This window comes from Mus musculus, chromosome 7 (assembly GCF_000001635.26).
Source record: "Mus musculus strain C57BL/6J chromosome 7, GRCm38.p6 C57BL/6J".
Classification (NCBI taxonomy): domain Eukaryota; kingdom Metazoa; phylum Chordata; class Mammalia; order Rodentia; family Muridae; genus Mus; species Mus musculus.
This window is the reverse complement of record NC_000073.6, coordinates 41,364,323-41,508,501: the sequence shown is the minus strand read 5'-3', so window position 1 is coordinate 41,508,501 and position 144,179 is coordinate 41,364,323. Positions and strand designations below refer to the sequence as shown.

Genomic DNA, 144,179 nt, shown 5'->3' with positions numbered 1-144,179 from the left:
AAAGAATATGTAGGCTTTCCAATGTTTCTGTTGTTGTTGAAGTCCAGTTTTAATACATGGTGGTTGCCTTAGTCAGGGTTTCTATTCCTGCACAAACATTATGACCAAGAAGTGTCGCTCCCGCTCTCGACCAGCAAGAACGACGCGACCACCAGTCCTTCTAACAGCAGTTTATTCAGTCCTGATTCTTCTTGTTTATATCTCCCCCGAACCCTGGGCCTCTCACTCCTTTTATACTCTCTCTCATCCACGCACCGCAGGCCACGCCCCCTCGCCAGTCACGAGGCTTCAGCTAGTCAGGGCAGCAGGGGCAAATCTCCACCAAATTGGATTCACCTGTATCCTGGTACACCTGCGCAGCACTCAAGATGTTTGTGTCTTATATGAGGAAGTCAGGTGCAAGTCATATGACTTAGCTGCAGTCCCTGGCGCCTTTGGGACTGCCGCCACACCCGCTCCCCACAAAGAAGCAAGTTGGGGAGGAAAGGGTTTATTCAGCTTACACTTCCACATTGCTGTTCATCACCAAGGAAGTCAGGACTGGAACTCAAGCAGGGCAGGAAGCAGGAGTTGATGCAGAAGCCATGGAGGGATGTTCTTTACTGGCTTGCCTCCCCTGGCTTGCTCAGCCTGCTCTCTTATAGAACCAAGACTACCAGCCCAGAGATGGCACCACTCACAAGGGGACCTCCCACCTTGATCACTAATTGAGAAAATGCCTTAGGATCTCATGGAGGCACTTCCCCAACTGAAGCTCCTTTCTCTGTGATAACTCCAGCTCTGTCAAGTTGACACAAAACTAGCCAGTACAGTGGTCTTAGTAAGATACAAGGCATTCCTGAATTTTTTCCTGTATTTGTTGAAGCTTGCTTTGTGACCAACTATATCGGGGAGGGGCCTGCACTGCCATGCTGAGGCTGTGTGCTCTAACAGACAGACCCCCTTGTTTTCCCTGTTTGTTTTTTCTTGGATGGTACATCCTAAATGTAGAATAGAAGGAGAAGATGAAAGGGCAACTTCCAAGAAAAACTCAAAGGAAGAAGTATAGATGCTTGATAGCACAGTTATCACCAGGACCATAGAGAGAGGCAGCATCTACAGGCCAGTGGGTCAGTGTGGATCTAGCTTTTTGGGCCACAGGGGACTGCAGGTTGGACTCTTGGGCTGGCAAGCAGGGGAAACAGGGAGCCCAGAACAGGCATTGCCTTCTGAAAGACAGCTCTGTTAACTATGCAGTAGCCCCCTCTCTGTGGTGTTGGGGGAGGGGCAGAGAGTAGAGGCTAGTTGCCTTGGTAGTAGAGCAAGAAAGTCCAAAATAAGATTTAGAGAGTGTAGCTAAAAGTCAAAAGGGATGGGGGGAATCTAGGCAGGAACATGTGTGTGTGTGTGTGTGTGTGTGTGTAGAGAAAGAGAGAGAGAGAGAGAGAGAGAGAGAGAGAGAGAGAGAGAGAGAGAGAGAGAGAATGATGATGATGATGATGATGAAGGCCTTGGTCTTTTCGGTATATGTCCAAAAGTGGTATAGCTGGGTCTTGAGGTAGAACTATTTCCAATTTATTTATTTATTTTTCGAGACAGGGTTTCTCTGTGTAGCCCTGGCTGTCCTGGAACTCACTTTGTAGACCAGGCTGGCCTCGAACTCAGAAATCCGCCTGCCTCTGCCTCCTGAGTGCTGGGATTAAAGGCGAGAGCCACCACGCCCAGCTATTTCCAATTTTTTGAGAAACCACCAGAGTGGCTTGTATAAGTTTGCACTCCCACCAGCAATGGAAGGGTATTACCCATGCTCATATCCTCACCAGCATGTGCTGTCCTTTGAGTTTTTGATCCTAGCCATTCTGATTGGTGTAAGATAGAATTTCAGAGTAGTTTTGACTTGCATTCATTCATATGAATGAAGTTATAAATTTAGCACTGAATAGCTAAGCTTTTTGATTTTTGACATAGCTTTCATTGTGGGAGGACCTCGTGCTCACATATAAGCCATATGAGAACCTGGAATGTTAAACACCCATGTGTGTTCCTTCTAGAAACTGCCAGTAAAAGTATTTAATATCCTGGTGACAGTTTCCATTATCTGTGTGGCTGTAAGCCATACCAGATTCTCCTCTAGAACACTATATTGAGTTTTCAATATACAGAAACCATCTTTGTTGAAAGTATCATATAGTTAATGTATCAGACTCATCTTTATTGAAGATATCCCATGTATTTTACAGATAGTAATCCCATTGAGTTAGTTATTACTAGGAAATATTTCACAAATTGTGTTGTACATTAATTGACCTACAATAAACAGTTCAGGGCCAGACTCGGAAAGTTGGAACACAAACTATCTACTTAGTTTTAAGTTTAGCCAAACTACTTTCTTGAATCTTGCAAAAGACCCTACTTGCATTTCATTTTACTAAAAAGAACTACATTAAAATTTTAATAGCATATCTTATTCCATGAGGTTAGAGAAGCTGATAGTGAAGAAAATAGAAACATTTTGGCATAAAATATCCTTTCTGTCCTCATCAAGAGGAAGATCAGCTCGTGTAAAAGCACTTTTAGATAGATAACTCTCTGGATTAAATTAAATTAAAGTTGAACCCTAAGATATGTTTAGAAGGCACAATAGACACAGAGCTGCAAAACAGAAATATGGACCTACAAGTGTAAGGACACTCAAAGAGATCACTGTGGCAATGGTGAAAACAGGTGTATAGAAAAGGAGCCTGATATAGCTGTCTCCTGGGAGGCTCTGCTATTGCCTGGCAAATACAGAAGTGGATGCTCACAGTCATCCATGGGATGAAACACAAGGTCCCCAATGAAGGAGCTAGAGAAAGTACTCAGGGAGCTGAAGGGGTCTGAAGCCCCATAGGAGGAACATCAATATGAACTAATTAGTACCCCCAGAGCTCCTTGGAACTATACCACCAATCAAAGAAAACACATGGTGGAACTTGTGACTCTAGCTGCATATGTAGCAGAGGATGGCCTAGTTGGTCATCAATGGGAGGACAGGCTCTTGGTCCTGTGAAGGCTCTATGCCCCAATATAGGGAAATGTCAGGACCATGAATGGGTGAGGGTGGGTTGGGGAGCAGGGGGAGGGAGGGAGGGGTTAGGGGATTTTCGGAGGGGAAAGTAGGAATTGGGATAACATTTGAAATGTAAATAAACAAAATATCTAATTAAAAAAAGGCAAATAGGCCGGGCTTGGTGGCGCACGCCTTTAATCCCAGCACTCGGGAGGCAGAGGCAGGAGGATTTCTGAGTTCGAGGCCAGCCTAGTCTACAAAGTGAGTTCCAGGACAGCCAGAGCTAGACAGAGAAACCCTGTCTCGAAAAACCAAAAAAAAAAAAGGCAAATAGAAAAACCATGTGAAGCTGATAATGCACCAAATTCATGGGTACCACTCTTCCCTTCAATAGTCTACTGCTGCCATTTAATGTTTAATGTCACAATGTATGTCAACATATGAATAAACCACAGAGCCAGGGCCAAGACGATGAAGATAGTTGCTTCAATGGTTCGTTAGTTTTAAAATGAATTCTAATATCAAGATATTTAAAGATGTCATTATATGAAAAGGCTTTGAAATCTTAATTACTTTTATATTTCAAGATTACTTGAATGCAAAATTATAAACATTCACATACATTGTGATTTTGCTAGTATTAAATATTATATTATTTTCATTTCTATAGTTAATAATGTATTGAAATTTGTAATGTGATATATGTGGAGATTTTACATTCTTCAGGGATGTGTTGTTTAATCACTATGTGCATTATAACTTTTCAGTTCACTGACTTTTCTTAACGTCAGGATAATGAAGCACAATAGGCACAGGTTAAAGCATTTATGATCAGATAACTGATATAAAAATCTTAATATAAAATATGAACTATAAAATATACATATGTAAAATACATAATATATAATTTATAGGTACTTTATTTTAATACAATAGAAACACAATAAAGAGATTTTAAACTTATAAAAATTTTGAAGGTTTACATAATTAAAAAAGTTTAAAAATCACTGGCTTCAAAGTATATTTAACCGGGCTGGAGAGATGGCTTAGTGGTTAAGAGCACTGACTGCTCTTCCAAAGGTCATGAGTTCAATTCCCAGCAACCACGTGGTGGTTTACGACCATCTGTAATTGGATCTGCTGCCCTCTTCTGGTGTGGCAAGGTTAGTGTGGTCATATACCTAAAATAAATAAATAAAACTTTTTAAAAAATGTATATTTAGCCTTCGGAACCAAGACATTAATTCTGGAAGACTTCAACATCCCACTCTGACCAATAGACTGATCAGTTGGATAGAAACTAAAAGAGGCAATGCATCACATGGACCTAACAGATATCTAGAGAATATTTCACCCAACACAAAAGATTATACCTTCTTCTCAGTACCATCTCCAAAATTGGCAATGTACTTGGTTACAAAGCAAACGTCAAAAAATATAAGAAAATTGAAATAACTCTTGTATCCCATCAGACAACAAATGGATTAAAGCAGTCTTTAAACTAGGAAAAGATATTCACCAACCCTACATCTGACAGAGGGCAAATATCCAAAATGTATAAAGAACTCAAGAAGTTAGACACCAACAAACCAAATAACCCAATCAAAATATGGGGTACAGAGCTAAACTGAGAATTCCTAACAGCGGAATCTCTAATGGCCAAACACAGTTAACAAATGTTCAGTGTCAGTGGTCAGGGAAATGCAAATCTGAATGACTCTGACATTGCACCTTACACTCATTAGAATGGCTAAGACCAAAACCTCAAGAGACAGCACATGCTGGGAGGATGAGGAGCAAGAGGAATACACCTTCATTGCTGGCAGGAGTGCAAATTTGTACAACCACTTTGGAAATTAATTTGGTGATATTTCAGAAAATTGGGAATAGTTCTATCTCAAGATTCACCTATACCACTCCTGGGAATATAGCTTAAAAATGTTCTACCATCCCGCAAGGATACTTACTCAACTATGTTTATAGCAGCTTATTCATAATAGCCAGGGACTAGAAACAACCCACAAGCTCCCCGCCCCAACTGAAGAATGGATATACTAAATGGGGTTCATTTACACAATGCAATACTAATCAGCTATTAAAAACACGGACATCATGAATTCTGTAGGGCATTGGATGGAACTAGAAAATATCATCCTGAGGGACATGTGTAATGTGTACTCACTTATAAGTGAAAAGTAAGTCTTATAGTATAGGATACTCACGCTACAATACACAGAACCAAAGAAGCCAAATACATAGGAGGGTATTGGAGCTTGAATCTTTCTCAGAGTAGGAAATAAAACAGATATTGGAGGTGGAGGGAGGGAGGGCCGTGGATGGGAGAGGGGGAGTTGAACAGGGCAGGGATATCAGGTGTAGGGTAAGCAGGGGAGATGGAAAGGAAATTCAGAGTGGGAATGCATCTCTAGGATGTGCCAGAGACCTGGGATTGGGGGAGACCACAGGGAATCTTTGGGGGTGAATCTAGCTGAGACACCTAGCAGTGAGTGATATGGTGCCTGAAGTTGCTGCTGCCTGTGGACGGGTAGGCTTCCCAATAATGGGATGGAAAAGGCAAAACACCCATAAAACCTTCCACATAGAAGGTCCTACCTGTAAGAAGTGCAGGGACAGGAATGGAATAAAGGTGGATTGAGTGGTCAAACAATGATTGGTCCAGGTTGGGACCCATTCCATGAGCAAGAACCAATCCCTGACACTATTAATGATATTCTGTTAAGCTTGCAGGTAGGAGCCTAGCATAACTGTTCTCTGAGAGGCTCCACCCAGCAGCCAACAGAAACAGATGCAGAGACCCTCAGCCAACCATTAGATGGAGCTCCTGCATCTTGTGGAAGAGTTGGAGGAAGGATTGGGTAATTGGAGGAGGATGAGGCTCCACAGGAAGACAGAGTCAGTTAACCTGGACTCTTGGGGACTCCCAGAGCCTGACCCACCAACCAAAGAGTGAGCATGGGCTTGGCGACCTTAACTCCCCATACATGTGTAGCAGATATGCAGCTTGATCTTCATTCAGGGTTTCCAACAATTGGAGTGGGGTTGTCCCTGAACCTCTTGCCAGCCTGTGGATACTATCCCCTTGAATGGACAGCCTTTTCTAGCCTTGGTAGGGGAGGGTGCACCTGGACCTGCAGTTACTTGATGAACTACAGTAGGGTGGGGTGGAGGGGTGGGGGATGTGGGACTAACCCCTTCTCTGGGGATGGGGAGAGGGTTGAGTGGGGAGGAGAAGCTGTGTTCAGGGGACTGGGAGAAGAAGGAGGCTGATATTGGAATGTAGAGTGAATAAATACATGAATGAAGAGAAAAAATGATTGCTATCAGTCATGTGTTGTCTATGTTACAGAATGGAATCAAGCCCTTTGGTTTAAGATTATGTAAGCATAGGCTTTTAATCATTAACCCCAAGTTACGAGTTTAAGTTAATTCAGTTATAGATATTACACACTTTTTAAAACCATATCCAATAACTTATAAGCCAATAGTCCTTTAGTGTTTGACTCTGACTTTAAAATCATAGCTGGGCAGTGGTGGCGCACACCTTTGATGCCAGCACTTGGGAGGCAGAGGCAGGCAGATTTCTGAGTTCAAGGCCAGCCTGGTCTACAGAGTGAGTTCCAGGAGAGCCAGGATTATACAGAGAAACCCTGCCTTGAAAAACAAAAAACAAAACCAATAAAATGATGCCTAGGTGTGAAAAGGGGTAAGCCATAACTAATTTTCTGAGCCAGCAATAAAGTAGAACATTATAAATCAATGTTAGTATCATCAATATTTAAACAATATTTCAATTCCTATTATTATATTAACTCCAGTGTCTAGAAAACCCAGAGGTGAACTTTGAGCCCAGTAAACTAGCTACAGGAATGAGAAACAACAATTTTTATGCTTTGAAGACCAGTTGGAAACCAGCATGCAATAGCTATGTGCATTCTTACCCATAAAATAACAAATCTTTTTTTTTTTTTTTTAAATAAATCTTTTTTTTTTTTTAAAGATTTATTTATTTATTTATTAAATGTAAGTACATTGTAGCTGTCTTCAGACACTCCAGAAGAGGGGGTCAGATCTTGTTACGGATGGTTGTGAGCCACCATATGGTTGCTGGGATTTGAACTCTGGACCTTCGGAAGAGCAGTCGGGTGCTCTAACCCACTGAGCCATCTCACCAGCCCAAAATAACAAATCTTACAAGAATAGAAATCACAGATTCATCCATAATTTGGAGAGGAGCTGGGTCTGGCACTGTGCAGTTGGGGGCAGAGCTCTGGACATTACAAAGCTATCCAATGAGCCCCAAGTGCTATTTGTGAATTGTCTATCTCCAAATCTACCTTATACATACTTGGTGTTCTAAAATGTTAAGTTTTTCTCGACCCAGCTTTCCTGCCAGCTAGACACAGGTAGGAGAAGGCAGAAGAAGTATCTGAGCCTGGGGTAGAGTCTGTAGCTTCTGAATACAATCCAAGTCAGAGCATCTCATATTGAGAGACAACTTCACAGTCAGTTAGATGCAGGTGGGGTCGGAACTATGTATGCTGCACCCGGAGCTCCCTGAGCCACTGTGCCTTACAGCCTTAAGTCAAAACACACAAAGACAGATCAGATACCTAAGACAACGATATTTAGAATTGGCCTTTTCTGCTTCTAAGTCCGTAAATTCTTATATTGTGCCTTCCTCTAATTTAGTCGCCCCCCTCCCCCACCCTATGGTAACACACGAGGAAGCACTAGACAAGTGGACAAAACACAAAACAGGAGTCAACAATATAGATTGAATTGGTGTTACACAGAGGTTTCATCAATCTAGGAGAACTTAACCGATGGGAGACTGTTTCAGCGGACTCCTTGTATAATCCCTGGAATTCCTGGTATCCTCTGGAAGTCTCTGATTAGTTGGACAGCCTAGGCATTGGGACCTAGCTGAAGTTCTCAAGTGCGGGGTTACTTAAGTTTCTACCTCCCAGCGTCAGTAGAGGGCGTTTCCAGAGCTCCCATGGCAAATAACTGATCAGAAAATAACTGATGGCCCTGGATGAACTCCCAATTACGTAGAAATTACTAAAACAAACAAGCAAACAAACAAACGATAGGTATCTCTCAATTGCCCGAACGGGTGTACAAACTCCATCCCCTTAACCAGAATCCAGGAACCAACAGGAAGCTTACTGTTTTTCTCCGAGTCTGCCATTCACCCCGGGAGTCTGCAGAGGGAACGCATTTCCCGGAGACCTTGGCTGGGTCAGCCCACCCCTCGATTATCCGGAATGAAGAGCGAATTTGGGACCATTATTTCCTTATGCGCTTCCATACCTTAAACCTGAGTTTTATTGGAAAACCAAATCAACCATTTCCGTCCAAATTTGAAGCAACCGTTTATTAAATATTAAGTACTGACCAAGCGGTGGATCTGGATCAGAAATATCCACAGAATTTCCCAGCTGGGATAGCCCCCGGTCACATGTTGTAGGGCTTTATACAGATAATCAATTTGGCCACCGTACTTTCCCACGAGGACTTGTTACTTACAAAGAACTACAATTCCCAGCATTCCTAGAAGTAACCTGGTTCCTGGGCAGGTGAGGCTTACAGGTCAAATTTGGGAATTACAATTTTCAAGCTTGATTTCCATTACATATCCACCTTCATTTCCGGAGGAAGAAGGGGAAGTGCCTAATGAATAAAGGTAGTTCAAGCAAGCTCCAGATTCCACCACGACTTAGAAAGCGCAGGGTCGTTGTTTACAAAGGGGAGGAGCAGGCAGCTGGGCGGCAGGAGCTGAGGTGATGGGTCCTTCCCGGTGCGGGATGGAAAGACAGACGGGTAGAATACAGACACAAGTGCTACTGAAATGCAAATCTCTATGTATCTGGAAAAGGTCTGGTACTGTACTGGAAGACCCGGCCAGCAACCATCATGCGGAGTCTCATCTGCACACCCTAACCCTCAGGGAGGTACTCGCGTTACTCAAGACTTAAGGGCCAATCAGAGCCTTGAGGTGGACCTGCCAGTCAGAAAAGGAGGCGGGATCTTCCGGGTGCCTTGCGGCAGCTTCAGCTCTGTAGCGGAGCGGGCTGGAAAAGTTCTGATTGTTTTTCTCTAAGCGCTGCTGCTGGGTGCTGTGAGGGAAGCTCTAGCAAATTGCTAATTCGCGACATGGTGAGTGCAGAGCCACTGCCCACAGGGGGGAGGAGCAGGCAGTTGTGTTGCAGGAGCTGGTATGGTGGCTTGTCCCTGGGTCTGGGTGGTAAGTGTGGCCAGATCTGACCACCTGTTACTTCCCTTTTTGTCCTAGTCATTCCCTGAACCCAGCAGTGGATGTGAATAACTTCGCTATGAGGGCTGCATCTGCTCAAAGCATCTGGCACAGAGACTTGTGTGTGGAAACATCCTTAGCAGGATGTCAAACTCAGGCCTAGTTTCTCTTTACTTCTAAAAGTTAACTCCCCTATCATTTAACATTTAGCTGTAAGACCTATTTGGAGTTAATTCTGTAGAGGTTGTAAAAGGCATTTCATGTTGGGTAGCACTCCAATATCAAACTGTGATGAAGAGTAGAATTGATGATGTTAAAGGATTTACCAATGCTTAGGAGATAGTAAGGGACAGCAAGTAGAGTTTAGCTGAGGGAGGAATGCCTCTGAGACACCCTACAGATAAGTAGTGTGCTAACCAGACCCGTTAGAGATCAGGATGCTAGGATAGATATATTTGTTCACTAGGATTGTCCAGAAAAGTGCTCCAGTGCTTAACAAAGGAGGCTACTCTGATTGGCAACCAGCCACTAGGGCCATCCTCATAGCAAAGAACTGGCTGCTCAAGGGAGCGTTCTAGAGTCCCAATCAACATTAAAGGCTGTTTATCACAAAGTGCTGCTAGTTTTCTTCTTGAGAAAAAGCATAGTTCTGCCATATTCGCAGGAGAACACCGGCTGGCAACTCTTTGAAAAGGGAAAACACTGTTGGGTCCAGGACTGGCTTGATCAAGCAAGGCTTTCTGTGAGGCCCTTATGTATAGAAAATGGCATAGCTCTTTCTCAAACCCAGGAACATGCTTGATAGAGCCAGGTACGCCCTCATGTATTGGGAGTAAAATAGAACTCCTTTTCTTTTTCTTTTTCTTTTTCTTTTTCTTTTTCTTTTTCTTTTTCTTTTTCTTTTTCTTTTTCTCCCTTTTATTATTATTATTAATTATTTTACTTATTTACATTTCAAATGTTGTCCCCCTTCATGGTCTCTCTTTCATAAACTCTCCACCCCAATCCTTTTGCCTCTAAGACAGTGTTCCCCAACCCAGCCCCCAACTCCCACCTCAGCCCTCTAGCATCCCCCTCTGCTGGGGCAGCAAGCCTCCACAGGACCAAGCTCCGCAACTACCACTGATGCCAGTTAGGGCAGTTCTCTGGTACATATGTAGCAGGAGCCATGGACCCACTCATGTATACTCTTTGGTTGGTGGTTTAGTCTCTGGAGCTCTGAGGTGTCTAGTTAGTTGATAGTGTTGTTCCTTCTATTTGACTGAGTCCGCAGACCCCAATAGAAGAGTTAGGGGAAGGACTGATGGAGCTGAAGGGTATTGCAACCCCATTGGAAGGGCTCCTTTTCTAGAGCAAGGAAGATGCGTGAGAGAGGTCAGCATGATCTGAGGAGGCCTCTGGGGAGGGGTTACTTCAGATCCTGAGAACCCAACTCTTCTCACCTTGTGGGGCTGTGGTGATCAGTCTCAAGGCATCTGTAGGCTTTAAGTAATGCCTTTGAGATACCCTGCATTCCTTTGTACAGTATTGTTATTAGACTCTCCTTGAGTTTGTCCCATCATATGGGTAGTTTGTACTGACTTCATAGAAGTTTCCCATTTCTTTGCTATTCTTCTTAAGCTTACTTGGCATAAGACATAGCTTGCACAAGACACCCCCCCACCCCATCCCCGGGCTTTTGTCTTTTATACTTTCAATTTTTTCTAACTTTCTCATCCTCTGGGACCTTCAACTTAGGACCCTGTCACTGATTATTAGATGGCACTGGTGTACTTAAAAAATAATTCTGAGCCGGGTGGTGGTGGCACACACCTTTAATCCCAGCACTTGGGAGGCAGAGGCAGGCAGATTTCTGAGTTCGAGGCCAGCCTGGTTTACAGAGTGAGTTCCAGGACAGCCAGAGCTATACAGAGAAACCCTGTCTCGAAAAACCAAAAAAGAAAAAATTTCTGTGTTGCAGGTTATTTGTTCTTATTGTGAACCCTGAGATTGTGTTACTCACTGGTAAAATCTACTTTTAATTGTACTGTGGCTCAACTTTAACACACACCTTTAATTCAGGAGCTTTCTGCTTGAATTTTGTAAACAGGATTTACAAACCATAGGTTAAGAGTCAGAGCAAGTAACCAGTTCACAGGAAGTACAAATAGGATTAATAAGAAAAAACAATAAAGAGTTAGAAGGAGTCATGGAGATGGATAGAGATGCTCAGAGATTAGAAGGGAGGTGCATTAGAAGGGTTTTTTTTTTTTTTTTTTTTGTGTGGTAGTATGAGAGAGGGGCATTCTTGGTGGGGCATCTGCTGAGGAGAAAGGTCAATTGGGTGCTCTCTCTGCCTGTCTGATTGGCAGACTTTCACCCCAGCATCTGGCTGCTGGGCCTCTATTGGTAAAATAGAACAATTGAGATTTACAAAAAAAGATTATGGGAATATTTTTGCTGTGTAAGTCTCCCATCTGTGATGGGCGTGGATAGACTTACAGTCTCTTGTCCATATTTAAATTGTTCAAAACATAACATAACGTGGGGACTGAACCTAAAAGAGATGTAAGATTGACAGCATATAGGAAATATGAAACCTGTTCTCAGTGGTCTCCTATTTGAGCATTAGCCAGAGCTGACTGCATGCTGTCATTAAAGAGATTCTTTCTTTCTTTCTCTTTTTCTTTCTTTCTCTTTCTTTCTTTCTTTCTTTCTTTCTTTCTTTCTTTCTTTCTTTCTTTCTTTCTTTCTTGCGTGTATATCTGTGTTAAGGGTTTTGGATCATTTGAAATTGAAGTCAGTGACAATTGTGAGCTTCCACATGGGGCTGGGAATTGAACCTGCATCCTCCGGAAGAGCAGCCCGTGCTCTTAACCAGTGATTTACTTATCCAGCCCCCTCTTTCTTTTTATCTTTCTTTCTTTCTTTTTATCTTTCTTTCTTTCTTTCTTTCTTTCTTTCTTTCTTTCTTTCTTTCTTTCTTTCTTTCTTTCTTTAATGTGTGTGAGTACACTGTCGCTGTCTTCAGACACACCAGAAGAGGTCATCGGATCCCATTACAGATGGTTGTGAGCCACCATGTGGTTGCTGGGAATTGAACTCAGGACCTCTGGAAGAGCAGTCAGTGCTCTTAACCTCTGAGCCATCTCTCCAGCCCAAGAGATGTTTCTTAATTATTCTCTTAATTGTGTGTGTATTCATTTCTCCCTGGGAAGGCGTATTGATTCTAGAATAGCTGCATCTTCTGACTCCTCCCTGTCCTCACATTGCTCAGGGTCATGTCTGCTCTGGGAAATAGCTGTTGGATGAATTCACTGACCATATAGAAGATCAGTGAAATTGTTGCAGAAAGGGACACAGGGGGGACAGGGAAGAGAAAGGGAGAAAGATGGTGCACACACAGGATGGAGAAAATGCCAAGGGAGCAAAGAAGGAAGAGTTTCTGGGGCAGGAGAAGTTCATCTTAGAGGATGGTGTGTGGCAGCCATGCCCTGTAACAGGTAGAGAGTGAGGGATGCTGGGAGAACCTAGATGCCAGGTCACCCTTTGAACAAACAGAATAAAAATTTTATCTATCAAAATCATGCTTTCCCTGCCTTGGATGTTTGCTTTTCTTTGTTTGTTGTTGCTTCCCTTCTTTGTATTTTCATCTATGTATATTGAATGAATTTTTTACTTAAATGTATTCTTCTCTCATACAACATATTGACCATGTCCACTTCTCATAGCTAACGCAAACCCCTTCTTCCCTTCCTCTTCCTCAGATCTACTCCTCCAACTCTGTTTCCTTTTCAGAATAGGGCAGGTCTCCAAGAAAGCACAGGAGAACAAGAATAAACAAGATATGAAAAGATGAGACAATAGACCTCATATGGACACTGTATAAGGCAACCCAATAGGAGCAAAAGAGTTTTAGAAGCAGGTGAGACAGATAGAACTATACCTGCTCTCACTGTTAGGAGTTCCAGAAAAACACCAAGCTAACAGCTCTAACACAGTAACAGATGATCTAGTACAAACCCACACACACCCCATGCTTACCATCTAAGTCATTGTGAAATTTCTGGCCATTGAGGTAGAATAATGCATGGATTCTTTCTAGTGGAGTCAGCTTCAAGGTAAATCAAACATTGGGTTAGCACTCAAATACATCTGGTGCCGCTATGCCTCTGCACATTTTGCAAGCAGGAGAGATTTTAGGTAGAGGGTTTTTAAGCTGGGTTCACATACAGGTTTCTATTTCTGAAGCCTGTAGGGTACCTTCTCACCCCAGAGAGACTAGAATATAAGGACGAAGGCTCCAAGTCTGCTTGACCAAGCCAGCTCAGTCCGTCAACAGGGTTTCAAGGGCATGAGTGAGGATTGAAAAGAAAAAGACAATTAGACAAACATTATAACATGATTCCAGCCAGTATGGAGGCTGAAGCAGAATTAATTTTTCCCAGCTAGCTTTTATACCATTCCTAGGTACTAGCAGAGAGTCGGCTCAGTTCCTTGATCAAAGACAAAGTGACTGTGGGATGGCAACCCCATTCCTTACTTGATGCCCTGTCTTTCCACTGGTGGTTTCATCTCCCCCCCGTAGGACTTTTCATCTCAGATCCCTCCCTGTAAGTCCTTAAAATCTCTAACCTCCCATGTCTCTGGTACATTCTGGAGGGTGCTCCCACCTCCTACCTCCTGAAGTTGTCTGTTTCCATTCTTTCTGCTGGCCTTCAGGGCTTCAGTCCTTTTCCCCACCCAATACCTGATCATCTTCCCCTCCTCCTCCACTGTCCACTTTCCCACTCAGGTCCCTCCTTCCCTTGCCCCTTCTGATTGCTCAGTGCTATGAATTTTCCTCTTAGTACTTGTTTCATTGTGTTTCATAAGTTTGGGTATGTTATGTGTGTAAGTCTTTAATGTCTTTCTTTATTTTTTCCCTGACCAAGTTATCATTGAGTAGAGAGTTGTTCAGTTTCCAGGTGTATCTGGGCTTTCTTTTGTTTTTGTTGCTATTGAAGACCAGCCTTAGGCCATGGTGATCTAATAGGGTGCATGGGATTATTTCAGTCTTCTTTTATGGGTTTGAGGGTTGTTTTGTGACCAATTATACCATCAATTTTGGAGAATGTACCATGAGGTGCTGAGAAGAAGGTGTATTCTTTTGTTTTAGGGTGAAATGTTCTATAGATATCTTTTAAGTCCATTTGGTTCATAACCTCTATTAATTTCACTATGTCTCTGTTTCCATGATCTGTCCATTAGTGAGAGTGAGGTGTTGAAGTCTCCCACTATTATTGTGTGGGGTTCAATGTGTTTTGAGCTTTAGTAAAGTTTTTTTTTTTTTTTTTTTTTTTTTTTTTTTATGAATGTAGGTGCCTTTGCATTTGGGGGATAGATGTTCAGAATTGAGACTTTCTCTTGGTGGATTTTCCCTTTGATGAATATAAAGTATCCATCCTTATCATACTTGATAACTTTGTGTTGAAAGTCTATTTTATTGGATATTAGGATAGCAACTCTAGCTTGTTTCTTGTAACTATTTTCTTAGAAGACCTTTTTCCTGCCTTTTAATCTGAGATACTGTTTGTCTTTGTTATTCATGTTGTTTCTTGTATTCAGCAAAATTTTAGATCCTGGTTGCATATCCAGTCTGTTAGTTTATGTCTTTTTATTGGGGAATTGAACCCACTGATTTTATAGATATTAAAGACAGATGATTGTTAGTTCCTGTTATGTTTGTTTTTGTAGGTGGCATTATGTGCATGTGGTTCTTTCCTTTTGGCTTTGTAGTGAGATGATTAATATCTTGTTTTTTCTTTGGTGTAGGTACCCTCCTTGTGTTAGAGTTCTCCTTGAATTCTCTGTAGGCCTGGATTGGTAGATAGATACTTTCTTAATTTGGTTTTGTTTTAGAATATTTTGCTTTCTCCATATTTTATTTTTTTATAAACTATTTTATTTTCTCCATCTCATATCTCTATATTGATAGAGAGTATTCCTGGGTATAGTAGCCTGGGCTGGCATTTCTGTTCTCTTAGAGTCTGCATGACCTCTGATCAGGCTCTTTTGGCTTTTAGTGTCCCTGTTGAGAAGTGTGGTGTAATTCTGATAGGTCTACCTTTGTATGTTACTTGACTCTTTTCCATTGCAGCTTTTAATATTCTTTCTTTGTACTGTGCATTTAGTGTTTTGATTATTATGTGGTGAGAGGTTTTTCTTTTCTGGTCCCATTTATTCGGTGTTCTATGGGCTTCTTCTACCTTTATGGCCATTTCCTTCTTTAGGTTGGGGAAGTTTTCTTCTATGATTTTGTTGAAGATATTTTCAGGTCCTTTGAGCTGGTGTCTTAGTCAGGGTTTCTATTCCTGCACAAACATCATGACCAAGAAGCAAGTTGGGGAGGAAAGGGTTTATTTGGCTTACACTTCCATACTGCTGTTCATCACCAAGGAAGTCAGGACTGGAACTCAAGCAGGTCAGGAAGCAGGAGCTGATGCAGAAGCCACGGAGGGATGTTCCTTACTGGCTTGCTTCTCCTGGCTTGCTCAGCCTGCTCTCTTATAAAATCCAAGACTACCAGCCCAGAGATCGTCCCACCCACAAGGGGCCTTTCCCCCTTGATCACTAATTGAGGAAATGCCTTACAGTTGGATCTCATGGAGGCATTTCCTCAACTGAAGCTCCTTTCTCTGTGATAACTCCAGCTGTGTCAAGTTGACACAAAACTAGCCTGTACAGCTGGGAATCTTCATTCTCCTGTATTCCAGTTACTCTTACGTTTGTTCTTTTCATTGAATCCTGGATTTCCTGGATGTTTTGGGTTAGGACTTTTTAATGTTTTGAACATGTAGTTTCTTGAGGTTCCCCCACCCCCATGTTTTATATATTAGGCCTATGTCTGTTGTAGTTTTGGTCAAAATATTTTCCCATGTCCTGGGCTGTCTCTCTGTCTCATTGAAGTAGTTTTAATTTTCATTACTTTATTTTTTTATTTTTTTGTTTTTCGAGACAGGGTTTCTCTGTATAGCCCTGGCCGTCCTGGAACTCACTTTGTAGACCAGGCTGGCCTTGAACTCAGAAATACGCCTGCCTCTGCCTCCGAAGTGCTGGGATTAAAGGCGTGTGCCACCACCACCCGGCTTTTCATTACTTTCTATTTATTAATTTTTTTAAAATTTCAAGCTACTTCATTTTCAAAATGGGTCACAACATACACTTTTGGCCCATTCTGCCAATGTACAAGCTACAAACACTTGCTCAGCAGCTGAGGGGCACTCGTTATTATCATTTCTGAAAATTGAATAAAAATCCATGTAAAACAAATATTCAAAGTTTCCATAGAAACACAATAAGTGTGAACCCCATCTCCTAGCCTTCCATACTGCATTGGTGCCAACCCTACTCTCACAAAGTCATCCCAAACTAGCAGTAATTATGTTAATTGGTCCCCCCAAATGCCTTAATCCAAGCTAAACTTGCAGGTAAGAGCTACAAGAATGGCATCTACACATTTATGGTAGCAGAAGCACAGGCTGCAGGGTGAAGGTCCATCCCGCTCTCCTAGGCACAAGACATGGGCAGAGTGCCATCTGTTCCTCTACTTCCATGGCAAGCCATGCATCTGGATCTGCTTCATGAGTTGCCACTTTGGCCATGACATTACATAGTAGTTGTTTGGCCATTGGAACCCATTGAAAGTAGAAGCAGCAGCAATGGTGTATGCACCCATGTTCTCAAACAGCATCCAATCACCCACATTCATTTCAGGCAGGTTACAGCGCTCAACGATCTGATCAAGGCCATCAGATGTTGGTCCCCAGATGCTGGATGAGTAATACTTCTCATCTGGCTTGGGTCTCTTCTGCAGCAGGGCCTTCACATGGGCATGATCATAAAGAATGCAGTTAAATGATCCATATACTCCATCATTCACATGATACATGAAGGTTTACTTATTTGAGTCATCTTCATCATCAGAGCTGGACTGTTCTTTCCACACTTTTTTTGGCAATGATGTTGACTGCAAGCGTGAAAGCTGATGTGACATAGTATCTGCCTGGCTCAGCTATGATTCTCACTCCAGAGTCTGATGGGAAGTACTTGTCCAGAGCTGGGTTGATTACACTGGTGATCTCTTCAAATATAAATGTTGTATCTTCAGATCCAGGAAAGCCACCACCAATATCAAGCAGATGCATGCTGAAACCAACTTCTGTTCCCATGTCAAACACACAGCGGGCATCAGACACTGCCTGCACGAAGGTATCGGGGTCAGTACATCCACTGCTCACATGGAAGCTCGCACCAATGACGTCAATATTTAGCTCTTTTGCCCGTTCCAAGAGAAGCCTGCTGGTTTTGAGTGTGGCACCAAACTTAACACTGAGGCAGCACACTGCTTTGGAATCATCAGTGGCAATCCGCAGAACCAACTTTGCCTTTGGATGTGCTCTGGCGACTTTCATCAATTCAATTTCTCTGTCAAAAGTCATCATCTGGACTCCGTTACTGGCAGCATACTTGATTTGAGAGACTTGTTTACAAGGATTTGCATAGATAATCCTCTCTGCAGGCACCCCAGGCCCCTGTACCAACTGTATTTCAGTCTTGCTTGCACAGTCAAATCCTGTCCCAATGGCAGCTAGGGTGCTCACTATGGCTCTGCTATCGTTACATTTGACTGCGTAAAAGGGAGTAACACGGGGAGGAGCTTTTAGCCACCTCAGATGCTTAAGAATGTCTCCGAGGTCCGCAACATAGAACGCATCCTTATCGTCAGAGGAAGAGACTTCATTGATTTGTTGGTTCAGAGTGTCCTAGGCAGTAAAGCCTTCATCGAGGATGTGGCAGTCAAACTCTTCCTTAGTAAAGCTGCTCATGGTTCTCCATGTGCCTACAGAAAACCTAGAGATGGAATTAAATTATCGCCAGCTCCTCACAAGACCAACTTATCTAAGAACTCTTCATGCTGTCTCCTTGGAGTGCTGGAAACACAGCACAGTGTCGTTGATATCCAGACCCATGGAGATGCCGCTGACAAATCCCAAGAAGCGCCCCGTCTGTCCGCTCCTCCCTCTCATCCGCTGCCTCTTCAAGCCACCACAGATGCAGAGCTGCTGGCTGAGGGAGGCTGCAGCAACAACTGTTGCAAGGACCAACCTGTTTATTAAATTTTGATCTTAGTGCCTGCACTATTGGTGTTCTCCTCAGAAGGTTGTTTCCTGTGCCATGTGTTTAAGGTTCCCTACTTTCTTTTCTATTAATTTCAGTGTATCTGGTTTTATTTTGAGGTCTTTGTTCCACTTGGACTTGAGTTTTATACATGGTGATGAATACAGATTGATTTACGTTCATCTATATGCAGGAATACAGTTTAACCACCACTTGTTGATGGTGCTGTTCTTTTTTTATTGTCTGTGGATTTCTCATGTGGGTGGAATTATGTCCGAATCTTAAGTTTGAATCTATTGAGCAGTATGTTTGTTTTCATACCAATTCCGTGTAGTTCTTTTTATTTCTCAGGATTGGTTTAGCCTCTTTCTTTTTTTCTCTTTTCTTTCTTTCTTTTCTTTTTTCTTTTTCTTTTGTAATTTTATATAAGGTGGGGATTGTTCTTTTAAAGTCTGTAAACAATTTTGTTTGAATTTTGATGGGACTATGTTGAATCTGTAGATTGTTTTGGATAGGATGGCCAACATGAATCTGTTAATCCTACTGATCCATGAACATGAGCGATTTTTATGTTTTCAGATAATTTTTCAATTTACTTTTTGAAAGACTTGTAGGTTTTTCTTTTCTTTTCTTTTTTCTTTTCATTCTTTCTTTTTTTTTCGAGACAGGGTTTCTCTGTATAGCCCTGGCTATCCTGGAACTCACTCTGTAGATCAGGCTGGCCTCGAACTCAGAAATCCACCTGCCTCTGCCTCCCAAGTGCTGGAATTAAAGGCATGCGCCACCACGCCTGGCTGTTTTGTTTGTTTGTTTGTTTGTTTGTTTTGTTTTGTTTTGTTTTGTTTTAACATAGAAGTCTTTCACATGCATTTTTAGTTACTTGAACATATTTTACATTATTTGAGGGTATTGTGAAGGGAGTCCTTTGCCCGATTTCTTTCTAACTCTATTTGATAATTTATTTTTACTTTTTTTTTATTCTAGTTGTTCCACCAACCCCCTTGCCCACAGTTGCTCACCATATTCTTCCTCCCCCTTGCCTCTGAGAGGGTGCTCCCCCCTACAGGCCTCGTTCTTCCCTGGAGCCTCAAGTCACTCAAGGATTAAGCACATCTGTTCATACTGAGATCTGAAAAGGCAGGCTTCTGCTATATTTGTGCCAGGGGTCTCGGTCTGACCCATCTATGCTGCTGGTTGTTGGATCAGTCTCTGGGATCTCTCTGGGGTCTGGGTTAGTTGAGACTGCTGGTCATCCTATAGGGTAACTCTTCCTTTCAGCTTCCTTAATTCTTCCCCTAATTCAACCATGGGGTCCCTGACTTCAGTCCAATGGTTGGGTGTAAGTATCTGTTTCTGTCTCATTCAGCTGCTGATAGGACCTCTCAGAGGACAACCACGCTAGGCTCCCATCTGTAAGCACATCATAGCATCAGTAATAGTATCAGGCCTTGGTGCCTCACTGCCATGAGATGATTCTCTACTTAACAAAACTGGAAAATCTAGATGAAATGGATGATTTTATAGACAAATACCACATACCAAAGTTAAATCAAGATCAAGTAAATTATGTAAAGAGTCCCATAACTCCTAAATAAATAGAAATAGTCATAATAAACCCTCCAACCAAAAAAAAAAAAAAAGAAGAAAAAGAAAAAAGCCCAATTCTAGATGGTTTCAGTGCAGAATTCTACGAGACCTTCAAAGAAGACATAATATCAGTACTCTTCAAACTTTTCCACAAAATAGAATCAGGAAGAATACTACCTAATTCATTCTATGAAGCCACAGTCCCTCTGATACCATACCATACAAATAAAGAAAGGGATCTTCAATCCACTTTCACTTGTGAATATCAATGTAAAAATACTCAATAAAATTTTCACAAACTGAATCCAAGAACACATTAAAACTATCAGTCACCATGATCAAGTATGCTTTATCCCAGGAATGCAGGGATAGTTCAATGTGAAAAATTCATCAATGTAATATAGTATATAAATAAACTCAATGAAAAAAAAGCCACATGATCATCTCATTAGATGCTGAAAAAGTCTTCAACAAAATACAACTGCTGATAGTTCATGTTGAAAGTCTTGGAGTGACCAGGAATTCATGGCACATACCTAAACATAATAAAAGCAGTAGATAGCAAACCAACAGCCAGCACTATGGGGATGTTCTGTGGTATCTACTGGAGAAATGGATAGGGGAATGGAAGCTGATCACTAGGAGAAACCCTTAGTATTAGATCTCAGGTAACGGGGAGTGGCAAAGGCCTGGAGGTATCCTACTTGGTCCTATACCCAGTGTCCTAATACTGAGGCATCAGATTCCCAGGGCTTATTATTATTATTATTTTTTTACTGTGTATATGTTTAGAATTTTGTTGTTAATCTGTGAAGGACTTATTGGATAAAATGTACTATGTGGGCTGATAGGTCATTCAGCAAATATTCTTCTTGGTTTTGACCTGAGTTCAGTAAACAACACGCAGTCAAAGTTAGGACGCTTATAAACACCTGCTACTCCTGCTCCAGGAGATCTGACCCTTCCTTTTATAGTGTGTCACCGATACACACAATGGAAGACATTCTTTCTCACACATGCAAATACAAGGATAGAAATTGGGATAGACTTGCTTTCATAAGTGTTTATGTATGACTTCTAAAACACTGCAAACCAAACTATTTAGGAATATAACACAAACAAGGTGTTTTTATAAAAATCTGCTTGCTGAATTTACTTTTTAAAAGTTTGTATTTCCTCACACATGTGTAGACTTATATCCAGTTATCAATCATAGGGAATAAAATGGTTTGTAAGTGATCCTAACAGACATCCTTTTTTTAATCAGAAGGACATACTTTTAATAGTCAAAACTATTTCTATGATATTGAACCATTTTATGCCGGAGTTGAATCTCTGCAATTGGGATAGCCCTCCATTCCCAGTTCATTTTCTGTTATTGGTAAAGGAAAAAAGCAGCATGCACAGGGTGAGTACTGGCCAGTGATTTCTTTGATTTTTGATTTTGACTATACTGCCGCCCTTCTTTCTTCTTTAAAGAACTATGTTATATTTATAGGTCTGTCTTTGTGTCTCCTTTTATCAGTAGTGCCATCTATGTTGTGTGATATAATTAATTATATAATGATATTGTTGTTTAGACCTCTACAATTTTCTCTTCTGTAAATATACAATATTATATTATGAGTGTTTGCTAGTTTGGGGAACTTTCTAGGACTAACAATTTTAAGTTTCTCTTCTTGAACCTAAAGGCTTGCCTCTCCTCATTTTTTTTCCACTTGCTGTAGTCATTAGTGTTTGGGGTTTTGCTACTCACATGATTGATACAGTTAACACATTTTGGGGTTTTAAAAACTTATTCATATATTATTATGTCATCATTAGCTTTAGTTCTCAGTATTTCAGAACATCCGTCATCTGAGGGAGCCTCATCTGAGGACACATCCCCCGCGGAATGGTTGGTTGCTATGTCTGTGAGGAGAGTGTTAATTGATGATTGATATGGGAAGGCTCTTCCACTGAGACTAGCAATATCCCTAACCAAATAGGCCTGGCCTCGGTAAGAGAGCTAGCTGATCATAAGGCAGCTACCAAGCAAGGGAGCAAGGCAGTAAAAAAATGTTCTTCCATAGTTTTTACGTTCAATTTCTAGCTTTTGTTTTTAACCTAAGCTCCCAAAATGATGTACTGTGACCTGACAGAACCATCAAAAAATCCACTTATTAATTGAGATGGTTTTGGTTGGAGGATTTAATCACAGCAGCAAAGAAGCAAAGTAAAACAAAAAATGGTAAGCAAAATGTGATTTTGCTCCTGGACATAGCCTGTGAATGTTCTTATTTGGAGGAATATGGAAAATATCAGGGCTTGAGCTGGCAAAGGCGTGTGAAGCAGTACCCAGAGCTTACTCAGGTGTCCTTTGAGGACCTGGAAGATTGGAGTGTTGAGAGTAATACAGCGGTCATAAGATTTCAGTCGAAAATAGACTCCAAAAAACTTTACCTGGAGGTTATTTGTGTGATATTTTGGTCCAAAGTCTTTTTTATTCTGCCCACGCACTGAGATATTGAGTAAGGCAGAATTAAGAAATAATAATGAGGTGATTTTTTTTTTTTAGAAGAAATCCTGACACTGTTGGATGGTTATTACTGGTGACTCTTTCAGGACTATAGTAAAGAAAAGCAATAAGTAGGGCAAAAATAAATGTAAAGTATGTTATGTTGGCAGGCAAACTCTGAAATAGAGGCAGGAATTCTCTCCTCCCCTCCCCTCCCCTCCTCCTCCCCTCCCCTCCTCCTCCCCTCCCCTCCTCCCCTCCCCCTCCCCTCCTCCTCCCCTCCCCTCCTCCCCCTCCCCTCCCCCTCCCCTCCTCCTCCCCTCCCCTCCTCCCCTCCCCCTCCCCTCTCCCCCTCTCCTTTCCCTCCCTCTACTCCTCCCCCTCCCCTCCCATCCTTTTCTTTTCTTTTCTTTTCTTTTCTTTTCTTTTCTTTTCTTTTCTTTTCTTTTCTTTTCTTTTCTGTATATGAGTACACTATTGCTCTCTAAAGACACACCAGAAGAGGGCATCAGATCCCATTCCAGATGGTTGTGAGCCACCATGTGGTTGCTGGGAATTGAACTTGGGACCTTCGGAAGAGCAGTCAGTGCTCTTAACCACTGAGCCATCTCTCCAGCCCCTGAGGCAGGAATTTTCAAGGAGGTTATCACCATTAAAGAGAAGTCTATATTGGAAGTCTATAAAGGTACCCTAAGAGTATTATTCCCTCCTGCTAAGCCTTCCATTTTAGAAAGAGTAAGCAAAGTGATTCCTACTAACCAAAAGGAACTTCATATTATAAAATCTGCTACAATTATAGTCCAAGCATGGCAGGGTCCATACCAAGTTAGAAGTCATATGTGGCATTATCACCCATGTTCTACTAGTTCCTTAAGAAAAAAAAAATTATAAACTTTAATGTCACGGATTTTTTCCTGTATGGTTTCAGTTTAGCACTGTTCCAGCCATCTGTTTGGCAGAGTCAGAGAACCAGTGAGGAAACTCAGAGTTCATTTCAGGAGGCTGTGAGGATAAAGCCTGAGTTGAATTTTGAGACCACAGAAGTCAAAACTATGAGAAATCTAACATGGAGAGATGAATATAGTGGAAGTAACCAGAATGAATGATGGATGAGATGTCACAGGGACAAGGTTGTCTAAGTCCTTTGAAACTGAAGCTCCATGTATCTGAGCCAATGATACAGGATTTGGTGTTTGTCCTGCTTAGTTTCTTGCTTTGGTCCAATCTCCCCTCACTATTTACACATTTCTCTCTACTGGAATGGGATTGGGTATTCTGAACTATTTTATGTTGGAAAGATGTATCTGGTTTTCTGATTTTTACAAGATGTGGCAATCAAGAGATTGTTTTGAGTGTCAGAAAAGACTTTGGGCATTTGAACAGTGTATGGGCTGTTGTAGACTACTGAGATCATTGAAGTTACTAAATGCAGTTTCAACATGGGATGATGCTTGTCTCTCCTTTGTCTGTTTCTTTGGGGACCTTATGGTAGCTTTTGTGAAGCAACCTTTCTAGATTCCTTATTGGGGATGGAATTTAAGTGCCCATACACTCAACCTATTTCCTGTACTTTGTGTCTACTGTGTTGAGGTTGAACCTGATCAGTTAGGTTCTGTCTCTTACAGTCATGCTTTCACCATTATAGACTCTATCTCTAATTCATTTAACATACAATAGAGGGAATTGCTATTCCATGCTAACCTATTTTGCTAGACTGATATTTTTATGTTTTTAATTTTGTTGCTTGTGTTTTTGAAGATCAAGTTTTTCTTAGTAGCCCCAACTGACCTTAAAGTAGCTATGTAGACCAGGCATACATCAAACTTAGAGATCCATCTGCCTCTGCCTCTAGAGTACTGGGATTAAATGTGGAACAATATCCCTGGCATTTTTTGTTTTTATATTATTGGCTGATGAACCTGGAATGTAGGTTTATATACACATCTAGAATATGCTGTTGTACTGATCTTCATACACATCTTGAATTTTGAAATTTGGCAGAATATATTCTATTTTTTAGGATAGCATGTATTTGTGACATTACTACTATCTAGGCCTATTGAGTCATTAGATTGTAAGTTTGTAATAGTCTTTATACTTGGGTTTTATTTTTGAATGCGTATGAATATTTTGTCGGTATGCATGAATATGTACTTCATGTGTGCCAGGTTCTCAGAGTAGTTCTGATCTTGCCTCAGAAAACCTGAACTATGAATAATGGATAATTGTGAGCCCAAATGTAAGCACTAACAAATGAGCCCAATTGTTAACAAGACCAGCAAGAGCTCTTCACTGGGGATCAATCTCTTCTGCCCTATGCTTCTTATTTTTGATCAACATTTACATTGCTTATATTGTCATCCACTCATTTGTTACTGTTTAAACATTTGGTCCCTTTTAGTAAGATCCTTTTTATGTTACAGTTCAAACTAGGGCACCTTGGGTTTCTGGAATATGAATACAGAACTGGAGTGAATGTACAATTTCTTGGAGGAACTTCAGTAAAAAACCTCCAAGTCTTTCTATCTTTTTTATTCATTTGACTGATTTTGTAAGGGAGACCTCTGGCTGTCTTGGAACTTGTTATATAGACCAGCTTGGCATCCAACTCAATGAAATACCCTACTTCTGCTTTCTGTGTGTGGGGATTAGAGGCATAAGCCAATACACTTAGCTTGACCATCACTTTGTGTGTGTGTGTCTACTTAGTAATTGTTCATACCATTTCTGTAATGTCTACTTAGTATTTTTCATCTACTTGTCTCTCTCTATGTTTGTTAGTTGGGATTTTTCTTGTAAGGCAAAAATACCCTATTCAGAAAGCTCAGAAATGACAGACGTAAACCTCATTATTTAGTTTCCTTCTAAAATGCCTTAGTGATTACATTAGAACTACTGCATCAGGAAATAAGTCGAGGAAGCACCAGAATGATATGAATATATTGCCAATGAAGTATACAGTTACAGTGTTGTCAGCATCATGCTTTTTATTTTAACATGTATGGGATATTTTAGAATGGAATGACCTATGATGATGTGCATGTAAACTTCACTGGCGAAGAGTGGGCTTTGCTCAGTCCTTCCCAGAAGAGGCTCTACAAGGATGTAATGCTGGAAACCTACAGAAACCTCACTGCTATAGGTAAGAAAGTGAATTTTCTTTGGGATTTTAAAATAAGGGGACAGCTGTTTCTTTGTTATTGATGCTCTTTTATAATTTCAAACAAGGATGAGGAAGAATAAGGTGAATAAACCAAGTATGCTTCTAAGGTTCATTGACTATATGGGAACTTCAGTTTTGCCAAATTTCCAATAATATGTCATACATTTTCTGGTACTCCATTTTAGGTTGCAGTTGGGAAAACCGTAATATTGAAGAATATTTTCAACGTTCTAGAAGATATGGAAGGTAATTTTCAGGTGCAGGCTGATAGGAATATGCCTCTTAAGAAAATTTTAAAGAAAAGCAACAGTGTAAAGAAAAAAACAACCTGATTTTAAGTGTATCAATAATTTTTAAATTTTCACAAAGCTATGTACCTCAATGTCAGATATTTGATTGTGTTTACAAGTCATTTCTCTAGGAAAGAAGACAGGGAAACAGTGCCTTAACAGATATCCCCATTTGAATCAGCCCCTTAGCCACTATGTTGTAGAACTGCCTGTCTGTTTAATCTCATACAACTTAGATGTTGGGAAAGGTATACACATTGAATAGGTGGTAAACATATGTCTAACGCCTGGAATAAGTAACTATTCCATGGTCAAGCTGGTGTTTATAGTATTGTTAAGTTTAGTGAAATGTTGTTGTGGAGAAACCTTAATCTCTGTACCACATGTGTATGAAGAACAAAAAAAAAAAAATCAAATTATGTGAATGCAATGTGAAAACCTTTCATTTGATATTCTTCTTTCAATAGCTATATGGTCACAGTGGATCCAAACTGTGTGAGTATAGGGATATTAAAAGAAGCAGTGTACCTCTCGTCCAGTAGACTTAGAAGATCTGTAGTAGTCCCCACTTTGAATAGACTTTCTGGATGTGGTAAAAGTTTACAATTAATTTGTTTTCCAACTTTATTGGAAATATAACCACAAACTGACACTACAGAAAAATCCCTGTATGCTAGGAATGTGAAGACTTACACTGTAGGGAAATTTATGAAGGGAATTAGTATGGTAAAGCTTTGCGTTCTTCCAGTTCTCTTCAAATATGAAAAAAATCTCATATAGGAAAAGGATATTATAAATGGGAGCAATATAATAAATGCTCTTATCATCACAGGTATCTTCAGAGACACAAAACTAACCCTTAATGAATGGAAACATCATGAATGGAAACAAAATGTGGAAACCTTAAGATCTGATTCCTCTTTATCATTAGAATACAGTGTAAAACTCATTTGTAGAGGTAAAAAGATTAATTAGTGTAATGAATGTGGTAAAGCTTTCACATGTTTTGATTATTGTTGCAGGCATGAAAGAAGTCATACTGGAGAAAAACCTTCTGTATATACTCAATGTAATAAAGCATTTGCATATCAGAGTCATCCTCAAAGACATCATCGCATTCATACTGGAGAGAAACCCTATGAAGGTATTCAACATGATAAAGCCTTTGCACATCACAATCATCTTCCAAGGCGTGAAAGAATTCATGCTGGAGAGAAACCTTATAAATGCAATCAGTGTGGTAAATCCTTTGCACACTGTAGTTACCTTCGAAAGCATAAAAGAATACATAGTGGAGAGAAACCCCATGAATGTAATCAATGTGGTAAAGCTTTTGCATGTCACAGTAATCTCCGAATACATAAAAGAACACATACTGGAGAGAAACCCTATGAATGTAACCAGTGTGGTCAAGCCTTTGCATGTCAAGGAAATCTCCGATTACATGAAAGAACACATACTGGAGAGAAACCCTATGAATGCAATCAATGTGGTCAAGCCTTTGCATCTCACAGTCATCTCCAAATACATAAAAGAACACATACTGGAGAGAAGCCCTACAAATGTAATCAATGTGATAAAGCCTTTTCACAAGGTAGTTCACTACAAATACATAAAAGAACACATACTAAAGAGAAACCCTATGAATGTAATCAATGTGGTAAAGCCTATATATGTCACAGTAGTCTCCGAATACATAAAAGAACACATACTGGAGAGAAACCCTATGAATGTAATCAATGTGGTAAAGCCTTTGCAAGTCACAGTACTCTCCGTATACATAAAAGGACACATACAGCAGAGAAACCCTATGAATGTAATCAATGTGGTAAAGCCTTTACCCGGCACAATAGTCTCCAAATACATAAAAGAACACATACTGGAGAGAAACCCTACAAATGTGATGAATGTGATAAAGCCTTTGCACAACAAGGTCATCTCAGAATACATAAAAGAACACATACTGGAGAGAAACCTTATAAATGTAGTCAGTGTGATAAAGCTTTTGCACGTCATAGTCATCTTCAAATTCATGAAAGAATTCATACTGGAGAGAAACCTTACAGATGTAATCAATGTAATAAAGCCTTTGCACAATATGGTAGTCTTCAAATACATAAAAGCACACATACTGCTGAAAAGCCCTACAAATGTAATGAATGTGGTAAAACTTTTTCACAACTCAGTTATCTCAAAATACATAAAAGAACACATAATAGAGAGAAACCCTATAAATAAACAATGTGGTAAAGCCTTTTTGTGTAATCTTAGAAATCAAGAGCCAATTCATACTGCAGAGAAACCTTATAAATGTAGTCAGTGTGGTAGTTTTGTACTTCATGGTATCATTATACAAGAGTAAAACCTTTGGTATTATCAATCTATTAAAGCCTTTGCATATCACAGTAGTTTTGAGTGGTGATAAAACTCACACTGAAGGGATTGTATGACTATAAAGAATTTGGTAAGATATTTAGCCAATACATTTCCATTAAGTTACAGATCATTTATCCAGGGGAATAGATTTGACTAGTGTCACCAACATCTTCAGGCATTATTATATCCCTGTTTATTATGCCCTGATGACCTGGAAGAAATATACGATTGACTGCATCAGAAGTATCTGAAGCCTTGGCACTTTAAAGAAATTTCAGAGTCCCAAATCTCTACAGAATGAAGAAGAGTGAAAAGAAAGATCAGGAGAGAAACTGACAAGTCTTAAAAAGTGGCTGAGCACTTGACCAATGCCACAAGACAGTTTATCTCAAATGTGGTAAAAAGACAGCAATGGGAGCAAGCCCACAAGGAAACTTTGTACATTGTATGCCTGCTGGAGTTGATGTCCCGCATAAGGAGAGAAAGAAATACGCAGGGGTGAAGACTGGCTTGTTAGATCAGGATCGTATTCTGCTTCTCTGAAGCCTGTAAAATTCTGTTAGGAGGACACCTGGACTCCCAAGACTCAACAGGAGTCAGTCACTCTAAGACTGGAGCAATCATGTCTTTGCAAAGAGCTGTGTGAGGTATGGATGAACTATGAGGGCAAGAGCTTTGGATTGGAAAGCCAAAGGACCAAATGACTAGAGGGCAACGCTCAGGGTGTACCTGAGGACAAGCTGGCTCCTACTGTGCTCTCTGCATTCACTTAGCTGTCATGGGTCAGCCCCTCCAGGTCTTCCACTCTTTCCTTATTCTTGGCAACTACAATGTAGCTGTCAGTAAGAGCACTGTGCTCCTTCCCTGGCAGACCCCACCCATTCATTAATCCTTGTAACCTGCTTCCCTGGAAGACTAAGGATATTCTAAAGAGATATTTCTTTTCCTTTGGCTAACAATTAGTGAACCGGTGGGCTGCATGAAATTCAAATTTCCTGGGTAATCACATTCTGGGTAAGATTGAGTCCTCCATCGAAGAAGGCTTTTGCTGAAGAAACATTTGCACATTGCAGGAGTCAGAGGAGCTAAGAATGGGGTATGGTTTGAGGGATGGCTGGAAAATTCTTATACTGCTTGGATGGATTACTTAGCATCTATCTCTTTCCTTCCACCTAAATATGTCATTACCCCCAGTGATTGAATAGTTTGCTTCTATCTTTGTCACTATTCCAGTTTAGTTGCACTCAATAAATTTGTTTCTAATTTTATGACAAATTTGCTTTTTTTCTGTCTTTTCTATTGTTTTCAATTTATTATTATTATTATTATTTAAAAGAATAGTTTCACTGTGAATCTCTGGCTGGCCTGGAAGTAAGTATATAGATTCAGGTCTTCTAGAATATCAGAGAGTTTTTTTCCACCTTTCCTGTAGAGGGCCTGCATTAATATTGGGCATTTCAAAACCAGCTAATTAGGCTCCCCATAAATGCAAAAATAATAAAATACAAAGTGAATCAAAAACCAAAATACTCAATAAAATACAAAGTGAATCAAAAACACATCAAGAATACTAACCATGATTGTGAAGACTTCACCTGAGGTGAGGAAATGGATCAACAGAAAAAACAAAAAATATAATCCTCTATATAGTGACAGAATAAACTCATTAGACACCGAACTAGCATATAACAGGAAAAAATATAGGCATCAGCCTGAGCCAATCACAGTCTCTTGGTTCCTTGGGACTCAGTCCACACCCAACTAAGTTATAAGTCCAACTTATAACTACTTGAATGACAATAAAATTCTGAAATTTCAGCCTCCACTTTCTGAGCTCTGATTTAAAGCCCCAAGCCTGTGTCACCAAGCCTGTCTTTAGTGGCTTCAACTTCATCTAATTAGTCATTAGAATTACAGGATTAGTAATATGAGCAGTTACACTTTACTGCAGTTGAAAAACCACTTATCTCTGTGAGTTTAACCATCTTTAGAATAAAGACAGAACTCTCCACTAGTCCCTTCATGAGTCATTGGAGTTTATAACAGTTATAACAATGATAAAGAAAAACAATATAGCTTATTTATTGGAAATAGTAGAGTTTAAGGCAGAAGAACTGTATTTGATGGGAGCCTTCTTCAGTTCCTCAGAATATAGCTTGTATCTTCCTGGCCCTGCTAAGGAACCAGACTCAGCTACGTATCCCCACTAAGCCATTTCATGAGGAAAATTGGTTTGTAATACTCTTATTTTGTTGTTGAGTTTTTATGTGTGTTGAGTATGGGGATTAACTGAATTGGGTATTGTTACTTCTGTTTCTATTTTGTAAAATATGTAGAGCTGTAATAGCATTAAGTCTTCTTTGAAAGTCTGATTGAATTCTGCACTAAAACCATCCAGCCCTGTGTTTTTAAATTGGGAGTCTTAAATTGATTTCTCTATCACTAGTTGTTATAGGTCTATTTACATTTTTTATCTGATCTTTGTTTAAGTGTAATAAGTGGTACCAAAGAGAAAATTACTCATGTCTTTTAGAATCTCCAGTTTGGAGGGGCACAGTTTTAAAGTATATTCTTATCATTCTGTGGATTTCCTTAATGTCTGTTGTTATGTCCCCATTTGTTTCTGATATTCTTAATCTGCATATTCTTCCTGTTTTACTTAGTTTTGGTCAGAGTTGCCTATTTTACTGATTTTTCTCAAAGAATGAGCTGTGTGTTTCAGTGCTTTTTGTTATTGTTGCTGTTGTACTGTTCTCTCTTTTTGGCTTTGGCCCTCAACTTGATAGTTACTTGCTCTCTACTCCTTTAAAGTGCCTTTGCTTCTTTTTGTTTTAGAGCTTTCACATGTTCTGTTAAGTTGATAGTAAGACACATCTCCCACCCCTGTTTTAATGTATGCAGTTAGTGCTATGAACTGTCCTCTTATCACAACTTTCATTGTGTCCCATGAATGGATATGTTGTGTATTCATTTTTATTGAATTCTAGAAGTGCTTAATTTCTTTATCACTGTCTGACACATTTTACCTTCAGTACAAAGTTCTTCAGTTTCCATGATTTTGTTACTGGTCTGTTATTTCTGTAGTTGGTGATGTGCAGCTTTAATCCATTGTGGTCTGACAGGATGCAGCAGGGTATTTCAATTTTCTGGTATCTGTTGATACTTACCATGTGTTCAAGTATGTCATTAATTTTGGAAAACATTCCATGAATTCCTAAGAAGTGTGTATATTCTTTTGCGTTTTGGTGTAATGTGCTATAAATATCAGTTAGATCCATTTGCCTTTTTAATGTCATTTAGATTGAGTTGTTCTCTGTTTAGTTTTGTCTGCAGGACCTGTCCATTGGCAAGAAAGAGATGTTCAAGTCTCCCACTATAAATGCTTGAGGGTCAGTGTGTGATTTAAGCTGCAAAGGTGTTTCTTTTACAGTGGTACCTACTCTTACATTTGGTGCTTAGACTTTACGAGTTGAAATGTTATCTTGGTAGATTTTTTTTAAATTAATGTACAGTGCCCTGTATTTCTTTTGGTTAATTTTGGGTTGAAGTGTATATATATATTTAGATATTAAAATGGCTACACCAGTTTGTTTTTTAGATCTCTTTGCTTGGAATATCGTTTTCCAACATTTTAACCTTGAGGTAATGTTTATTTTTGATGTTGAACTGGATTTCTTGTATGCAGGAGAAGGATGCATGCTGTTTTACCATACATCTATTAGCCTGTGTCTTTCTATTTGGGGGATTGAGGCCATATTGAGAAATATCAATGAATAGTGATTACTACTTCTTATATTTTGTTTTTGTTGGTTGTGGTGTGTACATGTGTGCGTGTGTGTGTGTGTGTGTGTGTGTGTGTGTGTGTATACTTTTGGTTTTGCTGATAATGTGAGACTACTTACTTCCCGTGTTTTCATATGTGTAGCTATCCTTGTGTTGGATTTTTCCTTCTCTCACCTTCTGTAGGACTGTATTTATAGATGTTGTTTCTATATCTTATTTTTTTCGTTTATGGTGATTGAAGTTTTCTAGGTTTAGTAGTCAGTAGTTTCAGTAGATTAAGTAATATGTAGTTTCATATAATCTGTGTCCAAGCCCTTCTGGCTTCAGAGTCTCCTCTAAATAGACAGGAGGGATTCTAGAGCACAGGGATATAAGTTACTTGGTTCCACACCCACCCCCCGCCCCCCTTTGCAGTTACTCTCTCTTTGCTATATATGTTTAGGGTTTTGATTATTACATGGCAAAGGCACTTTGTTTTGTGTTCCAACCTATTTGGTATTCTCTATGTTTCTTGGCATCTCCTTTAGGTTAAAAACATTTTTTTATGGTTTTGTTGAAAATATTTTCTAGCCATTTGAGATGGTATCCTTCTCTATTCCTGTTGTTCATAGTTTTTGTCTTCTCATAACACCCTCAAGTTCCAGGACTTATATGCTAGAACACTTTTATAGTTAACAGTTTCTTTGACAAACATATCAATTTCTTCCATTATATCTTAAATGTCTGATATTCTCTCTTCTATCTCCAGTCTGTGGGTAAACCTTCCCTTTGTAGTTCTTGTTTACAGTTCTAAATTGTTCATTTCCTTGATTTTCTTAGTCTGTTTTTTTCTTTATTGCTTCTATTTTCAGTTTTAAGGTCTTGAACTGCTTTACTTCAACTTTTTTTCTTGGATTTATTTAAAGGATCTATTGGTTTCCTCCAATTATTTGTTTGTCTTCTTCTGCCTGTCCCTAATGGGTTTGTTGGTTTTTCTCCAATTGTTTGATCATGTTTCCCTGGATTTCTGTAAGGGATTTTGTTCATTGCCACTTTAAGAACCAGAGTCATCTTCATATAGTTTGTTTTAAGGTCTTTTTCTTGTAATTTCAGCTATGTTGGAATATTCAGGACCTGCTATAATAGGATAGCATGGCTCTGTTGCTGACCTATATTTCCCTGGCTGTTACAGGTTATATGCCTATGCTAGTGTCTGTGCGTCTAGGTTTGGGGAGACTTTAGGACTAGGTTCTGATTTCTAAATTTGTTTTGTTTGAATAGTAGTTTTGTTCCTGCAGTTCTGTTTGCCCTCTGTATTTTCGGAGTGTGTTGGCTAAACGTTGCCAACTTTACTGGCATGCTTAGCTGGTAGGTTCAAGTAGGAATGCTTTCTGGTATTGGAGGAAGGGAAGGCTAGGGAGATAATGATCTTAGCTATTCATACAAGGCATAGATGAAGGGGTGGTGAAGTTTCCTCTGCTGTTCTTTTCCAGTGCTAAGGACAACTGTGACAATTAGGTCTGGGGTAACTGATAGCATTGGTAGATCTGTGGACAGCCTACCTGGTCTTCTGGCAAGCATGGCATGTGGGTTTAACAGGGATTGTCTGCCCAAGTTGGGGCTAGGATCCAGAAATGAGGTAGGATTGGAAGGACAACTCGGGATGGCATGTTTTGTCTATGAAGGCATAAATGGGGAGAGGAAGCTTCCCCTGGTATTCTGTTCTAGTGCTAAGGAGAACTGTTGAGAATTTAGTCTTTGGTAACTAATAATGGGGTAAGTCTTTGTACAGACTACATAGTGTTTTGGTGGACATTGCATGTTGTTAATCGGGGTGTCTGACCATAGTTTGTAGCTAGGACTAAGAGATCAGCAAGAAAGGATGTGTATTTGTCAGTTTTCTAGGGTCAAAAACCTTATGGAATGTCTCTCTATATTGAGGAAATTTAATCCAATTACCCCAACAATGGTCAGTTGTGAATGAGAAGTCCAAGAATCTAGTAGTTGATCAGTTCATTCCAAATATAGTCATGTTGACCAACAGAAATAGCCATTACAGGATGGGAAGGTGGGGTTGTCTGTGGTGTCTGCCTAAGGCATGGACAGTAGGAGAGAAAGCTGCAGCACTAGGGCCAACCATGAGTATTTGGGTCCCAGGTAACAGAGAGTGGGGAATGTCTGGAGGCATCCTACATTATCCCATACCCAACATCTTCATACTGAGACATCAAGTTCCTAGGGATCATTTATTTATTTCTTTATTCATTTAGGTTTTAATCTTCTTTGATCTGCAATAGATTTTTTGTTTATGAGATAAAAAATACTGCATGGGCTGGGCAGGTAACTGAGTAAATTTCCCTGGAGTTGACCTGAATTTAGATACCAACACTCAAGTTAGAAGGCTCATAAACACCTGCAATGCCAGATCCAGAGGATCTGACAACTTCTCTTGTGTGTCATCTCTACACACATGGGAAGCATTCTCTTTCATACACACTATTATATACATAAAATTGAGAATGAGCTTGTTTTCAAAAGAGCAACACAAGCTGTTTAGCTGGATAGTCTGTTATCTTGCATTTAGTTTTTAATGGTGTGCATCTCCTCAGTCTGGTGCAGGCTTGCATTCAGTCATCATCAACCATAGAAAACAAAACAGTTTCTAAGTGATCCTAACAGACACTCTTTTCTTTATCATCAGAGAATGAGATACTTTTAGTACTCAAAACTATGTTGTCCAGTTTTGAAGCATTAGAATGCTTTAAGGAACTTTCTCCAATTAGAATAACCGTCTACCCATAATCCTTTATCTATTATTGGCAAAGGAAGGAACCAGAGTGCATAGGTGCTGGCCAATGACTTTTTTGATTTTGATTTTGACTATAATCCTGTGGGGTTTGGTTAAAAGGACTATTGTATTTATAGGCCTATCTTTGTGTCTTCTTTTATCAGTGGTGCCATATATGTAATGTTATTTTACTAACTATAATTTAATTATATTATCATTTCTCTGAAAAATGATAGTCCTTTACCTATTTTTGTACTTTGCAAATTTGCTATATTCTGTTATTAATTCCTTGAGTTTTTATTATTTGGGGACTTTGTGTAGAGAAATATTTAGTTTACTCATCTTGATTCTAAAGGCCTTACTGTTCACATTTCTTGGCACATCTCTATTTTCTAGTTATCACAGTCTTCAATGTTTCAGGTTTTACTTCTTAAGTCCATGATATGCTAGACGCATTTGTTTTAATCTTTTTTTTTTTTTTTTTTTTACATATTATTGACTCTTTGTCCTAATTAACTTCAGTTGTCAACATTTCATCTGAGGGAGCCCAAATTGAAGGTGTATCCCCATCCAAATGACAGGTTGCTGTATTTCTGAGAGTATGTGTTGATTGGTGATGGATATGGAAAGGCTCTTCCACTGAGGGTGGAAATATCACTAAGTAAGTGGTCCTGGTCTGAATTGTATAAATACCTGAGGTAGTGACCCAACAAGAGAGAAAGCCAATTTACAATGTTTGCCCATGGTTTTCGTTCCTTCATTTTGTAACTTGAGTTTCAATCCTGAGCTCCCAAAGTAATGAACTGTGGTCTGATGTGAATCAGCCGAACAACACTATTAATTATATGAGATATTTTTGGTTAGAGGATTTAATCACAGCAGTAGAGATCCAAAAAAAAAAAAAAATTAGGACAAAAAATGTAGCTTAAAAGTGATTTTGTTGTTGGACCTTCTTTTCCTCAGTCTCCTTTCCATTTCCATCCCTACAGTTCTTTAAGACAGGAACAATTTTGGGTCCCAAGACCTGACACTATTACAGAGGTTATGGAATGATCACAAAATGGGACTTATCATCACTGCCCTCTGAAAGACCCAACAAGCAGCTGAAAGTCAGATGCAGATATTTATACCCAAGCAATGGACAGAAGGATCTGATCTATGTGGTTGATTGAGGGGAAAGCTAGAAGAACCAGCAGTCTCAATTAACCAGGACTCCGGAGGTCTCTCAGATACTGGAACACCAACCAGGCAGCATATACCAGCTGCTATGAGGCCCCCAGCACATATACAGCAGAGGTCTGCTGGGTCTTTTCAGAGAAGATGCACCTAACCCTCAAGAGACTGGAAGCCTTAGGGAGTTTAGAGGTCTTGTGGGGTAGGAGTTAGGGGCAGGGACATCCTCATGGAGACGGGGATGGGGAGGAGGTATGAGATGTGAAGCAGGCAGAGGGTGGGCTGGAATGGAAATCTGGAGTTTAAAAATAAATAAATAAATAATAAATAGATAAATAAATAAATAAATAAGTGATTTTGTTGCTGGACAGAACTCGTGAATTTGTCTTTTTGATAAATGAGGAAGATATCAGAACTTTAGATGTCCAAAGCCAAAGTTGTACACTGAGCTTACTTGACCGTTTTTTTGTATGACCTGGATGATTGGAATTTTGATAGTAATGGAGATAGAAGAATTCAAGGTCAAAGGATTTCAATGAAGAATAGACTTCAGGAAAAATTAAGCTAGAGATATTTGTCATTTGTAGATATTTTTGCCCCAATTTTTTTTTCTACCCTTGCCCTGAGTAAGGTAGATTTTAGAAGTAATGGGCTGATTTCTTAGATGAAACATTCAGTCTTTTGGGTGGTTACAAGTGGCTCATTCACAACTAGAGTGAAAAAAAGGAACTAGTGGGGCAAAAGTCTGGTTCATGGAATAAAACAGCACTAGGTAATTTCAGTGGCAGTCAAGTGCCGAAACAGGCACGAGTGTAAAGCCTTTACACATCAAAGTAGTCTCTGAATACATACAGGAACACATTCTGGAGAGAAACCCCAGGAATGTAATCAATGTAACAAATCATTTGTTTGTGACAGCAATCTTTGAATATATAAAAGAACACATACTGGAGAGAAACCCTATGAATGTAAGCAATGTGGTAAAGCCTTTGAATATAGCAATAGTTTTTCATGATAAAAGGAAATCAGAGCAGAGAAACCCTATAAATGTAGTTAAATGTGTTAAACTCTTACATTTCAGTTAATTTTTACAGAAGAGTAAGATCTTTAGTGATAACAAGTCTGTTAAAGCCTTTGCATATCACAGTAGTCTTTGAGCACGTGAAAGAACTCATAATGAAGGGAATCTGACTATAAAGGATTTGGTAAGATCATTATGTTCTGCTACACAAGATTCTTATGGAGAAAAATAATCTGACAAGTGTCATCCTTCTATTCAAGCACAGTGTTCCTTTTTATTTTAAATGCACGTGCAAACTCATCTGGACAAAATCACTATGGATTTAAGTGATAAGGTAATAATAACCCTTTTAGATTTCACACTTCTCTTTACGTGAAAAACTCATCTAGGTATAAAACTTTATGGGTGTGTATTAATGTCTTTTCTGTTGCTGCGATAAAACATAATGTTTAAGACAACTTATAAAACAGTTTAATTTGTCTTCTAGTTCCACATCATTTAAGTATCATTAAATCAGTTGTGAGACATGGCAGCTAAAGGGGGAAGCTCAGAGTTCAAATCTCCAACCTGCAGCATGTGGCTAGGAGTGGGAACTAGAAATGTCATGTAGATGTAAACTCTCAAGCCCACCTCCAGTGACATATTTCCTCCACCAGGGCAGCATTTCTTCAGTTTTCCCAAATGATACAATCAATTAGAAGGATTGATTCTTCTGACTCCAAACATACATTCTTGCTCTTACATGAATCAAACCATGATAATAAAAACTAGGTAAGCCTACACCATGATGTAACACCATTGTTACAGGAATGAATACTTACACAAGAAAAATATTCATGAGCAAAATTTTGTATAATGATTTGTTTAATTTTAATTATGTGATGTCAGTGTATTTTTTTATGGCTTTGTGCACATACATGCTGGTTCCAAGAACCCTTTGGGTCATCTTGGAACAGGAAGTACAGGAAGGCAAACAAACAAACAAACAACAAACAAACAAACAAACAAAAACAAATAAACAAAAAACCCTGACCCTTATTCATAGAAAGAAACTTGTATTAAATGTTTAGCCATGCATCTAGCCCTGTAAATATTTGAAAGCATTTATATAGTATGTTGATATCAGGTAATAAGAAAAACATTCCTGGAGGGCATCATCCTGAGTGAGGTAACACAATCACAAAAGAACTCAAATAATATGTACTCACTGATAAGTAGATATTAGCCCAGAAACTTAGTGTGGCGAGATATAAGGTACAATTTACAAAACACATGAAACTGAAGAAGAACGAAGACCGAAGTGTGGACACTTTGCCCCTTCTTAGAATTGGAAACAATCACCCATGGAAGGAGTTACAGAGACAAAGTTTGGAGCTGAGACAAAAGGATGGACTATCTAGTGACTGCCATATCCAGGGATCCATCCCATAATTAGCCTCCAAACGATGACACCATTGCATACACTAGCAAGGGTTTGTTGCAAGGACCGTGATATAGCTGTCTCTTGTGAGACTAGGCCAGGGTCTAGCAAACACAGAAGTGGATACTCACAGTCAACTATTGGATGGATCACAGGGCTCCCAATGGAGGAGCTAGAGAAAGTATCCAAGGAGCTAAAGAGTTTTGCAACTCTGTAGGTGCAACATTATGAACTAAGCAGTACCCCGGAGCTCTTGACTCTAGCTGCATATGTATCAAAAGATGGCCTAGTCGGCCATCACTGGAAAGAGAGTCCCATTGGACAGGCAAACTTTATATACCCCAGTACAGGGGACCGCCAGGGCCAAAAAAATGGGAATGGGTGGGTAGGGGAGTGGGTGGGGAGGGTGTGGGAGACTTTTGGGATAGCATTTGAAATGTAATTGAGGAAAATACGTAATAAAAAATATATTAAAAAAAAAGAAAAACATTTATACACGAGAAAAATCCTGTTCCTACAAACAATTTGGTAAAGATTTTGACATCACATTCAATCACCAAAAAAATTATTGCTGCACCTCTTTTTCAAAATAGCCTTGAACAGGTAAATAATTCACCATGTTCATGCAAGTCTTATGGTTCTGATCTCCACATGTGGTTTATATTTTGACAGTTTTGAAGAACTTCTACAAAACTATAAAATTTCCACAATGAGGCCCTGTCTGCCCCTAGTGTGGAAGGGCAGAGTTGGAAAGCCATGTGCTGTTTGAATCAGTTGATATCTGCTCAAGTAGTAGGGTTGCTGCTACTCTCCTGGGACCAGGCTGGGTGACCCTAGCTAAGGATGCACAATGGAAAATCCTGGGAATCAGGAGCACTAGTGGGAGATACCTTGCTTATTCTTTCAAGAATTCTCTTCTTATGCAGCTGTAGGGAGCTGTGAGGGAGACCACAAGCCAGATCGCGGTGAATATGAAGGGGCTGTCCTCAGACCTGGAAGAGTAGATTGGCTGAAGTATCAGAGTCTGATCTGCTAGAATTGGAATGGACTGTGAGCTATATTGTAGTTCTGCTGTTAAATGTGGTGATCTGGGCAGGGACCTTTAGACTTTCAGTCATCCTGAGTAGATTCCATGATGAGGGTGAGGATCTGCAGCCCTTACAGCGGAAAGCTATGGTGCATACAATACTCATTTAGTGTATACACACAAAGACTGCTTTTAGTGTGCACTGTGAAATGAGTTCAACAAAATGGTCTGGGTTTGTTTGTTTGTTTGTTTGTTTGAGTTTTGAACATTGCATTTCACATTCAGTTTTGCGTGACAAATTTTTCCAAATAGTTTAGAATAGAAAACAGGTAATGGGGTTATCTTTCAGCAATATTAGATTGGAATTATTTTAACTTTTTGTGATGACCAGCCACCATGGTGTCATTGTAACTCAACTCTAGGGCATAAAAGGATTCTGAGATGAAAAGGTTTCTCAGGTGTGCATGGTATTGTGATTGTGGTAAGAGATGATTCTATAACTTGTATCTTAATCCATGTGGCAGGAAACAGACATTAAATTACCCTTCAACATGGTTTTGTGTGTGCGTAAGTGGGGCTGGATTTGCCTGAAACCCAAAGGAGCATTAGTGCCTGCAGAACCATGCATTGCCTTCTTTTGTAATCACCTCCATTTCCAAAATGAGCTCCAGGTCATGGTGCTTCTCTGTTTGGAAGGGAGATCAGTAGCAGCTGGAGGGTCAGAAATATAACAATAAGGGATTTCTATGAATTATTTTGTGCAAATTATGGAGTCTTTATTCAGTTTCTTTACATATACAATCATAGGAAAAATTAGTCACTTCACATTTTTTTCCTGATGCAATTTCCTTAGGTCTCTCTCTTTTTTTTTTTATAAAAACTTGACTATATTTTTGTGTTTTTCTTTCTCTTCAACATCTCATTTTTCACACCTATTATACACATCTTTGATTGATGTAGCTTTGTGGTATGAAAGTCATATTGTGTTCATGAGTATACTATTTCTTCATAATCTTACTGAGAATTCTGAGTTTTTCCACATGGCACACAACTTTGGAATAAACTTCCCTGTGTTAAGAATTTTCTTTCAGAAAACAAGCAAACCAGCTGCAGAAATCTTGATAAAGCCTCAGGCAGAGAAAGGAGTCTCTGGAGAGTCTGATGTTAGGTGTTTGAGGTCCAGAAAAACTAGAGTCGCTTTGGACAGTGAACCTAAGCCAAGGGTAACTGGTGGAGCCAAGAAAGATGCAAAAACTCTGAAGGAGGATGAAGACATTGTATGCACCAAGAAGTTAAGAACAAGAAGTTACCAGAAAAGTGAAACTATGTAGCAAAGACATTTAAGAAGGAAAAGTAAATTTGACTTAGTGATAAGTTCCAGTGTGATTTTCACCTCCAGTGTAAAGATGAACTGTAAATACTACTGCCTGAGTTTAAGGAAGGAAGCTTTGAGCTTTCCTGGTCATACTCCCTTCAGACTCCAATGGAGGTCATGAGGAAGATCACCAGGGATCTCAGCGCAATAACAGTTTAGGGGTGAGCAGGCAGAAATGTGGCCCTCTGTCCTACCCAATAAAGCTCTGAAATTCGCAAAAAAAAATTATTTCAATCATATTGAAACTATGCTGCAAATTGATCATATCCAATATTGCTCTTCTCTTCTCTTCTCTTCTCTTCTCTTCTCTTCTCTTCTCTTCTCTTCTCTTCTCTTCTCTTCTCTTCTCTTCTCTTCTCGAAGTACATTTTTTTTGTTTTTTTTTTGTTTTTATTTTTTTATTTGTTTTAATTAGGTATTTTCTTCATTTACATTTTCAATGCTACCCCAAAAGTCCCCCAAATCCTCTCCCCCCACTCCCCTCCACTCCCACTTCTTGGCCCTGGTGTTCTGCTGTACTGAGGCATATAAAGTTTGCAAGACCAATGGGCCTCTCTTTCCACTGATGGCCGGCTAGGCCATCTTCTGATATATATGCAGCTAGAGACACGAGCTCCAGGGGGTACTGGTTAGTTCATATTGTTGTTCCACCTATAGGGTTGCAGATCCCTTTAGCTCCTTGGTTACTTTCTCTAGCTCCTCCATTGGGGGCCCTGTGATCCATCCAATAGCTGACTGTGAGCATCCACTTCTGTATTTGCCAGGCCCCATCATAGCCTCGCAAGAGACAGCTGTATCAGGGCTGGAAGTACATTTTAATGGCGCTGTTTACTGTAGTATAAAAGGGTAAAAGATATTCTATATAATCATTCCTTTAGCAAACTGTAGCAAACTATATGAAGTGTGTGACACTCAAGCTGATATGAAATAATGTAATAAGCCGTAGAAGGACATCAATATATAGTTTAGTTGCACCGAATACATGGATATAGTCACTTAAAAGCTATCCTGCTGTGTGCAATTTAACTGAGAAAACAACAATAAAAAATCTGAAGTGAAACATGATCCAGGATTGAACAATGAATTTGAGTGTGACATGGGATTTTGTGTTAGCATATGGAATAAACTCTGATAGCAGTTGGTTGAGATTTACTACAGACATCAACTAAAATTAGTTAGAGCCATGTTACATTGTTATAGTTCATGTAAAATTGAACATATTTAGTGTATGTGCTCGGATACATTTGGACATATTATGTACACCCATGGACCCATATTACCACAAACAGCACAGTAAACAGTGTTATTCATACTTTCTTGTTTTATCCATGTGTTTTTGTCTACAGTAAACAAAGTTCTCATAAAATGACAGAATTGCTATGGAGTCTGGCAATCTTCTTAGTATATTTTCCATGCACTTGAAAATTAGTTGTAAGAAGTGCTATTTAGATGGTATGAGACTTTTCTGCCAATGAGTCCTAATGTATGAAAAGAAAACTTGAGGTTAAGAACAGACTGACTTGTTTTGTTTGAATTTAAATAATGACAATAAATTACAGTTTAACAAAAATGTAATAGTCTTAGAAGAGTGACACTGCTCTGTGGGTATTTTTTTATATCAAATTGCTCACCTTACATGATAACACTTTCATTGTTGCCTTGCCAACTTTTTTTAAACACTTAGCATTTTCATGTATTACTTTTCATGTGTTCACTTTATTATATAACTAATGTAGCAATATTGTGTCACACTACATATATATATCTATTATTTGAATAGTTAGTTGATACATGAGGTTTTTCTTACAGAAAAGCAAGGATATTCTTCTGGAATAAAATGAGCAGGAACCTTTATAATTCCATAATCTAAACTAACAAAAGGTAACACAGCTAAATGTTATAATGTAAAAGATTATATTCTTGCTTTATCTATTGTGTAGTTTCCCTCTTTGTGTTGCAATTTCCCCTTTATTATCCTTTTAAAGGCTGGATTTGTGGAAAGATACTGTGTAAATTTGTTTTTGTCATGGAATACCTTGGTTTCTCCATTTATGGTATTTGAAAGTTTTGCTTGGTATATTAGCCTGGGCTGGCATTTGTGTTCTCTTATGATCTGCATGACATATGCCCAGGATCTTCTAGCTTTCATAGTCTCTGGGGAGAAGTCAGGTGTAATTCTGATAGCTCTGCCTTTATATGTTCCTTGACCTTTTTCCCTTACTGCTTTTAAAATCGTTTCTTTATTTAGTGCATTTTGGTGTTTTGATTATTATGTGATGGGAGGAATTTCTTTTCTGGTTCAAACTATTTAGAGTTCTGTAGGCTTCTTGTATGTTCATGGGCATTTTTTCTTTAGGTTAGGAAAATTTTCTATAATTTTGTTGAAGATATTTACTGGCCCTTTAAGTTGAGAATCTGTGTTCTTTTCTATACCTATTGTCCTTCTCATTGTGTTCTGGATTTCCTGGATGTTTTTGGATTAGGAGCTTTTCGCTTTTTGCATTTTCTTTAACTGTTTGGTCAATATTTCCTATGGTATCTTCTGCACCTGACATGCTCTCTTCTATCTCATGTATTTTTTTTTTTTTTTGATACTTGCATCTATGACTCCTGACCTCTTTCCTAGGTTTTCTAACTCCAGGGTTTTCTCCTTTTGGGATTTCTTTATTATTTCTATTTCCATTTTGAGATCCTGGATGGTTTTGTTCATTTTCTTCATCTGCTTGATTGTAGTTTCCTGTAATTCTTTAAGGGATTTTTGTGTTTCCTCTTTGAGGGTTTCTACCTGTTTTCCTGTGTTCTCATGCATTTCTTTATGGGATTAATTTATGTCCTTCTTAAATTCCTCCATCATCATCATCATCATGAGAAGTGACTTTAGATCCATGTCTTGCTTTTCTGGTGTGATGGTGTATCCGAAACTTGCTATGGTGGGAGAATTGGTTTCTGATGATGCTAAGTAACCTTGGTTTCTGTTGCTTATGTTCTTACACTTGCCTCCTGCCATATGCTTATCTCAAGTGCTCCCTGCCTTCAGTATATCTGATTAGAGCATGTCCTTCCTGTAATCCCCTTTGAGTCAGAACTCCTCTGAGTCCAGCTTTCTCTGTGATCCTGGGATCCTGGGATCCTGGGATCCTGAGATTCTGGGTGTGTTAGAGTTCCTGGGAGTCAAGCTGCCTCTGAGACCCTGAGATTTTGGTGTGACCAAGCTCCTGAGATCCTGGGATCCTAAGATCCTGGGCGTCCTAGAGCACCTGGGAGTAGAGACTCCTCTGGATACCACGGAACTGTCCTCCAAGTTCGTGCCCAAGGTATACCGGCGCTGACCGAAAGGAACCCTAGTCACTGGTCGGGTAGTGTTTCTGGGTCCCTGGATCCTGCTGGGCCCAGTCATTCCTGGTGGTGTTGGAACAGATGTTGTGTTCTACTCATCAGTGATCTTAAGATCCTGGGCATGCTAGAGTGACTAGGGGTGTAGACTCCTCTGGAGTCCATGGGACTCTCCACCAATTTTGCACCCAAGGTAGACTGGTGCCAACTGGATAATTGTTGATCTTATCTATACTATTGGTGTTCTGTTCAGATACTTGTTACCTGTACCAGTGAGTTTAAGGCTGTTCCACATTTTTTCTTCTACTATGTTCAGTGTCTATGCTTTTGTTTAATGCTCTTTGGTTTTCATAGACCTGAGTTTTCTATGTGGTCATAAATATGTATTTATGAATTCCCTTCTATTTGTAGACATCCAAGTTGACTGCCATGATTTGTTGAAGATGTGTTCTTTATTTACAGTATTAATTTCTGGATTCTTTACAAAAAAATGTCTCTATAAGTATATGGATCTAGGTCTGAGTCTTCAATTTGACTCTGTTGATCAACATGTTTTCTTTAAAAAATATCTTTAGTCTTTTTTTTTTAAGTCCCATCCTTATTCCTGTCCCAGTCTACCTTCTGACAGTTTCTCATTCCAATGACCCCACTTCCCCAACCCTGACAGGCCTCCTCACCCCCTAGACCCCTCAAGTCTCTTGATGGTTAGGTGAATTTTCTCTCACTGAGGCCAGACCAGGCAGTCCTCTGCTGTATATCATTTTCATGCCAATACCATGTGGTTTTCATTATTGTAGCTCTGTGTACCATGTGAAATTAGAGATTGTCATATTCCTGGACATTCTTTTCTCCTCCAGAATTATTTCATCAATCCTGGATTTTTGTTTTCCCGTATGAAATTGAGTATTGTCCTTTCCAGGTCAGGAACAGATTGTGATAGAATTTTTATAGGGGTTGTGTAGAATTTGTAGATTGCTTTTTGTAGAATGTCCATTTTAACAAAACGCTGTGGCATACCACAAAATCCCCATCTAGGACATAAAACTATCCACACCATTTAACTCTGCCAAATTATCTTTACTTTTGGAAAATACTCATATCTTATGTAGTTGGGGCATATAGGATGATTGCTCTGTAAAGGTTTTACTATGGAACATTTTATTGAACTGACTTGCATAATACTATTGTAAATGACTATTTTAGTATTAAAGAAACATTAAAATTCTTATAAAAATTATATGGCATATAGTATGAATGAATTATTTGTTGGAGAGTAATTAGTAATAGAATACTACACATAGTAGTTCTGATAACACTGCAACTAGTACTGCAAAACTCAGCCTGTGGTTTTACATTTAGGGTGAACGATTCTAAGCTGAAAATATTTTATAGAGTCAAGTTTAGATTAGTGTTTTTGTTTCTTTCTCTGTCTCTCTGTCTCCCCTATATCCCTCCTCCCTCCCCCTTGTGTGTATGTGTATATGTGTGGTCTCATGCCTGCTGATATATATATCTATAATTAAAAAATATGTTTAACCATGATACAAAAATTCATGGGAGATGGATTGATAAACTGTATTCCTCGTGCTAAGAAAATGCAGATGAAACTCAACACATTGATACAAAGCTGATTTTGGCTAATCCATTTTTTATTTTTGTCAGTAATGGTGAGGGCATGTGAATACAACAGTATGCATTCCATAGAAACTATATGATCTATGTAATACACATGGGCTCCAACTCTGCTTACATAGAAAGGTATGAAGTCCTAGTTAGAGCCTTCCTGTGCATATAACTTCTCAATTTGAACATAATTTTAGTCACTAATTTAATATTTGTGTCTCTGTCAGAAGTTCTGGATCCCAACCAAACAGTTGGTCATCTTTACCAACCTACAATTTCTAAAATGAGCCGGAAATTTGTTTCAGTATTGTGCATAACATTTCCTATTTATGTAATTTTAATTGATGAGCTGGTTAATCAACTGCTATGTTCTAACTTTGGGAATACTATTTTTACCACTTTTGGTTTTCTTTAGTTGCTTGTAGTACTTTGTACTTTTTAAAAATTTGTAGTTTGTAGTACTTTTTCTTTTTAAGTTGAGGGCTTATGGGCTTCTTCCTGCCCATTTTCCCCAACACTACTGGCCCTGTCTTTATTCAGATAATATTTAGGAAGTAATTTTGTGAGCAAATGGATACCCCATCATAGAGCAAAGATAATTCTTGATCCTCTGGTTCTTAACTCTTTCTGTCATCTCTTATACAACTGCCTTGGGTCCAGTCACTGGTAGATATGTACATTGGGACTGAGATCTACAACTATGGCATTTAATTGTTTTTTTTTTTTTTTCTGTAGTAGTCTACATTTTCATCTGTAGCAGTGAAAGTTCCTTGATGAGTGGTAAGGACTATCTTTATACTTAGGTATAAGAACACATATTTATAGGTTGTTTTCAGAAATTGTGTTGGTTTAGAAAAATAATGGTAATAGTTGGTCCTCTAATAGAACTAGTTGTTTCTCTAGTTAATACTGACTGGATAGTTAGACCTCCAGTACCAGGTGTAGTTTCCCTCTCTTAACCAGACGATAAATCCAGTAACACAGCTGCTCATTAACAACAAAATATGCATGCCACAACTGTGCCCTTAGTGATATTAATCTGCCATGTTGGTCATTATTGTGTTTCGTGGATGTCACAAATGTATAGGTTTTCACAGCTTCTTTCCTTTGAAAGTTTTCAGGGAGCCTTCAGCTCCCAGAAAATTTTCATATTCAAAGAGAAGGAATTAAGGTCAGTTCTAATTCAAAAGTCTCTGATCCCTGCTTTTGAAGCACATGGTGTCTTCATCTCTAAGGACATAACTTCCAGCTCTGCAGCCAACCAAGTACAACAGTGATAGTCTGAAATCTTTGAGACTCTCTGGGATAATCTTGACCAACAAGTCAAGACAAGTCTTCTACTGTCTGGTCTTGCAGTATTTATTAGTGAGCTGAGATGAAAAACGGTCATTTAATATATATGTATATTAATAAAGAGATTTATGAATATTATAGGGTTTGATTACACCATGGTTAACTGGGTGATTCCTTGTTATTGTTCAGACATGCTTATAATCATAATTTATCTTTTATTTTACAAGGAAGAATTTTGCTTTTCATCTTTTGGGGTAGTCTTTAGCTTTCATTTTATTTATAAGTTTAATAATTGTTTCTTCACTGAATCATCTTGTTTTGTTAAAATTGTTTTCAAATTCTAATGTGTTTACATATCCAGAGTGACAAATATTTTGTTTTTTGAATTATTAAAGATTTATAATAGTCTACATTTACTTATTTATGTACAATGTATTTTAATCACTTTCTGCCTGGTTTACCACTCCTATTCATAGCAGATTCTGACTACTACTTCTAATTGTCACTTTGGTGAAAGACAATATCTGTGTAATTTAAACCTTCTCCCACAGGTTAACAATTTAAAATGTGAGATAGGCTGTGGACTTCTTCTGCCACACTGAAAATACTTATCATAAATTTTGCATGGAAATGATTAGAGTTGGAAACACTGTTCTAAAAAAGACAACTAGGGGTATGAAAGAAACAAAATACCTCCAAAATATAAATTCTACATTTTTATATATGTGTGTGTATACATACATGCATAAAGTACCCAGAGTCTAATGAGAAAATGAATCATTTTCAGGATGGATGAGCAAAAAAGTATCTTGAACACCAAAGTGAACTGCAACTTATTTATTTGTGAAATTTGAAAAGTGTCACCTTACATTGGGCCTATGAAATATGAAAAATATTCTGAGTAAGCAACTGGTAACCCAATTTAAAAAAATGCCAGTGTTAGCAACACCTAGGGTCCCCAAAGAAATGCAAGCTCTTAGTGGATATGAAATTTGAAACACACTCCATTAATCAACCATAAATTTGATCCAACTGCATGGTTTCAGTCATGGAATGATTTAGCAAAGTTTGATCTTATACAAGGTCACATTTTTTTCTAATGGCACTACAGGGTAATTAAAATACCAAACAGATTCTTTTCATCAAATTTGCTAGATGAGGGATTGTTGTATGTATTTATCATAAAAGAACAGTGAATATTTAAGTGATGGATGTATTAGAAGCCTGTATTTGATTAAAATGTGTGTCACACGTACATTTCTCAATCTACATCACAGCCTACCTGATGAAGGGTATAGTAATTTTATATGAAATTTAATATGGTCCCATGCATGGACCCTGCATTTCTGCACAATGACAGGCATAGCATACAGCTGTTATTCTATAGAAAATGCATTTCAGAGTAAGAGAAAGATTTAAGAAACCAGAAAACAGTATATCACTACTTCTAAACATTGTATTGGTGGTAGGTGAGTCATTGTCATCTACTTCCTTTAGCAAATGCAATTAAACTCTGTATTGTGAGACATCAAACTTAGTACAAAATTACTTCCTGGCAGGTTCAAATACCTTCTTATGCAATATAATTAATGAAAACATGATTTGCAAAGCAAAATTAAATACAATGGCATTTTCCAGGCTTACACACACACACACACACACACACACACACACACACACACACACACACAAAAGGGTCATAAACAATGATGTTACAGGATGGAGTTTGATTGTCCTCCCTAACAGCCACAGGTATTAGAATTGTGCAGAGATCTCATGAATATTTTGTGCTCTTAAATATCTCTACTTTGGTGCTTTGGACAGTGGTCCTGGGAATAAAATTGCAATTTGAAAATAGAACTTGACAGAGCATTCACTTGCAATTACAATTTTATAAGGGGACATGGAAAACTCAGTGGAGACAATAGTGAAGACTTGGTGCCTTGGTATTTCTTGACCATTGGCAACCAGATTTTCAGGTGATTTGAGAGGCATTTTTCAGCTGTGGATACCCCACAGAATGCTTCTGGGTTTTTTGCTTTGCTTTGTTTTGTTTTTTGATTTTTGTTATTTTAAATAGAAGTATCAAGGGTCTTTTAAACAACAGTCCCCTCCCCTTCCAATGTAAAGTAATTGAAGGATTCAGAGGATATCTCACCAAATGTAGTGTTCAGCCTCCATTTTAAATACCAGTCTTTATGAGTTATTCAAGCAGTCCGAATCAGCCACATTCTCTAAATTGTCTACATTGGAAGTCTTAATTTTGGTGGTGGACCAGGCCACTTGCATTCGGAGGAATGCAAGGTTTGTTCTGCCTCTGAGACCTCTTGGTGTTCTGCAGCTCTGCTCCAGGATAGTCAGGGAGACCATTCTTCTTTTGTACTTTCAGTTCCTTGCTTATGGAATCAGATGGAACACAGCTGGTGCTACTTTCAAATCCATATTATCATTGAGAAAGAGAAATTTTACAATACAGTTTGCTGAATGGATATACAAAGAAGAGTAAAGGTGATTGTTCAGTGGTAAGTACGTGCACGAGATGGATGGGACATATTGACTGTTCTTACTTACGTCAGTGCTTCATTTGCGGAACTCATAAGCATTTGCCTTTTCCTCATTTTTACAAATATTTCATTTTAAATATGAATTATCACCATGAATGCAATATTCATAAACTTTGTGGTAGTATAGGTTCATATATACATAGTCAATTCCTACTGAGAATGTATAGAGGTTATCTTTATAAAAGTCCATGTTTAATGAAGCTTTATCTAGTGATCTATGGTCTTGTGCAGAAAATGTTAAGAAAAAGGCATAATGAAATAGGATGATTTCCTTGAAAAAATACTTGAAGTATAATTTCTGAAATGAATTGATCATTTGTGTATTAAGATTACTATTTAAATGATGATCTGTCAACTCTCCTAATACAGTCACTCTTTAGTTCAGTTCCTCGGGTCGTACTGATCCCCCAACCATAAATTATTTTTAAATACTATTATAAATTTTTATTTTGAGAGACTGGAAGTATTCTTAAATATGTACTGACATATTACAACTTATGGTAAGGATACTACTCCTTCTTTTGTGTGTGTATGTATGTATGTGTGTGTATTAGGATGTTTTGTTGTTGTTTTATTTTGTTTCATTTAATATTTATTTATTTATTCATTTATTTTTATTTATTCACTTTACATTTCACTTGCTGACTCCCTCAGAGTCACCCCTTCCAAAAATTCTTCCTCTATACCACTCCTCTTTTTCTTTGAGCGGTGTGTGTGTGTGTGTGTGTGTGTGTGTGTGTGTGTGTGTGTGATATGTATCCCTCAACCCTGGCACTTTAAGTCTCTGAAGGTCAGACAAGGCGGCCATCTAGAAAGACATAACCCACATACAGGCAACAGCTTGTGGGATAACCCTCACTCCAGTTGTTTGGGATCCACATGAAACCAAGCTGCAGCCGGGCGGTGGTGGCACACGCCTTTAATCCCAGCACTTGTGAGGCAGAGGCAGGGGGATTTCTGGGTTCGAGGCCAGCCTGGTCTACAAAGTGAGTTCCAGGACAGCCAGGGCTATACAGAGAAACCCTGTCTCAAAAAAAAAAAAAACCTAAAAAAGAGAAAAGAAACGAAAAGAAAAGAAAACCAAGCTGCACATCTGTTACATATGTGCAGAAAAGCCTACGTCCAGCACATGTATGTTCTTTGGTTGATGGTTCAATCTCTGAGAGCCCCAAGGGTTCAGGTTAGTAGATTCTGTTGGTCTTCTTGTGTAGTTCTTATACGCTTATGGGCTGCAATCCTTCCTTCTATTTTTTCATGAGGTTCCCCAAGCTCCATCCATTGTTTGGTTGTGGGTGTATGCCTCTGTCTGAGTCAGTTGGTGCATGATGCCTCTCAGAGGACAGCCATGTGCTATATTTCTGTCTGCAAGAACAACAGAGTGCCTTTAATAGTGTCAGGCATTTGTGCTTGCTCGTGGTATGTGTCTCAAGTTGGGCCAGTTATTGGTTGGCAATTCCCTAAGTCTCTGCTTCATCCTCAATCCATACATTTCTTGTAGAGAGGATAAGTTTGGGGTTGAAAGTCTTGTGGGCATTTGGGTGTCCTTATCACTTTAATAGGCTGCCTGCTTGACCATAGGAGGCAGCCTCTCCAGTCTCTGTATCCGGAGTGCTGGGAGTCATAGCTAATGGTGCTTCTGCATTCTATCTCTCTACCCTGTGAACTTTGCTCGGGCTGATGAAATGCAGAAAGCTAGACTGCGTCTACTCTATGCTGCCACGGGGTGATGGGCTTGTGGGGAGACTCTGAATCCGTGCACAGGAGTGGGAGAATGCAGCCTAGGATGAGCCCCCCAGGCCAGATGGGAAACAAGGCAGACTGAGGCTGAGGGGTTCCCAGGCTAGCAGACATCAAGTCACCACTGGTAACCACATGGAGTCAGGAATGAAGAGGGCCCTTGGACTGAGGATGAGAAGTCCAAGACTGGGGACAGGGGAACTCCAGCTTAGCTTAGCAGTGATTGCCTGGGGTGCAGGGCAGGGGGGCGGGGGGGGGGCTTCTGTGGAAGACTTAGGCAGCACAGCTCTGTAGACTAAGCCTTACTCCATGCTCCCTATGGTGGTTCTTGATGAGAGAAACAGTCCTTGGTTCCAAACTGTCTATTGATTGTTCCTCGTGGAAAATGGGTACCTACAACTTTCTCAGGGTAGACCAGAGATTAAATACCTTTTGCAGGAAGAAACGTCCAGGAAGGGGAGCTCATTGACTAAACCCTCAGGGCCTATTTAGATACCTCATTATCATGGAGAACTTTGTTCTCTGCTGTGTGACCACTAGTCACTTTTTTTTTTAATGTGGGGAGTTGTGTTCACATGTTCCAGGTCAGGAATCTGGTCAGTAGTAAGGAAACTCCTACCATCTTCAGGTGGATACTGAGGTTTCTGAACCTACTCACCCTTACCAAGTTTCCTGGCACAGTCCACTGTCCTACAGCAAAGGACTCCCCATTGATATTCAGGTACCTCCCCTATCCCAGGAGGTATCCATCTCTTCCTAGAGATGCCCACTACCTTCCCTACACCCCATCAGTTGCAAATTTCCATTAATTCTCATAGCCACCCAGCCATACCCCTTCCCCTCCCAAAACTGATCCAGAATCCATCTACTCTCCTATCTATCCCTTCTGTCACCCAATTCTGTCCCTCCATATGCCTTCCATGACCTTTTTTTTCTCCTTTCAAAGTGAGGCTCAAGCATCCTTGCTTGTTCCCACCTTCCTGTCCATCCTCTTCAGTCTGAAGAGTGTAGCATGTGCATCCTGTATCTATGGCTAATTTCCATGTATTAGTGAATACATACCAAGCATGTCTTTTTGAGACTGGGTTGCCTCACTCAGAATGATGTTCTCAAGATCCATCCATTTGCCTGAAAAATTCATGATATCTTTTTTTTTTTTTTTTCAGACCAAATAGTATTCCATTGTGTAGATGTACCACATTTTCTTTGTCCATTCTTCACTTGAGGAGCATTGATATTGTTTCCATTTTCTGGCTATTGCAAATAAAGCTGTTATGAACATAGTTAAGGAAGTGTATTTTTCAGATGTTGGAGTATCTTTTGGGAATATGTCCAGGAGTGATATAGCTGGGTCTTGAGGTAAAACTATTCCCAGTTTTCAAGGAATCTCCAAATTGATTTCCAAAGTGGTTTTACAAGCTTGCAGCCCCACAAGCATTGTAAGACTGTTCCCCTTGTTCTACATCCTTGCCAGCGTGTGCTATCACTTGGGTTTTTGATCTTAGCCATTCTGATGGGTATCAGTTGAAACCTCAGAGTTGATTTGATTTGGATTTCCCAGATGACTATGGACTTTGAACACTTCTTTAAGTGTTTCTCATCCATTTGATTCTGTTGAAAATTCTCTGTTTAGCTCTGTACTCCATTTTAAAAATTGGGTTATTTTGGTTGTTGGCGTTTAACTTCTTGAGTTCTTTGGATATTAGCACTCTGTCAGATGGAGGTTGATGAAGATTCTTTCCCAATCTTGGGCTGCTGTTTTGCCTTATTGACAGTGTCTTTTCCCTCACAGAAGCTTTGCTGTTTCATGAGGCCCCATTTATCAATTATTGATCTTAGATTCTGAGCCATTCGTGTCCTCAGAATTCAGGAAATCATCTCCTGTAAAATATGTTCAAGGATATTTCTCACTTTCTCTTCTATGAGATTTAGTGGATCAGGTTTTATGTTGAGTTTTTTTTAAATTTAATTTTAATTTATTTTTTACACTACATATTGCATTCCCCGTTCCCCATTCACCCTTCATCTGCTCCCCACCCCACCTGACTTTTAAAGTCCCTGGGGCCTCCAGTCTCTTGAGGGTTATGTGCATCATCTCTGAATGAACACAGATCCGAAAGTCCTCTATTGTATGTGTGTTGGGGCCTCGTATCAGCTGGTGTATGCTATCTGATTGGTAGTTCAGTGTTTGAGAGACGGATCGGGGGTCCAGATTGATTGAACTGCTGGTCCTCCTACAGGATCACCCTTCTCCTCAGCGTCTTTCAGACTTTCCTAATTTAACAACAGGGGTCAGCTGATTCTGTCTATTGGCTGGGTACAAATATCTGCATCTCACTCTTTCACCTGCTTGTTGGGTCTTTTGGAGGGCAGTCATGATAGATCACTTTTTTTGGTGTGAGCTGTCTATAGCCCCAGTAATAGTGGGACCTCCCCTTTAGCTGGATCCCACTTTGGGCCTGTGGCTGGACCTTCTTTTCCTCAGACTCGTCTCCATTTCCATCCCTGTAATTCTTTCAGACAGGAACAATTATGGATCAGAGATGTGACTGGGGGATGGCAGCCCATCCCTTACTTCCTGCTGGAGGTGGGCTCTTTAAGTTCCCTCTCCTTACTGTCAGGCATTTCATCTAAGGTCTTTCCCTTTGAGTCGTGAGTATTCTGTACTTTTCTTTCTTTCTTTCTTTCTTTTTTTTTAAGATTTATTTATTATTATATGTAAGTACACTATAGCTGTCTTCAGACACACCAGAAGAGGGAGTCAGATCTTGTTAGGGATGGTTGTGAGCCACCATGTGGTTGCTGGGATTTGAACTCTGGACCTTCAGAAGAGTAGTCGGGTGCTCTTACCCACTGAGCCATCTCACCAGCCCCTGTACTTTTCTTTCATTTTCTTTCTTTTCTTTTTTTCTTTTTTTCCTTTCTTTCTTTCTTTCTTTCTTTCTTTCTTTCTTTCTTTCTTTCTTTCTCTCTCTCTCTCTCTCTCTCTCTTTCTTTCTTTCTTTCTTCTTCTTTCTTTTCCTCTCTCTCTCTCTCTCTCTCTCTCTCTCTCTCTCTCTCTCTCTCTCTCTCTTTTTGCTAACATCTACTTAGTGAGTACATGCCATGCATTGGATCTGAGTTACCTCACTCAGGATAACATTTTCCAGTTCCATCCATTTGCTTGCAATACTCAGGAAGTCTTGGTTCTTAATAGCTGAGTAGTACTCCATTGTATAAATGAACCACATTTTCTATATCCATTCTTCAGTTGTGGAACATCTAGGTTGTTTCCAGCTTCTGGCTAATACAAATAAGGCCACTATGAACTTAGTGGAACATGTGGCCCTGTGGCATTGTGGGGCATCTTTTGATTATATTCCCAAGAGTGTAGATAGGTTAATCAATTAGAGACCCAGAAGTAAAACCTCACACTTATGGTCACTTGATCTTTGACAAAGATGCCAAAAATATCCAATGGAAAAAAGAATGCATCTTCAATAACTGGTGCTGGCCGAACTGGCTCTCTGTATGTAGAAAAATGAAAATAGACCCATATTTGTCACCTTGTATAAAGCTCAAGTCCAAGTGGATCAAGGACCTCAACATAAAACCAGATACACTGAATCTAATTGAAGAGAATGTGGGAAAGAGCCTTGAACTCATTGGCACAGGGGGAAATTTTCTAAACAGGACTCCAATGGCTCATGCTCTAAGATAAAAAAAATGATAAATGGGACCTCATGAAATTGTAAAACTTCTGTAAGGCAAAGGACATAGTCAATAAGACAAATTTGCAACCTACAGATTGGGAAAAATCTTCACTATCCCCACATCCTATAGAGGGCTAATATTCAAAATATATTAAGAACACAAGAAGTTAATCACCAAAAAATGAAACAACCCAATCAAAAAATGGGGTATAAAATTAAATGGAGAATTCACAACTGTGGGGTTCAGCACGTGTCTTGAGAGTCTTCAGTCAGATGAGGTTCTTGGAGGAGGCAACTGTTGTCTGTAGTTCTCGGGAGATGGCACTGTTTCAGGTGTATCTGTGGCAGCAGGCACTATGTGGAGATAGACCTGTAGAGTAATTGTAACAGAGGAGCAAAACACCAGCAGAGTATGTCTGTCTGCATAGGGTGGATAGCAAAAGTTACACCTGCAATGGTTTGTTTAGGAGCACATCATGGTCTGTTTTGGATGGCTGAAGAGGAAAATATCATGTTAATTGTGTATCTGGGGTAGGAAGTAACCATTCTTCTCTAAAAGGAAATCAGTTGTTAATTAAGGATTGGATGATTTTTGAACCTTAAAGGAAAATTTAAACAAGTTGAGAGAAGCTTTTTGGACATATATCATGAATACTAGAGAGAAAATACGCATTTAGATAAAGAAGCAAGAAAAGCATGATACAGGTGTTCCTGTATGGGGAACACAGCTCTAGTGCAGGCTTAGCTGGATGGGAGGAGAGATACATTGTACCCTGCAGTTTACTTCCCCCTTTGTTTTTTCTAGGAAAGCAGAAGGTGAAAGTTTAACATATAAGGTTAAGTGAAAAACTTTTTTTTGTTGTTTTTTTTTTTTTGTTTTTGTTTTTTGTTTTTGGTTTTTTTGAGACAGGGTTTCTCTGTATAGCCCTGGAACTCACTCTGTAGACCAGGCTGGCCTCGAACTCAGAAATCTGCCTGCCTCTGCTTCCTGAGTGCTGGGATTAAAGGCATACACCACCCGCCCGGCTGTGAAAGGCTTTTTAGCTAAGGTGGCTGTCCGCCCACGGAGGCACATCACCTCCACCCGCCCTTGCAGCCTGCCATTTGCAGTGGCTCTTTTGCCTCTGCCCGCCGATTGTCTGCTTCTGCTGCCCGCCTTGTTTGCCTGCCCACTGCCCGCCCCTTTGTCTCCTGTGCTCGGGGCTGGGCCTGGTCAGTCAGTCGCTCAGCGTGGGACTGCGGGCCTATGGCAGAGAGGGAGGGACAGAGCTCAGAGCAACACTGTCATTTGAGGAGGCAGAGAGTTTAGAGCAGGTGCTGCCGCTGTGCTGCTGGACAGAGTCATTTGCACACTCACAGATCAAAGCCAAGGGGGCTGCAGAGCCTGAGAACAGGCTGCTTGCAGCTGAAACCTGTGAGAGAGAGGGAGCAGGGAGGAAGCTTGCCAGAAACACTGGGGAGAGAGAGAGAGAGAGAGAGAGAGAGAGAGAGAGAGAGAGAGAGAGAGAGAGAGAGAGAGAGAGAGAGAGAGAGAGAGAGAACGCCTAGTTTTGAACTAGATCACTCACCGTCTCTGGGAATTTGGAGGTCTGATGTACATCTCTGTGTGTGAAGCATCTTCTTTAGCTGGTTCTGTCTCACATGGATGGTGTAACTGTTCTATTGCTACCATCTTTGGGAACTAAAAGTGGGTGTGGGGAAGAAGCAGGAGGGAGGATAGCCCATGTCCAAGGTCAGAAGCTTGGGACATTGCCTAATTGACTACTAACCATGCTTCTCTTGTGGGGGATGAGGGGGAGGTAACTTCAACAGGAACCAGAGTTCCAGGAGACATGAGAGAACCTTTTCCATCACATGTAGGTGAATGATCACCACCGGTCCTGGGGTCCAACATCTCAGCTCGACTGGAGACCAGACTGTCTTTGCATAGCCCAATGCCCCACAGGGTGCTAGTATCTGTATCTGCCTCTTTCAGCTGCTTGTTGGGTCCTTCGAAGGACAGTCATGCTGGGATCCTGTCTGCAAGCATCAGTAACAGTGTCAGGTCTCAGTCCTCTTGTGCTGGATCCCAATTTGGACCTGTCACTGGACAGCTCTTTCTCCGTTTTTTATTCTTGCAGTTCCTTTAGACAGGTGTCAATAAGCTTCTTTTTATAAATTTTTTATTAGGTATCTTCCTCATTTACATTTCCAATGCTATCTCAAAAGTCCCCCATACCCACCCACCCCCACTCCCCTACCCACCCACTCCCCCTTTTTGGCCCTGGCGTTCCCCTGTACTGGGGCATATAAAGTTTGCATGACCAATGGGCCTCTCTTTCCATTGATGGCCGACTAGGCCATCTTTTGATACATATGCAGCTAGAGACAAGAGCTCTGGGGTACTGGTTAGTTCATATTGTTGTTCCACCTATAGGGTTGCAGTTCCCTTTAGCTCCTTGGGTACTTTCTCTAGCTCCTCCATTGGGGGCCCTGTGATCCATCCAATAGCTGACTGTGAGCATCCACTTCTGTGTTTGTTAGGCCCCAGCATAATCTCACAAGAGACAGCTATAGCTGGGTCCTTTCAGCAAAATCTTGCTAGTGTATGCAATGGTGTCAGCGTTTGGAAGCTGATTATGGGATGGATATCTGGATATGGCAATCACTAGATGGTCCATCCTTTCATCAAAGCTCCAAATTTTGTCTCTGTAACTCCTTCCATGGGTGTTTTGTTCCCAATTCTAAGAAGGGGCAAAGTGTCCACACTTTGGTCTTCATTCTTCTTGAGTTTCATGCGTTTAGCAAATTGTATCTTATATCTTGGGTATCCTAAGTTTCTGGGCTAATATCCACTTATCAGTGAGTACATATTGTGTGAGTTCCTTTGATACACAGGCTTAGTACTATCTGTCTAAGTGAGGAATATCTTTGGATTGATATAGGTTTGCAGTATTACACAGGATTGCACTGAACTGTGATTTACTGAGAAGCAGGTATGCCCATGCCTTTTCATTGCATATAGTCTTATAATAGTCAGGATCTATTTAATATGTACTCCCTGCATATTCTTTTTTTCCTTTTTTTTCTTGGATTTTTAAAAATTTACATTTCAAATGTTATCCCCTTCCCCAGGTTCCCTCCCTCCCAGAAGCACCCTATGGAATCCTCCTTCCCCTTGCTTCTATGGGAGTGTTCCTCCACACACCCACCCACTCCTACCTCCCCACCTTCAATTCCCCTACACTGGGACATCTATCAAGCCTTCTTAGGACCAAGGACCTCTCCTTCCATTGATGCATAACAAGGCCATCATCTGCTATATATACAGCTGGAGCCATGTGTACTCTCCTTTGTTGATGGCTTAGTCCCTGGAGATAGTGAAAACTATTCTCAATAATAAAAGAACTTCTGGGGGAATCAGCATCCCTGTACTCAAGCTTATTACAGAGTAATAGTGGTAAAAACTACATCGTATTGGTACAAGCAGGAAGGTCAGTGGAATAGAACTGAAGACCCAGAGATGAACCCACACACATATGTTCACTTGATCTTTTACAAAGGAGCTAAAACCCTCCTTGCATATTCTTAATCTGAATAGAAAAAAGTCTCAATGAGTTACAGTTTTGACTGTTATCATTTCTTATTGCTATATATTGTTGTTTCATTTGAGTTTTCATTCACTCTGCTCACCAATTCTTGCTTAGAGAAGTCAGTTTATGTTGGGGACATTCTTTTATTACCATACCACAAAACAGAGTACATTTATTGTTGTACTCTTGTTGGTCTGCATATAGATCCTCACTCAAGAGAGCTTCCCTAAGCATATTAGGTGAAAGGACACACTGTGATGACTGTAAATTACACTTTTACAGAAAGGAGATGGATTTCTCACACACTGTTATATTTTGTTAGTAGACTAAGAAGGAAAAACACAGCTTTAGATGCAGGGATGTATCACAGGACAATTCAACTCAATGGTAATCCCAGGATGGAGAAGTTCAAATCTCAGAATGGAAAGAGGCAAAACAACATTTGCACTGAATTTAAGTAGGTAATTTATAAGTGAGAAATGTCACAGGACTATTGGCTTTTTGAAAATGAGAAATAAGCTGAATAGGTTTAAGTGCAGACATCATATTGTTTGGCACATACAAATGTATCATAAAAGAAGATTCTTAGATACCTATCGTCAGTAGGAAGTGTGGACTAAACTTGCTGTTTCTGATTTGGAAAAACATATTCCACTTATTTCGCTCATGAGTGTATTTCCATGCCTTCTCCTAGTTCACCTACTCTGGCAACCTATGATTTAGCATGTTTTCGTCAGCTAAAGTTGTTGTCATAATAAAAAGTTTTTTGCTTCAAATTTGGCCAAAACAGCCCAATGAGGAAATTGTTCCTTGAGCTGTCTGTTTTCTTGGCTGAAATCATGGTGCCTGTGTCTAGAGAAGAAAATCTAAGACATGTTTTCCAACTTGTTTTCAAGCAGAACACAGGGGCTCAGATGCAGTGCCTAAGGGAATTCAGAACTCTGAATAACAGTGGCAGAAGTGTCAATAGGAACTTGAGAAAGTGTTGTGACATCTGCCCTCATTAGCAAAGTTAGAAACACACATGTTCACAAATACTTGACGCCAATATATAAAACTGCTGGGCATCATTAGATCTGTATCCATCAGTCTTATGGATGGGCATATGTGTTTGTGTTAATGGGATGTTCTGGATTTTTATCTTTGGAGTTTTGTATATTCCCAATTTTGTATGTGCCTTTACTGGATATATGTGCTATGAAACAATCGAGGAATATACTTACCATGAAGGAGATTTGACAATTGGTGCATTTTTTCCTCTTCATATTTACAGCACACGTAACCATGTTCCACATGAATTGGACCCATACTACTTCCAGGATATGTACCTAGAGTAAGTACAATTATTCCTTGTAAAAGTTCAGAATTCTTGTGACATAAAGGATGTATGGATGAAAACTCTCATGAGGTTTTTCATAACCACTGTTTTTCACTCTCAAATCTCTGAAGTTATAGTTTCATTTTTTTCATCTCTTTTGCGTTCCTTATATCATCTTAGAACTTCATGACGTTTTTTATGCTTGTAATGCCAGATGAATTGAATATTTTCAGTTTTATGATTTTAAAGTATGGATAATTTAATCTAAGTATGATCTGGTACTTCTGAGCTTTCTTAAAGTACAGATGTGCTCTTCTGAGGATAAATGATATTAATAAATACAAAGACTTCTGAATATTAAGTAACAAGACTTGCTTATGTTACATGTACCTGGCTTTAGAACTGTCAAGATTAAATTTTGACACTGTTCTCTTCTATACCTCTCTCTCTCACTCTCTCTCTCTTTCGTATTTCAGAATTTCTTTGCTAAACTTTTTAATTTTAATTTTATTCTAAATGTTTACCTTTGGCCCTATATGTTTCCAGTGCTTTCTGTAATGTATATGGATGCTCTCATCAAGATACTCTTTCTTTGAAGGTGGCATTTTAGGGCCACTTTTTAACTCTTCTGAAGTCTGCAGTATTAAGGGATAATGTATGAAAAAATTTAATTCCTCAGAAAAAAATTGATGAAAAATAGTCAAGTGTGGCTGGTTATAAAGGAAGTCAGTTGTGCTTATCTTACATCTCTATGGATCAGTTTAAAAATACCCTGAAATATAACAATGGAGTTTGCAAATCTATTTTTAAAAAAATATAAAATAAAATATAGTACTGTATGAGAATTGTGCACATTGTGAAATTATTGTGTATTTCTTAAAACATTGGTGGGATTTTCAGTAAAACATCGAGGAAAGTGTTTTCAGATGCAAAAACAATCATTATATATTTGGGGTCGTGACATATTTAGTTTGAAACTAGCATATCCTAGATAGCCATATATCCAAAATTTTATATATAAATGTAACAATTCCTTGATGCAGTAACTGAAGATAGACTTAATTTCTTTTGGATAACATTGATTCTCAAACTGACAAATTTGTCTAATATACCTAGCAGACTGAGGGATTTAGATGCTGAGTGGAGCCACTTGTTCTTCATTATAACTAATTCCCCTTCTTACTGTCTATTCCCTCTGCTCCCTACTTCCAGCAGCTCATGTAGCAATGTACATTTGTATGTGGGTTTCTATATATTATGCAGCAACATGCCCATATGTGAAAAGGCTATACTTTAGTTATATAAGCCATGAGTATCTTGCTTATTCATGCTAATGAAATAATTATATCTTGTAAAATTCTTCAACTTTTTATGCAACCCAAACTATAATCAAAATAGTTCATGACAGGAAAATAGTAATTTTACTATAAAAGACTAAATAGCTTGTCTTATACAATGCAATTCCATATATATTAACAATATATTTCTTAATGCACTTAAATTTTTTGTATTATTTTTTCCAGAATAAAAAAATAGATAAAATGAAGTAACTGCAAGTTTTCTAGGTCCCAAGCACATTCTTGTACTCTAACCTGTGGCTGTATAACTGAGGTCTCAATTTCTATGAATTGCAGACTTGTGGTCTTTTCTTTGCACACAATTGAATGGCAACTGAGTGACCTCTAAATCCTTTCATGGTGTTCTATGATGTATGTGTCCTGCATTCATTTACTTGCAAAGTACAACTATGATGTCTGCTCTTCTCTATCTACTTATCTTTCCACATCTAAGTATTGTTCCTTTACTAGGCACTGTGGTTGTAATTCTAGCTCCCCTTCCCTCAGGACAATTATGAAGGAAGATGTAATATACAGGGGCATTTTCCAGTACAGCAAGAAACACAAGTACAAGCAGCCCATGAAGTGTACATCAACTTCTCTGATGTAAAGAATTTTGTCAGGGTCTGGCTGAAGTGAGTGCTGTTGCCAATCATTGTCAGCACTGTGAGAACTGTACTTCCATTCATCTCTAACTCCTACTTACAGAAAGACACGTGAATTCAGACCTTTATAGATTAATTTTCTTTTAAAGTAGAGTATTAAGATATTATTTAGTTGTATGTTGTTTCAATGTTATTTGCTCTAATTAAATATGTAAATGTTATGAATATTCTTTGATTTTTAAGTAAATTATGTAATATAGTAGACATTTAGAAATAACACAAGAAATTTCTCTGATTTCTGATCTTTCCTACTGATTTATCTTCAGGTTCTTTTAATATCATCATAAAAAGAATATTGTAAATAACCATTTTTTAAGATTATTTTTGTTCATAATCCTATACTTTTATTTAACTATTAATATTTTCTTAACATTTGCATGCTGTCTAAAACATTTGTAGATTTTTTTTTGCCTCATGTTTCTTTTTGTTCTGGCTAGTTGTATGTCAACTTGACATAAACTAGACTCACAAGAAAGGTGGAAGACACAATTGAGTAAATACCTCAATGAGACCAGACTATATGCAGGTTTGTAGGCTATGTTCCTAGTCATTGGTTGATGAGTCAGGTTCATGCCCATTGTGGGAGGGACCGCCCATGAGCAGGTGGTCCTTGGTTGCATAAGAGTGCAGGGTGTGGAAGCCACACAGACAAGCCAGGAAACTGTATTCTTCTAAGGCACCTGGGTCAGAGCTCCTGCCTTCTGTTCCTAGCCTGCTTGAATTCATGTTTTGATTTCTTCCAACAATGAAATGTAAGTCAAATATGTAGGACATTTTTATTTCAACTTGAGACACAGTACAGTCATCTGACAGGAAGGAATGCCAGTTGAAAGAATTCCTCCATAAGGTTGGATTGTAGGCAAGCTTGTAGGGCATGTTATCAATTAATGATTGATGGGGGATGATCTAGGCCATTATGAATAACCATTCATGGGCTGAATTCTATACAGAAGCTGGCTGAGAAACCCAATATGAGAAAATCAATAAGAAAAACTCCTTTGCAGGCTCTGTATCACCTGCTTTCTCTATATTTTGATCCTGTTTGATTCCTGTACTAACTTCTTTCAGTGATTTGAAAGTATAAGCCTAATAAATTTTCTCCCCATCTTGATTTTGGACATTCTTTTTCATCATAGTGATAGTAATTATAATTAAGACACCAAAAAAATCCTTTTACTTCTGCAGTCATTTGCTTATGGTTTTTCATCCATAAGTTATAAGGACTAGATTTTATACTGTGTTTATTTATGAGAATAACAAAATTAATTTCTCCAATTGGGTCTATAACATACCTAGTCATAATCTCTGGCCATTTTGTAGTGCCAACCATAGGTTCCATACTATGGAAGTGATTTTAAAACAGATCAGTCAAGGGTTAATTACATTTATATCGTGTGTGCCCATTTTGATACCAGAAGCTGTACCATATAATGCTGGTTTACTGTATCCCTCATGGTTCACAGATTGATGAGAGTGAGGATTACTTTTATTTTTTCAGTAGTATCCATAGCACCTTCACACAGTGAAATCTATCCAGGAAAGAGAAAACACCTAGGTGACTACCAGCTTGATTTTTCCATGGTCTGTAATTCAAGTATATAGTGTCTCCAGTAAGAGAGTCTTACCATCAAGTTCTGCAGGATATAATCTTATCCTTTTTGATGTGTATTCTAGATAATGAATATGATATATGATATTTGACTTTTACAATATGACTCAGAAAGGTTATTTTAATTGTACAGAAATGAACTAAGGTACAGATTTCAGGTCTAGGTAATTTGGTCCATGGTGTTTTTCATTTTTTTGAGAGTTCTTTATAATAGATTTTTTCTTCTTTTTTTAATTAGATATTTTCTTTATTTACATTTCAAATGATATCCCCTTTTCTAGTTTCCCCTCCAAAAATCACCTATACCCTTCCCCCTCCCCCTTCTCCCCAAACCATCCACTCCCATTCCTGGTCCTAGCATTCCCCTATATTGGGGCGTAGAGTCTTCACAGGACCAATGGCTTCTCCATTGATGACTGACTAGACCATCCTCTGCTACAAATATAGCTAGAGCCACAAGTTCCACCGTGTGTTTTCTTTCATTAGTGGTATGGTTCCAAGGAGCTCTGAGGGTACTGGTTAGTTCATTTTGATGTTCCTTCTATGAGGCTTCAGTCCACTTCAGCTCCCTGGGTATTTCTCTGGCTCCTTCATTGTGGACCTTGTGCTCCATCCAAAGGATGACTGTGAGCATCCACTTCTGTATTTGCCAGGCACTGGCAGAGCCTCGCAGGAGACAGCTATATCAGGATCCTGTCAGCAGGCACTTGTTGGCATATGCCTAGTGTTTGTGTTTGGAGGTTGTTTATGGGATGGATACCCAAGTGGGGCAGTCTCTGGATGGTCACTCCTTCAGGCTCTGCTCCAAAATTGTCTCTGTAACTCCTTCCATGGGTATTTTGTTCCCGATTCTAAAAAGGAAAAAAGTACCCACACTTTGGTCTTCCTTCTTGAGTTTCATGTTTTGCAAATTCTATCTTGAGTACTCTAAATTTCTGGGCTAATGTCAACTTATGAGTGAGTGCATATCAAATGTGTTCTTTTGTGATTGGGTCACTTCACTCAGGATGATACATTCAGATGCATCCATTTGTCTAAGAATTTTATAAATTCATTGTTTTTAATAGTTGAGTAGTACTCCATTGTGTAAATGTGCCACATTTTCTGTATCCATTCTTCTGTTGAGGGACATCTGGGTTCTTTCCAGCTTCTGGCTATTATAAATAAGGCTGCTATGAACATAGTGGAGCATGTTTCCTTATTACTGGTTGAAACATCTTCTGGGAATATGCTCAGGAGAGGAATTGCTGGATTGTCCAGTGGTACTATGTCTAATTTTCTGAGGAACTGCCAGACTGACTTCCAGAGTGGTTGTACAAGTTTGCAGTCCCACCAGAAATGGAGGAGTGTTCCTCTTTCTCCACATCCTCGCCAGCATCTACTGTCACCTGAATTTTTGATGTTAGCCATTCTGACTGGTGTGAGGTAGAACCTCAGGGTTGTTTTGATTTGCATTTCCCTGATGATTAAGGATGTTGAACATTTTTTCAAGTGCTTCTCAGCCCTTCAGTGCTCCTCAGTTGAGAATTCTTTGTTTAGCTCTGTACCCCATTTTTTCTCTTTTTTAACATTTTTTATTAGGTATTTTCCTCATTTACATTTCCAATGCTATACGAAAAGTCCCCCATACCCTCCACACCCAATCCACTACCCACCCACTCCCACTTTTTGACCCTGGCGTTCCCCTGTACTGGGGCATATAAAGTTTGCATGACCAATGGGCCTCTCTTCCCAGTGATGGCCGACTAGGCCATCTTTTTATACATATGCAGCTAGAGTCAAGAGCTCCGGGGTACTGGTTAGTTCATATTGTTGTTCCACCTATAGAGTTGCAGTTCCCTTTAGCTCCTTGGGTACTTTCTCTAGCTCCTCCATTGGGGGCCCTGTGATCCATCCAATAGCTGACTGTGACCACCCACTGCTGTGTTTGCTAGGCCCTGGCATAGTCTCACAAGAGACAGCTATATCAGGGTCCCTTCAGCAAAATCTTGCTAGGGTATGCAATGGTATCAGCATTTGGAGGCTGATTATGGGATGGATCCCTGGATATGGCAGTCTCTAGATGGTCCAACCTTTTGTCTCAGCTCCAAACTTTGTCTCTGTAACTCCTTCCATGGGTGTTTTGTTCCCAATTCTAAGAAGGGGCAAAGTGTCCACACTTTGGTCTTCGTTCTTCTTTCATGTGTTTCACAAATTGTATCTTATATCTTAGGTATTCTAAATTTCTGGGCTAATATCCACTTCTCAGTGAGAACATATCATTTGAGTTCTTTTCTGATTGGGTTACCTCACTCAGGATGATGCCCTCCAGGTCCAACCATTTGCCTAGGAATTTCATAAATTCATTCTTTTTAATAGCTGAGTAGTACCCCATTGTGTAAATGCACCACATTTTTTTGTATCCATTCCTCTGTTGAGGGACATCTGGGTTCTTACAGCTTCTGGCTATTATAAATAAGCCTGCTATGAACATAGTGGAGCATGTCTCCTTCTTACCAGTTGGAACATCTTCTGGATATATGCCGAGGAGAGGTATTGCGGGATCCTCTGGTAGTACTATGTCCAATTTTCTGAGGAATCGCAAGACTGATTTCCAAGGTGGTTGTACAAGAATCTCAGGGTTGTTTTGATGTGCATTTCCCTGATGATTAAGGATGCTGAACATTTTTTCAGGTTCTTTTCAGCCATTCGGTATTCCTCAGGTGAGAATTCTTTGTTTAGCTCTAAGCCCCATTTTTAATGGGTTATTTGATTTTCCAGAGTCCACCTTCTTGAGTTCTTTATGTATATTGGATATTAGTCCCCTATCTGATTTAGGATAGGTAAAGATACTTTCCCAATCTGTTGGTGGCCTTTTTGTCTTATTGATGGTGTCTTTTGCCTTACAGAAGCTTAGCAGTTTTATGAGGTCCCATTTGTCAATTCTCGATCTTACAGCACAAGCCATTGCTGTTCTATTCAGGAATTTTTCCCCTGTGCCCATATCTTCGAGGCTTTTCCCCACTTTCTCCTCTATAAGTTTCAGTGTCTCTGGTTTTATGTGGAGTTCCTTGATCCACTTAGATTTGACCTTTGTACAAGGAGATAGGAATGGATCAATTCCCATTCTTCTACACGATAACCACCAGTTGTGCCAGCACCGTTTGCTGAATATGTTGTCTTTTTTCCACTGGATGGTTTTAGCTCCCTTGTCGAAGATCAAGTGACCATAAGTGTGTGGGTTCATTTCTGGGTCTTCAATTCTATTCCATTGGTCTACTTGTCTGTCGCTATACCAGTATCATGCAGGTTTTTGTTTGTTTCTTTGTTTGTTTGTTTGTTTGTTTTCTTTTTGTTTTTGTTTTTTTGTTGGTTTTGTTTTGTTTTTTATCATAATTGCTCTGTACTACAGCTTTAGGTCAGGCATGGTGATTCCACCAGAGGTTCTTTTATCCTTGAGAAGAGTTTTTGCTATCCTAGGTTTTTTGTTATTCCAGATGAATTTGCAAATTGCTCCTTCTAATTCGTTGAAGAATTGAGTTGGAATTTTGATGGGGATTGCATTGAATCTGTAGATTGCTTTTGGCAAGATAGCCATTTTTACAATGTTGATCCTGCCAATCCATGAGCATGGGAGATCTTTCCATCTTCTGAGATCTTCTTGAATTTCTTTCTTCAGAGACTTGAAGTTCTTATCATACAGATCTTTCACTTCCTTAGTTAGAATCACGCCAAGGTATTTCATGCTATTTGTGACTTTTGAGAAGGGTGTTGTTTCAATAATTTCTTTCTCAGCCTGTTTATTCTTTGTGTAGAAAAGGCCATTGACTTGTTTGAGTTACTTTTATTTTATTTTATTTTATTTTATTTTATTTTATTTTATTAGGTGTTTTCCTCGTTTACATTTTCAATGCTATCCCAAAGGTCCCCCATACTCACCCCCCCAATCCCCTACCCACCCACTCCCCCTTTTTGGCCCTGGCATTCCCCTGTACTGGGGCATATAAAGTTTGCAAGTCCAATGGGCCTCTCTTTGCAGTGATGGCCGACTAGGCAATCTTTTGATACATATGCAGCTAAAGACAAGAGCTCCAGGGTACTGGTTAGTTCATATTGTTGTTCCTCCTATAGGGTTGCAGTTCCCTATAGCTCCTTGGGTAATTTCTCTAGCTCTTCCATTAGGGGCCGTGTGACCCATCCAATAGCTGACTGTGATCATCCACTTCTGTGTTTGCTAGGCCCCGGCATAGTCTCACAAGAGAGAGCTATAACTTGGTCCTTTCAGCGAAATCTTGCTAGTGTATGCAATGGTGTCAGCATTTAGAAGCTGATTATGGGATGGATCCCTGCATATGGCAGTCACAGCTCCAAATTTTGTCTCTGTAATTGAGTTACTTTTATATCCAGCTATTTCACTGAAGCTGTTTATAAGGTTTAGGAGTTTTCTGGTTTAATTTTTAGGGTCACGTATATATACTATCATGTCATCTGCAAAAAGTGATATTTTGACTTCTTATTTTCCAATTTGCATCCCCTTGATCTCCTTTTGTGGTCGAATTGCTCTGGCTAGGACTTCAAGTACAATGTTGAATATGTAGGGAGAAAGTTGGTAGCTTTGTCTAGCCCCTGATTTTAGTGGGATTGATTCCAGCTTCTCACCATTTACTTTGATGTTGGCTACTGGTTTGCTGTAGATTGCTTTTATCATGTTTAGGTATGGGCCTTGAATTCCATTTTTCCAGGACTTTTTATCGTGAATGGGTGTTGGATTTTGTGAAATGCTTTCTCTGCATCTAACAAGATGATCATGTGGTTTTTGTCTTTGAGTTTGTTTATACAATGGATTACGTTGATGGATTTTCGTATATTAAACCATCCCTGCATCCCTGGAATAAAACCTACTTGGTCAGGATGGATGATTGTTTTAATGTGTTCTTGGATTCGATTAGCGAGAATGTTATTGAGTATTTTTGCATCGATATTCATAAGGGAAATTGGTCTGAAGTTCTCTAAATTTGTTGGATCTTTCTGTGGCTTAGGTATCAGAGTAATTGTGACTTCATAGAATGAGTTGGGTATAGTACCTTCTACTTCTATTTTGTGGAATAGTTTGTGAAGAACTTTCAGAATTAGATCTTCTTTGAAGGTCTGATATAACTCTGCACTAAACCCATCTCGTCCTGGGCTATTTTTGGTTGGGAGACTATTAATGACTGCTCCTATTTCTTTAGGGGATATGGGATTGTATAGATCGTTAACTTGATCCTGATTTAACTTTGGTACCTGGTATCTGTCTAGAAATTTGTCCATTTCATCCAGGTTTTCCAGTTTTGTTGAGTATAGGCTTTTGTAGAAGGATCTGATTGTGTTTTGGATTTCTTCAGGATCTGTTGTTATGTCTCCCTTTTCATTTCTGATTTTGTTAATTAGGATGGTCTCCCTGTGCCCTCTAGTGAGTCTAGCTAAGGGTTTATCTATCTTGTTGATTTTCTCAAAGAACCAGCTCCTCGTTTGGTTGATTCTATGAATAGTTCTTCTTGTTTCCACTTTTTTGATTTCACCCTTGAGTTTGATTATTTCCTGCCATCTACTCCTCTTGGGTGAATTTGCTTCCTTTTTTTCTAGTGTTTTTAGGTGTGTCATCAAGCTGCTACTGTGTGCTCTCTCTAGTTTCTTTTTGGAGGCACTCAGAGCTATGAGTTTCCCTCTTAGAAATGCTTTCATTGTGTCCAATAAGTTTGGGTATGTTGTGGTTTCATTTTCATTAAACTCTAAAAAGTCTTTAATTTCTTTTTTTATTCCTTATTTGACCAAGGTATCATTGAGAAGAATTTTATTCATTTTCCACGTGAATGTTGGCTTTCCATTATTTATGTGTTATTGAAGATCAGCCTTAGTCCATGGTGGTCTGATAGGATGCATGGGACAATTTCAATATTTTTGTGTCTGTTGAGGCCTGTTTTGTGTCAATTATATGGTTAATTTTGCAGAAGGTAAGATAAGGTGCTGAGAAGAAGGTATATCCTTTTGTTTTAGGATAAATGTTCTGTAGATATCTGTTAAGTCCATTTGTTTCATAACTTCTGTTAGTTTCTCTTTGTCCCTGTTTAGTTTCTGTTTCCACGATCTGTCCATTGGTGAAAGTGGAAATAAACTCAACCCATCAATGGCCTTTCTCTACACAAAGAATAAACAGGCTGAGAAAGAAATTAGGGAAACAACACCCTTCTCAATAGTCACAAATAATATAAAATATCTCGGCGTGACTCTAACTAAGGAAGTGAAAGATCTGTATGATAAAAACTTCAAGTCTCTGAAGAAAGAAATTAAAGAAGATCTCAGAAGATGGAAAGATCTCCCATGCTCATGGATTGACAGGATCAGCATTGTAAAAATGGCTATCTTGCCAAAAGCAATCTACAGATTCAATGCAATCCGTATCAAAATTCCAACTCAATTCTTCAACGAATTAGAAGGAGCAATTTGCAAATTCATCTGGAATATCAAAAAACCGAGGATAGCAAAAACTCTTCTCAAGGATAAAAGAACCTCTGGTGGAATCACCATGCCTGACCTAAAGCTTTACTACAGAGCAATTGTGATAAAAACTGCATGGTACTGGTATAGAGACAGACAAGTAGACCAATGGAATAGAATTGAAGACCCAGAAATGAACCCACACACCTATGGTCACTTGATCTTCGACAAGGGAGCTAAAACCATCCAGTGGAAGAACGACAGCATTTTCAACAATTGGTGCTGGCACAACTGGTTGTTATTATGTAGAAGAATGCGAATTGATCCATACTTATCTCCTTGTACTAAGGTCAAATCTAAGTGGATCAAGGAACTCCACATAAAACCAGAGACACTGAAACTTATAGAGGAGAAAGTGGGGAAAAGCCTTGAAGATATGGGCACAGGGGAAAAATTCCTGAAGACAAGAGCAATGGCTTGTGCTGTAAGATCGAGAATTGACAAATGGGACCTAATGAAACTCCAAAGTTTCTGCAAGGCAAAAGACACCATCAATAAGACAAAAAGGCCACCAACAGATTGGGAAAGGATCTTTACCTATCCTAAATCAGATAGGGGACTAATATCCAACATATATAGAGAACTCAAGAAAGGTGGACTTCAGAAAATCAAATAACCCCATTAAAAATGGGGCTCAGAACTGAACAAAGAATTCTCACCTGAGGAATACGGAATGGCAGAGAAGCACCTGAAAAAATGTTCAACATCCTTAATCATCAGGGAAATGCAAATCAAAACAACCCTGAGATTCCACCTCACACCAGTGAGAATGGCTAAGATCAAAAATTCAGGTGACAGCAGATGCTGGCGTGGATGTGGAGAAAGAGGAACACTCCTCCATTGTTGGTGGGATTGCAGGCTTGTACAACCACTCTGGAAATCAGTCTGGCGGTTCCCCAGAAAATTGGACATAGTACTACCGGAGGATCCAGCAATACCTCTCCTGGGCATATATCCAGAAGATGCCCCAACTGGTAAGAAGGACACATGCTCCACTATGTTCATAGCAGCCTTATTTATAATAGCCAGAAGCTGGAAAGAACCCAGATGCCCCTCAACAGAGGAATGGATACAGAAAATGTGGTACATCTACACAATGGAGTACTACTCAGCTATTAAAAAGAATGAATTTATGAAATTCCTAGCCAAATGGATGGACCTGGAGGGCATCATCCTGAGTGAGGTAACACATTCACAAATGAACTCACACAATATGTACTCACTGATAAGTGGATATTAGCCCAAAACCTAGGATACCCAAGATATAAGATACAATTTGCTAAACACATGAAACTCAAGAAAAATGAAGACTGAAGTGTGGACACTATGCCCCTCCTTAGAAGTGGGAACAAAACACCCATGGAAGGAGTTACAGAGACAAAGTTTGGAGCTGAGACGAAAGGATGGACCATGTAGTGACTGCCATAATCAGGGATCCACACCATAATCAGCATCCAAATGCTGACACCATTGCATACACTAGCAAGATTTTATCGAAAGGACCCAGAGTTAGCTGTCTCTTGTGAGACTATGCCGGGGCCTAGCAAACACAGAAGTGGATGCTCACAGTCAGCTAATGGATGGATCACAGGGCTCCCAATGGAGGAGCTAGAGAAAGTAGCCAAGGAGCTAAAGGGATCTTCAACCCTATAGGTGGAACAACATTATGAACTAACCAGTACCCCGGAGCTCTTTACTCTAGCTGCATATGTATCAAAAGATGGCCTAGTCGGCCATCAGTGGAAAGAGAGGCCCATTGGACACGCAAACTTTATATGCCCCAGTACAGGGGAACGCCAGGGCCAAAAAGGGGGAGTGGGTGGGTATGGGGGACTTTTCGTATAGCATTGGAAATGTAAATGAGCTAAATACCTAATTAAAAAAAAAAGACATGAACCTCAGGCAGGGCATGCAAAATGTAAATCTCAGCAGCATCCCAGAAAAAAAGTTTAGAGGATGTTCTTAGAGTATACAGTTTTCTTTGAGACAGCATGAGTGTCAGATATGTGCCAGACCAGCATCTTTGCTAAAAGATAAAAACATTTATGAAAAGATAATACCGAAGCACAAAGATCAGAGTTGAGTAAATAAAGTATGTATGTGATTATAAGGCCAGAATTTTGTAGAAAAAAAATTACATTTAAATATACTTTTTTATTTCTCTTCATGTAAATTTAATATAAATTTAATCTCCTTCCCTATATTTTTCAAAAATATAAAAAAATATTGTTTTTCTATGAAACTCTGACAAGTATATTTTTATGAATTATGTATATCCAACTGAAGTACAATATTTACAAATATAAACTTAGAAAACAGCATTGTGAACAGCACACTTCATCCAATAACTCAGTCAGTTAGTCAGTCAATAATTAAATAAGTGGTTAAGAGATTCTGTGAAAGAATGTTTGGACAGCTTAGACTGTCTCTTGAAGTTCTTCTCTTCCAGGCAATTCTAGTTATTAAGTCTCATGGACCTCTACCCTCACTGGGCCTCACATCTGCATATGTGATGCACACAGCTCATAAAAACAATAAATATAAAATAAATTTGGATGTGACTACACATGAATTAATCCCCAGAGTTTAAAGGCAAAGTAAGAGAAATTGCAATATATGACTTAAATTATCTTTGTGATATTCTTTTTTTTTTCCATTTTTTATTAGGTATTTAGCTCATTTACATTTCCAATGCTATACCAAAAGTCCCCCTTACCCACCCACCCCCACTCCCCTACCCACCCACTCCCCCCCTTTGGCCCTGGCGTTCCCCTGTACCGGGGCACACAAAGTCTGCGTGTCCAATGGGCCTCTCTTTCCAGTGATGGCCGACTAGGCCATCTTTTGATACATATGCAGCTAGAGTCAAGAGCTCAGGGGTACTGGTTAGTTCATAATGTTGTTCCACCTATAGGGTTGAAGATCCCTTTAGCTCCTTGGGTACTTTCTCTAGCTCCTCCATTGGGAGCCCTGTGATCCATCCATTAGCTGACTGTGAGCATCCACTTCTGTGTTTGCTAGGCCCCGGCATAGTCTCACAAGAGACAGCTACATCTGGGTCCTTTCAGTAAAATCTTGCTAGTGTATGCAATGGTGTCAGCATTTGGAAGCTGATTATGGGGTGGATCCCTGGATATGGCAGTCTCTACATGGTCCATCCTTTCATCTCAGCTCCATACTTTGTTTCTGTAACTCATTCCATGGGTGTTTTGTTCCCACTTCTAAGGAGGGGCATAGTGTCCACACTTCAGTCTTCATTTTTCTTGAGTTTCATGTGTTTAGGAAATTGTATCTTATATCGTGGGTATCCTAGGTTTTGGGCTAGTATCCACTTATCAGTGAGTACATATTGTGTGAGTTCCTTTGTGATTGTGTTACCTCACTCAGGATGATGCTCTCCAGGTCCATCCATTTGGCTAGGAATTTCATAAATTCATTCTTTTTAATAGCTGAGTAGTACTCCATTGTGTAGATGTACCACATTTTCTGTATCCATTCCTCTGTTGAGGGGCATCTGGGTTCTTTCCAGTTTCTGGCTATTATAAATAAGGCTGCTATGAACATAGTGGAGCATGTGTCCTTCTTACAAGTTGGGGCTTCTTCTGGATATATGCCCAGGAGAGGTATTGCTGGATCCTCCGGTAGTACTATGTCCAATTTTCTGAGGAACCGCCAGACTGATTTCCAGAGTGGTTGTACAAGCCTGCAATCCCACCAACAATGGAGGAGTGTTCCTCTTTCTCCACATCCTCGCCAGCATCTGCTGTCACCTGAATTTTTGATCTTAGCCATTCTCACTGGTGTGAGGTGGAATCTCAGGGTTGTTTTGATTTGCATTTCCCTGATGATTAAGGATGTTGAACATTTTTTCAGGTGCTTCTCTGCCATTCCGTATTCCTCAGGTGAGAATTCTTTGTTCAGTTCTGAGCCCCATTTTTTAAGGGGGTTATTTGATTTTCTGAGGTCCACCTTCTTGAGTTCTTTATATATGTTGGATATTAGTCCCCTATCTGATTTAGGATAGGTAAAGATCCTTTCCCAGTCTGTTGGTGGTCTTTTTGTCTTATAGACAGTGTCTTTTGCCTTGCAGAAACTTTGGAGTTTCATTAGGTCCCATTTGTCAATTCTCGATCTTACAGCACAAGCCATTGCTGTTCTGTTCAGGAATTTTTCCCCTGTGCCCATATCTTCAAGGCTTTTCCCCACTTTCTCCTCTATAAGTTTCAGTGTCTCTGGTTTTATGTGAAGTTCCTTGATCCACTTAGATTTGACCTTAGTACAAGGAGATAAGTATGGATCGATTCGCATTCTTCTACATGATAACAACCAGTTGTGCCAGCACCAATTGTTGAAAATGCTGTCTTTCTTCCACTGGATGGTTTTGGCTCCCTTGTCGAAGATCAAGTGACCATAGGTGTGTGGGTTCATTTCTGGGTCTTCAATTCTATTCCATTGGTCCACTTGTCTGTCTCTATACCAGTACCATGCAGTTTTTATCACAATTGCTCTGTAGTAAAGCTTTAGTTCAGGCATGGTGATTCCACCAGAGGTTCTTTTATCCTTGAGAAGAGTTTTTGCTATCCTCGGTTTTTTGTTATTCCAGATGAATTTGCAAATTGCTCCTTCTAATTCGTTGAAGAATTGAGTTGGAATTTTAATGGGGATTGCATTGAATCTGTAGATTGCTTTTGGCAAGATAGCCATTTTTACAATGTTGGTCCTGCCAATCCATGAGCATGGGAGATCTTTCCATCTTCTGAGATCTTCTTTAATTTCTTTCTTCAGGGACTTGAAGTTTTTATCATACAGATCTTTCACTTCCTTCGTTAGAGTCACGCCGAGATATTTTATATTATTTGTGGCTATTGAGAAGGGTGTTGTTTCCCTAATTTCTTTCTCAGCCTGTTTATTCTTTGTGTAGAGAAAGGCCATTGACTTGTTTGAGTTAATTTTATATCCAGCTACTTCACCGAAGCTGTTTATCAGGTTTAGGAGTTCTCTGGTGGAATTTTTAGGGTCACTTATATATACTATCATATCATCTGCAAAAAGTGATATTTTGACTTCCTCTTTTCCAATTTGTATCCCCTTGATCTCCTTTTGTTGTCGAATTGCTCTGGCTAATACTTCAAGTACTATGTTGAAAAGGTAGGGAGAAAGTGGGCAGCCTTGTCTAGTCCCTGATTTTAGTGGGATTGCTTCCAGCTTCTCTCCATTTACTTTGATGTTGGCTACTGGTTTGCTGTAGATTGCTTTTATCATGTTTAGGTATTGGCCTTGAATTCCTGATCTTTCCAGAACTTTTATCATGAATGGGTGTTGGATCTTGTCAAATGCTTTTTCTGCATCTAACGAGATGATCATGTGGTTTTTGTCTTTGAGTTTGTTTATATAATGGATTACATTGATGGATTTTCGTATATTAAACCATCCCTGCATCCCTGGAATAAAACCTACTTGGTCAGGATGGATGATTGCTTTAATGTGTTCTTGGATTCGGTTAGCGAGAATTTTATTAAGGATTTTTGCACCGATGTTCATAAGAGAAATTGGTCTGAAGTTCTCTATCTTTGTTGGATCTTTCTGTGGTTTAGGTATCAGAGTAATAGTGGCTTCATAAAATGAGTTGGGTAGAATACCTTCTACTTCTATCTTGTGAAAAAGTTTGTGCAGAACTGGAGTTAGATCTTCTTTGAAGGTCTGATAGAACTCTGCACTAAACCCGTCTGGTCCTGGGCTTTTTTTGGCTGGGAGACTATTAATAACTGCTTCTATTTCTTTAGGGGATATGGGACTGTTTAGAAGGTCAACTTGATCCTGATTCAACTTTGGTACCTGGTATCTGTCCAGAAATTTGTCCATTTCGTCCAGGTTTTCCAGTTTTGTTGAGTATAGCCTTTTGTAGAAGGATCTGATGGTGTTTTGGATTTCTTCAGGATCTGTTGTTATGTCTCCCTTTTCATTTCTGATTTTGTTAATTAGGATTTTGTCCCTGTGCCCTTTAGTGAGTCTAGCTAAGGGTTTATCTATCTTGTTGATTTTCTCAAAGAACCAACTCCTCGTTTGGTTAATTCTTTGAATAGTTCTTCTTGTTTCCACTTGGTTGATTTCACCCCTGAGTTTGATTATTTCCTGCCGTCTACTCCTCTTGGGTGAATTTGCTTCCTTTTTTTCTAGAGCTTTTAGATGTGTTGTCAAGCTGCTAGTATGTGCTCTCTCCCGTTTTTTCTTGAAGGCACTCATAGCTATGAGTTTCCCTCTTAGAAATGCTTTCATTGTGTCCCAAAGGTTTGGGTACGTTGTGGCTTCATTTTCATTAAACTCTAAAAAGTCTTTAATTTCTTTATTCCTTCCTTGACCAAGGTATCATTGAGAAGAGTGTTGTTCAGTTTCCATGTGAATGTTGGCTTTCTGTTATTTATTTTGTTATTGAAGATCAGCCTTAGTGCATGGTGATCTGATAGGATACATGGGACAATTTCAATATTTTTGAATCTGTTGAGGCCTGATTTGTGACCTATTATGTGGTCAATTTTGGAGAAGGTACCATGAGGTGCTGAGAAGAAGGTATATCCTTTTATTTTAGGATAAAATGTTCTGTAGATATCTGTCAGATCCATTTGTTTCATCACTTCTGTTAGTTTCAGTGTGTCCCTGTTTAGTTTCTGTTTCCATGATCTGTCCATTGGTGAAAGTGGTGTGTTGAAGTCTCCCACTATTATTGTGTGAGGCGCAATGTGTGCTTTGAGCTTTACTAAAGTTTCTTTAGTGAATGTGGCTGCTCTTGTATTTGGAGCATAGATATTCAGAATTGAGAGTTCCTCTTGGCGGATTTTACCTTTGATGAGAATGAAGTGTCCCTCCTTGTCTTTTTTGATGACTTTGGGTTGGAAGTCAATCTTATCAGATATTAGGATGGCTACTCCTGCTTGTTTCTTCATACCATTTGCTTGGAAAATTGTTTTCCAGCCTTTCATTCTGAGGTAGTGTCTATCTTTTTCTCTGAGATGAGTTTCCTGTAAGCAGCAAAATGTTGGGTCTTGTTTGTGTAGCCAGTTTGTTAGTCTATGTCTTTTTATTGGCGAGTTGAGACCATTGATGTTAAGAGATATTAAGGAAAAGTAATTGTTGCTTCCTGTTATTTTAGTTGTTAAAGGTGGCATTCTGTTCTTGTGGCTGTCTTCTTTTAGGTTTGTTGAGGGATTACCTTCTTGTTTTTTCTAGGGCGTTGTTCCCGTTCTTGTATTGGTTTTTTTCTGTTATTATCCTTTGAAGGGCTGGATTCGTGGAGAGATAATGCGTGAATTTGGTTTTGTCGTGGAATACTTTGGTTTCTCCCTCTATGATAATTGAGAGTTTGGCTGGGTATAGTAGCCTGGGCTGCAGTTTGTGTTCTCTTAGTGTCTGTATAACATCTGTCCAGGCTCTTCTGGCTTTCATAGTCTCTGGTGAAAAATCTGGTGTAATTCTGATAGGCTTGCCTTTATATGTTACTTGACCTTTTTCCCTTACTGCTTTTAGTATTCTATCTTTATTTAGTGCATTTGATGTTCTGATTATTATGTGTCGGGAGGAATTTCTTTTCTGGTCCAGTCTATTTGGAGTTCTGTAGGCTTCTTGTATGTTCATATGCATCTCATTCTTTAGATTTGGGAAGTTTTCTTCAATAATTTTGTTGAAGATGTTTGCTGGACCTTTGAGTTGAAAATCTTCATTCTCATCCACTCCTATTATCCGTACGTTTGGTCTTCTTATTGTGTCCTGGATTTCCTGGATATTTTGAGTTAGGATCTTTTTGCATTTTCCATTTTCTTTGATTGTTGTGCCGATGTTCTCTATGGAATCTTCTGCACCTGAGATTCTCTCTTCCATCTCTTGTATTCTGTTGCTGATGCTCAAATCTATGGTTCCAGATTTCTTTCCTAGGGTTTCTATCTCTAGTGTTGCCTCGCTTTGAGTTTTCTTTATTGTGTCTACTTCCCTTTTGAGGTCTAGTATGGTTTTGTTCATTTCCATCACCTGTTTGTATGTTTTTTCCTCTTTTTCTGTAAGGACTTCTACCTGTTTGATTGTGTTTTCCTGTTTTTCTTTAAGGACTTGTAACTCTTTAGCAGTGTTCTCCTGTATTTCTTTAAGTGATTTATTAAAGTCCTTCTTGATGTCCTCTACCATCATCATGAGATATGCTTTTAAATCTAGGTCTAGGTTCTCAGGTGTGTTGGGGTTCCCTGGACTGGGCGAAGTGGGTGTGCTGGGTTCTGGTGATGGTGAGTGGTCTTGGTTCCTGTTAGTAAGATTCCTCCGTTTACCTTTCGCCATCTGGTAATCTCTGGAGTTAGTAGTTATAGTTGACTCTGTTTAGAGATTGTTCTTCTGGTGATTCTGTTACCGTCTCTCAGCAGACCTGGGAGACAGATTCTCTCCTCTGAGTTTCAGTGCTCAGAGCACTCTCTGCTGGCAAGCTCTCTTACAGGGAAGGTGCGCAGATATCTTGTATTTGGACCTCCTCCTGGCCGAAGAAGAAGGCCCAAAACAGGACCTTTCTCAGACACTGTGTTGCTTTGGCAGTTCCCAGGTGGTACAGACTCTCACCTAAGCAGACTAAATTCCTAAGTTCCTTGGAGTCCCGGGACCAAGATGGCGACCGCTGCTGCTGTGGCTTAGGCCGCCTCCCCAGCCGGGTGGGCACCTGTCCTCCGGTCCGGAAGGTGGCCGGCTGTCCCCGGCCCACACAGGGTGCTGCCTCAGCGCCTCTGTGCTTCTGCCTGTTCCAGAAGCTGTCAGGTTCTCTGGCGCACCCTCTCACCTGTTCAGACTAATTTCCTAAGTTCGGCGGGTCCCGGACCAAGATGGCGACCGCTGCTGCTGTGGCTTAGGCCGCCTCCCCAGCCAGGCGGGCACCTGTCCTCTGGTCCGGAAGGTGGCCGGCTGTCCCCGGCCCACACAGGGTGCTGCCTCAGCGCCTCTGTGCTTCTGCCTGTTCCAGAAGCTGTCAGGTTCTCTGGCGCACCCTCTCACCTGTTCAGACTAATTTCCTAAGTTCGGCGGGTCCCGGACCAAGATGGCGACCGCTGCTGCTGTGGCTTAGGCCGCCTCCCCAGCCCGTGATATTCTTTAAAAGGGATATTATCACAAAAACCTGGGTGACTGGATCAAGATATATTGACCTTTCATTTCTATAGAGACTGATAGGCCAAGATTCAAGGACTAAATATTCTGATGATTTGTCAGAACATAATTACTTATTAGTGCACCATTTTCTCCACTCAATATACTAAGAGTCCCAGAGACCATGATTAATAAATGTTAATGCTGTCAGATCTTACCTAATACTACATACTTAAAATGCCCATTCTAATTGTAAGCAATTCATGAAAAGATATTAAAATTAGGATTTTATAGCGACATTACAATTTGAATGAAAATGCTATTTCAAAAAGTATAAAGATTGTATGGTTTATGTCCTTCTTCCATGTAATTTTATGAAATCTATGCAGGTATAATTTTATGAACTACCAGTTTCTTCTGGCCCTGATGTTTACCATTCAGGAGATCAACAGAAATCCTCATCTTCTACCGAACACAACTCTTGGATTTGAGCATCATAACATTAAATTTTCTGAAAAGAATATTCTTCTTGGTCCCTTTCTTTGGCTCTCAGGGTTGAGTAATCAACTAGTTAATTATAACTGTGGCCAGAAGAGAAATTTACCTGCAGCACTTACAGGAACATCATGGGCAATATCTGCCCATATTGGGACACTGCTACAACTCTACAAAATACCACAGGTGAGCAGTAGGATGTGGGAACTGGTGTCATATATCATTTTTTAACATTACAGTTTTCTGAAAATGTAAAATAGGGGTATTGAATTAATCAAGAATGGAAGGAGAGGTGAACAGGACTAGCTATGTTATTTAAAATGGAGAACTGTCAGTACTTTTTGTTGAAAACTCTATAATGAGTTGCCTTTTTAAAATATGACAAAGTCATCTTCATCTTGCCTTCTGTTGATTCATGATTGACACTGTGTTTGATGCCAATATTCTTTCTCTTGTTTCCAATTTTGCTTTTCTACAGTTTACTTTTGGACATTTTGATTCTAACATGAATGACCAAAGTCAGTATAAAACACTCTTTCAGGTGGCCCCCGAGGACACATATCTGTCACTGGCCTTAGTGTCTTTGATGCTTTATTTCAGCTGGTCCTGGGTGGGTCTGATTGTCCCAAATGACCCCAGAGGGACTCAGATTCTGTCAGACTTTAGAGAAGTTATGGAAAGTAATAGGATCTGCTTAGCCTTTGTGAAAATGATTCCTGGCACCTGGAATTCATATTCTGATGCAATATGGAAAAATATGGAGAAGATTCAGGAATCATCAGCAAATGTGATTATTATTTATGGGGACACTGTTTCTTTACAAGGTTTAATGCGACACATTGCACAACTGTTAGTGACATGGAAAGTCTGGGTCTTGAACTCTCAATGGGATATTGACTACTATTCTGATTATTTTATGATAGAATCCTTTCATGGGAGTCTCATTTTTTCACACCATCATGAAGAGATGGTTGAGTTTGTGAATTTTGTTCAAACAGTTAATCCCTACACATACCCAGAAGATGCTTATCTTCCTAAATTTTGGGTTTTTTTCTTCAATTGCTCTTTTTCTGAGTTTGATTGCCAACTTTTAGAGAACTGCCAACCCAATGCATCTTTAGACTTACTCCCCAGACACATTTTTGACCCAGCAATGAGTGAAGAGAGCTACAATATATACAATGCTGTATATGCTCTTGCTCACAGCCTCCATGAGATGACTGTTCAACAAATACAGACACAACCATATGCCAATGGAGAAGGAATGGCATTCTCCCCCTGGCAGGTAACATCCCTTCCTGTGTATTATCAGCAATGCCACATTTTTTATTTATTTATTAAGGGTTAGTATTAGGCATCAAAGGCTTTAGAATAGGTTGTGAATGAACAAGTGAGATAATACTTGTTTCACTCTGATGTCCAATGCAAAATCCTTAGTTAAGTATCTTTATAAATTGTGTGCCAGGAACAAAGGAAAAAACTTATTCAACCAATCTTAAATTCATATAATAAGTTGCTTTACAGGCTTCTTCATAATATCTTCAATGTGAAAAGTTGACATTTCCAAGTATATTCCTCAGAATCACTTTAAATTGCACCTTCAACTCGAGGGCCTCCATTTTATGCATGGAACCTCTGAATATATTTCAAAAGTTAACAGGTGTGGCTAGCAGTACAAAGAATTTTGAAGGAACTGAATCCACATAACATGTTGTCTTAGCTATATTTAATTGAATGATTTCTCTTGAACACAGTGTGATTTTTGAGAATGAAAACATTTCAATCCATGTATATTTTATTTACTCAACCATCTTGATGACTCCTTTATAGTTCCTTTCCATCATGAGGTGATAAAAGACACAGTTATTGTTTGTATTACTTTTTTAAAAAAGATTTTTAGTATCTTAGATTTCAATATACATCCCTGCATCTCTTCTAGATCCTCCCTTTTCTAAAGATCACCCTACTTAAAAACCATCCAAGTGGTCAAACTGTAATAGATGAGAGGAAAAACTTATATTCAGAATATGACATTTTCAATTTTTGGAATTTCCCAACGGGTCTTGGATTAAAGATGAAAGTAGGAACCTTTTCTCCAAATTCTCCCCAGGGTCACCGGTTGTCTTTATCTGAGGAAATGATACAATGGCCGACACAGTTTACAAAAGTAAGTTGTGACTTACCTCACTGCACTGCCTTTCTATAAAAACAAAAGTAATTTTCAGGATATAGTGTTAATTGGACACTCATTCAGTATCAGTCAATCTTTAACTCCTAATGAGTAACGGCCAACATTTGACTATTTTGTCATTTCTCTGACTTTGATTAATGGAAAAGTTGTTATTAATGTCCACACATTTCTTATAAATAGTGTCTGTTAGATTTCTGTCACTGCTTCAAAACACTGATAGGAGTTTATTTATCAAGAAGTTGAAGAAATTTCAGTGAGAGAGCTAAGATGAAATTTTATTTTTCAGCCTCTGAAAAGATAAAATATCATGACAGGCCAGTGTGTGTGTGTGTGTGTGTGTGTGTGTGTGTGTGTACATGTGTGTATGTTATTTTTGATTGTTTCTTCACATAAATACTCGAGAAAAGCTGACTGGAGGAGAGTACAGGTTTCTTTAACTGACACTGTGAGCAGGCATTATATCATGGTGAAAAAAGAGTGTTTTATGTGCCAGAAGATGTGATGACATCATATTCACAGAGCAGAATCAGAAATCAAAGAATGTGGTTGCTTACCTTCTATCTAAATTTCATTTTCATATGAGACAATGGACAATGAATGCTGACACCTATTATGTGGTGGCTCTTCGTACCTCAGGTAAATATCTCTATAAAATTCCTCTCAGAACTGCATAAGATTTGTTTCCATGATGAAACCAAGTCCTGTAAAGTTATCAATCAAGAACTATACTCATGCCTAGTAGCCAGTAAGCTTGAGACACATTAACTCTGAAGTCGTACCATGGTGTCTTAGTCAGGGTTTCTATTCCTGCACAAACATCATGACCAAGAAGCAAGGTGGGGAGGAAAGGATTTATTCAGCTTACAATTCCATACTGCTGTTTATCACCAAGGAAGTCAGGACTGGAACTCAAGCAGGTCAGGAAGCAGGAGCTGATGCAGAGGCCATGGAGGGATGTTCTTTACTGGCTTGTTTCCCCTGGCTTGCTCAGCCTGCTCTCTTATAGAACCAAGACTTCCAGCCCAGGGATGGCGCCACCCACAGGGGCCTTTTCCCCTTGATCACAAATTGAGAAAATGCCTTACAGTTGGATCTCATGGAGGCATTTCCTCAACTGAAGGTCCTTTCTCTGTGATAACTCCAGTTGTGTCAAGTTGACACAAAACTAGCCAGTACACATGGCATTCTCCAATACTACTTTAATGAGGCATTCTTTACAACAGTTGCATGGTATTGGGCCAAAATGTAAACATGTGGATGATTTCATGCAAAAGGAACCAAAATTAGTAATACCAAACTCGTTTTCTTCAATTTTTAGTGTAAGCATTTACAAAGTAATTGTTCAATGATACTCAGAAATAGTCCAAAAATTTGGACTTTTTTCAAAAAGTCCAAGCATTTACTAATAGATTTCTTTCCTCCTAGATTCCTCAGTCTGTGTGCAGTGAGAGCTGTAGGCCTGGATTCAGGAAAGCTGCCCAGGAGGGGAAGGCTGTCTGCTGCTTTGATTGTATTCCTTGTGCAGACAATGAGATTTCCAATGAGACAGGTAAATAAAGGCTTACAGAGATGTGTCCAACTTGTCCACAGGAATCTGCAATACCTAAGCAAACAGGAAAGGCCTGGAGATAAGTAAGAGATAAGCTCTTGCCCAGTAGTTAGAAATTTAAACATTGCTATTAGGTTTCTGTTTTTGTTTTGTACCAATAAATCTTTATTTTCCCAGGGAAGAGAAGGGAAGGTAAAGTCAGCATGCAGTACCAAATGATTATACATTAGGAATTTATGTTTGTGGGTACAGTAAAAATTAACCATGAAATAAACACCTCAGGGGCTTAGTCTCCTGCAGTTCAGGAAAGGATCAAGGAAAGGACAGACAAGTACACACTTTCACATCATAAATTCAAGATTTCTCACAAAGTGTTGGTTTCTAGCAGTAAACGTGGAAATACATTTGTCTGTCTCTTAGTGGCCACTTTGACATCAGTTTCTTGCACTGTTATTAAGGTCCTAAGTGGCTTAATTGTACATGCATATTCCATTTTATGGTCTTCACATTCCATTTTTTACATGGAAGCCCCCACAGTTGCTTCTCTCTACCTAAAGATGACAGATAAAGTTGGTTTGATTCATCCAAAGGTGAATCACACCATGAAATGGTCTTGCCAGGGAGAAGAGGATCACCTGAAATCCCCTGCACAGAGGGTCCTAAGGCTAGATGATTTCTTTTCTTTTTTTTCTCTTCTTTTCTTTTCTCTTCTCTTCTTTTCTTTTCTTTTCTTTTTTTTTTTTGGCTAGATGATTTCTGTTTGACATCACAGACCTTAGACATTGAAATCATTCTCAGTTTACATTGCTGAGCCATTGCACATATTTTGCCTGTGAATACTCACTTTCCTGACAAATTCACAGTCCCCTTCATTACACCATAGAAACAGTGTTTTTAGCATCATATTTTGGGGTTTTTAAAATTTTTATTTAATCTTATTTTTTAGAGTCCAGATATTTCCTCCCTCCCATTCTATCATCTGACTGTTCCACATCTCATTCCTCCTCCCTTCTACCCCATTCTCCACGAGGATGTGCCGATCCCCACACCCCTCACTCCACCTGACCTCTCCTCTCCCTGGGGCTTCTAGTCTATTGAGGGTTAGGTCTATCGTCTCTGACTGAGTCCAGGCCTGACAGTCCTTTGCTGTATATGTGTTGGTGACCTCATGTCAGCTGACTTACACTGCCTGGTTGGTGGCCCAGTATCTGAGAGATCCCGGAGGTCCAGGTTAGTTGAGACTGCTGGTCTTCCCCAGGGTCACACTCTTCCTCAGCTTCTTCCAGCTTTTCCCTAATCCAACCACAATAGTAAGCAGCTTCTGTCCATTGGTTGGGTGTAAATATCTGCATCTAACTCTTTCAGCTGCTTGTTGGGTCTTTTGGAGGGCAGTCATGATAGCCCCTTTTTTAGAGCACACCACAGCCTCAGTAGCAGTGTCAGGCCTTGGGGCCTCCTTATGAGCTGGATCCCAATTTGGGTCTGTCTCTAGACCTCCTTATCCTCAGGCTCTTCTTCATTTTTGTCCCTGCAGTTCTTTCAGATGACAACAATTATGAGTCAGAGGTTTTGGCTGTGAGATGATGACCCCTTCTCTCACTTGATGCCCTGCATTTCAGCTGGAAGTGGGCTCTACAAGTTCCTTCTTCCCACTGTAGGAATTTTCATTTCAGGTCCCTTCCTTTGAGTAATGAAAGTCTCCCACCTCCCAGGTCTCTTGTACAATGATTAGGGTCCCACCCACCTCCTACCTCCCAAAGTTGCCTGTTTCCTCTCTTTCTGATGGCTCTCAAGACTTCAGTATTGTTTCTCCTACCCAAAACCTGATCACATTCCCCTCTTACCCTCTGTGTCCCCTTTCCCACCCAGATCTCTCCATCCACCTTCCTGTGATTGCTTTTAATGCTCAGTAATATGTATGATTGAATTAGTTATTCATTAATAATTAAAACCCCATTATTAATTAGATATGACTGAGTTTCTTTGTTTTACTGAAAATATATTATTTCAAATAATTTGATCTTTTAAATTTTTGTTTCCCTTTTATTAAACATAGACTCCTTACACAACGTAAGTACAGTTTCCCTTTTGTCTTAGTTAGGGTTTTACTGCTGTGAACAGACACCATAACCAAGGCAAATCTTATAAAAAAACAACATTTAATTGAGGCTGGCGTACAGGTTCAGTGGTTCAGTCCATTATCATCAAAGAGGGAGCACAGCAGAATCCAGGCAGGCATGGCACAGGCAGATCTGAGAGTTCTACGTTTTCATCCAAAGGCTGCTAGTGGAAGACTGACTTCCAGGCAACTAGGGTGAGGACCTTAAACTCACACCCACAGTGACACACCTACTCCAACCAGGTCACACCTCCAAATGGTGTCACTCCCTGGCCCAAGAATATACAAACAATCACGCCTTCCCTCCAATTCTCCCAGTTCATACCCACCTCTTCCCCAATCTATATCCACTTCTTATTTGTCTCTTATTAGAAAAGAACAAACTTCTCATGTGTTTTGCAAATTGTATCTTGGGTATTCTAAGTTTCTGGGCTAATATCCACTTATGGGTGAGTGCATATCATGTGTATTCTTTTGTGATTAAGTTACCTTACTCAGGATAATATCCTCCAGATCCATCTATTTGCCTAAGAATTTCATAAACTCATTGCTTTTGATAGCTGAGTAATACTCCATTGTGTAAAAGTACCATATTTTCTGTATCAATCCCTCTCTTGAGAGACATCTGGGTTCTGTCTAGTTTCTGGCTATTATAAATAAGGCTGCTATGAACATAGCGGAGCATGTGTCCTTCTTACCGGTTGGAACATCTTCTGGATGTATGTCCAGGAGAGGTATTGCGATATCCTCCAGTAGTACTATGTCCAGTTTTCTGAGGAACTGCCAGACTGATTTCCAGAGTGGTTATACAAGCTTGCAGTCCCACCAGCAATAGAGGAGTGTTCCTTTTTTTCCACATCCTGGCCAGCATCTGTTATCACCTGAATTTTTGATCTTAAGCATTCTGACTGGTGTGAGGTAGAATCTCAGGGTTGGTTTGATTTGCATTTCCCTGATGATTAAAGATGTTGAACATTATTTTTCAAGTGCTTCTCAGCCATTCGGTATTCCTCAGGTGAGAATTCTTTGTTAAGCTATGCACCCCATTTCTTTTCTTTTTTTATTGGGTATTTATGTCATTTACATTTCCAATGCTATCCCAAAATTCCCCCACATTCTTTCCTACCCACTCCCCCACCCACCCACTCCCACTTCTTGGCCCTGTCGTTCCCCTGTACTGAGGCATATAAAGTTTGCACGACTAATGGGCCTCTCTTTCCACTGACACACCATTTTTAAATGGCGCTATTTGATTTTTGGAATCCAACTTCTTGAGTTCTTTATATGTATTGGATATTAGCCCCCTATCAGATTTAGGATTGGTAAAGATCCTTTCCCAATCTCTTGGGGGCATTTTTGTCTTACTGACAGTGTCTCTTGCCTTACAGAAGCTTTGCAGTTTTATGAGGACCCATTTGTCGATTCTTGAACTTACATCACCACCATTGCTGTTCTGTTCAGGAAGTTTTCCTCTGTGCCCATATCTTCGAGGCTTTTCCTCACTTTCTCCTCTATAAGTTTCAGTGTCTCTGGTTTTATGTGGAGTTCCTTGATCCAATTAGACTTGAGCTTTGTACAAAGAGATAAGAATGGATCAATTCACATTCTTTTACATGATAACTGCCAGTTGAGCCAGCACCACTTGTTGAAATGTCTTTTTTCCAATGGATGCTTTTAGCTCCTTTGTCAAAGATCAAGTGACCATAGGTGTGTGGGTGCATTTTTGGGACTTCAATTCTATTTCATTAATCGACATGTCTGTCGCTGTACAAGTACCATGCAGTTTGTTTTTGTTTTTGTTTTTGTTTTTTTTATCACAATTGCTCTGTAGTACAGCTTGAGGTCAGGCATGGTGATTCCCCCAGAGGTTCTTTTATTGTTCAGAATAGTTTTTGCAATCCTAGGGGTTTTTTGTTTGTTTGTTTGTTTGTTTGTTTTGTTTTGATTTATTTTATTTTATTTTTATTTATTTATTTTTTATTAGGTATTTTCCTCGTTTACATTTTCAATGCTATTCCAAAGGTCGCCCATACCCACCCCCCCAGTCCCCTACCCACCCACTCCCCCTATTTGGCCCTGGCGTTCCCCTGTACTGGGGCATATAAAGTTTGCAAGTCCAATGGGCCTCTCTTTCCACTGATGGCCGACTAGGCCATCTTTTGATACATATGCAGCTAAAGACAAGAGCTCCCGGGTACTGGTTAGTTCATATTGTTGTTCCACCTATAGGGTTGCAGTTCCCTTTAGCTCCTTGGGTAATTTCTCTAGCTCCTCCATTAGGGGCCGTGTGACCCATCCAATAGCTGACTGTGATCATCCACTTCTGTGTTTGCTAGGCCCTGGCATAGTCTCACAAGAGAGAGCTATATCTGGGTCCTTTCAGCGAAATCTTGCTAGTGTATGCAATGGTTTCAGCATTTGGAAGCTGATTATGGGATGGGTCCCTGCATATGGCAATCACTAGATGGTCCATCCTTTCGTCACAGCTCCAAATTTTGTCTCTGTAACTCCTTCTATGGGTGTTTTGTTCCCATTTCTAAGAAAGGGTAAAATGTCCACACTTTGGTCTTCGTTATTCTTGAATTTCATGAGTTTGGCAAGTTGTATCTTATATCTTGGGTATCCTAAGTTTCTGGGCTAATGTCCACTTATCAGTGAGTACATATTGTGCCAGTTCCTTTGTGATTGGGTTACTTCACTCAGGATGATACCCTCCAGGTCCATCCATTTGCCTAGGAATTTCATAAATTCATTTTTTTAATAGCTGAGTAGTATTCCATTGTGTAAATGTACCACATTTTCTGTATCCATTGCTCTGTTGAGGAGCATCTGGGTTCTTTCCAGCTTCTGGCTATTATAAACAAGGCTGCTATGAACATAGTGGAGCATGTGTTCTTCTTACCGGTTAGGACATGTTCTGGATATATGCCCAGGAAAGGTATTGTGGGATCCTCTGGTAGTACTATGTCCAATTTTCTGAGGAACCGCCAGACTGATTTCCAGAGTGGTTGTACAAGCCTCCAATCCCACCAACAATGGAGGAGTGTTCCCCTTTCTTCACATCCTCGCCAGCATCTGCTGTCACCTGAGTTTTTGATCTTAGCCATTCTGACTGGAGTGAAGTGGAATCTCAGTGTTGTTTTGATTTGCATTTCCCTGATGATTAAGGATGTTGAACATTTTTTCAGGTGCTTCTCTGCCATTCGGTATCCTCAGGTGAGAATTCTTTGTTCAGCTCTGAGCCCCATTTTTTAATGGAGTTGTTTGATTTTCTGGAGTCCATCTTCTTGAGTTCTTTATATATATTGGATATTTGTCCCCTATCCAATTTGGGATAGGTAAAGATCCTTTCCCATACTGTTGGTGGCCTTTTTGTCTTATTGATGGTGTCTTTTGCTTTGCAGAAGCTTTGCAATTTTATGAGGTCCCATTTATCGATTCTTGATCTTACAGCACAAGCCATTGCTGTTCTATTCAGGAATTTTCCCCTGTACCCATATCTTTGAGGCTTTTCCCTACTTTCTCCTCTATAAGTTTCAGTGTCTCTGGTTTTATGTGGAGTTCCTTAATCCACTTAGATTTGACCTTAGTACAAGGAGATAGAAATGGATCAATTCGCATTTTTTACATGATAACCGCCAGTTGTGCCAGCACCATTTGTTGAAAATGCTGTCTTTTTTCCACTGGATGGTTTACCTCCCTTGTCAAAGATCAAGTGACCATAGGTGTGTGGATTCATCTATGGGTTTTCAATCATCCATCCTGACCAAGTAGGTTTCATCCCAGGGATGCAGGGATGGTTCAATATATGGAAATCCATCAATGTAATCCAGTATATAAACAAACTCAAAGACAAAAACCACATGATCGTCTCGTTAGATGCTGAGAAAGCATTTGACAAAATCCAACATCCATTCATGATAAAAGTCTTGGAAAGATCAGGAATTCAAGGCCCATACCTAAACATGATAAAAGCAATCTACAGCAAACCAATAGCCAACATCAAAGTAAATGGTGAGAAGCTGGAAGCAATCCCACTAAAATCAGGGACTAGACAAGGCTGCCCACTCTCGCCCTACCTATTCATCATTGTACTTGAAGTCCTAGCCAGAGCAATTAGACAACAAAAGGAGATCAAGGGGATACAAATTAGAAAGGAAGAAGTCAAAGTATCACTTTTTGTAGATGATATGATAGTATATATAAGTGACCGTAAAAATTCCACCAGAGAACTCCTAAGCCTGATAAACAGCTTCAATGAAGTAGCTGGATATAAAATTAACTCAAACAAGTCAATGGCCTTTCTCTACAGGAAGGCTAAACAGCCTGAGAAAGAAATTAGGGAAAAAACACCCTTCTCAATAGTCACAAATAATATAAAATACCTTGGCGTGACTCTAACTAAGGAAGTGAAAGATCTGTATGATAAGAACTTCAAGTCTCTAAAGAAAGAAATTAAAGAAGATCTGAGAAGTTGGAAAGATCTCCCATGCTCATGGATTGGCAGGATCAACATTGTAAAAATGGCCATCTTTCCAAAAGCAATCTACAGATTCAATGCAATCCCCATCAAAATTCCAACTCAATTCTTCAACGAATTAGAAAGGGCAATCGGCAGATTCATCTGGAATAACAAAAAACCAAGGATAGCAAAAACTCTTCTCAAGGATAAAAGAACCTCTGGTGGAATCACCATGCCTGACCTAAAGCTGTACTACAGAGCAATTGTGATTTAAAAAAAACAGCATGGTACTGGTATAGTGACAGACAAGTAGACCAATGGAGCAATCCTAGGTTTTGTGTTATTCTATATGCATTTGCAAATTGCCCTTCCTAGCTCAGTGAAGAATTGCATTGGAATTTTGATGGGGATTGCATTGAATCTGTAGATTATTTTTGGCAAGATAGCCATCTTGACTATAGTAATCTTGCCAATCAATGAGCATGGGAGATCTTTTTATCTTCTGGGATCTTCTTCGATTTCTTTCTTTAGAGAGTTGACTTATTGATGGTGACTTTTGCCTTACAGAAGCTTTGGAATTTTATGAGGTCCCATATGTAGATTCTCGATCTTACAGCACAAGTCATTGCAGTTCCATTCAGGAATTTTTCCCCTGTGCCCATATCTTTGAGGCTTTTCCCCACTTTCTCCTCTATAAGTTTCAGTGTCTCTGGTTTTATGTGGAGTTCCTTGAACCACTTATATTTGACCTTAGTACAAGGATATAGGAATGGATCAATTCACACTCTTCTACATGATAACCACCAGTTGTGCCAGCACCATTTGTTGAAAATGCTGTCTTTTTTCCACTGGATGGTTTTAGCTCCTTTGTCAAAGATCAAGTGACAATAGGGGTGTGGGTTCATTTCTGGGTCTTCAATTCTATTCCATTGGACTACTAGTCTATTGTTATACAAGCACCATGAAGTTTTTATCATAATTGCTCTGTACTACAGCTTTAGGTCAGGCATGGTGATTCCACCAGAGGTTCTTTTATCCTTGAGAAGAGTTTTTGCTATCCTAGGTATTTTGTTATTTCAGATGAATTTGCAGATTGCTCCTTCTAATTCGTTGAAGAATTGAATTGGAATTTTGATGGGGATTGCATTGAATCTGTAGATTGCTTTTGGCAAGATAGCCATTTTTACAATGTTGATCCTGCCAATCCATGAGCATGGGAGATCTTTCCATCTTCTGAGATCTTCTTTAATTTCTTTCTTCAGAGACTTGAAGTTCTTATCATACAGATCTTTCATTTCCTTAGTTAGAGTCACGCCAAGGTATTTTATATTATTTGTGACTATTGAGAAGGGTGTTTTTTCCCTAATTTCTTTCTCAGGCTGTTTAGCCTTCCTGTAGAGAAAGGCCATTGACTTGTTTGTGTTAATTTTATATCCAGCTACTTCACCGAAGCTGTTTATCAGGTTTAGGAGTTCTCTTTTTAGGGTCACTTATATATACTATCATATCATCTGCAAAAAGTGATATTTTGAATTCTTCCTTTCTAATTTGTGCCCCTTTGATCTCCTTTTGTGGTCGAATTGCTCTGGATAGGACTTCAAATACTATGTTGAATAGATATGGAGAAAGTGGGCAGCCTTGTCTAGTCCCTGATTTTAGTGGGATTGCTTCCAGCTTCTCACCATTTACTGTGATGTTGGCTACTGGTTTGCTGTAGATTGCTTTTATCATGTTTAGGTATGGGCCTTGAATTCCTGATCTTCCCAAGACTTTTATCATGAGTGGGTGTTGGATTTTGTCAAATGCTTTCTCTGCATCTAACAGGATGATCATGTGGTTTTTTTTTTTAATATAATGGATTATGTTGATGGATTTCCGTATTTTAAACTATACCTGCATCCCTGGAATAAAACCTACTTGGTCAGGATGGATGATTGTTTTAATGTGTTCTTGGATTCTGATAGCGAGAATTTTATTGAGTATTTTTGCATCGATGTTCATAAGGGAACCTGGTCTGAAGTTCTCTATCTTTGTTGAATCTTTCTGTGGTTTAGGTATCAGAGTAATTGTGGCTTCATAGAATGAAGTGGGTAGAGTACCTTCTACTTCTATTTTGTGGAATAGTTTGTGCAGAACTGGAATTAGATCTTCTTTGAAGGTCTGATAGAACTTTGAACTAAACCCATCTGGTCCTGGGCTTTTTTTGGTTGTGAGACCATTAATGACTGCTTCTATTTCTTTAGGGGATATGGGACTGTTTAGATTGTTAACTTGATCCTGGTTTAACTTTGGTACCTGGTATCTGTCCAGAAATTTGTCCATTTCATCCAGGTTTTCCTGTTTTCTTGAGCATAGCCTTTTGTAGAAAAATCTGATGGTGTTTTAGAGTTCTTCAGGGTTTGTTGTTATATCTCCCTTTTCATTTCTGGTTTTGTTAATTAGGATGCTGTCACTGTACCCTCTAGTGAGTCTGGCTAAGGGTTTATCTATCTTGTTGATTTTCTCAAAGAACCAGCTCCTCATTTGGTTAATTCTTTGAATAGTTCTTCCTGATTCCACTTGGTTGATTTCACCCTTGAGTTTGATTATTTCCTGCCATCTACTCCTCTTGGGTGAATTTGCTTCCTTTTCTTCTAGACCTTTTAGGTGTGTTGTCAAGCTGCTAGTGTGTGCTCTCTCTACTTTCTTTTTGGAGGCACTCAGAGCTATGAGTTTCCCTCTTAGAAATGCTTTCATAGTGTCCCATAAGATTGGGTATGTGTGGCTTCATTTTCATTAAACTCTAAAAAGTCTTTAATTTCTTTCTTTATTCCTTATTTGACCAAGGTATCATTGAGAAGAGTGTTGTTCATTTTCCACTTGAATGTTGGCTTTCCATTATTTATGTTGTTATTGAAGATTAGCCTTAGTCCATGGTGGTCTGATAGGATGCATGGGACGATTTCTATATTTTTGTATCTGTTGAGGCCTGTTTTGTGACCAATTATATGGTCAATGTTGGAGAACATACCATGAGGTGCTGAGAAGAAGGTATATCCTTTTGTTTTAGGATAAATGTTCTGTAGATATCTGTTAAGTCCATTTGTTTCATCACTTCTGTTAGTTTCAGTGTGTCCCTGTTTAGTTTCTGTTTCTACGATCTGTCCATTGATGAAAGTGGTATGTTGAAGTCTCCCACTATTATTGTGTGAGGTGCAATATGTGCTTTGAACTTTACTAAAGTTTCTTTATTGAATGTGGCTGCCCTTGCATTTGGAGAATAGATGTTCAGAATTGAGAGTTCCTCTTGGAGGATTTTACCTTTGATGAGTATGAAGTGTCCCTCCTTGTCTTTTTTGATAACTTTGGGTTGGAAGACGATTTTATTCGATATTAGAATGGCTACTCCAGCTTGTTTCTTCAGATCATTTGCTTGGAAAATTGTTTTCCAGCCTTTCATTCTGAGGTAGTGTCTGTCTTTTTCCCTGAGATGGGTTTCTTGTAAGCATCAGAGTGTTGGGTCCTGTTTGTGTAGCCAGTCTTTTAGTCTATGTCTTTTTATTGGGGAATTGAGTCCATTGATATTAGGAGATATTAAGGAAAAGTAATTGTTGCTTACTATTATTTTTGTTGTTAGAGTTGGCATTCTGTTTTTGTGGCTGTCTTCTTTTTGGTTTGTGGAGGGATTACTTTCTTATTTTTCTTAGGGCGTCATTTCCATCCTTGTATTGTTTTTTTTCTGTTATTATCCTTTGAAGGGCTGGATTCGTGGAAAGATAATGTGTGAATTTGGTTTTGTCATGGAAAACTTTGGTTTCTCCATCTATGGTAATTGAGAGTTTGGCTGGGTATAGTAGCCTGGGCTGGAATTTGTGTTATCTTAGGGTCTGCATAACATCTTTCGAGGTATTTCTGACTTTCATAGTCTCTGGTGAAATGTATGGTGTAATTCTGATAGGCTTGCCTTTATATGTTACTTGAGCTTTTTCCCTTACTGCTTTTAATATTCTATCTTTATTTAGTGCATTTGTTGTTCTGAGTATTATGTGTCAGGAGGAATTTCTTTTCTGGTCCAGTCTATTTGGAGTTCTGTAGGCTTCTTGTATGTTCATGGGCATCTCTTTCTTTAGGTTTGGGAAGTTTTCTTCTATAATTTTGTTGAAGATATTTGCTGGCCATTTAATTTGAAAATCTTCATTCTCCTCTACTCCTATTATCCATAGTTTTGGTCTTCTCATTGTGTCCTGTATTTCCTGGATGTTTTGAGTTAGGATCTTTTTGCGTTTTGTATTTTCTTTGAATTTTGTGCCGATGTTCTCTATGGAATCTTCTGCACCTGAGATTCTCTCTTCCATCTCTTGTATTCTGTTACTGTTGCTCGCATCTATGGTTCCAGATTTCTTTCCTAGGTTTTCTATCTCCAGCGTTGCCTCACTTTGTGTTTTCTTTATTGTGTCTACTTCCCTTTTCAGGTCTAGTATGGTTTTACTCAATTTCATCACCTGTTTGGTCGTGTTTTCTTGCAATACTTGAAGGGATATTTGTGCTTCCTCTTTAAGGTCTTCTACCTGTTTAGCAGTGTTCTCCTGTATTTCTTTAAGTGAGTTATTAAAGTCCTTCTTGATGCCCTCTACCATCATCATGAGATATGCTTTTAAATCCAGGTCTAGTTTTTCGGGCGTGTTGGGGTGTCCAGGACTGGGTGGGGTGGGAGTGCTTCGTTCTGATGATGGTGAGTAGTCTTGGTTTCTGTTAGTATGATTCTTATGTTTGCCTTTCGCCATCTGGTAATCTCTGGAGTTAGTTGTTGTAGGTGTCTATGGTTAGATCTTGTTCCTCATGTGTTTATGTTAACCTCTATCAGCAGACCTGGGAGACTAGCTCTCTCCTGAGTTTCAGTGTTCAGAGTACTCTCTGCAGGTAGGCTCTCCTCTTGCAGGGACGGTGCCCAGATATCTGGTGTTCGAACCTGCCTCCTGGAAGAAGTTGTGATCCACTCACAGAGATCTTAAGATCCTGTGGAGGGTCCTATGTATACCTTATGGGTGTCTGCATACTCCATGCCCAAGGTACTCCTGTGCTGGTGTGGACTGAAAGGGACTTGTGCCCCTGATCAGGCCATGTTTTCTGCTTCCCTAATTAATGCAGTCTAAGGTCCTGTGCGATTGGATTGGAGCAGCAGCTGTGTTCCACTCACCAGAGGTCTTAAGATCCCATGGAGGGTCTTGTGGGTAGCTTGCAGGTGTCAGCCGTCTCCAAGCCCAAGCTACCCTTGTGCTGCCGGGGACTGCAAGGGACTTGTGCCCCTGATCAGGCCAGGTTTTCTGTTTCCCTAATCACTGCAGTCAAAATTCCTGCTCGATTGGATTGGAGCAGCAGCTGTGTTCCACTCACCAGAGGTCTCATGATCCCTTGGTGGTTCTTGTTGGTAGCTTGCGGGTGTCAGCCGACTCTGTGCCCTAGCTACCCTGGTGCTGGCAGGACCGAAAGGGAAGTAGTGATATTTTGACTTCTTCCTTTCTAATTTGTATTCCTTTGATCTCCTTTTGTTGTCTAATTGCTCTGGCTAGGACTTGGAGTACCATATTGAATAGGTATGGAGAGAATGGTCAGCCTTGTCTAGTCACTGATTTTAGTGGTATTGCTTCCAGTTTCTCACCATGTACTTTGATGTTGGCTTCTGGTTTGCTGTATATTGCTTTTATTGTGTTTAGATATAGGCCTTGAATTCCTGATCATTCCAAGGCTTTTATCATGAATAGGTGTTGCATTTTGTCTAGTGTTTTCTGAGCATCTAATGAAATGATCATGCGGTTTTGGCTTTGAGTTTGTTTATACAGTGGATTACCGTGATGGATTTCTATATGTTAAACCATCCCGGCATCCCTGGGATGAAGACTACTTGGTCATGATGGATGATCATTTTGATGTGTTCATGGATTGGGTTTGAGAGAATTTTGTTGAGTATTTTTGCATCGATATTCATAAGGGAAATTGGTCTGAAGTACTCTTTCTTTGTTGGTTCTTTATGTGGTTTAGGTATCATATTAATTGTGGCTTCATAGAATGAACTGGGTAGAGTACCTTCTGTTTCTATTTTATGGAATAGTTTGAGGAAAATTTGAATTAGGTCTCCTTTGAAGGTCTGTTAAAACTCTGCACTAAACCCATCTGGTCCTGGGCTTTGGTTGGTTGGGACACTATTAATGACTGCTTCTATTTCTTTAGGGGTTATGGGACTGTTTAGATCATTTTCTCTTCTATGAGATTTGTTGCATCCATTTTTTATTTTGAAGTCCTTGATCCACTTAGCCTTCTATTACATGCAGGGTAATAATTATGGACCTATTTTTAACTCATCTACATGTTTCCATCCAGTTAGATCAGCACTATTTTTTGAAGCTGTTTTTATTTTTCCATGTTATGGTTTTGGCTTCTTGAGAAAAGATAAAATGTCCATTGGTTTGTGGGTTTATTTTGGGGTCTTTGATTTGATTCCATTCATCAATGCATTTGTTTCTGTAACAGTACCATGCACTTTTTATTACTATTGCTCTGTAGTACAGCTTGGGGTAAGGGATGGTGATTCTTCCTGAAGTTCTTATTCTTCAGGGTTGTTTTGGCTATTCTGGTGTTTTGTTTTGTTTTGTTTTTCCATATGAAGATGAGAATTCCTCTTTCAAGGTGTATAAAAATTGTGACAGAATTTGAATGGGGATTGACATTACATCTGTAGATTGATTTTGATAAGATATCCATTTTCAATATGTTAATCCTATCTGTCCATGAGCATCAAAGATCTTTACATCCGAGGACTTCTCAATTTCTTTCTTCAGGGACTTGAAGTTCTTGTCATACAGATCTTTCACTTGCTTGATGAGAGTTACACCTACATATTTTATATTATTCAAGGCTACTGTAAAGAGTTTTTTTCCCTAATTTCTTTCTTGAGCCATTTATCATTTATATAATGGAGAGCCACTGGTTAATTTGAATTAATTTTGTATCTATGCACATTGATGAAGGTGTTTATCAGCTGTATGTGTTCTCTGGTAGGAATGTTGAGATCCCTTATGTATACTATCATATGATTCACAAACAGTGATATTTAACTTCTTTTCAATTTGTGTCCCCTTCATCTCCTTTAGTTGTTTGTTTGTTGTTGTTGTTTTTGTTCTGGCTAGGACTTCAAGTACTATATTGAAAAGTTAGTGAAAGAGTGAGCAGCCTTGTCATGTCTGTGATTGTAGTAGAAACGCTTTAATTTTCCTCTCCATATAGTTTGATATTGGCTACATGCTTGCTGAATATTGTTTGATGTTTAAGTATGTGGCCTGTATCTCTGGTTTCTCTAATACCTTTAACATGAAAAGATGTTGAATTTTATTAAAGGCTTTTAAAGCATCTAATCAGATAATCATGTTATTTTTTTCTTTCAGTTTGTTTATATGGTGGATTATGTTGATGTATTTTCATATATTGAACATTACAGCATCCTTGGAATGAAGCCTACTTGATCATGATGGATTATGTCTTTGATGTTTTCCTGGATTCAGTTTGCAAGTATTTTATTGAATATTTTTCTATCAATGTTCATAAACAAAATCTGTCTGGATTTTTCTTTCCTTGTTGACTGTTTGTGTGGTTTAGGTATCAGAGTGATACTGTAGCCTCATAGAATAAGTTTGGTAATGTTTCTTCTGTTTAAGTTTTTTGAGTAGCTCTTCTTTTAAATTTTGGTAGAATTCTGCACTAAAACCATCTGGCCCTGGGCTGTTTCGGTTGGAAGAATTTAATGACTTTTTCTATTTCTTTAGGGGTAATGGGACATTTAAAGTTGTTTATTTTATTTCAATTTATCTTTGGCAAGTGGTATGTGTTTAGACAATCATCCACTTCTTTAAGATTATACAGTCTTGTGTAGGATATGCTTTTGAAGTAAAACCTAATGATTATTTGAATTTCCTCAGTGTCAGGTTTTTTTAAATTACCATTATCATTACTGATTTTGTTCATTTGAATACTTCAGGTCCACATTCTGTTCTACTACAGAGCATGTCACTTGGGAGGTGAAACTAGGAGGAGGGGGGTTGACTGTGCTTATCCCAGGCAGGTGCTGGGCTTCAGGCAAGTGCTAAGACATTGCTTTAGGGGGGGAGGAGGGAGGGAAGGAAGCGCAGTCTGAGATGTGATAAAGTCAAAGTCGGTGTTCCCTGGCTTCTGGACCTCCAGTCTCCACTGTAGAATCACACAGAGTAGTAGGGAGTGAAATTTTGAGGGTCCACAGGGTGGGGAATAGGGGCTCCCAAACCTCTGGAAATCTAGGCATTGCTGAGTCACAAGGAGTTGGGAGTGGTGTTGGGAGCCAAAGGCTGAGGAAAGCATCTAGCCTAGAGGCCAAGGGGATTGGGAGATCAGGCTTTCTCAGCAGTGATTGCCCTTAGCTTGAATGCAGTTGTGGCTGGAAGCACAGAGGGGCCTCTGTGGGATGTTTAGGCTGCAGTTCTATAGTCAAAAACCTCCTTCATGTTACCCATGGTGATTCTTGATGAAAGAGACAGTCAATGCTTCTAAAAACTCTTATTGTGGAAAATGGATGAAAAATGCACTAACTTCTCCAAGTGGACCTGAGATTAAATACCCTTTGCAGGGAGGAATGTCTGGGAGGGGAAGCTTATTGGCTAAATCCTCAGGGCTTCTAGGTTCCTCATTGGCATGCAGAACTCTGTTCTGGGTCTATGTGACCACAGGTCACATTTCCTTATGTTGGAAGTTTGGCATGTGTTGTAGGCCAGGAATTTGGCAGGGAGCAGCAGTATAGTGCCTACCATCTCAGGTGTGAGTTTTGAGCTTTCAACTCCTCCTACCCATCAAGCTTCTTGGCATGGTTTACTGTCCCACAGATGCTTTCTCTAGGGTAGTTTGGCTAAGTGTTTGTCTAGCTTGTTGATTTTTGTCCAGCTCTTAGCTTCATTGATTCTTTGTATTGTTTTCTCTGTTTTTAACTGACTGATTTCAGCACTGGTTTTGGTCATTTTCTGCCTTCTACTCCTTTTTGGCGTGCTTGCTTCTTGTTTGATCTAGAGCTTCCAGGTGTATTTTAAAATTTCTGATATGAGAACTTTCTAACTTCCTTATGGGGGCACTTAGTGCTATGAACTTCCCCATGTGCCACAAAAATTGATTCTAGTGTGCCTTCATTTTCACTGAATTTTAGAAAGTCTTTGATTTCTTTCTTTATTTTTCACAAACCCAGAGATCATTGAGTAGAGAGTTGTTTGATTTCCATGAGTTTGTAGGCTTTCCAGTGTTTCAGTAGTTGTTGAAGTTCAGCTTTAATCCATGGTGGTCTAGTAAGATACAAAGCATTATTGGAAGTTTTCTTGTATCTGTTGAGGCTTGCTTTGTGAACAACTATATGGTCATTTTTGGAAAAGGTTTCATGAGGTGCTGAGAAGAAGGTATATTCTTTTGTGTTTGGGTGAAATACTCTATACATGTCCGTTAGGTCCATTTGATTCATACCATCTGTTAGTTTCATCATTTTTTTTTATTTAGTTTTTGTCTGGATCTCCTGTCAAAAGGTAAAAGTGGGGTGGTGAAGTCTCCTACTATTAATGTGTGGAGATGATATGCAATTTGAGCCATAGCTATGTTTCTTTTACAAATGGGTACCTTGTATTTGGGGTATAGATGTTCAGAATTGAGATATATATTGGTAAATTTTTTCCTTTGTTGAATATTAAGTGACCTTCCCTGTATGTTTTGATTAGTATTGAATGAAAGTCTATTTATTAGATGGTAGAATGGATACACCAGCTTGCTTCTTGGGTCTGTTTGTTTGAGAACCTTTGTTCTGCCCTTTACACTGAGGTAATGTCTATGTTTTGTTTTGTTTTTTATTTATTATTTATTTATTTATTTATTTATTTTTCTGAGGTATGTTTCCTTTTCCTTTTTTTCCATTTTCTTTATTTTATTGGTTAAAAGTATTCTATTCATATCTAAAATATTTGTAGCATTTCTTGGCTAATTTCATACCTATAAATTCTGAAAACCCTACTCCTTCATGGAAACAACCACTACTGTAGCAGTTTACAAGCACACCAAGTGTTGTATCTCTTTAAGTGTCTTAGAAGGTTGTAAGAAGTATTTATTGAATTGGAAATACATCACAAGGTAATTATTAAATAAGACATTACAGTTTTGTTTGTTATACAAAGTATATAGTTTTTGAAAAATGGAAACTCAATACATACATACAAAGCCAACATATTAATAACTCCAATCTTTAAGGAATGAGATAAGGAACTGGAGTTGGCGCATGCTTAAGTTATGTGTGAATTAGAAATGTATACACATTTCACCAAAAAGACTTGCCCTGTTAAGCATATCATTACTGAACAACAAACATCAGTGCTGCAGTCATTCAACTCATTGACCAGGTTCACCTGCATACCACTTATGTATCAGATACTGTACAGATTACATTAGAAACAGCAGTAAGCAAACAAGGATGCTTTGTTTATAGTAAGAACTAAGTATTTGAAGAGTAAACTATTAAAGTATCACAGTATAAAATATGTATAAAGAGAAGAAAAGATGAACAAATATGCTGAGAATGTTCTATAAACAGTGGTGAGAAAATCATCTCTGAAAAACAAACATCAAAACAAAATAAGACAAAATGAACAATAGAAAAAATCCAAGCAAACAAAATAACAAACCAAACTATGAAAGTTGAAACTAGAGTACAGAACAGAGTGAATATGTCATTCATCTCAGACTTCGTTATTTAATATTTGCATTTATCTGCTCTAGGATTAAATTGCAAATTGGCAAGCTGGCTGAACAACACAGTTTGGCAGATATTTGGTATTATCATGTATTTTTGAAACAGGATTGCTATCAAACTATCAGTTTCATTTTCAACCTTGATTTATATGAATAAGTCAGAAATAGCAAGGTGAGCCATGACTAACACATTCCAGAAAAAATAGTCTTAAAATCTTAACAGAGAGTTACTGGGGAGATTTCTTCATGAATATGTGGCTAGGGTAAACACAGGGGTCCTGTTTCAAGTCTTAAGTTTGAGTAAAAGAATAAAAAGAAAAATAACTTGTATGCACAGAGTTCCTCTAAGTTTTAAATACCATAGCATTTCAATAAAAGTATTTTCCAGGCAAGTTGTTTTAAGCTTTTATCTGTATGCAGTGTAATAAACTAATTCTAAGATATCTATAAAGATGCAAAAATACTCAATAAAATTCTTGCTAACCGAATTCAAGAACACATCAAAACGATCATCCATCATGATCAAGTAGGCTTCATTTCAGGGATGCAGGGATGGTTTAATATACAGAAATCCATCAATGTAATCCATTATACAAACAAACTCAAAGACAAAAACCACATGATCATCTCATTAGATGCTAAGAAAGCATTTGACAAAATCCAACACCCATTCATGATAAAAGTCTTGGAAAGATCAGGAATTCAAGGCCCATATCTTAACATAATAAAAGCAATATACAGCAAACCAGTAGCCAACATCAAACTAAATAGAGAGAAGCTGGAAGCAATCCCACTAAAATTAGGGACTAGACAAGGCTACCCACTTTCTCCCTACCTATTCAATATGGTACTTCAAGTCCTAGCCAGAGCAATTAGACAACAAAAGGAGATCAAAGGAATACAAATTGGAAAGGAAGAAGTCAAAATATCACTATTTGCAGAAGATATGATAGTATACATAAGTGACCCCAAAAATTCCACCAGAGAACTCTTAAACCTGATGAACAACTTCAGTGAAGTAGCTGGATATAAAATTAGCTCAAACAAATCAGTGGCCTTTCTCTACACAAAGGATAAACAGGCTGAGAAAGAAATTAGGGAAACAACACCCTTCACAATAGTAACAAATAATATAAAATACCTTGGTGTGATTCTAACTAAGCAAGTGAAAAACCTGTATTGGTACAAAGACAGGCAGTTAGATGAATGGGATAGAATTGATGACCTAGAAATGAACCCACACACCTATGATCACTTGATCTTCGACAAAGTCTAAAACCACCCAGTGGACAAAAAAAGACAGCATTTTCAACAAATGGTGCTGATTCAACTGGAGGTCAGCATGTAGAAGAATGCAAATTGATCCATTCTTGTGTCATTGTACAAAGCTCAAGTCCAAGTGGATCAAGGACCTCCACATAAAACCAGATACACTGAATCTAACAGAAGAGAGAGTGGAGAAGAGCCTCGAACACATGGGCACAGGGGACAATTTCCTGAACAGAACAGGAATGGCTTATGCTCTAAGATCAACAATTGACAAATGGGACCTCATAAAATTACAAAGCTTCTGTAAGGGAAAGGACACTTGTCAATAGGACATTTGAAGATTTTTATCACAGAAGAATTTAAATTGCTTGTTTATAGTTACATTAAGATATTTAATATTATTTGAGGGTAATATGAAAGGTGTTGTTTCCCTGATGTCTTTCATTGTTCATTTGTAATTTGTATATAGGAGGGCTACTGCTTTTTTTGTTTATTTGTTTGCTTGCTTTTGTTTTTGTTTTGATTGTTTTTATTGTTTGAAGCATTCAGCTTCATTGCTGAGTGTTTGTCAGCTGTAGGAGTCTCTTGGTGGAAGTTTTAGGGCCACTAATATATATTATCATATTATAAACAAATAAGGGTACTTCTTTTCTGATTTTTATACCATAGATCTTTTGTTGATCTAGCTAAAATTTTAATTACCATCCTGAATAGATATGGAGAGAAGAGATAAACTTGTTTTGTTCCTGAGTTTAGCAGATTTATTTACAATTTCTCTCAATTGTGTTTAATGTTGGGTATATGCTTACTGTAAATTGCCATTATTATGTTTGAATAGGTCCCTTGTGTACCTAATTTCTTCAGAAATTTTATCATGAAGGTGCTGGATTCTCGCAAATGCCTTTTCTGCATGTACTGAGATGATCATTTGATTTTTCTTTCAGCTTGTTTTATATGGTGGGTTTTATTTATCTATTTTTGTATATAGAACCACCCCTACATATCTAGCATAAAGCTTAATTGGTCATGATAGATGATGCTTCTAATAGGTTTTTGGATTTTCTTTTCAGGTAGTTTAGTGAGCATTTTGAATGCATGTTCAAAGGAAAATTGGTCTGTAATACTTTTACTTTGTGGAGACTTTATGTGATTGGGCATTAGGTTAAATATGGCTGTATAAAATAAATTGGGAAGTGCTCATTCTGTTTCTTCATCTGAGAAAATTTGAGAATTTTTAGTGTTTATTCTTCTTTAAGAATCTAGGAGAATGCTGAATTAAAACTGTCTTGCCCTGGGATTTATTTTTTTTTTGGGGGGGGGAGGAGGGGGATCTTAATGACTGCTTCTGTCTTGCTATATATTAATGTTCTATCTAAATATTTTATAAATAACTGATCTTGATTTAGCTTTGGTAGATAGTACTTGGTGACAAAATTAGCCATCACATTTAAATTTCCCAAATTCTTGATTACAGGATTTTAAAGAATTTCCTTATTATTGACTGGATTCCCTTGGTATCTTTTTATGTCAAACTTTTCATTTCTGATTTTGTTAATTTTGATATTTTCTCTCCATCTTTTAGCTAATCTGGAATAAAATTTGTCAATCTTATTGATTTTCTCAAGGAACCTTCTGTTAGTTTCATTGATTTTTTTTTCTTTTTTTGTATCGTGGTCTTTCTTACTAGTTTATTGTTATGAGACCTTAGTTTCATCATTTCTTCCCATCTACTACTCTTGAGAGTGGTCACTTTTTTTGGTTTTAGACTTTTCAGGTGTGCTGGTAAGTTCCTAGTACAAGAAGTCCTCATTTTTTTCTATTATTTTCTTTTTTAATTCAGTTTAAATCCTGATCAGTGCCACCCCTGCTCCTGGTCCCCATCTCACAACTCCCTTTCCCACTGCCCTTCTCCTCTGATAGGATGGAAGCTTCCCCTGGGTATCTCCAACACCATAGAATATTGAGTCTCTGCAGAATTAGGCAATCCTCTACCATTGAGGAAGACAAAGCAGGCCAGTGAGGGAAATGGCATCCACAGGAAGGCAACAGAGTCAGGGACAACTCCCACTCATTTTGGGGGACCCACGTGAAGACTAGCAAGCAGCTTTGCTATGTATGTGTTTGGGGCCTAGGTAACTTCTTTGAGTTGTGGTTAAATATTTGTGAGCTGGCAAGGGTTCAGGTTAGTTGACTCTGTTGGTCTTCCTTCTAGCTTCTCTGGGTCCCGCAATCCTTCCACCAACTCTTCCAAGAGACTCCATGATTTCAGTCAAATGTTTGCCTGTGGGTCTTTGCATCTGTTTCAGTCATCTGCTTGGTGTTGCCTCTCAGAGGCAATTTATGCTACACTCCTGTCTACAAGCATAACTGAGTATCATTAATAGTGTCATGGATACATGCTTGCTTATGGGTTGTGTTTCAAGTCGGGGAGGAAATTTGTTGGCCATTCCCTGGATCTCTGCTCCACCAGGGTCCCTGTATTTCTTGTAGACAGAATAAACAGGTTGAACTTTTTGTGGGTAGTTTGTGGCCCTTATCCCTCCACTGGTGATCCTGCATGGCTACAGAAAGTGGCCACTTCAGGTTCTATATACCCCACACCTAGGCTTCTCAGCTATAGTCATCCTCATAGAGTCCCTGGATCCTCCTGCATCCCAGATCTCTATCATGTACTTGGTATGTCTCCCAAACTCAGTCAATTTCTGTTCATTCTCCCAGCCTTCTCTCTGGCTTTTCCTAAACCTCACCCCCTACTCCCCCACCCATTCTCTCTCCCATCCAGTTTCCTCCAAACAATGGCTAAAGTTAGTTCCATAAACTCCTGTGAGCCTCCCCGATTCCAGATCTCGGGCATGTCCTAGAGATGCTCTTACCCTACACCCAAAGCAGCTTCTCATTTCCCTTCATTCTTCTGGCCCTCTGGCCCCATCTCCTGTCTCTTCTCACACCTGATCCTGAATGCCCCGATTCCTATCCTCATCGCCTCTCCCACTCAGTTACCACCTCTCATCTGCCTCTTATCACTATTTTATTCCCCATTCTAAGTGATATCAAACAACCTAACTTAGGCCTTCTTTCTTGTTTAGCTTTGTTGGGTCTGGGAAATGTAGTGTGGGTGTCCAGAATTTTATGGCTCATATCTACTTATAAGTGAGTAGATACCATGCATGTCCTTTTCGGTTTGCGTTTCCTCACTCAGGATAGTTTTTAGTTCCAATTTTACAAGTAGGCTCCAAGATTTATGAACTTTTTCTTTATACCATTTTTATTTTGTTCCACAATTTGAATTGATCTGTGTTTATTTCCATAGAATTCTGGAAAGTCTTCGATTGCTTTCTTTTTCTATTAGATATTTTCTTCATTTAAATTACAAATGCTATCCTAAAAGTCCCCTATCCCCTCCCCCACCCTGCTCCCCAACCCACCCACTCCCGCATCCTGGCCCTGGCATTCCCCTGTACTAGGGCATATGACCAAGGGCCTTTCCTCCCATTGATGGCCAACTAGGCCATCCTCTGCTACATGAGACACAGCTCTGGAGAGTGGGTACTGGTTAGTTCATATTGTTATTCCTCCTACATGGTTGCAAACCCCTTTAGCTCCTTGGGTACTTCCTCTAGCTCCTTAATTAGGGGCCCTGTGTTCCATCCAATAGATGACTGTGAGCATCCACTTCTGTATTTGCCAGGCATTGGCATAGACTCACAAGAGAGCTATGTCATGGTCCTGTAAGCAAAATCTTTCTGGCATATGCAACAGTGTCTGGGTTTGATGGTTATATATGGGATCAACCCCTGATGGGACAGTCTCTGGTTGGTCTTTTGTTCTGTCTTAGCTCCGAACTTTGTCTCTGTAACTCCCTCCATGGGTATTTTGTTCCACATTCAAAGAAGGAAAGAAGTATCCACACTTTGGTCTTCCTTCTTCATGAGTTTCATGTGTTTTGCAAATTGTATCTTGGATATTCTAAGTTTCTGGGCTAATATCCACTTATAGGTGAGTTCTTTTGTGATTGGGTTACCTCACTCAGGATGATATCCTCCAGATGCATCCATTTGCCTAAGAATTTCATGAACTCATTGTTTTTAATTGCTGACTAGTACTCCATTGTGTAAATGTACCACATTTTCTGTATCCATTCTTCTGTTGAGGGACATCTGGGTTCTTTCCAGCTTCTGGGTATAATACATAAGGCTCCTATGAACATACTGGAGCATTTTTTCTGTCTTAATAAGTATTTTTTTTCCCATTCAGTAGACAGTTGTGATAATTGTTCAGTTTTCATGAGTTTGTATGCTTTCTACTGAGTCTGTTTTTGATGATGTTCAGCTTTCATCAGTAGTAATCTCATCAGGTGCAGGGGGTTATTTCAAATTTCTTGTATCTGTTGTGACTTGCTTAGTGTCTGAGAATATGGTCAGTTTTGGAGAAAGATTGATGAAGTACAAAGAGGAAGATATATTCTTTTGTGTTTGGATGAAATGTTCTCTAAACATGCGGGTTCCTTTTGGTATACAATATCTTTTAGGTCAAGAAAAATCAGAAATGTTTAGGTGCCGAATATCCAAACCTACTTTTATGCATACCTGGAAATATTTCAAGAATTATCTCCTTAAATGTTGAAAAACAATGTTGTAATGAATTATAACAACAAATTTCTAGTGAAGGGTTTAAGTTCAAAGAATGCAATTGTATTTTTAATTGAAAATTATTCATATTATCAACCAAATTGAAGTATCCAAGGGATTTTATGAAAATAGATTAATATGACTGAAATAGATGCAGATACAGCAAACCATTGCACTGGGGTCACAGACCCCTATGGAAGAGTTAGGGGGAGGGTTATGGAAACTAAAGTGGATGGTGGACCTGCAGAAAAACAGTGTCAACTAACCTGTATCCTGGGAGTTCCCAGAGACTAAGCAACCAACCAAAGATCATACACGGGCTGGTCTGAGGCCCTCAGCACATATAGTAGAGGGCTAACTTGACTTGTCTGGCCCCAGTGGAAGAGTATGTAGCTAGTTCTGTAGAGATGTGATGCCCTGGAGAGTGAGAATGCCTACTTGGGGCACTCTCTCAGAAGCAAAGGGGAGGGGAAATGGAATGGGAAACTCTGGGAGGGGTACCAGGAAGGATTGACATTCGGGATGTAAATAAATGAAATAATTTAAAACTATGTGCCTTCAACACACTAAGAAATGAATTTTTAAAAATTAATCATTTGTTTACACTTCAAATGTTATCCCCTTTCCTGGTCTCTGCTCCAAGAACCCCACCCCACTCCTTCTCTCCCCCTTTGCTTCTAAGAAGGTTCTTCAAAGAACATTGTCCACATTGTACAAATTACAAATCTACAAATTAGAGATTTTTATAAGGTGATGTTAGAATCAAATTAGGTTTATGCAATATCATTCTCTAATTTTATGACCTATAAACTAGATGCAACAGAGTCACAAATTCAGGGATAGCAGACAAAAACAGGAAAGCATTGGACTCTGATATTTGTCACCATAAGTTAAAAAAAAGGCTGCATAGGTTTAAAATGATTCATAGAGTACATAAATATTTGTTTCAGAAAATAAAAAAGGTTATCCAGTAAGAATAATAATTAGCTGCAGAAAATTAAAAGCTGGGGGGGGGGGAGGTAACACCTGTGGATTAATTACAGTCACTTTCCTTTCTAAACAGATATGGATCAGTGTGTGCAGTGTCCAGAAAGTCACTATGCAAACTCAGAGAAGAATCACTGCCTTCAGAAATCTGTGAGCTTTTTGGCCTATGAAGAGCCCTTGGGGATAGCACTCACCATCACAGCACTGGACTTCTCTGTACTCACAGCTTTGGTTCTTGTGGTCTTTGTGAAGCACAGAGACACACCCATTGTCAAGGCCAATAATCGGGTTCTCAGCTACATCCTGCTATTGACACTCATAATCTGTTTTCTCAGTTGCTTGCTCTACATTGGACAGCCCAACACAGCCACCTGCATCTTGCAGCAAACAGCATTTGGAACTTTGTTCACTGTGGCTCTCTCCACAGTGTTAGCCAAAGCTATTGTAGTGGTTACTGCATTCAAGGTCACCTCTCCATCTAGAATGGTGAGGTGGTTAATAGTATCAAGGGCCCCAAATCTCATTATTCCCATCTGCACACTGATCCAACTTATTATCTGTGGAATATGGCTGGCTACCTTTCCACCTTTTATTGATCAAAATGCTCATGTTGAACATGGTCACATCATCATTATGTGCAACAAGGGTTCTGCAGTTGCTTTCCACTGTGTACTGGGATACCTTTGCTCCTTAGCACTTGGGAGCTATACCATGGCCTTCTTATCCAGGAATCTGCCTGACACATTCAATGAAGCCAAGTGCCTGTCATTCAGCATGCAGGTATTCTTCTGTGTTTGGATCACTTTCCTCCCTGTCTACCATAGCACAAAGGGGAAGGTCATGGTGGCTATGGAAGTCTTCTCTATCTTGGCTTCCAGTACATCATTTCTTGCCTTGATATTTGTCCCTAAGTGCTACATAATTTTGTTAAGGCCAGATAAGAACTCATGTCTTGATATCAGGAACAAAATACATTCAAGAAGAAGTAGTCATTTAAAATTTATTTAAGAGTTAAAATTAATCCATGTTAATTAAACATAATGGTTAAAAAGTATGACATCATTCTAAATCTTTTATTCAGATATATTATTACGTGGGTTCATAATTCTTAATTTCATTGCTTTAGTGTTTCTTTGTAGTGTAACAATTTTTATTTAAGACTGATCTTTATGTTATACATTTTTTTTTCTGTAACAGTATCTCACTTTGTGTCTTTTATTGGTCTACTTCCCCATAAGTTGACAATTGTGGTATAACTTATTCTGTCTTCTTCTGTCTGCAAAGTGCTGATGTTGAAGATATGTAACCATCCCCAGCCATTTTATATTCATTTGGTTCTTCTTTGATTAAATATTCTTTAACTTATTTTATTTACTTAAATTCCAAATATTACCCCCTTGCCAGTACCCCCCCCAAGTTTATTTACCCCACCCTCCCTCCTCTTGGCCTCTGAGAGGGTGTTCCCTCACCCATGAACCCACCCTGCCCCCTCACATCCCTCCACTTCCCCAAGCATCCCCTTTATGTAACAGATTTCATTTGTTTTTGAACTGTAAATTATTTTATTATACTCTACTGTGTAAATTCAACATCGTAAGAGAAGTTTGTCTCTCAAGCATCAATTTCAAATGTTCTTATTTTCAGAAGAAATTCCATGGCTCAGAATGACAGTAGAAGCTCTTTCTATTTTGATTTCACATTATTTTGTAAAATGAGGGAAAACATGGGTAACTAAAAATGATGCCTCATTGGAAGCTAGCAGTCATTTAGAAATCCAGAGCTCAGTAACAGAATGTTAGTGACTGATCTGGCAGTTCACAAATTTTTATGGGTACAATGTACTGGGGCAGAGGTAAATCAGGAGAGCTCACTTCAGAAACAAGCATTATGGAGGATGAATTACCTTAAACTGTACAACAGATGTAATATGGAGTTAAATACTTCATTGAAAAAATTAAACAGTTTTGTTAAAGCAGTGGAAATCATTTATAATTGACAATGAAATTGGAAATATCATTTTAAATGGCCTCAGGGAAAAACTTTGAATTTGATTATATATGCCATATGTGGATATTCAAAGTTCCTGAGCAAAATTCATGGCTCTGTGAAAGCAGGGGATTATTAATGTCTCTTATTGTAGAAAAATCACAAATGCCACTAATATGAGTCAATATTAGTTCATGTTCAGTCCCTTATTGTTTTTCTGTTTGAAGATTTGTTATCATTGTGATATGGTTAAAGAGGTGTGCTTTTTAGTGGTGGGTAGAGGTTTTTTTTTTTTTTTCTCCATTTACCCTGTTATGTTTCTCAGGCAATGTAGAAAGAAAGAAGGCGGAAAAGGAGTAGAGTAGTGTACTCCAGCAGAAGTGATTATTTATTTCCAAGAGAAGGAAAAAGAGACCTTCTAGTGAGAAAGGTGATTCCTATCAAAAAGGGAGAGGAACAGTAGAGTTTATGTAAGGGTTTTTTTTTTTTTTTTTTTAGACATGGAAAGGTAAATGCAGATCCTTTTTTCTCTTTTGGTCATTACTTCACATGTATCTATCATATCCTTAGAAATTGATTTGTTATGACTACAACGATGCATGGTTTAGTGGGTGACGGATTCATGTTAGGGCAGAAAGAACTGGGGTTTCCACATTGAGTCAGGGGATTTCAGCAATACTTCATAGAATCAAAAACTCTTTGGCTAGATGCAACATCATCCCTTCCTTACCATGCCTGATTATTGTTTGAGGAAATCTCATCTAGCAAGAGAGGCTACAAGAAGCCTGGGGATGTGACAAGTTCATTGCATGCAGTCATACTTTTTACACACTTATCAGAAATAAAATATAATGGATGTCTCCAGGAGGAGAACAATTGTAGTTGCTAAGACACATAACATTTGCAAGCTATACAGAGTACAAAAGGTTAATGTCTGAAAATAATTGTCCTGTGAAGCTTCTGTATGCTTGGCTGACTTTTTTGGTAATACAGAGTTACACAGGTGCCTGAATGCTCCGTTGACTGAGGTACTGCTTCAGGTGTCAGAAACCTGACTGGACACCTTGCCCCAGGAGCTATTGTCCCTAAACTTAAAATAATATGGCACATACTTTTAAAAAAAGTCTTATTTATTGATTTTATGTATGTGCATATATTTTAGCTGTCTTCAGGGAATTGAACTCAGGACCTCTGGAAGAGCTAGTCAGCGTTCTCAATTTCTGAGACACCTTTCCAGCCCTGGCACATCCTTCTTAAGCCAACTAGACCAGGCCATCTCCAGGATTCAGCACAGTTCCACTTCTTTGAAATATTTTTATTTCATTGCAATTCAAACTTTAAAGCATACATGGAGAATCAAAGCAATCAGGGCTATAATGCTCTCCAGTATAACCAACAAAACATTCTAGAGACATTTATAAGGACCACATTTATGAATCCAATTAGAGACAAAAACAATTAAGAAAAACCTTCATTAGCTTTTGTGCAGCAATAAAGGATAATTCATGCAAATTTAGTTAATAGTTAATTTTTCATCATGGAAGGCATGAATATATATTCATCAAGTGTTTGTGAAACCATCTTTGCCTAGGAAACAATATGAGTAGTAGTAGTAACATATGCATTCAAAAGAGAAAACATAGCAAGGACCAGCAACCTCGAAGTCAAACCCTCTCTCTGAGATTTTATCAATGCTTTTCTCTCAGTCACTGGTTTCTACAGCTGATTCACTCTTGGTAGAGAGTCTCTTGTTCATGGCTTCATGACTCAATCACCCCCATTCAATTTCTATTCTTAGGTTTAGCAGTTGTATCCATAGTGGATTTTCTTGGTCCATCTTTCACAGATCAAGTCACTCATTCAGGTTTTCACAACGGGATTTCAGTACCCTGAGAAAAAGCACAAACCTAATCTTAAATCCAGTGAATTCCTGGATCTGGGCAGTTCTCATGACCTGCCATAACATCTCTCCAACATACTGTGATTTTTAATTTGTTCGAGAAGGACAAAAAAAGTTTTTTTTTTTTTTTTTGTAGCAGTAGGCTATCCTTGCCCTTGCTCTAGAGGATTGAATATTATGAGAAGTCATACTACTCTATTCTCTCTCCTGCATTTTTAAGTCATCCATTAGATCTTTCCCCAAACAATTGATGCTAAGAGTTATATAAAATGCCTGTGATGTGGCTCAATTAGAACAGATTATTGGTAACATTCTTTAAAAAGCTTGGCAGTATATAGAGAAGAATTGCCAGTTTTAATATTTTACTGAGAACTAAAATAGCAAAATTTCTGAGTAAAAGGGCGATCACATCCTTACCTGCTTCTCCTGATATGAGAACAGCAAAAATGAGCAAACATTAAGTAGGTATGATGTCCTGAACGTATTTTAACTTCCCCAAACAGGAAATGTGAGTAACATCCACATGCAAATATGATTTACAGTAGCCCTCCAGGAGTTACACATAAGTGAGTAAAGACTTGATATTAACGAGTACACATGAAGGATATTTTTAGCTGTAAGGTGATTCTGCTATTTAGTTAGTAAAAAATATCATTGAAATACTGAAGCATTTTGATATAAGCACTTATGAGATTCTTATGCTTCCTGTAGTTTATTAATTCCTAAGAAAATGGCAGTGGTAAGGGCAAACTTCCCTTGTATTTCCCTTAGACAAAATGCCTGGAATATTAGAATGTAACCTTATATGACCAAAATAAAGTATATTTTTCTGTGTCTGCAATTTCTGTTGAATCAATTTTGTAAATTGTGAATTGAGGTTTCTGATGATGAAATCTATATTGATTCTAGATTCTCCCCTGCTAGCACTGTGTATTATGTATCAGAACAAAAGTTTAGAAGCTGTGTTAACCTTTTTAAGCAAAGTTAATTATGAGTAATTGAATTTGTTGCACCCAAGCACCTGAGTAAATAAAAGTCAGTAAAGTGTATCTAGAAGCCAGGGCAGTATTACCATATTTGGTGACATTTACAAAGAATCCAGTAACTTATACCATGTGCGTGGTGTTACAGCACTTGTCCATAAGCCTCCAAGACATAGGGAGAGTGGTAGGCTGTAGAAAGGAGTGTTTTGTAATTTCCTCATAAGTAAGGACCCAAGGGTTTTGAGAAGTGAGATGTTAATGGCAACAGCTACCAACAAGGCAGGCTGAGAGAGGGAAATGCAAAAGGAACATTGGGAGGAGTTTGGGTGGGTGGTTAGGGAAGGAAGTTGACTATATACTGGAAGTATTTGAATTCCTATTATATGAAGTCCTGTGTCCAGAAAACCCAGAGTAAACTAGAGCCCAGTAAACTAGCTACAAGAATGAGAAACAACATTTTTCATGCTTTGAAGACCAATGAGAAACCAGCATGCAATGGCCACGTGCATCCTTACACAAAAACAACAAAATTTACAAGCAGAGAAATCAAAGATTCATCCATATTTTGGAGAGGAGCTGGGTCTGGCTCAATGCAGTTGGGGGTAGGGCAGCCCAGCAGCACTTGGCTTCTATGTGAGGCTCTGGACATTACAAAGATATCCATTGGGCCCCAAGTGTTACTTGTGAATTCTTTAACCGCAAGTCCCCCTTACCCATGCTTGGTGTTCTAAGATGTTACATTTTTATCGACCCAGCTTTCCTGCCAGCTAGACAGAGGTAGGAGCAGGCAAAAGAAGGGCCTGCGACTGTAGGTAGACTGAAAGGTAGAGTCTTTGGCTCCTGGATACCATCCCAAGTCAGAGCATCACAAATTCAGAGGCTCAGCTTCACTAGACAGATCATACAAAGACAGATCTGATATATAAGACAACAATATTTAAAATTGGTCTTTGCTACTTCTAGGTCCATCAGTCCTTATATTGTGTGTTTGTTTAATTTAGACGCCCCCTAAATAGTAACCCACGAGGACAGACCGGATGTGGACAAGTCACAAAACAGACAACAGTAAAGACTGAATTGGTGTCGCACAGAGGTTTCACCAGACTGATTATGACAATTTTACCAATAGGATTGTGTTTCAACTGATTTCTTGTATAATCCCTGGACTGCCTGGTATCCTCTGGAAATTGCTTTGTTGAACAGCCTAGGCGTTGGAACCCAGGTGAAGTTGCCACATACTGGGCCACTGCAGTTTCTGTCACCCAGCGTCAGTAGATGGCATTTCCAAGGCTCCAAGGCAAATAACGGATCAGAAAATAACTGATGGCCTTGGATGAACTTCCAACTACGCAGAAATTACTCAATAAATAAATACATAAAAATAAAGAATAAAAAAGTAAAATAAAAAAATAGGCGTCTCCCAATTGCCCGAATGGGGTGTACAAACCCCATCAATTTCACCCTGTTTATCAGACAGGGTATCTCTTAACCATAATCCAGGAACCAACAGGAAGCTTACTGTTTAGAGTCTGCCATTCACCTTGGGATTCTGCAGAGGGAATGCATTTCCTGGAGACCCTAGACACAGCTGGGTCAGCCCACCCCTCCATTATCCGGGATGAAAAGAGAATTTGGGGCTTTTTCTCTTCCTCCTCCTCCTCCTCCTCCTCCTCCTCCTCCTCCTCCTCCTCCTCCTCCTCCTCCTCCTCCTCCTCCTCCTCCTCCTCCTCCTCCTCCCCTCCTCCTCATCCTCCTCCTCCTCCTCCCCCCCCCCTCCTCCTCCTCCCCCCCCCCCACCACCATTTCGGTCCAAATTAAAAGCAACAGTTTATTAAATATTAGGTACTGACCAAGAGATGGACCTGGGTCAGAAATATCCGCAGAATTTCCCAGCCGGAATAGCCCCCGGTCACATATTGTAGGGGTTTATACAGATAATCAATTTGGCCACCGCACTTTCTCACGAGGGTTACTTAGAAAAAAAAACTACAATTCCCAGAATCGCTAGAAGTTACCTGGCTCCTGGGCCGGTAACGCTTACAGGCTAATTTTGGCAATTACATACGCAAGCTTGATTTCCATTACATATCCACCTTCATTTCCGGAGGAAGAAAGGGAAGTGCCTAATGAATAAAGCAAAGGTAGTTCAAGCAAGCTCCAGATTTCCCGATTTAGAGAGCTAGGGAGGGCAGGGTCAATTCCTACAAAGGGGAGGAGCAGCCCGAGCTGACGCGGTGGGTTCTCCCCAGAGCTGGATGGGAAGACAGACGGGTATGCTTTTGGAAAACAGGCACAAGCGCTACTGAAATTCAAATCTCTGTGTATCTGCAGAAAGAATGATACTGTAGTGGAAGACCAGGCCAGCAACCAAGCGGAGTCCCATCTGCACATTCTAACCCTAAGGGAGGTTTAATGGCCAATCAGAACCTTGAGGTGGAGCTGTTCATGTTACGCAAGACTTAGTGACCAATCGGAGCCTTGGGGTGGATTTGTCAGTCAGGAGAGAAGGCGGGACCTTCCGGGTTCCTTGCGGCAGTTTCAGCTCTATAACGGACCCTGCTGGAAAAGTTCTGATTGTTTTTCTCTAAGCGCTGCTGCTGGGTGCTGTGAGGGAAGCTCTAGCAAGTTGCTAATTCGCGACATGGTGAGTGCAGAGCCACTGCCCACAGAGGGAAGGAGCAGGCAGTTGTGTAGCAGAAGTTGGTATGGTGGCTTGTCCCTGGGTCTGGGTGGTAAGTGTGGCCAGATCTGACCACCTGTTACTTCCCTTTTTGTCCTAGTCATTCCCTGAACCCAGCGGTGGGCTGTGAATAACTTCACTATGAGGGCGGCATCTGCTCAAAGCATCTGGCTCAGAGACTTGTGTGTGGAAACATCCTTAGCAGGATGTCAAACTCAGAGAGGCCTAGTTTCTCTACTTCTAAAAGTTAACTCCCCCATCATTTAACATTTAGCTGTAAGACCTATTTGGAGTTAATTCTGTAGAAGTTATAAAAGGCATCTCATGTTGGGTAGCACTCCCATATCAAACTGTGGTGTAGAAGAGTAGAATTGATGATGTTAAAGGATTTACCAATGCTTAGGAGATAGTTAAGCGACAGCAAGTAGAGTTTAGCTGAGGGAGGAATGCCTCTGAGACACCCTACAGATAAGTAGTGTGCTAACCAGACCCGTTAGAGATCAGGATGCTAGGATAGATATATTTGTTCACTAGGATTGTCCAGAAAAGTGCTCCAGTGCTTAACAAAGGAGGCTACTCTGATTGACAACCAGCCACTAGGGCCATCCTCATAGCAAAGAACTGGCTGCTCAAGGGAGCGTTATAGAGTCCCAATCAACATTAAAGGCTGTTTATCACAAAGTGCTGCTAGTTTTCTTCTTGAGAAAAAGCATAGTTCTGCCATATTCGCAGGAGAACACCGGCTGGCAACTCTTTGAAAAGGGAAAACACTGTTGGGTCCAGGACTGGCTTGATCAAGCAAGGCTTTCTGTGAGGCCCTTATGTATAGAAAATGGCATAGCTCTTTCTCAAACCCAGGAACATGCTTGACAGAGCCAGGTAGGCCCTCATGTATTGAGAGTAAAATAGAACTTTTCTTTTTCTTTTTCCTTTTTTTCTTCCTTTGTCTTTATTATTAGTAGTAATTATTTTACTTATTTACATTCAAATGTTGTCCCTTCCTGGTCTCCCCTCCACAACCTCCATCCCATCCCCTCCCCTTTGCCTCTATGAGGGTTCCTACCCACTCACCCACTCCTGCCTCACCCTTCTAGCATCCCCCCCTACCCCCAGGGGGGCAACAAGCTTCCACAAGACCAAGCTCCTCCCCTCCCATTGATGTTAGTTAAGGCAGTCCTCTGCTACTGCTACATATGTAGCAGGAGCCATGAACCCACTCATATATACTCTTTGGTTGGTGGTTTAGTTCCTGGGGGCACTGATGGGTCTTGTACTGGCTAGTTTTGTGTCAACTTGACACAGCTGGAGTTATCACAGAAAAAGGAGCTTCAGTTGGGGAAATGCCTCCATGAGATCCAACTGTAAGGCATTTTCTCAATTAGTGATCAAGGGGGAAAGGCCCCTTGTGGGTGGGACCATCTCTGGGCTGGTAGTCTTGGTTCTGTAAGAGAGCAGGCTGAGCAAGCCAGTAAAGAACATCCCTCCATGGCCTCTGCATCAGCTCCTGCTCCCTGACCTGCTTGAGTTCCAGCCCTGACTTCCTTTGGTGATGAACAGCAGAATGGAAGTGTAAGCCGAATAAACCCTTTCCTCCCCAACTTGCTTCTTGGTCATGATGTTTGTGCAGGAATAGAAACCCTGACTAAGACAGGTCTGGTTAGTTAATATTGTTGTTCTTTCTATTGGACCCAGCCATGGGAACCCAGTGGAAGAGTTAAGGGAAGGACTGATGGAGCTGAAGGGGATTGTAACACTATAGGAAGAGTCCCTTTACTAAAGCAAGGAACATGCTTGGGAGAGGTGGTAATGATCTGAGGCCAAAGCCTCTGGGGGAAGGTTACTTCAGATCCTGAGAACCAAACACTTCTCACCATATGGGGTTGTGGTTATCAGACCCAAGACCTCTGTAGGCTTTAAGTGATGACCTTGAAATACCCTGTGTTCCCTTGTACAGTATTATTTTATTAGAGTCCCCCTGAGTTTGTCCCATTGTATGGTAGTTTCTACTGACTTCATAGAAATTTCCCATTTCTTTCCATTTGCCTTTGGTCAGTAGAACACAAGATGCTATTCTTAAGATGCCTATTTGGCATAAGACATAGCTTGCACAAGACCTCCCCTCCCCAGCTTTTATCTTTTCTACTTTCTACATTTCCTATCTTTCTCATCCTCTGGGGCCTTCCACTTAGAACCCTGTCAGGGCTGATTTGAGTCTTGGTTTAACTCCTCATCTTGGTAAACCACCCTCATATCCACCTTGTTAGGACCCCTAATTGTTCTCTTGCTATTGACATGTGTACCCTGCATATTGAACAATCTTACAGCCTTCATAAAAGAGAATAGGAACAGTGCAGCTGATGGTCCTGTGCCAACAATATGAGACCCTGAGGACAGGACCTGAAGAATATGAATTACTTACCCCAGACCACTGAATTTAGCTCCAGTATTGGAGCTTGTACAAGAAAAAAGGGAGAATGAGGGACCCTAAGGGCTTTTTCTATTCCCACACCCTCCTTACAGCTTCCCTCTCCCGCCTGGGGTCAAGGCTAGGCCAAGTTCCATTCTCCACCCACAGGAATATTCTTGAGTAAAAAATTCTCAGAATGTACTGAATGATAGTACCCTCTGGAAAGTCCCAGGTAGAGTTCAAATGTATGTCATGCTTGCTAGCCAATAGATTTAATGGTCAATATGCTTAGGCAATAAGTTTGAACTGTAACCTTGCTGATGTAACCTGTGCCCCTAGAAAGTATAAAACTGCTTGTAATGGCCATTCAGGGTCACCTTCTAGTCACTTGAGGGACTAATTGAAGATCAACAACAACATGCCAGAAAATAAACTTCTTCATTTTGTATCGAGAAAAAAAAAAGAATAATAATAATAAATGACTCTGTGTTGCAGGATATTTGTTCTCACTGTGAACCCCATGTTATTCACTGGAAAACCTATTTTTAATTATGCTGTGGCTCAACTTTAGCCCACACCTTTAATCTATGAACTTCCTGCTTGAATTTTGTAAACAGGATTTAATAAAGTCACCCATAGGTTAAGAGTCAGAGTAAGTAACCAGTTGGCAAAGGTGTAATTAGGATTGATAAGAAAAAAACATAGCCGGGCGTGGTGGCACACGCTTTTAATCCCAGCACTCAGGAGGCAGAGGCAGACAGATTTCTGAGTTCAAGGCCAGTCTGGTCTACAGAGTGAGTTCCAGGACAGCCAGGGCTACACAGAGAAACCCTGTCTCGGAAAAACCAAAAAAAAAAAAAAAAAAAGAAAGAAAAAAGAAAAAGAAAAAAAAACCATAAAGAGTAAGAAGGAGTCAGTGAGATGAATAGAGATGCACACATTAGAAGGATTTTTTACTGTGGTATGAGAGAGCACCATTCTTGGTGGAGCATCTGCTGAGGAGAAAAGTCAGCTGGTTACTTTCTCTTCCTCTGATTAGCAGACTTTCAACCCAGCTCTAGCTTCTGGGTCTTCATTGGTAAAATAGAGCAATTGAGATTTAAAAACAAATTATGGGAATATCTGTGCTTTGTAAATCTCCCATCTGTGATGTGAGTGGCCAGACTTGCAGTCTATTGTCCATATTTAAATTGTTCAAAATATAATATACTATGGAGACTGAACCTAAAAGAGACTTAGGTTGACAGCATATAGGAAATATGAAACCTGTTCTCAGTGCTCTACTTGAGCATTAGCCAGAGCTGAATGCATGCTGTCATTAAAGACACATTTCTTAATTATTCTTTTAATTGTGTTTGTATTGGTTTCTCCCTGTGAAGGCATATTAATTCTAGAATAGCTACATCTCTGGCTCTTCCCTGTCCTCACATTGCTTAGGGTCATGTCTGCTCTGGATAACAGCTCTTGGGTGAGTTCACTGACCTTTTAGGAGATCAGTGAAGTTGTCATGAGAAGGGAGACAGGGGACAGGGAAGAGAAAGGGAGAAAGTTGGTGCACACATAGGATGGAGAAAATGCCAAGGGAGCAAAGAAGGAAGAGTTTCTTGGGGCAAGAGAAGCTCATCTTAGAGGATGGTGTATGGCAGCCATGCCCTATAACAGTAGAGAGTGAGGGATGCTGGGAGAACCTAGATGCCAGGTCTGTTTTGGTGTGTTAAACAGGCACCTCAGCTGCTTGTCCAGGGTCCGAAACCCAACAAATCATACTACAGAAAAAAGTAAAAATGAGGGTAAGAATCAGACTGAGTCTTTTTGTTTGAATTTTTATAATGACAGTAAATTATAATTTATCAAAAATGTAATAGTCCTAGACAAATTACACATCTCTTTGTTTTCTATGATGAAATTACCCACCTTAGATGGTAACACTTTTGCTTTGGAGGACATTTTTAAACATTTTTATATATCATTTTGTATATGTTTAATGTATTATATAATTAATATACCTCTACTGTGTTACATTACATATGTATTTGTATTATTTGAATAGTTATTCAAACATTACCTTTCTTTAAAGAGAAGGAAGAATTCTCTTTTGGTATTAAGTGTACAGGAACCTCTGTAATTCCACAATCCAAACTAGTGGAAGATAATGAGAAAATGACCTGGGTTTGTTTGTTTTATATCTTGCATGGTATATATTTCACACTGCTGAGAGCAAAACCTCTGATTTCACAGATCTGGACAGGGCCCATGAATGAGCTTGTTATGAATTCCTGTGTGATGGTCACCCTTTGCACAAACGGAATGAAAATTGTATCTATCAAAATCATGCTTTCCCTGCCTTGGCTGTTTTGCTTTTCTTTGTTCATTATTGCTTCCCTTCTTTGTATTTTCATCTATGCATATTGAATGAATTTTTTAATTGATATATATATATATATATATTCTTCTCTCATACAGTATATGCTGACCAGTGTCCACTTCCCCCAGCTAACCTGAACCTCTCCTGTCTTCCTCTTCCTCAGATCTACTTCTCCAACTCCATTTCAGAATAGGGCAGGCCTCCAAGAGAGCACAAGGAAACAAGAACAAGATACAAAAAGACAAGGCAATAGACTTCATATTGACACTGTACAAGGCACCCCGATAAGAGGAAAAGAGTCTTAGAAGCAGGTAAGACAGACAGAGCTATACCTGCTCGCACTGTTAGAAGTCCCAGAAAAACACCAAGCTAACAGCTGTAACAGAGCAAAAGATGATCTGGTACAAACCCATACACACCCCATGCTTACCATTTAAATCTCTGTGAGATCTCTGGCCTTCGAGGTAGAATAGGACATGGATTCTTTCTCGTGGAGTCAGCCTCAAGTAAAATCAAACATTGGGTTGACACTCAAATACATTTGGTGCCACCGTGCCTCTGCACATCTTGCATGCAGGACAGAGTTTAGGTAGAGGCTTTTTAAGCTGGGTTCGCATACAGGTTTCTATTTCTGAAGCCTGTAGGGTACCTTCTCACCCCAGAGAGACTAGAATATAAGGACGAAGGCTCCAAGTCTGCTTAACCAAGCTCTTGACCATCCTCTGCATTCAGTGAGCTGTGTGAAAGTTGTCCTGAGCAATAGGGTCCTGCTGTCAGGTTTCAGAGAGCAACCTTCTGTCCTAGCATAAGCCAGGGTTCTTTAGAGATCTTCATAGGACCTCCTTGGCCAACCACTCAACCAAATGTAGCCCAGTCCCACCACTGAAGCCCTGCCTTGCTACAAAGGATGGCCAGATCAGATTCCAAATTCTTCATTACTAGGATTCCTCAGTAACACACCTAACCTAGATTGTTATGAGTAGGATGGCTGTTAATACTCTGTTCATCCTACTGATCCATGGACATGAGAGATTTTTACATCTTCTGATAATTCTTCAGTTTGTTTCTTGAAAGACTTGTAGTTTTTAATCATACAAGTCTTTCACTTGCTTTTTTAGAGTTACTTTAGCCTATTTTACATTATTTGAGGGTATTGTGAAGGGTGTTCTTTGCCTGATTTCTTTCTTACTCCATTTGTTACTTTAGTTTATTTTGTTTGTTATTTATTTACCATCATAAATTCCAAGAAGTTACCAGTGCATTCAGTTTCTACACTAACCCTCAAATGCTCACAAAATCCAGCTGTTCACTTACTGCACTCTCTCCGTGTCTCTAACTGATCTCTCCCATTCCTGTCCCCATTCACCCTCAGTCCACCCATAGAATCCATTCTGGTTTCCCTTTTGAGAGAGATCCATGTTTCCCCCTGTCTTAGTCAGGGTTTCTATTCCTGCACAAACATCATGACCAACAAGCACGTTGGGGAGGGAAGGGTTTATTCAGCTTACACTTCCAAATTGCAGTTCATCACCAAAGGAAATCAGGACTGGAACTCAAGTAGGTCAGGAAGCAGGAGCTGATGCAGAGGCCTTGGAGGGATATTTCTTATAGCTTGCTTCCCCTGGCTTGCTCAGCTTCCTTTCTTACAGAGCCCAGAGATGGTACGACCCACAAGAGGCCCTCCCACCCTTGATCACTAATTGAGAGAATGCCTTGCAGTTGGATCTCATGGAAGCATTTCCTCACCTGAAGCTCCTTTCTCTGTGATAACTCCAGCTTGTGTCAAGTTGACATAAAATCAGCCAGTACACCCCTCCCCCGTAGAGCACTCCTTTTTACCTATCCTCCCTGGGTCTGAGTATTGTAGCCCAACTATCATTTATTTAACAAGCAACATCCATTTGGAAGGGAAAGTATACCATGTTTGTATTTCTGGGTCTTTGTTACCTCACTTAGGGTGATTTTAGTTTTTGAGTTGGCATCTATTTTCCTTTAAATTTCATGACGTCAAATTTCATGACATTAGTGTGTACATGTACCATGTTTTCTTTATCCCTCTTCAGTTTAGAGAAATCTAGCTTGTTTCCAGTTTCTGTCCTGTAAAAATAAAGCTGCTATGAACATAGTTGAGCCATTGTCCTTTTGGTAAGATGAAGTAGTTTTTGGGTATATGGCCAAGAGTGGTATAGGTGGATTTTTCAGTAGAACAATTCCCAGTTTTCTGAGGAATCACAATATTGATTTCCATAGTGACTGTATTAATTCGCCCTCTCACCAGCAAAGGAGGAATGTTCCCCTTTCTCCACATCCTTGCCAGCATGAGCTCTCACTTGTGTTATTGATCTTATCCATTCTGACATGTATAATCTCATGAAATCTCAAAGTAGTTTTCATTTCCATTTCCATGATGAATTAGGATGTTGAACATTTCTTTAACTGTTTCTCAGCCATTTGAGATTCCTCTTATTTTAAATTGAACTTTTTATTCTTTTTTTTAAATTTTATTTAATCTATCCCTTTTACACTATAGATTTTATCCTTCTCTTGGTCCACCTCTAGCTGTTCCCAATCCCATACCTCCTCCTCAACCCTCCCCACACCCCATGTCCCCAGCCCCTACCCCCCACCCTACCAGAACTCTAAACTCCCTGGGGCCTCCAGTCTTTTGAGGGTTAGATGCATCTTCTCTGACTGAACCCAGATCCGCAGTGCTGTGCTGTATATGTGTTGGGGGCCTCATATCAGCTGGAGTAGGCTGCCTGGTTGGTAGTCCAGTGTCTGAGAGATCTCAGAGGTCCAGGTAAATTGAGACTGCTGGTCCTCTTACAGGGTCGCCTTCCTCTTTAGCTTCTTCCAACTTTTCCCTAATTCAACCACAGGGATCAGCAGCTTCTGTCCATTAGTTGGGTGCAAATATCTGCATCTGACTGTTTCAGGTGCTTGTTGGGTCTTTCGGACAGTAGTCATGACAGGTCCCTTTCTGTGAGCACTCTATAGCCTCAGTAATAGTGTCAGGCCTTGGAGCCTCCCCTTGAGCTCCATCCCTTTTGGGCCTGTCACTGGACCTTCTTTTCCTCAGGCTCCTCTCCATTTCCATCCCTGCAGTTCTTTCAGACAAGAACAATTATGGGTCAGACTTTTAACTGTGGGATGGCAATCCCATCCCTCACTTGATGCCCTGTCTTTCTACTGGAGGTGGGCTCTATACATTCCCTCTCCCTACTGTAGGGTATTTCATCTAAGGTCCCTCCCTTTGAGTCCTGGGAGTCTCTCACCTCCCATGTCTCTGGTACATTCTGGAGGGTTCCCCCACCTCCTACCTCCCGAGGTTACCTGTTTCAATTCTTTCTGCTGACCCTCAGGGCTTCAGTCCTTTTCCCTTACCCAATACCTGATCATGTTCCCCTCTTCCCCACCCCATCCCTCTCAAGTAGGATTAAGGAGTCCTCTCTTGGGTCATTCATCTTGTTGACCTGTTTGAGTTCTATGGACTATATTTTGGGTATTCTGTACTTTTTTTGGGCTAATATCCTCTTACTAGTGAGTACATACCATGCATATCCATTTGGGTCTGCATGATATTTTCTAGTTCCATACATTTGCCTGCAAATCTCATGATATCCTTGTTCTTCATATCTGAGTAGTATTCCATTATGTAAATGAACTACATTTTCTGTATCCATTCTTTTGTAATGGGACATCTGGGTTGTTTCCAGCTAATGGCTATCACAAACAAGGCTGCTATGAACATAGTGGAACAAGTGCCCCTGTGGCGTGGTGGGGCATCTTTTGGGGATATTTCAAAGAGTGGTATAGGTGGGTCTTCAGGTAGATCTATTTCTAGTTTTCTGAGGAACCTCCAGATTGATTTCTAGAGTGGGTTGTACTGGTTTGCAATCCCACCAGCAATGGAGAAGTGTTCTTTCTCCACATTCTTTCCAACATATGTTGTTACCTGAGGTTTTGATCTTAGCAACTCTGATTGGTGTAAGGTAAAATCTCAGGGTCGTTTTGATAGTGATTTCTCTGATCACTAAGGACTTTGAACATTTCTTTAGGTGCTTCTCAGACATTCAAGATTCAAGAATTCTCTGTTTAGTTCTATACCCCATTTTTTGACTGGGTTGTTTGTTTTTTTGTTTTTTTGTGGTTAGCTTCTTGAGTTCATTATATATTTTGGATATTACCCTTCTGTCGGATATGGGGTTAGTGAAGATTTTTCCCCAATCTGTAGGTTGCTGATTTGTCCTATATGGCCTTTGCCTTGCAGAAACTTTCCAGTTTCATTAGGTCCCATTTATGAATTCTTGATCTTAGAGAGTGAGCCATTGGAGTTCTGTTTAGGGAATTAACCCCTGTGCCAATAAGTTCAAGGCTCTTTCCCACTTTGTCTTTTATTAGATTCAGTATTTATAGTTTTATTTTGAGGTCCTTGATCTGCTTGGGCTTCAGCTTTTTGCTAGTTGACAAACATGGGTGTATTTTCGTTTTTCTACATACAGTCAGTCAGTTAGACCAGGACCATTTATTGAAGATTCTTTCTTTTTCCCATTGTGTGTGTGTGTGTGTGTGTGTGTGTGTGTGTGTGTGTGTGTATATATATATATATATATATATATATATATATATATATATTTGTCAAAGATCAAGTGTGCATAAGTGTGTGATTTTATTTCTGGGTCTTCAATTCTATTCCACTGACAACATGTGTGTCTCTGTACCAGTACCATGCAGTTTTTATCACTATTGCTCTGTAGTACAGTTTGAGATTAAGGATGATGATTCCCCCAGTTGTTCTATTATTGTTAAGAATTGTTTTCACTATTCCGGGTTTTTTTTTTTTTTTTTTTTTTTTTTTTGCCTTTCCAGGTGAATTTGAGAATTGCTCTTTCCATGTCTTTGAAGAATTGTGTTGATTTTAATGGGGATTGCATTGAATCTGTAGATTGCCTTTGGTAGGATGGCCATTTTTACTCTGTTAATTCTGCCAATCCATGAGCGTGGGAGACCTCTCCATTTTCTGAGATTTTCAAATTCTTTCTTAAGAGATTGAAGTTATTGTCATTCAGATGTCCAGTTTCTTTATCAAGGCACTCCATGCTATGATTTTTTCTCTTAGCACTGCTTTCATTGTGTCCCATAAGTTTGAGTATGTTTTATCAACATTTTCATTAAATTCATGGAAGTCTTTAATTTATTTCTTTGTTTCTTTCCTGACCAAGTTATCATTGAGTAGACTGATGTTCAGTTTCCACCTGTATGTGGGTTTTCTGTTGTTTTTATTGTTATTGAAGACCAACCTTAGGCCATGGTGATCTGATAGGATAGGATGCATAGGATTATTTCAGTCTTTTATGGGTTGAGGGTTGTTTTGTGACCAATTATATTGTTGATTTTGGAGAAGGTACCATGATGTGCTGAAATGTATTATTTTGTTTTAGGGTAAAATGTTCTGTAGATATCTGTTAGATCCATTTGGTTCATAACCTCTCTTAGTTTCACTATGTCTCTGTTTAGTTTCTGTTTCAATAATCTGTCCATTGTTGAGAGTGGGGTATTGAAGTCTCCCACAATTATTGTGTGGAATTCAGTGTGTGTTTTGAGCTTTAGTAAAGTTTGTTTTATGAATGTGGGTGCCCTAGCATTTGGGGCATAGATGTTCAGAATTGAGATTTCCTCTTGCTGGATTTTCCCCTTTGGTGAATATGAACTGTCCTTCCTCATCACACTTGATAACTTTTGTTTGAAAGTCTATTTTATTGGATATTAGAATGGCAACTCCAGCTTGTTTCTTGGGACCATTTTCTTGGAAGACTTTTTTCCAGTCTCTTACTCTGAGATAATGTCTGTCTTTGTTATTCAGGTGTGTTTCTTGTATGCAGCAAAGTGCTATATCCTGTTTGTGTGTGCAGTTTGTTAGCTTATGTCTTTTTATAGGTGTTTTGAGTCCATTAATATTGAGAGATATTAAAGGCAGATGACTGTTAGTTCATGTTATGTTTGTTTTTGTGGGTGGTATTATTTTCATGTGGTTTTCTCCTTTTGGCTTTGTTGTGAGATGAATAATATCTTCTCTTTTCTTTGGTGTAGGTACCCTCCTTGTGTTGGAGTTTTCCACCTAGAATCCTCTGTATGGCTGGATTGGTAGATAAATATTGTTTGAACTTGATTTTTTCCTTGAATATTTTGGTTTCTCCATCTATGTTGATTGAGAGTTTTGTTGGGTATAGTAGCCTGGGCTGGCATTTGTGTGATATTAGGGTCTGCATGACCTCTGACCAGGCGCTTCAGGCTTTTAGTGTCTCTGTTGAAAAGTATGGTATAATTCTGATAGGTCTATCTTTGTATGTTACTTGCCCCTTTTCCCATGCAGCTCTTAATATTCTTTCTATGATCTGTGCACTTAGTGTTTTGGTTATTATGTGATGATAGGATTTTCTCTTCTGGTCCTATTTATTTGGTGTTCTAGAGGCTTCTTGAAAATTTATGGCCATCCCTTTCTTTGGGTTGGAGAAGTTTTTTTTCTATGACTTTATTGAAGAAGTTTCCTTGTCCTTTCTGCTAGGCATCTTTGTTCTACTCTTTTCCACTTATTTTTAGATTTGGTCTTTTCATTGTGTCCTGAATTTCCTGAATGTTTTGGGCCAGGAGATTTTTATGTTTTGAACATTTAGTTTCTTAAGTTCTTTTCAATATATGTACTAGGTGGGAATTGTTCTTTCAAAGTCTATAAACAATTTTCTTTGAATTTTGATGGGACTATGCTGAATCTGTAGATTGTTTTGGATGGCTCTTATTACTCTGTTAATCTTTCTGATTCATGAACATGAGAGACTTTTATATCTTCTGATATTTTTAGAGTTACTTCAACATATTTCCCATTATTTCAGGGTATTGTCAAAGCTGGGAAGCTTATAAACACCTGCTACTCCTGCTCCAGGAGATCTGACCCTTCCTTTTCTAGTGTGTCACCTGTACACACAATGGAGACATTCTTTCTTACACACACAAATATAAGGATAGAAATTGGGATAGACTTGCTTTCATAAGTGTTTATGTATGACTTCTAAAACACTGCAAACCAAACTATTTAGGTATATAACATAAACATAGTGTTTCTATAAAAATCTGCTTGCTGAATTTACTTTTTAAAAGTTTGTATTTCCTCACACATGTGTAGACTTATATCCAATTATCAATCATAGGGAATAAAATGGTTTGTAAGTGATCTGAAAAGACATCATTTTTTTTATCATAAGAGAAGGACATGCTTTTAATAGTCAAAACTATTTCTGTGATATTGAACCAGTTTATGCTGGAGTTGAATCTCTCCAGTTGGGATAGCCCTCCAATCTCAATCCATTTTCTGTTATTGGTAAAGGAAAGAAGCAGAGTGCACACACAGACTGAGTGCTGGCCAGTGATTTCTTTGATTTTTTTATTTTGACTATACTCCTGCCCTTCTTCTTTAAAGGACTATGCTATATTTATAGGTCTATCTTTGTGTCTCCTTTTATCAGTGATGCCATCTATGTTGTGTGATTTTATTAATTATAATATAATGATATTGTTGTTTAGACATTCACAATTTTTTTCCTCTGAAAATGTGTATATTATATTATGAGTTCCTTGAGTTTTTCTTAGTTTAGGGACTTTTAGGGACAGTTTAAGTTTCTCTTCTTGAACCTAAAGGCTTGCCTCTCCTCATTTTTTGGTAAATCTTTTTTTGCAGTTGCTGTAGTCATCAGTGTTTGGGGTTTTAATACTCACATGATTGATACAGTTAACACATTTTGGGGTTTTAAAAACTTTTTCATATATTATTATGTCATCAATAGCTTTAGTTCTCAGTATTTCAGAACATCCGTCATCTGAGGGAGCCTCATCTGAGGACACATCCCCCACGGAACGGTTGGTTGCTATGTCTGTGAGGAGAGTGTTAATTGATGATTGATATGGGAAGGCTCTTCCACTGAGACTAGCAATATCCCTAACCAAATAGGCCTGGCCTCGGTAAGAGAGCTAGCTGATCATAAGGCAGCTACCAAGCAAGGGAGCAAGCCAGTAAAAAAGGTTCTTCCATGGTTTTTACAGTCATTTTCTAGCTTGCGTTTTTAACCTAAGCTCCCAAAATGATGGACTGTGATCTGACAGAACCATCCAAAAAAATCCACTTATTACTTGAGATGGTTTTGGTTGGAGGATTTAATCACAGCAGCAAAGAAGCAAAGTAGAACAAAAAAATGGTAAGCAAAATGTGATTTTGCTCCTGGACATAGCCTGTGAACGTTCTTATTTGGAGGAATATGGAAAATATCAGGGTTTGAGCTGGCAAAGGCGTGTGAAGCAGTACCCAGAGCTTACTCAGGTGTCCTTTGAGGACCTGGAAGATTGGAGTGTTGAGAGTAATACAGAGGAACTCGAGGTCATAAGATTTCAGTTGAAAATAGACTCCAAAAAACCTTTAGCTGGAGATTATTTGTGTGACATTTTGGTCCAAAATCTTTTTGATTCTGCCCATGCTCTGAGATATTGAGTAAAGCAGAATTTAAAAAGAAAGAAAGAAAGAAAGAGAGAGAGAGAGAGAGAGAGGGAGGGAGGGAGGGAGGGAGGGAGGGAGGGAGGGAGGGAGGGAGATTTCTTAGAAGGAACCCTGACACTGTTGGTTGGTTATTACTGGTGACTCTTTCAGGACTACAGTGAAGAAAAGCAATAAGTAGGGCAGAAATAAATGCAAAGTGTGTTCTGTAGAGAAAAACAGCACTAGGTAATTTCAGATGGCAGGCAAATTCTGAAACAGATGCAGGAATTTTCAAGGAGGTTATCACCATTAAAGAGAAGGCCCTTGCTCTATACTGGAAGCAATGAAGGTACCCTAAAGGTAATATTCCCTCTTGTAAGACTTCTCTTCTGGAAAGAGTAAGGAAAGTGATTCCTAGTCACCAGAAGGAACTTTATATTTTAAAACCTGCTGCAATTATAGTCCAAGCAGGGCAGGGTCCATCCCAAGTTAGAAGAAGTAAAATGTGGCATTATCACCCATGTTCTACTAGTTCCATAAGCAAGAAAGATATACACTTTAACGTCATGGATTTTTTTTTCCGTTGTGGTTTCAATTCAACACTGTTCCAGCCATCTGTTTGGCAGAGTCAGAGACCCAGTGAGGAAACTCAGAGTTCATTGCAGGAGGCTGTGAGGATAAAGCCTGAGTTGAATTTTGAGACCACAGATGTTGAGATTCCCAAGCTATGAGAAATCTAATATGAAGAGATGAATATAAGTTACCTGTCTTAGTCAGGGTTTCTATTCCTGCACAAACATCATGACGAAGAAGCGAGTTGGGGAGGAAAGGGTTTATTTGGCTTACACTTCCATACTGCTGTTCATCACCAAAGGGGACTGGAACTCAAGCAGGTCAGGAAGCAGGAGCTGATTCAGAGGCCATGGAGGGATGCTCTTTACTGGCTTGCTTCCACTGGCTTGCTCAGCCTGCTCTCTTATAGAACCCAAGACTACCAGCCCAGAGATGGCACCACCCACAAGGGGCCTTTCCCCCTTGATCACTAATTGAGAAAATGCCTTACAGTTGGATCTCATGGAGGCATTTCCTCAACTGAAGCTCCTTTCTCTGTGATAACTCCAGCTGTGTCAAGTTGACACAAAGCTAGCCAGTACATTACCAAATGAAAGATGGATGAGATGTCACAGGGACAAGGTTGTCCAAGTTCTTTGAAACTGAAGCTCCATGTATCTGAACCAAAGATAAAGGATTTGGTGTTTGCCCTGCTTAGTTTCTTGCCTTGGTTCAATCCTCCATCACTATGGGGGTATTCTGAGCCAATTTATTTTGGAAAGATGTATCTTGTTTTGTGATTTTGCAAGATGTGGCAATCAAGAGATTGTTTTGAGTGTCAGAAAAGACTTTGGACATTTGAACAGTGCATGGGCTGTTGTAGACTACTGAGATCATTGAAGTTACTAAATGCAGTTTCAACATGGGATGATGCTTTTCTCTCCTTTGTCTGTTTCTTTGGGGACCTTATGGGAGCGTCTGTGAAGCAACCTTTCTAGATTCCTTATTGGGGATGGAATTGAAGTGCCCATACACTCAACCCATTCCCTGTACTTCCTGTCTACTATGTTGCTGTTGAACCTGATCAGTCAGGTTCTGCCTCTTGCAGTCTTGCCTTTGACTCTATCTCTAATTCATCTAACATACAATAGAGGGAGTTGCTATTCAGTGCTAAGTCATTTTGCTAGGCTGATGTTTTTATGTTTTTAATTTTGTTGCTTTTATTTTTAAAGATAAAGTTTCTCTGCATAGCCCTGGCTGCCCTTAAAGTAACTATGTAGACCAGGCAGGTCTCACACTTTAGAGATCCATCTGACTCTGCCTCAAGAGTACAGGCATTAAATGTGGACCAACATGCCTGGCATGTTTTGTTTTCATATTATTGGCTGATGGACCTGGAATTAGGATTTTGTATACACCACGAATATGCTGTTCTACTAATCTTCATCCACATCTTGAAATTTGAAATTTGACAAAGTATATTCTATTTCTCAGAATAGCATCTATTTATGGCATTAGTACTACCTATTGAGTCATTAGATTAAATAGTCTTTATACCTGTTTTTTTAATGAGTATGAATATTTTGCTTCTGTACATGAATATGCATCTCATTGTGCCAGGTCCTCAGAGCAGTCAGAACCTGGCCTTAGAAGACATGAACTATGAATAATGGATAGTTGTGAGGCCAAATGTAACCACTGTTATGGTGATTGGTCCTAATTATTAACATGACTGACAAGAGCTCTTCACTGGGGAGCAATCTCTTCTGCCCTATGTTTCTTATTTATGATCAGCATTTACATTTGCTTATATTGACATCTGTCCATTTCTTTTTAGTAAGATTTTATTTATGTTATAGTTCAAACTAGGGCACTGTAGGTTTCTGGAAGATGAATACAGAACTGGAGTGCAGATACAGTTTCTTGGAGGAACTTCAGTAAAAACCTTCTGAATTCTTTCTATCTTTTTAATTTGTTTGATTGATTTTTGTACGGGAGACATCTGGCTGTCCTAGAACTTGTTGCATAGACCACCTTGACATCCAACTCAATGAATACCCCTATCTCTGCTTCCTGTGTGCTAGGATTAAAGGTACAACCCAATACACCTAGCTTGACCAGCAGGGTTTTTTGTTTTTTTTCCTTAGTAATTGTTCATACAATTTCATTGAGGTTCGCTCCATTCTTTTCATCTGTTTGCTTGTCTCTATCTGTTTGCTTGTCTCTTTTTATGTTTTTTAACTGACATTTCTCTTGCAAAGCAATATCCTATTCAAAGAGCTCAGAAATGACAGAGGTAAACCTCATTATTTAGTTTCCTTCTAAAATGCCTTAGTGATTACATTAGAACTACTGTATCAGGAAATAAGTCGAGGAAGCACCAGAATGATATGAATATATTGCTAATGAAGTATACAGTTACAGTGTTGTCAGCATCATGCTTTTTATTTTACACATGTATGGGATATTTTAGAATGGAATGACCTATGATGATGTCCATGTAAACTTCACTGAAGAAGAGTGGGCTTTGCTCAGTCCTTCCCAGAAGAGGCTCTACAAGGATGTGATGCTGGAAACCTACAAGAACCTCACTGCTATAGGTAAGAAAGTGAATTTAATTTGGGATTTTAAAATATGGGGACAACTGTTTCTTTGTGATTGATGCTCTTTTGTAATTTCAAATGAGGGTGTGGAAGAATAAGGTGACTAAACCAAACAGATTCACTGAATATAAAGCAAGTTCAATTTTGCCTAATTTCTAATAATATATCATATAATTTCTGGTACTCTATTTTAGGTTACAATTGGGAAGACCATAATAGTGAACATTTTCAACATTCTAGAAGACATGGAAGGTAATTTTCAGATGTAGGCTGATAGGAATATGCCTCTTATGAAAATTTTAAAGAAAAGCAACAGTGTAAAAAAAAACCTGATTTTTAGTGTATCAGTGATTATTAAAAATTTTCACAAAACCATATACTTCAATGTAAGATATTTGATTTGTGTTTGCAAGTTATTCCTCTAAGAAAGAAGACAGGGAAACAGTGCCTTAAAAGATATCCCCATTTGAATCAGCCCCTTAGCCACTATGTTGTAGTCTATTTAATCTCATACAATTTAGGTGTTGCAAAAGGTATACACATTGAATAGTGGTAAGTGTATGTCCAAAGCCTCTAATAAGTTACTATTCCATAATAAAGTTGTTGTTACTTATATACTTATAGTATTCTTAAGTTTAGTGAAGTGGACAGTGTATGAGAGTCAAGAAGATTGTTATGGAGAAACCTTAATCTCTATACTACATATCTGTGAAGAGCAAAACGTCAAATTATGCGAATGCAATTTGGAAACCTTTCATTTGATATTCTTCTTTCAATAGCTATATGGTCACAATAGATCTAAACTATATGATCATAGGGATATTAAAATAAGCAGTGTACCTCTCTTCCAGTAGACTTAGAAAATATATAGTAATCCCCAGTTTCAATAGACTTTCTAAATGTGGTAAACGTTTACAATGAACTTGTTTTCCAACTTCATTGGGAATACAACCACAAGCTCAAACTACAGAAAATCCCCGTATGCTAGGAATGTGGAAATTCTTCTGTATATCCTGGTTCATTCTACGTATGCAGCATGACTCACACTGTAGGGAAATTTGTGAATGCAATGAGTGTGGTAAAGCTGAGTTCTTCTAGTTCTCTTCAAATATGAAAAAAATCTCATATAGAAAAAGGATGTTATAAATGTGAACCATGTAATAAATGCTCTTACCACCACAGGTATCTTCAAAGAGACAAAAGTAACCTATAATGAATGGGAACACCATGAATGTAAACAATGAGTTAAAACCTTAAGATCCGATTCCTCTTTATCATTAGAACACATTGTAAAACTCATAGATATAAAGTGATTCATTAGTGTAATGAATGCAGTAAAGCTCTCACATGTTTCAATTATCTTTGCAGGCATGAAAGAAGTCATACTGGAGAAAAACCTTCTGTATATACTCAGTGTGGTAAAGTCTTTGCATATCGCAGTCATCCTCAGAATCATGATAGAATGCATACAGGAGAGAAAAGCCATGAAGGTATTCAACATGGTAAAGCCTTTGCACATCAAAGTCACCTTCAAAGGCATGAAAGAATTCATACCAGCAAGAAACCTTATGAATGTAATCAGTGTGGTAAGGCCTTTGCACATCGTAGTTACCTTCGAAAGCATAAAAGAATTCATATTGAAGAGAAGCCCGATGAATGGAACCAATGTGGTCAAGGTAATCTCCAAATACATAAAAGGACACATTCTGCACAGAAACCCTATGAATGTAATCAGTGTGGAAAAGCCTTCAGGCGGCACAATAGTCTCCAAGTACATAATAGAACACATACTGGAGAGAAACCCTACAAATGTGATCAATGTGATAAAGCCTTTACACAACAAGGTCATCTCCGAATTCATAATAGAACACATACTGGAGAGAAACCCTATGAATGCAATCAATGTGGTAAAGCCTTTGCAGTTCACAGTACTCTCCAAATACATAAAAGGACACATACTGCAGAGACACCCTATGAATGTAATCAGTGTGGTAAAGCCTTTAGGCGGCACAATACCCTCCAAATACATAAAAGAACACACACTGGAGAAAAACCATACAAATGCGATCAATGTGATAAAGCCTTTTCACAACAAGGTCACCTCAGAATACATAAAAGAACACATACTGGAGAGAAACCTTATAAATGTAGTCAGTGTGGTAAAGCTTTTGCACGCCATAGTCATCTTCTAATTCATGAAAGAATTCATACTGGAGAGAAACCTTACAGATGTAATCAATGTAATAAAGCCTTTTCACAATATGGTGGTCTTCAAATACATAAAAGCACACATACTGCTGAGAAGCCCTATGAATGTAATGAATGTGGTAAAACTTTTTCACAACACAGTTATCTCCGAACACATAAAAGAACACATACTAGAGAGAAACCCTATAAATAAGCAATGTGGTAAAACCTTTGTGTGTAGTCTTAGAAATCAAGAGCCAATTTATATTGCAGAGGAACCCTATAAATATAGTCAATGTGGTAAAGTTTTGCACTTCATAATTTGTTAAACAACAGTAAAACCTTTGATGTTATCTGTTAATGCCTTTACACATCACAGTAATTTTGAGTGCTGATAAAACTCATACTGAATAGATAAAACTTATACTGAATGGAATTTTTGACTATAAAAGATTTGATAAGATTTTTAGCCAATACATTTACATTAAGTTATAGAAAATTATTTATTCAGAGGAATAAACCTGACAACTTTCAACAAAGTATTCAAGAATTATGTCCCTCTGTTATGCACTGATGACCTGGAAGAAATATAAGATGGATTGCATCAGAAGTATCTGAAGCCTTGGCACTTTAAAGAAATTTCAGAGTCCCAAATCTCTACAAAATGAAGAAGAGTGAAAAGAAAGATCAGGAGAGAAACTGACAAGTCTTAAAAAGTGGCTGAGCACTTGGCCAATGCCACAAGACAGTTTATCTCAAAAGTGGTAAAAAAAAAAAAAAAAAGAGAGAGCGCTGTGGGAGCAAGCCTACAAGGAAATATGTACATTGTATGCCTGCTGGAGTTTGTTTCCCATAAGGAGAGAAAGAAATATGCAGGGGTGAAGACTGGCTTGTCAGATCAGGATCGTATTCTGCTTCTCTGGACACCTGGACTCCTAAGACTTCAACAGGAGTCAGTCACTCTAAGACTGGGACAATCATGTCTTTGCAAAGAGCTGTGTGAGGTATGGAAGAAATATGAGGGCAAGAGCTTTGGATTGGAAAGCCAAAGGACCAAATGACTAGAGGGCAACGCTCAGGGTGTACCTGAGGACAAGCTGGCTCCTACTGTGCTCTCTGCATCCCCTTAGCTGTCATGGGTCAGCCCCTCCAGGTCTTCCACTCTTTCCTTATTCTTGGCAACTACAATGTAGCTGTCAGTAAGAGCACTGTGCTCCTTCCCTGGCAGACCCCACCCATTCATTAATCCTTGTAACCTGCTTCCCTGGAAGACTAAGGATATTCTAAAGAGATATTTCTTTTCCTTTGGCTAACAATTAGTGAACCGGTGGGCTGCATGAAATTCAAATTTCCTGGGTAATCACATTCTGGGTAAGATTGAGTCCTCCATCGAAGAAGGCTTTTGCTGAAGAAATATTTGCACATTGCAGGAAACAGAGGAGCTAAGAATGGGGTATGGTTTAAGGGATGGCTGGAAAATTCTTATACTGCTTGGATGGATTACTTAGCATCTATCTCTTTCCTTCCACCTAAATATGTCATTACGCCCAGTGATTGAATAGTTTGCTTCTATCTTTGTCATTGTTTCAACTTAGTTGCACTCAATAAATATGTTTCTAATTTTCATGATAAATTTCCTTTTTTCTGACTTTTCTATTGTTTTCAATTTATTATTATTTTTTTAAAGAACACTTTCACCATGAATCTCTGGCTAGCCTCGAAGTAAGTATATAGATTTGGGTCATCTAGAATATCAGAGAGTTTTCCACCTTTCCTGTAGAGGGCCTGTATTATGATTGGGCATTTCAAAGCCAGCTAATTAGGCTCCCTTGGTTGACTTAGTGGGGATAAGTGGCTGAGCCTGATTTCCTTATGTGGCTAGGAAGATACAGGCTATATTCTGAGGAACTGAAGAAGGTACCTATCAAATACAGTCCTTCTGCCTTAAACTCAACTATCTCCAAACTATAAGCAATATTGTTTTTCTTTATCATTGTTATAACTGTTATAAACTCTAATGACTCATGAAGGGACTAGTGAAGAATTCTGTCTTTATTCTAAAGTTGGTTAAACTCAAGCTCACAAAGATAAATAGTTTTTCAACTGCAGTAAAGTGTAACTGCTCATCTTACTAATCCCATAATTCTAATGATGCATTAGATAAAGTTGAAGTCACTAAACACAGTCATGGTGACGCAGGCCTTTAATTACAGAGCTCAGAAAATGGAGGCAGAAATTTCAGGGTCATCAAAGTAGAGAGTCATCAGTGGGTGTGGAATGAGGCCCAAGGAACCAAGAGAGTATGATTGACTCAGGCTGATGCTTATATTGTTTCCTGAAGCTTCATGGCTTGACAGGGTATGGCACCATCAAATTTTAGCTCTGGAGTTCAGGATGGTTTCTGTCCCCTCAGCACTTTCATCCTCTTCCTGCAGCCTGAGATTCTAGTTTAAGCCCTGTGAAGTTTGAGTCCCACTCATCTTGTATTCTATGCCTAACCCATTTGTACAGAATAGAGGATGTCTCTTGGTATGTGCATAGGGCTGGGGAAAGAGAGAAACATGAAACAACTCATTAGCTAGGGTCGTTGGTCATCTGTCTCTTTCCCACCCATAATCTAGATGTGCCAATATAAACAGTAGACCTCTGCTGTTAAACAAATGAAGAAAAACAGGAAAACTTTAAGAGGGGCTTAGAAAGTCACCACTGATGGACATAGTGATGCATCAGGAGGCAAAGGTAGGTGGATCTCTGAGTCATAGTGACATGGGAAGCTAGGCTAGGTCCAAGTGAATTGATGAGACCTAGCTCACATGGTGAGCAGGCTGTGCTTGCCTGAGACTAATACTAAGATTCTGTGCCAGGTCCCTTTGCGTGGATGAGGACCTGGTAGAGTGAAGGCATTGTTGGCTCAGAATGCTAGGAGCAGACATCTGATTCCCGCTTCCTGTATGCTTCAGCCACTAAGGTCTCCTATCTATCTCTTCTAATACCTTCACCTCTCTTCATTTTCCTTTGGTTTCCCATGGGCCACTACACTCCATGTCTCCTCAAAATGACTAAGCCCTCAGGTTAAAATAGAATGGACAGGCAGTACAAGTTTGATGGAGGAATAGAGGTTATTCTGTTTGCAACTTGAACGTACTAAGGTTTGGAACCTGCTCACACTCTCCTCTGTCAGCCTCTGGACTACCAGAATTTTATAACATGGGCCACAGTGCATGAGCAAAGGAACATTTTTATTGTCAAAACTAAATTTTCTTTCAGCCAGAAGTGGAAAAATAACAGTGAGAGAATATAATTTCTGTTAGTTATAACTCAGAACTCACAGCAGCTTTTTTCACATGGCCAAAAATGGAGAATAAAGCAGGTATTCATAAAATCCCATCCAAGGTGTATAATTATGGAAGAAAGTTTGGATCAATTGGCAGTTTGTATTTCCTCTGATTCTGAAATCCATCTGTTTCATTTTTTACCCCATTGTTTTCTCTAAGATGATGTATCTTTCACTGACTGTGGTATTGGGGAGGAGAGTCAAGTTTAAAAGATACAAGATGTGTTTGCAGCATACAGTAAAACTCAAGAGCTGCTTCATGGGTGCTGTACTAGGCTCAACTTCCCAAGTGGCTGCAGTCACAGACATGAGCAACTGTTTCTGATTGCAAATTTAATTTGGCATGGTAACACTTTTTGGAGGTACCATTTAGAGTGAACTCTAAATGGTATTTTCTATTTTAGGCTAAATTTTTAATTTTATATTCTGACATAGGTTAAATTTAGTCATAACAAGTACACAATTATAAAGACCTCTCAGGCTTTGAGGGGAAACCATGTCCTTTTTTTAAAGTAAATAATTTAACAGAATTGCTGCCAATGAGATTGTGGTCATAGATGACACAGTAGTGAATTTCATCAAGATGCTAAGTCTTCATTTTCTGGAGGAGCAGAGTCGTTTGACCTTAGAAAAGACTGACACTCAGCTAGCTCACTCCACTTACATTCTTCAAACATTATACAAGGTTAATTGGGGCTGGAAAAGGTTCCAGCTACCAAAGTCATCTTGCCCTGGGTGGCCAAGAGAGCTGACAACCCACACAAATCTGTCTCTTTTCACCATGGTAAGCCACAATCAAAAGCAAGAACTTCAGGTTTGCCAGGAGTGTCTTCGGGTCAGGGTTGCTGTAGCTGCAAGTTCTCATGCAGCACCAAGTGCAAATTCTCTAAGCAAATGACATTTCTTCACAGTTCAAACAGACGCAAAGCAAGTTCTCTGCCTCTGTTGATTGGCATAAACATAGCAGAGGCTTTATTGAAACATTTCACTCAAAGCCAGACACAAAAGCTTTAGTATGCATTTCATTTAAATACATACATAAAGACTTTACATATCACTACTGTGAACATTTCATGCTTTTTTGCTGACTAGCAATAATGGTTTGAATAGCTTTGGCCCCTATAGACTCATGTGTTTGAATGCTTGTCCCACAGGGAGTGACACTATAAGGAGGTGTTGGGATAATTGTGGCCTTTTAAAAGGCATGTCACTATAGGATTGGACTTTCAAGTCCAATGCTCATGCTCTACCCAGTGTGAAAGAGAACCTACTGCTGACCTTCTGCAAAAGCCATTCTGCTGGCCACCTCCAGATCAACATGTACAACTCATCTCCAGCACCAAGTCTGGCTATATGATTCCATGCTGAACCTCTGAAACTATAAGCTAGCCCAAATTAAATGTTTGTCTTTATTTTTTTTTATTTTTTTCCATTTTTTATTAGGTATTTAGCTCATTTACATTTCCAATGCTATACCAAAAGTCCCCCATACCCACCCACCCCCACTCCCCTACCACCCACTCCCCCTTTTTGGCCCTGGCGTTCCCCTGTACTGGGGCATATAAAGTTTGCAAGTCCAATGGGCCTCTCTTTGCAGTGATGGCCGACTAGGCCATCTTTTGATACATATTCAGCTAGAGACAAGAGCTCCAGGGTACTGCTTAGTTCATACTGTTGTTCCACCTATAGGGTTGCAGTTCCCTTTAGTTCCTTGGGTGCTTTCTTTAGTTCTTCCATTGGGGGCCCTGAGGTCCATTCAATAGCTGACTGTGAGCATCCACTTCTGTGTTTGCTAGGACCTGGCATAGTCTCACAAGAGACAGCTATATCAGGGTCCTTTCAGCAAAATCTTGCTAGTGTATGCAATGGTGTCAGCGTTTGGAAGCTGATCATGGTATGGATCTCTGGATATGGCAATCACTAGATGGTCCATCCTTTCGTCACACTTCCAAATTTTGTCTCTGTAACTCCTTCCACGGGTGTTTTGTTTCCTATTCTAAGAAGGGGCAAAGTGTCCACACTTTAGTCTTCGTTCTCTTGAGTTTAATGTTTTTAGCAAATTATATCTTATATCTTGGGTATCCTAAGTTTCTCGGCTAATATCCACTTATCAGTGAGTACATATTGTGAGAGTTCCTTTGTGATTGGATTACGTCACTCAGGATGATGCCCTCCAGGTCCATCCATTTGCCTAGGAATTTCATAAATTCATTCTTTTTAATAGCTGAGTAGTACTCCATTGTGTAGATGTACCACATTTTCTGTATCCATTCTTCTGTTGAGGAGCATCTGGGTTCTTTCCAGCTTCTGGCTATTATAAATAAGGCTGCTATGTACATAGTGGAGCATGTGTCCTCCTTACCGGTTGGGGCATCTTCTGGATATATGCCCAGAAGAGGTATTGCTGGATCTTCCGGTAGTACTATGTCCAATTTTCTGAGGAACCGCCAGACTGATTTCCAGAGTGGTTGTACAGGCTTGCAATCCCACCAACAATGAAGGAGTGTTCCTCTTTCTCCACATCCACGCCAGCATCTGCTGTCACCTGAATTTTTGATCTTAGCCATTCTGACTGGTGTGAGGTGGAATCTCAGGGTTGTTTTGATTTGCATTTCCCTGATGATTAAGGATGTTGAACATTTTTTCAGGTGCTTCTCTGCCATTCGGTATTCCTCGGGTGAGAAATCTTTGTTCAGTTCTGAGCCCCATTTTTTAATGGGGTTATTTGATTTTATGGAGTCTACCTTCTTGAGTTCTTTATATATATTGGATATTAGTCCCCTGTCCGATTTGGGATAGATAAAGATCCTTTCCCAATCTGTTGGTGGTCTTTTTGTCTTATTGATGGTGTCTTTTGCCTTGCAGAAGCTTTGCAATTTTATGAGGTCCCATTTATCGATTCTCGATCTTACAGCACAAGCCATTGCTGTTCTATTCAGGAATTTTTCCCCTGTATCCATATCTTCGAGGCTTTTCCCTACTTTCTCCTCTATAAGTTTCAGTGTCTCTGGTTTTATGTGGAGATCCTTAATCCACTTAGATTTGACCTTAGTACAAGGATCAATTCGAAATCTTCTACATGATAACAGCCAGTTGTGCCAGCACCATTTGTTGAAAATGCTGTCTTTTTTCCACTGGATAGTTTTAGCTCCCTTGTCAAAGATCAAGTGACCATAGGTGTGTGGGTTCATCTCTGGGTCTTCAATTCTGTTCCATTGGTCTACTTGTCTGTCGCTATACCAGTACCATGCAGTTTTTATCACAATTGCTCTGTAGTACATCTTTAGGTCAGGCATGGTGATTCCACCAGAGGTTCTTTTATCCTTGAGAAGAGTTTTTGCTATCCTCAGTTTTTTGTTATTCCAGATGAATCTGCCGATTGCCCTTTCTAATTCGTTGAAGAATTGAGTTGGAATTTTGATGGGGATTGCATTGAATCTGTAGATTGCTTTTGGCAAGATAGCCATTTTTACTATATTGATCCTGCTGATCCATGAGCATGGGAGATCTTTCCATCTTCTGAGATCTTCTTTAATTTCTTTCTTCAGAGACTTGAAGTTCTTGTCATAGAGATCTTTCACTTCCTTAGTTAGAGTCATGCCTAGGTATTTTATATTATTTGTGGCTATTGAGAAGGGTGTTGTTTCCCTAATTTCTTTCTCAGCCTGTTTGTCCTTTGTGTAGAGAAAGGCCATTGACTTGTTTGAGTTAATTTTATATCCAGCTACTTCACTGAAGCTGTTTATCAGGCTTAGGAGTTCTCTGGTGGAATTTTTAGGGTCACTTATATATACTATCCTATCATCTGCAAAAAGTGATAATTTGACTTCTTCCTTTCCAATTTGTATCCCCTTGATCTCCTTTTGTTGTCTAATTGCTCTGGCTAGGACTTCAAGTACAATGTTGAATAGGTAGGGAGAGAGTGGACAGCCTTGTCTAGTCCCTGATTTTAGTGGGATTGCTTCAAGCTTCTCGCCATTTATTTTGATGCTGGCTACTGGTTTGCTGTAGATTGCTTTTATCATGGTTAGGTATGGGCCTTGAATTCCTGATCTTTCCAAGACTTTTATCATGAATGGGTGTTGGATTTTGTCAAATGCTTTCTCAGCATCTAACGAGATGATCATGTGGTTTTTGTCTTTGAGTTTGTTTATATACTGGATTACGTTGATGGATTTCCGTATATTGAACCATTCCTGCATCCCTGGGATGAATCCTACTTGGTCAGGATGGATGATTGTTTTGATGTGTTCTTGGATTCGGTTAGCAAGAACTTTATTGAGGATTTTTGCATCAATATTCATAAGGGATATTGGTCTGAAGTTCTCTATCTTTGTGGGGTCTTTTTGTGGTTTAGGTATCAGAGTAATTGTTGCTTCTAAGAATGAGTTGGGTAGAGTACCTTCTGTTTCTATTTTGTGGAATAGTTTGTGAAGAACTGGGATTAGATCTTCTTTGAAGGTCTGATAGAACTCTGCACTAAACCCATCTGGTCCTGGGCTTTTTTTGGTTGGGAGACTATTAATGACTGCTTCTATTTCTTTGGGGGATATCGGGCTGTTTAGATCATTAACCTGATCTTGATTCAACTTTGGTACCTGGTATCTGTCTAGAAACTTCTCCATTTCATCCAGGTTTTCCAGTTTTGTTGAGTATAGCCTTTTGTAGAAGGATCTGATGGTGTTTTGGATTTCTTCGGGATCTGTTGTTATGTCTCCCTTTTCATTTCTGATTTTGTTAATTAGAATGCTTTCCCTGTGCCCTCTAGTGAGTCTGGCTAAGGGTGTGTCTATCTTGTTGATTTTCTCAAAGAACAAGCTCCTCAATTGGTTGATTCTCTGAATAGTTCTTCTTGTTTCCACTTGGTTGATTTCGCACCTGAGTTTGTCTTTATAACAGTTGCTTTGGTCATGGTCTCTTCACAGTAATAAAACCGTAAGACACTAGCCATTGACCAACCAGTGAAATGCAATAGAGAGAAATGGTTAGTAATAGAAGTATTGTTAGTTTATTGAAACAAGATAATGCCCTAGGAGGGTATAATTTGCTAGTTGTCAATATAATCAGTCAAATAAAATGCCAAATATTACAAGCTTCTAACACAAAACATCCAGGAAATCTTACAGAACACTAAATAGACAGAACCAGAAAAGAAAATCTTCACACCAGATAATAATCAAAACAATTAAAAAGTACAAAATAAAAAGATATTAAAAGCCACAACATAAAAAGTGTAAGTAACTTATAGAATAGTCCTATCAGAATTACACCAGACTTCTGAACAGAGACGCTAATCGCTGAGATCACCTCATTATGGATGCAAAATGAACATTGGCAATAATCTTTCTGCCTAATATTAACAACAAATACTCTACAAGCAAGCAACTTCAGTTCATATAAAGAACTGATTGGATTCTCCCTTGTATAATAAAACAACTCCAATTTCTGGAGTCCCTACATTTCACACTGATGCTAATAAATCAGAAAAGGCAATATATAAATCAGAAGATGTAAGTAAGGTGTTTGGGAGTTCTTATAAATCAGTTCAAAAATTAGAATTATATGTAATGCTTATGGTGTCATAAGATTTTCAAGAATCTCTTAGTAGATGACTCTCAATATACAGAAAGTGTGTGTGTGTGTGTGTGTGTGTGTGTGTGTGTGTGTGTGTGTGTTTGTGTATGTATGTTTATACATCAAAACTGCTAAACTGATTCAGGATGGTTCTGAATTGACTTCACTGTTCATTCAGCTACAACAAATAACCAGGAATAGGAGTCATCCACTGTATATAGCACACATTAAGTCCTATACAGGTCTTCCAAGACCTCTGGCACAAGGTAATAATGAAATTGTTTACCTATTAATGGGAAGTATACTAGTGGCTTTGGAATTCCATAAATACAATCATGTTAACAACAAAGGTTTAAAGAAAGAATTCTCTATCACTTTGCAATAAGCTAAGAAAATTGTGAGGCAATGTCCTACTAGCTCATTATACACTTAAACTCCATTACCTCCAGAAAGTAACCCTTAGGCTGTGGAAAGAAATGAAATTTGGCAAATGGATGTGTTCCATTTAACAGAGTTTGGTAAACTACGATATCTGCATCATACAATAGACATATTCAGAATTTCAATGGGCAACTGCCTTAGCTTCAGAAAAGGCTGATTTTGTAGTTATGCATTTATTAGATATTATGGCCATTTTGGGAATACTCATCCAAATTAAAACTGGAAATGGTCCAGCATATGCCTTTAATAGATGAAGCAGTTTTTTTTTTACATATTATAATATAAAACAAATTACAGAAAGATCACATAATACCACAGGACAAGCAATTATGGAGAGGTCTAATCTAACTTAAAAAAAATACTTAACAGACAAAAAGGGGCAGCAAAAACTGCCAGAGATATATTACATAATACTTTATTAACCTTAAAATTTTAAAATACTAATAAAAAAAACCTAGAGCTGCTGAAAGGCATTAGATTGTGGGGGGAAATACTGAACTAAACCAGCCTGTTTATTTTAAGCATGCTCTCACATCAGAATGAAAAACAGAACATGTGTTACGCTGCAGGAGAGGTTATGCCTTTGTTTCCACAGGAAAAGAAGAACTATGGGTTCCTTCCAAGTTGATAAAAATCAGACATTTCAAAGGGAGACCCCTGTGAACAATTTGGATACGGGCAAGAAGAAGGAAATTGACAAAATCAACAAGATCGGTGATGCATATGAGGATCTCTCTGTACATAGAGACAGCTCTGAGACCGGCTGAGATTTAAATGTCCATATACAGCCAGTAACTCTTACTGGGTACAAAATTCTCATGACTAATTATTACATATCATCCTTTAAGATGGCAAGAATGGAAATTTATATTTGTAGTTTGATT

The 144,179-nt window shown here is 39.2% G+C and overlaps 3 protein-coding genes, 1 long non-coding RNA gene and 1 pseudogene across 6 annotated transcripts; 3 read left to right on the top strand and 2 right to left on the bottom strand.

Moving 5' to 3' along the window:
* The first annotated feature begins 8,611 nt into the window (after positions 1-8,611).
* AW146154 (expressed sequence AW146154) lies at positions 8,612-29,628 on the top strand. The gene is made up of 4 exons (NM_001033530.3): positions 8,612-9,208; positions 25,543-25,669; positions 25,876-25,936; positions 27,003-29,628. Exons 1-4 carry the CDS (start codon positions 9,206-9,208, stop codon positions 28,216-28,218), a joined length of 1,407 nt encoding a protein of 468 aa, NP_001028702.1. The 5' UTR covers positions 8,612-9,205; the 3' UTR covers positions 28,219-29,628.
* Positions 16,579-18,346, bottom strand: Gm15470 (predicted gene 15470; annotated as a pseudogene).
* A 30,232-nt stretch (positions 29,629-59,860) lies between the features above and the next one.
* Positions 59,861-108,770, top strand: Vmn2r57 (vomeronasal 2, receptor 57). The gene is made up of 6 exons (NM_177764.4): positions 59,861-60,069; positions 79,679-79,970; positions 80,263-81,069; positions 81,724-81,951; positions 83,401-83,524; positions 107,839-108,770. Exons 1-6 carry the CDS (start codon positions 59,861-59,863, stop codon positions 108,768-108,770), a joined length of 2,592 nt encoding a protein of 863 aa, NP_808432.2.
* Positions 108,771-111,048: 2,278 nt separating this feature from the next.
* On the bottom strand, positions 111,049-114,804 carry Gm17102 (predicted gene 17102). Its single transcript, NR_166533.1, has 2 exons — positions 114,482-114,804; positions 111,049-111,637 (listed from the first exon to the last, which is right to left on the bottom strand). It is a non-coding gene; the product is annotated as a predicted gene 17102 (long non-coding RNA).
* Positions 114,805-115,122: 318 nt separating this feature from the next.
* On the top strand, positions 115,123-135,579 carry AI987944 (expressed sequence AI987944). Of its 3 annotated transcripts, none has more exons than NM_001199330.1 (5): positions 115,123-115,275; positions 120,247-120,394; positions 131,630-131,756; positions 131,954-132,011; positions 133,128-135,572. In NM_001199330.1, exons 3-5 carry the CDS (start codon positions 131,636-131,638, stop codon positions 134,158-134,160), a joined length of 1,212 nt encoding a protein of 403 aa, NP_001186259.1. In that variant the 5' UTR covers positions 115,123-115,275; positions 120,247-120,394; positions 131,630-131,635; the 3' UTR covers positions 134,161-135,572. The 3 variants fall into 3 exon arrangements, with proteins under 3 accessions (NP_001186259.1, NP_898990.1, XP_011249155.1); XM_011250853.2 differs by lacking the exon at positions 115,123-115,275 and adding an exon at positions 115,284-116,190 and having other exon boundaries at positions 133,128-135,579; NM_183167.4 differs by lacking the exon at positions 120,247-120,394 and having other exon boundaries at positions 115,242-115,275.
* Positions 135,580-144,179: the final 8,600 nt, after the last annotated feature.

Coding starts and splice junctions, on each gene's coding strand:
- AW146154 (NM_001033530.3), top strand. Junction 25,670..25,875: donor CAGAAACCTCACTGCTATAG/GTAAGAAAGTGA, acceptor ACTCCATTTTAG/GTTGCAGTTGGGAAAACCGT. Junction 25,937..27,002: donor CGTTCTAGAAGATATGGAAG/GTAATTTTCAGG, acceptor TTATTGTTGCAG/GCATGAAAGAAGTCATACTG.
- AI987944 (NM_183167.4), top strand. Junction 131,757..131,953: donor CAAGAACCTCACTGCTATAG/GTAAGAAAGTGA, acceptor ACTCTATTTTAG/GTTACAATTGGGAAGACCAT. Junction 132,012..133,127: donor CATTCTAGAAGACATGGAAG/GTAATTTTCAGA, acceptor TTATCTTTGCAG/GCATGAAAGAAGTCATACTG.
- Vmn2r57 (NM_177764.4), top strand. CDS start 59,861: ATGTTCTGGATTTTTATCTTTGGAGTTTTGTATATTCCCAATTTTGTA. Junction 79,971..80,262: donor AACTCTACAAAATACCACAG/GTGAGCAGTAGG, acceptor GCTTTTCTACAG/TTTACTTTTGGACATTTTGA. Junction 81,070..81,723: donor TGGCATTCTCCCCCTGGCAG/GTAACATCCCTT, acceptor CATCTCTTCTAG/ATCCTCCCTTTTCTAAAGAT.